General features: G+C 43.7%; 2 protein-coding genes and 1 long non-coding RNA gene across 8 annotated transcripts; 1 reads left to right on the top strand and 2 right to left on the bottom strand.

Annotated features, from left to right (window-relative positions):
- Positions 1–53,941: 53,941 nt before the first annotated feature.
- Positions 53,942–67,750, bottom strand: OLFML3 (olfactomedin like 3). Its single transcript, XM_084853515.1, has 3 exons — positions 67,603–67,750; positions 66,336–66,621; positions 53,942–56,701 (listed from the first exon to the last, which is right to left on the bottom strand). Exons 1-3 carry the CDS (start codon positions 67,708–67,710, stop codon positions 55,917–55,919), a joined length of 1,179 nt encoding a protein of 392 aa, XP_084709641.1. The 5' UTR covers positions 67,711–67,750; the 3' UTR covers positions 53,942–55,916.
- A 15,169-nt stretch (positions 67,751–82,919) lies between these two features.
- Positions 82,920–137,023, bottom strand: HIPK1 (homeodomain interacting protein kinase 1). 6 transcript variants are annotated; one of them, XM_084853504.1, is made up of 16 exons: positions 136,930–137,023; positions 123,155–124,232; positions 110,101–110,224; positions 106,955–107,074; positions 105,455–105,541; positions 103,305–103,489; positions 102,391–102,553; positions 101,665–101,887; positions 100,678–100,799; positions 99,160–99,294; positions 95,491–95,633; positions 94,326–94,508; positions 92,775–92,990; positions 91,256–91,488; positions 88,437–88,573; positions 82,920–87,789 (listed from the first exon to the last, which is right to left on the bottom strand). In XM_084853504.1, the coding sequence occupies exons 1-16, from the start codon at positions 136,934–136,936 to the stop codon at positions 87,319–87,321; spliced, it is 3,627 nt and encodes a 1,208-aa protein (XP_084709630.1). In that variant the 5' UTR covers positions 136,937–137,023; the 3' UTR covers positions 82,920–87,318. The 6 variants fall into 6 exon arrangements, with proteins under 6 accessions (XP_084709630.1, XP_084709632.1, XP_084709633.1 ...); XM_084853506.1 differs by lacking the exon at positions 136,930–137,023 and adding an exon at positions 129,509–129,851; XM_084853507.1 differs by lacking the exon at positions 136,930–137,023 and adding an exon at positions 129,509–129,851 and having other exon boundaries at positions 95,491–95,630.
- Positions 137,024–137,408: 385 nt separating this feature from the next.
- LOC146348588 (uncharacterized) lies at positions 137,409–143,847 on the top strand. Its single transcript, XR_014790675.1, has 3 exons — positions 137,409–137,481; positions 141,761–141,832; positions 143,795–143,847. It is a non-coding gene; the product is annotated as an uncharacterized LOC146348588 (long non-coding RNA).
- Positions 143,848–144,179: the final 332 nt, after the last annotated feature.

Raw genomic sequence — 144,179 nt, 5'->3', positions numbered from 1 at the left:
TTTTATCTCTTTTCCCTTAAAAAATAAAAAATAAAAACCCCTCTCTCTTCTGTTAGGATTATAGTTAGTCTCCCTTGCCCTTTGCTTGAAGTTTAGTGTTTGCTTTTCTTTTGCTCATGTGTGTGATTGTGCTGTGTGGACAAGCAAACAGTGTGTGTCAAAGGAGTACACACAGTCCACATTCCCGAAAACAGTGGGCAAAGCACTACACACATTAACAGCTATTATTTAAATAATATAATACTACACTGTGTGTTGCAAAGCAAGCAAGCCCAATATGAGGCATCCTCAGGGTCTTGGCAGGGGCAGAGGTGGGCACGGTGCTGCTGTGCCCTCCTGGCAGGGTTGCTGTGTTGCTCCCTGCCTCTGTCAGTCCACAGACAACTGTCCTTGCTCTTCGTTCAAGTCAATGTGACCACCTGGCAGGGTTGCTGTCTTTGTTTGCTTCCTGCCTACCAGCCAGTGTTTTCCCAGGCAATTCAGCCAAAGAGACCCTCAGGTTATTGACTGTGAATAGGAAAGTAGTACTAGGGGGCAGGGGTTATTTGCCCTTCAAAGATGCCTACAGCAGAGTTTAGAGACCTCCTCACTGCTTCAACACCTAACTTGATTATCCCTTTATGAACTTTGGTTTGAGTTTCTGAGAACAGCACATTTTACCTGTGCCTAGCACAAAAACCCCATCGGCCAAACTGTCAGAGAATTGGCAGGTGCGATGCCCTCCAGGGGAGCTGTGTCTTCTCCAAGTTTCATGCACTTCTGTACAAGCAGTGAAAAGTTATAGCAGTTTGCTTTGAGAGATTTCCTTGAAAAAACAAATTTCACCTGCGCCTAGCACAAAAATTCCTGGGCCAAATTGCCTGAAATTTGGCAGGTGAACACCTCCAGGGTGGTTGGGAGGTCCTCAAATTTCATGTATGTATCTTGAAAACTGAAAACGTTATAGCCATGCAAGTCAATGGGAAAACGCCCAAAAGGAGAGATCTGGATGTCTGAAACTTGCTTCGGATTCGGATCTGAGTAGACGGATGGAGTCCAAATAGGTCCAAAGAGAAGCAGGGCCCCTTCGGAAGGTCCAAAGTGGGGGAGGTCCATGCACAGCCCTATTTTTAGCCATTTATTATCTACATAATGCTTGAGTTAACAGTCTAATTTGGATTAGGCAGTATTATATTGCATGAAATATGTTGGTATTTAGTCATCTGTTCCTTCAGTGATTCATAAAATCATAGAGTTGACAAGAGGCAATCTAACTCAACCCCTTGGCAAAAGGCTGGACCTTCCATGCACCAGATCCCTGAAGAACAACCTACGCCAGAGATGGTTAACTTGGTGAAGAATCCAGCATAGGCAGGTTGCAGGCATCACACACTCGACACTTTCAGTTTTGCTTACTGGATTCTTCTTTGCCATGCTTCCCAAAGGCCTCTTAGCACTGCAAGCTATGATATCATCAAAGAGGGGTGGAATACACAAAGTGATATCAAGTCTGTACAGGAGAGCACACCTCACAGAAGCCTCTCATTTTGTGCAGGACCTGCCAGGTTCAAACATGGTATGCAGTCAGTTCAGCCCACTGGGCCAAAAGCTGACCATTGCCAGCCTATGCAATCCCAACCACATTGTGGCTTAAGCAGAGGAATAGGCATCCTGCAGAGAGTTGCTTATGGAGAGAATAGCCTGAGATGTGTCACACACACCATATTTTGCATGGAGAAACAGCAACAAGTAAACTATATTAGGTAGGAATGCCTATACAGAGCTTTCCTAGAATGCCACGTTGGTTCCTTAGCTTGAATTGTGACTAGAATGCAGGTTCTACATAAATCAGCTGCTTACATTTGTGTACAGTATACAATGCGCAGAACTGGGCTGGTTCTATTTCTGCCGAGGAAGCAACTCCTTATATAATATCATGCACATCTTACATGGCTGTATAAGGGAATCTTGCCACCTACCTGTTTGTGTTTATGTTCAGTATAACATTAGCACACAGCCAGAGTGAACAGTAATATACAAGGGTAGTACTTTCTAGGAGCCCTTACCAGACATCCTTTTCTGATGGAGAACAGTTGCTATGGTCTTCTTCTACCTCAGCTTCAACTGTCCTGAAAATATTGATTATTCTCCAAAGGAATAGAAGAGGGAGAATCAGATATTTAGAGGAAACATGTACATAATTATTGAGAAAATGAATGTACATAACCAGTACTAATCCACAAATACCAACTTAATAGCCAGCAGGGAGCTGGACTATCTGCCCCCTCCAGGCAGTGAAAAGAGAGGACAGCTGCCACACTGTCCTAGCCTTTGACAGCTTTCTCCTTTGATTGAAGTGCTGTAGCTATCACAATTCCATCAAAAGAAGCCAGGCGCTCCATAGCCGGCCCTTGCCTGGGCAGTGACTACAGCCAGAGTGAGGCTAGGGCCCATTGGAGAGGCCTTATGTAGGCTTCCCCATGTCTCATCTGAAGTCTCACAAGATTTCACCAGTTCTCACAACACTTTGGCAAAATTCCTTCCTCAGGAATTTCGCCAAAGGAATGTTGCTATATTCTTGCTATAGCAACACAAGCATCAATACAAGTGAACAGAGAGACCTGGCCACTGTCCTTTACAAAAACTATCAAAGGTAATCCTTTAATCAAAAAATCCAATCTAGAGCAAAACATAATACGATACATTAAGATCAAAAAGAGAAGTTTCTGGAAGGGGCAGTTCTTAAGATGCCCTGATCCAAAGCTGTTCAGAGCTTTAACAGTATAAAACAGCACTTTGAACTGGGCCTAGAAACAAACCAGCAACCACCAGTGAATAGGGATGGGCAGATTACTTACCCCATTCCAGTCTGGGGCGTCCGTGGTGATGGGGAGGCGATCTGTCCCTCCTCCCGGAATCCTCCCTGGCTGGATCCGCTCCACAGCAAGTCCACGGAGCCACCAGCTGGGCCCGCCCACTGCCAGACTTCCATCTGCTGCCAGACTGTGGCCTCAAATGATGTCCAGCGTAGCAGGCACCATTTGCGTCCCTGCGTTAGCCATGATAGGCTACGTATATATTTACGTAGCCTATCACGGCAAAGAGCAGGAACGCAAATGGCGCCTGCTACGCCATTTGCGTCCCTGCTCATTTTGACGGAAATGGCGGAAATGGCTCCCTGCATTAGCCGTGATAGGCTACATATATATTTACGTAGCCTATCACAGCAAAGAGTAGCGATGCAAATGGCATAGCGGGCGCCATTTGCATCCCTGCTCTTTGCCGTGATAGGCTACGTAAATACTTACGTAGCCTATCACGGCTAAAGTAGGGAGGCAAATGGCGGCCACAGAACGGGGCAGCCATTCGTGGCCGCAGACCGGGCTGGGGCAGCGGACGGACTGGACCGGCTAACACCAGGTAGGGTCCGTCCCGGGAAAATTTCACAGGGTGGCAGAGGGGAGTGCTCTGTTCCGCCACAGACTCTGGGGGGCCAGATTCTAAAGAATCTGGCCTCATTGGAGTCTGTAGCGGAATTCTCTAACATCCCTACCAGTGAAGATAAAATATTAGAATTATATGCTGTGATTTGCATGCCCCAGTTAACGAACTGCCCAGTGCATTTTTAACTGTTTGAAGTCTCCATACCACCTTAAAATCTGTCAAGAGGCCCAGCTCAGGGTACCATCGTTTGTGGATGCCAGATTAGCATTCACTAGGAGCAGGGCCTTTTCAGTAGTTGCCACAATATGGTAGACTGCCCTCTCCAAGGAGGCTCATCTAATCCCAGTGCTTGTCTTCTTCTGCCAGGCTTTTTAACTGAGACTGTAGTTTGATTCCCACCACCACCTAGTGCTGCTCTCTCTATTTTCAGATTTAATTGGTTTACTTTTAAACTGCTTTGAAATGGTGTATTTGGTTTAGTAGATTTTTATGAGAAAGATCGCTTTGAAAACAGTTAAAAGAGGAATACACATTTAGGAATAAATACGTAATTCAAAGTAGAGGTGCCACAGCAGAAAAACCCATTGCCCAATGTTGGGCAGATTCCATATGGGGGCACTTCTCCCATGCTTTTAATAATTGAACAGAAGTCCAGCTGGTCCTCCAATGCAGTATTATGGCAGGCTTAGATCACCATGCTACTTTGACATGCCCGCTGCATCTCTTACACTTCTTTGCCTATCAAACTGCAGTTTCAGAGTGATTAGATGTTCAGGGTGCCAAGAACCACAGAGGTTCAATTAATATACTTTTATGTTTAATGAAACACTGCTTTTCCCCTTATTTTTAATACATGAAGAATTGATTTTTAGATAAACGTAGAACACTAAATAAGTCTTGCTAAGCAAACAAACACAGTCCTCAGGGCACACGGGCCATTACTGAAATAGTTTCGCCACAGTTGTTCTTCTCTACAAACCGTACAATCTTTTTTCTAAGTGTAGCTATAAACTGACACACATTGGAAAAGTCATGGGTGGCTAGAAGGCAAAGGAGATCAAAATGCATGCAAAATTAAGAAACCAAATAGGCTTTGGGCCTCTTGTAAGTGCACTGGAGGTGCTGCAGATACGCTACAACAGACAGAAGCATTGTCAGGCCAGTGCCCAGTCAGCTTAACCTCAGTAATACTGGGAACTTTTTAACCAAGAGTCCTGAGTACTGTGCCTGCCTTTGCCACTAACAGTCTGTGTGGCTTTGGGTACTTAAGCAAGGATTGTTTAACGGAGGGACATCCTTGATCAGATTTCCTGTGTGTTTCAAAGGGCGAATGCAACCAAGTGCGGAGTGCTTATTTGGATCAAGACCATGGTGCTGGGGGAGGGGGTTGGTTAATCCTTTCTCTCTGTGCTATTCTACTGATCCAAACCACCACCCTTGGAGCAGCTATTTGCCCCATAAGGTAAAACATACAGGTTTCATATACATATGCACAGGGCATACGTATACCAGCTCTATGGGGTCAATTTGGATTAACAGCATGAAGGTTAACCTCTCTTCCCTAGCACCACATCCCAGATCTAAATTGGGGACCCCTAGGGATCGACAAATCTGTTAAATTTGATGTCTCTCGGTTTCTCATTTTGCAAATCTTAAGTTCAGTTGGTCCTGAATTTCAAACACACACACACACACACACACACCACCCTTTTTGAGAACAAAAAGCTCATGGGAACACATGAACACATTTTTGTGTGAATTTCTCTTAATACATACATTTTAATGCATTTTTGCCTAATATGCACATTTTCTACAAGCAGCTGTCCTAATATAATGCATTTTTAGATATAGATATAGATATAGATATATTTGTGTGCATTTTCCCCTAATATACGCATTGTGTATGCATTTTTCATTGGAAAACTCCATTGCGAAATGCAGAGAACTGCATTTTGAAAGATAACTAAGTTTCAGTTTGTGTATTGGTTTGAAAGTGCAAACTGAGGTAAGTTCGCATTACAGTGCAAACTGAACAAATTTCTCCCTCAACCCTTGGGACCCCACAATTGCAATCTCCTGCCATTCCATCTAATTTGGCCCTTAGCCAACAGACTTTCTCTATTCTTCCCATCATGCAAAAGAGGTATCTTTACAGCAAAATGATATCTTGTGCCCCATCAACACCATGTAAGGGACACCTCAGCTTATGGTTATTAAATATTCTTATAAAAGGGGAAATCACCAATCCTTCCCTTACAGCATTATCTTTCTAAAGTCTTGTCTACAGTGCAGACTTAAACTTTTAAAAGATGACAGCTATACAAGGGAGCTTTTGGCTCCCAGCGTAGTCAGGGCTCCCAGCGTAGTCAGTATTTCCTTTTAGGATCTGTTCTGCTGTTGAAGTCCCCGGCTGGCTCTCTAAAACATGATGGATTGGTCACGTTAGACAGTCAGCATACCACCAAGGTTGGACAGACACAATGGCAGTCACAGCAGGGGATTGTCTCTTACTCAAAAGTTAATGGGTGTCAGGGCTGGGCTGTGGGCAGCTGTCTGAAGTGAGCCGCAAACCATGAGACAAGCCAGCAGTCAGGACCAAACAGCAAGTTAGAACCCGAGGACAGACGAGGAGGTAGGAGCAAGGAGCAAGCCAGAAGACAGGACAAAAGGCTCAGTAAGCAACCAAAGGATATTTATTATTAACATTTATATACAACCTTATCTGCTAAAAAGCCATCAAGCAATTTAAAACAATAAAACCTTAGCACAATAAAAAGGACAATAAAAACTGTAAAACGTTACAAAAAAACCCTACATAATTTAAAAGGCTAAATTAAAAGGACGTGTCTTCATACCCTTTCTAAAAGCCAAGAGAATGGGAGCTAATCGTAGTTCTTGCAGGGGGCGCATTCCACAGTTGGGAGCAAAACGGGAGAACAAATGGGCCTCTGTGGCTAATGGTGCCCTCAAAAGGGTCTCTCCTGCAGACCTTAGTACTCAGGCAGGTTCATAGTGAGACAGGCAGTCCCCTAGATAACCAGGTCCTAAGCCGTTTAGGGCTTTAAAGGTTAAGACCAACACCTTGAATTGAGCCCAGAAAGTAATTGGCAACCAGTGCACGTCTTTCAGGACAGGTATAATATGTTCCCAATACCGTGCACTGGTTAGCAGCCTAGCTGCCCAGTTTTGCACTGATTGAACCTTCTGGACATTTTTCAAGGGTAGCCCCATATAGAGTGCATTAGAGTAGTCTAAATGTGATGGCAACAGATCCATACCTTGATGACAAGTCAGACCAATTTACAGCAGCACACCAGACCTCAGGAAGACCTTGTTGCTTAAGCAGGGTTTAATTGGAACAGGTAGCCTTCTTATACACCTTGTCCAGGAGGATCCAATTGCCATCCTGAGTTAGTAGGATCAGTCCAGGGCCTGTGGATACTAAAAGGAGCCTGGGGAAGGAGGACCAGCCAGCAGCTGCACCGGGTGGATCCTGAGCCTGCTTCTGCCCCCGCCCACAGGTACTTAAGGCGGGGCTGCCAGAGGCAGCGCCTTGGCGTCGTGCCAAGTGCGCACTTAGCGTCGCACTTGGAGTCGCGTAGGATCTGAAGACTTACCCACCTGCCTCTCCAGAGACACCAGCAGCCACAATACCAGCAGCAAATAGCAGCAGCAGCAGCAGAGGGCAGCAGCTTTAAAGACAAGGGGAAAGGGGCAAACGTGGACTTTATCTGCTCCTTCTTAGCTGCTGTTCTCTTTTATCTCTAATCTTTTATATTCTTTTAAACTGTTGTGCATTTTATACCCTAACATTTTAATATGTGCCTGGGAGGACTATTGAGCAACTCAGGGGGTTGGGGAGGTGCCACCATAACTGTGGTCATGGGCAGGGGGAGGTATGGCGTTGGGTGATTAACAGGCCAGCTGAGGAGAAGAGGGGCTAGACACCTTACAGCTGTCCCCTCTTCTGGTTCTTCCCCCAACCTGATGGTTCCTGGCAGCCTTACCAGTCTGCCCTCCAGTCTGCTGGTGCTGCTGCTGAATGCCAGGTCAGCCCAAAATAAAATCTCCCTCATCCATGATTTGATTGTGGATGAGGGGGCTGACCTAGCATGTATTACTGAGACCTGGGTGGGAGAACTGGGAGGGGTCACTCTCTCCCAGTTGTGCCCTCCTGGGTACTCGGTGCAGCACCAACACCGACTTGAGGGTCGGGGAGGGGGGGTTGCCGTGGTCTATAGGAATTCAATCTCCCTCTCCAGGCTTCCTGCTCATTCGAGTGCAGATCTTGAGTGTTTGTACCTTGTGTTGGGTACCCGGGACAGATTAGGGATTCTGTTGGTGTACCGCCCACCCCGCTGCCCATCAGACTCCCTGCCTGAGCTGATGGAGGTGGTCTCGGACTTGGTGTTGAGGACCCCTAGGATGATGGTCCTGGGGGATCTCAACTTCCATGCCGAGGCTGCTGTATCCGGGGCGGCTCAGGACTTCATGGCCACCATGACAACCATGGGGCTGTCCCAACATGTCATCGGCCCAACACATATAAAAGGACACACGCTTGATCTGGTTTTCTCGACTGGGTAGGAGGATGGTGATCTGAAAGTGGAGGAATTAACATCTGTCCCTTTGTCATGGTCAGATCACTTCCTGCTGAGGTTTAGACTTCTGGCGGCCTTTCCCCTCTGCAAGGGTGGGGGACCTATTAAAATGGTCCGCCCCTGGAGATTAATGGATTCCGATGGATTCCAGAGGGCTCTGGGGGATTTTCCTGCTGGTATGGCTGGTGCTGCTGTCGAAGCCCAGGTCGCTCTGTGGAATGCAGAGATGACTCGGGTGGTTGACACGATTGCGCCCAAGCGCCCTCTCCCTCTGAGCAGAGCCCAGCCAGCTCCATGGTATACACCTGAGCTGAAGGCAATGAAGCAAGAGGGGAGACGGCTAGAACGCAGGTGGAGGAAAACTCGTGCTGAGTCTGACCGAACACAGGTAAGAGCCCACTATCGAGTCTACTCTCTGGCGGTGAGGGTGGCAAAGAGACAGTTCTTGTCCACCAGCATTGCATCTTCTCAGTGTCATCCAGCGGAGCTTTTCCGAGTGGTTCGCAGCCTGTTACATTCTGGGCCAGGGAGAGAGATGGTGGAACCCTCGGTAGCACGCTGTGACAAGTTTGCACGGCACTTTGAGGATAAAGTCGCTCAGATTCGTCATGAATTGGACACCACCATTAATGCAGTTCCATTGATAGAGGCGTTCAGAGCACCGTCTGGTCCAGTTTTATTGGATGAGTTTCAGTTACTGAGGCCTGAGGATGCGGACAAGATGCCTGGCCAAGTCCGATCGACCACTTGTGTGCTTGACCCTTGCCCTTCATGGCTTATTAAATCAAACAAGGAGGGGTTGTCCGGCTGGGTCCAGGAGGTTGTAAATTCCTCCTGGAGAGAGGGAGTGGTGCCTGCTGCTTTAAAAGAGGCGGTAATTAGACCACTCCTGAAAAAGCCTAACCTGGACCCAGAGGATGTTAACAATTATAGGCCAGTGGCCAACATCCCCTTCCTGGGCAAGGTGCTTGAGCGGGTGGTTGTAGGACAGCTCCAGGCACTGTTGAATGAAACGGATTATCTAGATCCATTTCAATCGGGCTTCAGGCCTGGTTTTGGAACGGAAACTGCCTTGGTCGCCCTGTGGGATGACCTCTGCTGGGAGAGGGACAGGGGGAGTGCGACCCTGTTGATTCTCCTGGACCTCTCAGCGGCTTTCGATACCATCGACCATGGTATCCTTCTGGATAGGTTGTCTGGGTTAGGAGTTGGAGGCACTGCAACACAGTGGTTCCGCTCCTACTTGGATGGCCGATTCCAGAAGGTGGTGCTGGGGGATTATTGCTCTGTGCCATGGCAATTGTGCCATGGGGTTCCACAGGGCTCTATTTTATCCCCCATGCTGTTTAACATCTACATGAAACCGCTGGGGGAGGTTATCCGGAGGTGTGGGCTGAGGTGCCATCAATATACAGATGACACCCAGCTCTACCTCTCTTTCTCATCAAAACCAGGTGAGGCAGTGGCTGTTCTGAATCAGTGCCTGGGCACGGTAATGGACTGGATGAGGGCCAATAAACTGAAACTCAATCCAGACAAGATGGAGGTACTGTTGGTGGGTGGTTCGTCTGCCTGGCTAGGTGATATTCAACCTGTTCTGGAGGGGGTTGCACTCCCCCTAAAGGATCAGGTTCGTAGTTTGGGGGTGCTCTTGGATCCAGAACTGTCACTTGAGGCACAGGTGAACTCAGTGGCACGGAGCACTTTTTATCAGCTTAGGCTGGTATACCAACTACGCCCTTATCTGGACAGAGATAGCCTAGCTACAGTTATCCATGCTCTGATAACTTCTCGTCTGGATTACTGCAATGCGTTATACGTGGGGCTGCCTTTGAAAACGGTCCGGAAACTTCAGCTGGTCCAAAATAGGGCAGCAAGATTGTTAACAGGGACTGGCCTGCGAGCTCATATTATGCCAGTATTTTTCCAGCTGCACTGGCTGCCAGTCCATTTCCGGGCCCAATTCAAAGTGCTGGTGTTAACATTTAAAGCCCTTAACGGCTTGGGGCCAGGTTACCTGAAGGATCGCCTCCTCCCATATGTGCCTGCCCGGACCTTAAGATCATCGTCAAAGGAAGTGAGGCAGGTGGCTACTAGGAGGAGGGCTTTTTCTGCTGTGGCACCCCGGCTCTGGAATGAGCTCCCTAGTGAGGTTCGCCTGGCGCCTACATTGTATTCCTTTCGGCGCCAGGTGAAGACCTTTTTATTTTCCCAGGCATTTTAGCTTTCTAAATGTTTATCTTTGCTGTTTTAAATCTGTATTTTAAACTCCTGCACTGCTGCTAGATTTTATTGTGGTTGTATTGTTATATTGTGGTTTTAATGTTCTATATATTTTAAATTGTTTTATTGTGTGTTGTTTGGTTTTAATTTTTGTGAACCGCCCAGAGAGCTTCGGCTATTGGGCGGTATAGAAAATAAATAAATAAATAAATAAATTGTAGCAGCCATATCGGGGGTCAGACTAAGTAGCCTCATGCAGTCTCATGCTTCATGTTCTTGCTGAGCTCTTTCTCCCTTGAATATATTGTTGTAAGCTGACGAGACACAGGAATTCCTTATCTTGTCAAAGGTCATACAATTGTATATCTTGTTCTCTGCTGTTCTCTTCTGTTCTCTCCTTATCATGGCTACCCTATAACCCAGTTCTTGTATTATAAACAATGGTGCTAGGAGGAAAAATGTTGAGGATTGCAACCCCATGCGGGAGGGAGAGGAGGAGCCATTTCATATATGTCACAATGTCTATAAAACCAATGTGCTAATGTAAATCGGGGCTTCTGGCTCTTTGGAAACGATTCCAGCCTTAAGCCCGCGCGTTAAATAAAGAATCTCTTTTTCCTTCACTCCGTGGTCTCTCTGACTCTGGGTTCTGCAACATAAATGGTGCCGTGACTCGGATGTGGCAGGCTCTGAGCCAGACAGGTGGCAGTTGCCTGCTCTTGATCGCCGCACCAGGAGGACGAGCTCGGCGCATGCCTCCCTTTCTTGGCGCCACCGACCTTTTTGTCGAGTGAATGGGAGAAAGCCTGCACCGGGATCGCCCAAACGGCAGCGAGCAGCAAGAGAACCTTGGGAAGCGGAGGAAGGAACTTGAGCCCTGCCTGTATCGCAGCTGCAATTGAGTTGAAACCCACATTGGAAGCCTTCAGGAGAAAGGCAAGTATATGGGAAAAAGAGGGCCCCGCCTTTAGGGAGAAAGGCCACTGGGCAGAAAAAAAGAGGGCCCCGCCTTATGAAGAAGGTCAGTGTTGGTGGTATACGTATACAAAAGAACCTACTCCTTGCGGGTAGAAGGGGGGCCTGATCACACCCCCGAGTGGGCGCCAGTACCTAGCACGCCAGTACTCAGTAGGAAGCTGAGGAAGCTGGGGAAGCCGTTTTCCGCTCTGGTAAAAAGTGGGAAAAGTGGGTGGCAGGGACATATGGATGTAGTGGAGAGATTGATGATTGTGTGAGTGGCTACTGCGGTTACTGAAGCATACCGTTGACCGTCCGGGTGCCCAGGCCAGTAGCAAAGTGCGTGGTGTGAAAAATCCTCTTGTGTCGGCCAGTGAGACCCCTTACTCACTGACCAATTCCCATTCCCTAATTGTGTCTGTCTTCAATTTAGGAGGGAGGCTATGGGTGGTGGGGGAAGCAAACCTTGCACCCCCTTGAGATGTATGTCAAACAAAGAAAGAAAAAGGTGTTTTTTTAAAGATTCAGAATAGAAAGAGAAAACAGCAAAAAGCTCAAGGTCGAGCTGAGAGGAAAAAAAACAAGATCTGAGGCTGTTAATTAGAAAAATGTTGCAGGACAGTCTGGCTTTTAACAAAGCGTGGGAGCGTGAGAGTGTAAGGCCAAAGAAGTAGCTGTTAGCCTAGCGCGCCGAGAGAGGGGGGGCAGGAAAATTGCCCACAACGTTCTGAGTTGTGCAACATCATCACCTCGCCTAATTGAGATGAAATCCCTAAGAAATGGAAACTGAAAATGAAGACCCAGAAGATGAAGGCAAAATAGAAAATAAAGGTGAAGAATCAGCCCCCAGAGCACAGGCTAGACCCCTCTTCGAGTGAAAAGTGTGCCATAAGACTGTCCCAAAGCAGAATGAAGCGGAAAGACCATGTTGAAGATCTCTGTCAAGGTAACCGTGTTTAGCTTTGAACTGTGTTAGAATTGCATAGAGCCTGTAGCTACTGACCATCGGCTATATGATTTCTGAAGAGCGTAACCATTAAGCTTTTGCCGTGGGATTCCCTGCAATGAAGAAATCTCACTGATTTGAGTATCCAGTGTTACACTGCCTAAGTGTGTGTGCTAAAGAGACCGAGAAACCAGACAGCATGTTCCTGGCCAAGCCAAAATCATGCTACTGCCATGCTCCTGAAAGCTGCAATAAACTGTGTAAGCTGGGAGACCCAACCTGATTGAGAAGAAAAGAAGATATTGGAGCAACTGTCTTGAAAAACAATGAGATCTGTGTAGCTGGCTGGCTGACGCTGTCAGTGATGTTACAACTTTAAGACTGTTTTCCTGTTTGAGACCCCAGCGAAGAAAGCTAACCCGAGTTATTTGTTGCCCGTGTCAAAGCAAGAATTTAGCTGCCCTGTACCTCATCGTGTCCTGTTTTGAGCTTGGGATTTACAAATACAAACAAACTGAGAAGCTTGCCTTTGAAGTCCTGCAAATCACCCCACCGCCTCCCCGAAGATTAATGGCTGCCTGAAAAATGCAAGTATAAGGCGATGCCCATCACCCCCAGCGTCCTGAGTTTCGGCACTCAGTGTTTCAGTGCTTTTGTGTACCAGGTTAGAAAAGAAAAAAAAAGTAAGTTTTTAAAATGTCTGTGAGAGAACCTGACAGAAGTAAAATAAAATTTACAGAGGAGTTGCCCAAGTTAAAGCATCATGGCTAGAGAGCTGAGCTGTGCCGCTCTGTTTAAACAGAAGCCTTGCTAAAAAGTTAAAGGCCCTTGTCTGTCAGAAGGGGTGTAGGGCCACACTTCCCCTTTTTAAACTGATGCAAAAGTGGAGAGCCTTTGCTGGAAACATCGCATCTTCATTGCCCAGGGCCTTCTCTGTTTGCCTCCATCATCATCTGGGCTTTTTAGAGACACTCTGCACATGAACTAAAATTTTAAATTGTCAAAGACTTGCCATGGACAGTGCTGTGAAGCTTTTGATAAACTTGAACTCTCATCGCTGTGGACCGTGTGTCTATGTTTGTAGTCAGCTCAGTGTACAGCAGGCTAAGTTTGATCTGTAACTTTTAAATTTCCTTCTGCCAGAACTCATGCAGCATAGAGTTGCCGATGCAAAAATGGTGACCTAGAACTCTGCGTGTGTGGGTATGCCTGTCCCTTGATTTTAATGAGCCCTGAGCTTTCAGCCAGAAGAGCAGTATAATTGCTGGATCTGCTCCATCATGCCTTACCATGCAAGAAGTGTTTTCCATTCATTGTGTTAAATTGCAGAAAAAGTTTGTTGTATATATTTTATGATTTCTTAGATATCATGAAATATATGTGATATTTGCAAATTAGTGTTAGTTGCAACTCCAAATGATACTAAGTGTGGTTCCCAATGGATGACGAAGAGAAAAGACAAAAGCAAGTAGAAAAGAAGGAATAGAGAAAGTAGAAGACAGATAGAGAAGAGAGAAAAAGAAAAGGCAAGAGGCAAAGAAAAAACATTTATAAAAAAGAAGCGTGGCCATAGTTGCCCCCATGATAAATTAAAAGCAGCTGATTGTGCCTGGAGCTTATTACCTGGGGTAAAGTAGCCACAATAATGTAATAGTTCTTTAAAATGAAGAAAATGTAACTAGAAGGAGAAGAAGAGCCTATCCCAAATGTGTGTCAGTGGGACTAGTGTAAGGCAGAAAAGTTTAAGTAAGTTTAACTTGAAAAAGACAAATAAAGAGACAAGGCTGGTGCATGGAGCAGAAAGTTTTATATAAAAAGTTTGAAACATGATCTGCAATACAGGCAGATCAGCAAAGAAAAAGAAAGCAAAAGAAAGAAAAAATTTGTCTTCCCATACTAATAAATAAAAAGTGTTATCAAGCACTCTGAGAAGCGAAATTGTTTACAGGAAGCTGTGCCTGAGAACCAAGCACTTCTAGCCTATGCTGAAAATGCTTGCTAGTGTTGTGCTGCCTCATGGGTAACATGTATAGTATAAAACCCATTTAGCGCAATAGCTCGTGGTTCAGAGAAGCTGTCTGATCCAGCCATTAAGTACGCCTGTGTGCTGTAAGTTACCCAATAAAGTCTCCTTATAAATAAATCCCCCCCTCGCTGGAATCCCAAAACACAAGTGCGGCTAGAGCGCCTCACCCAGTATCAAACCCTGCTGTTAAAAGCCATGAAAGCAGGTATAAAGAAGTCAGTTAATATGACCAAAGTGTCTAAAGTGCTGCAAGGTGCCACCGAGGCCCCAGAGCGTACTTGGAGCATCTTTCAAATGCCTATCGCCAGTACACCCCCCTCGACCCAGAGGCCCAAGAAGACGTAAACGAAAAAAGAAAAGAAGAAGACCCGGCAGAGGCAGAAGATTCTTAAAAAAGAACCAGTGTGCCCAGTGTGGACAAGATGGACATTAGTGGCATGAATGCCCAAATAAAATAAATCAAATACACAAAGGAGAAAACCAAAGGGGCCAGAATGGGCAAAGAGGGAGACAGCTTGAGAGGGGCCGTGATATTGACTGTGAGGGGCCGTGACATTGACTTCATAATTGACACTGGAGCAGCATCAAAAGCAAGCAAACGTTAGCCTTAAACAAAAAGTTCAAACACTGAGCAAAGTTCTTCAAGCCCAGCGCCGCTTTGTCTTAAAAAAAATAAGCCATTCCCATCACAGAAGCTCATCCTTTCCAACCAAGAGTTAAAGTATGAGTTAAAGAGGGAAAAATAACCCTTTGACTCCCAGATAGAGAGGACTGAAAACTGTCATACTTTCCACCCCCGCAGCTATGAAAGCAGCTAAAATTAAACCCTGGATACATTGGACACAAGTCAAAAGAGCGAGAGGGGGAGAGTAGACTGTAAACAGAAATCCTGAAAATCCTTTAAAAATCATTCTGAAAAAGCAGTAAGAAGACTCAGGCTAGACCTTACTGTGGACACACCGGGAAACTGTCCCCCAGCGTACGGTCAGACCTGCAACTGGAGAATTGAAGAAGGGGACTAGACCCTACTGCAGCTTGCCAGGTGAATAGCTGCCCAGCGTACGGTCAGATCCCAAAGAAAATCAAACATGCGTGTTGTAGTGTTAGTAGTGTTGCATTGTGTTTCCTTAATAAGGTGCAAAAAGGGGGGCCAGCCCCTGAAAGAGAAAGTTTGTCCCAGGGATTTGCTGATAATTACTGGCTTCACCTGGCTAACATCACGAGAGTAAAACATTTTTGTTTGCCAAGAGGTATACCTGCAAACAGGCTTATTAGCTCTTGCCTAATACCTGTCTGTAGACATCCTGGGAACATTCAAAAAGATACCATGTTAAAAGTTTATGGTGTAAGTTTAACTTATTCCCAAAATGCTAATTGGGGCGTAGTTGCAAAGATCCTACCCCCTACAGAGTTCACTCTACGCACCCCCATTGTTGCTACATGTGCACGAATGCTTAATTGTCAAAAAATTGTCCAGAAAATACAAAGCTATCCCTGGCCCCCTTCCACTGTAATAAAATTCAAAACATATCTTTTAATGATGCCCACATACTTTTGCCTCATGGATGGTTTTAGACATGTAGTTCCCGCACTTGGTCATTCATTCCTGCCAACTTGTCTGATAACCACCCATGTTGCCTCAGCCGCCAATTGAACTGGTGCCAATTCTTCCCCTGTAGCCCGAGAAAATCCGTCAACGGCAGCCTCGAGCACTCCAACTAACTAAAAATTGTAATAGTCATGTGCAGTTATATTCTGACTCAGAAAAATTGGCCTTAGCAATGTCACTGGTTAAGGTTCCAGGTTTAGCCTTGGCTGATGGTCTGGAAATCAACCGGTTAGCTTGCAGCTTAGCCAAAAGCATAAATGCCACCTCACGAGCATTGTCATTGTTAAATAAAGAGTTGCGTGATCTAAAAGGTGCAGTTCTAGAAAACAGAGCTGGTATAGATTACCTCTTCCTTCTTCATCATTTAAGTTGTGAGACACACCAAAAGCTCTGTTGTTTTAACTTAACTGATAATGGCAATGCTGTAGATGAACAGATCAACAAGCTGCACAATATAGTAGCTAACAAAACAATAAGACAAAACAATTAGCTCAATTAGTTAACCCCTTGGCTTCCAGATCTTAGCTAGCTTAAAAGCATTGTTCATCCTAATTCTACCAGTGTTGTTCATAAAAGTTCTGTTATGTCTCTGCGTTCCTTGTCTTATGAGCTGTTTAACCAATCTGTTTTATGTCTCAGCTAGTAAAACTGCTGCCCTCTATGCTCTAATAGCCCAACAAGAGGCTAAGTAATATGTATGTCACAAAAAGCTTTGTATAGTTATCAGAAATGCTATAATTGTAATGAAATTATGCATTTAAGGGGGGAATGTAGCAGCCATATCGGGGGTCAGACTAAGTAGCCTCATGCAGTCTCATGCTTCATGTTCTTGCTGAGCTCTTTCTCCCTTGAATATATTGTTGTAAGCTGACGAGACACAGGAATTCCTTATCTTGTCAAAGGTCATACAATTGTATATCTTGTTCTCTGCTGTTCTCTTCTGTTCTCTCCTTATCATGGCTACCCTATAACCCAGTTCTTGTATTATAAACAATGGTGCTAGGAGGAAAAATGTTGAGGATTGCAACCCCATGCGGGAGGGAGAGGAGGAGCCATTTCATATATGTCACAATGTCTATAAAACCAATGTGCTAATGTAAATCGGGGCTTCTGGCTCTTTGGAAACGATTCCAGCCTTAAGCCCGCGCGTTAAATAAAGAATCTCTTTTTCCTTCACTCCGTGGTCTCTCTGACTCTGGGTTCTGCAACAAATATTTATTTATAAATAAATAAATAAATAAATATAAATAAATAAATAAATAAACTGCCTCTAAAGAGGCCACAACGTGCAGTTCAGTGTCTCATCACATGGGGCAGCTACACAAAAACCAAAAGGCTCCCAGTTCGGCATCTCATGATAGTGAGAGTGTAAACATAAACTAGCATAACTGACACGTGGATGCCTGGAGAATATAATTTTGTGAGGCGGAAACAATTAATCTCTCACAGGAATGTTAAAATGTAGGATAATCCACACCTGTTTTCCCATATGGAATGCAAAGTGCATACTGCTTCTTCCATAGGGAGCTATACTTGTTATCTTGGATGAGGACCAATAAACTGAAGCTGAATCTCGATAAGACAGAGACTGGTTGGCAATTCCCAGGACCAGTAATTGGGATGTGTGCCTCTTCTGGATGGGGTTGCACCCTCTCTGAAGGAACAGGTCCATAGTTTGGGGGTGTTCCTGGCTTCCATCTTTGTCACTGGAGACCCAGGTAGCCTCGATGGCCCAGAACTCCTATTACTAACTTCAGTTGGTACACCAACTACACCGTTCCTGGATAGGGATAGCCTAGCCACGGTGATCCATGCACTGGTAACCTCATGATTAGATTACTGTAATGTGCTCTAAGTGGGGCTGCCCTTGTGTGTGGTCCAGAAGCTGCAGCTAGTGCAGAATGCAGCAGCGAGGGTGCTCACTGGGACACCTAGCTATGCTCACAACACTTCTGTTAAAAGAAATGCATGGCCTATTTGGCACTGTAGATCGGTTTCCCAGACCATCTTTAAACTTTGCGTGTCACCCACCATTGCTTCCAAACATATGTTATAAATGTTAGATAAAACTCTTTTTTTGTTCTCCGTAGTTTGAAGGCACAAAGATTCAAAGTTTGTTAATGACCTGGTTAATGTCATGTTTTTGGCCACCTTGTGAGCAAATACTTTAAACTGGAGTTTCTGCAGCCACCCAACTCATGTTCCAACCAAAAGTTAATTCAGTTTTGTATTTGAAATGGGCTGCCCTTTGTCTACAAGTTCCCTCAGTCTATAAAGCCCTCTAGTTTCCCATTCCCTGTATTGTCCATATTTGTCCTGCTGACAAAACACCAGGTGATCCAGGAACAGGAACAGAGGAAAATGGAGCGAGCTGTGTCACCCATTGCTTCCAAATTAAAAGGTGGCCTGGGTGAATGGGTTGGTTATGTGTACCAAGTTTGATGGCCTAATAGGAAGGAAAACACTTCCCCATAATGATGCAACTGCTCGTATATTTTCCATCTGTACCCAGTAGATATCCAGTGTATTACTGATAAAGTGAAGTAATTGAGAGAGTTGGGCAGCAAGATAATAAAGCCTCAAGTTGGGAAATCCCATGTGCCCATTTTTGGTATTTCTGTAAAGAGCTAGCTTATGAAGCCTAGCTCTTTTCCCTCTATGGGCAAAAGCTTCAAGTAGTCTTTGCCATTTCTTAAGTGATTCTTCTGAAAGCTGGACAGGGAGAGTCCGAAAGAGGAACAGGTATTTAGATAAAATCATTTTCAGAGTTTTGCCCAGCCAAGATACGTTTAATTAGCTCCAAGCATGGAGGTACTGTTTGATTTCCTATATCAAGGGGGCATAGTTTCTTTTTCTCAGTTGTTTTAAACTATGACTCCAAGGTATCTGAAGCAACTTGGCTGAAACTGCAGCCCTGACATTTTTGTAGCTCTTCCTGTTCCTCTAAAGGCATATTCAGGCAGATAGTTCAGATTTGGAGAAGTTTATGCTCAACCCTGCTGCTAGGTGGAAGTGTTTTAAACCCTCCAGTAATGATGGTATGGCTTCCTTGGGGTTGTTGAGAGTTTTTAGAATATCGTCAGAATATTCTAAATATTTTAAAATATTCTAAATATTTTTATTATTTAAATATTTATCGATATTTTTAGAATATCCATCACCTAAATAGATCAGGTGTGATCTACTCTATATGGAAATACCTTTAAGCCTACCATTTGCCCTTAGATCATTTGCCAGCACTTCAATGACCAAATTAAACAATATAGGAGAAAAAGGTCATCCTTGCTTTGTGCCTCTGGTCGGGGAGAACTGAGCAGAATCTATGCCATTTACTCTTACCACCGCATGGGATTCCAAATAGATTTGTGCAATATAATCCATAATGCTCTTCCCAAAGTTCATTTGCCCCAAGATCTGCTTTAGAAAGGGTCATTCCACATTATTGAAGGCCTTAAAGGCATCTAAGGAGAGTACGGCTGCTGGGCTTTTATGGGCACTGCAAAAGTGAATTATATTCTGCACACATCAAATTGTGTTTCCACCTTACCTGTCTCCTGAGAAACCTGTACGAGGGTCAAGAAGCAACAGTAAGAACCAGACATGGAACAACCGACTGGTTCAAAATTGGGAAAGGAGTACGACGAGGCTGTATATTGTCACCCTGCTTATTTAACTTATATACAGAGTACAGCATGAGAAATGCTGAGTTGGATGAATCACAGGTCAGAATTAAGATTGCCGGGAGAATTATCAACAACCTCAGATATGCAGATGATACCACCCTAATGGCAGAAAGCAAAGAGGATCTAAAGAGCCTCTTGTTGAGGGTGAAAGTGAAGAGTGCAAAAGCTGGTTTGAAACTCAACATTAAAAAAACTAAGATCATGGCATCTGGCCCCATCACTTCCTGGCATATAGAAGGGAAAGAAATGGAAGCAGTGACAGATTTTATTTTCTTGGGCTCCAAGATCACCGCAGACAGTGACTGTAGCCATGAAATTAAAAGACGCTTGCTCCTTGGGAGGAAAGCTATGGCAAACCTAGACAGCATAGTAAGAAGCAGGGACATCACCTTGCCGACAAAGGTCCGTCTAATCAAAGCGATGGTTTTCCCAGTAGTAATGTATGGCTGTGAGAGCTGGACTATAAGGAAGGCTGAGTGCAGAAGAATTGATGCTTTCGAACTGTGATGCTGGAGAAGACTCTTCCAAGTCCCCTGGACTGCAAGGAGGTCAAATCAGTCCATCCTAAAGGAAATCAACCCTGACTGCTCATTGGAAGATACTGAAACTGAAGCTCAAATATTTTGGCCACCTAATGCGAAGAGAAAACTTCCTGGAAAAGACCCTGATGCTGGTAAAGATTGAAGGCAAAAGGAGAAGGGGACAGCAGAGGATGAGATGGCTAAATAGCATCACCAATGCAACGAATATGAACTTGAGCACACTCCGGGAGAGAGCAGAGGACATGAAGGCCTAGCGTGCTATGGTCCATGGGGTCACAAAGAGTCGGACACGACTTAATGACTGAACAAAAATGCCACTTTGGTATAAAACCAGACTGGTCTGCATCAATGTAGTTGCAAATGAATGTATTAAGTCTATTTACCAGTATAGTAGAGAAAGCTTTGCATTTTGATTTAATAGGGAGATAGGTCAATATGATTCCATTGTTTCAGGGTTTTAACCAGTCTTGGGAATCACCACGATGCTTGCTTGTCTCCAGGAGTCAGGAATTGGACCCTCCTCCAGAGTGGTATTATACAGAAGTTTTAGGTGGGGTGTCAGGAGCTCACCAAAGGTTTTATAGAACTCCTCGCTGAATCCATCCATGCCTGGTGATTTCCCATGTTTCCATTTTTGTAAGGTGATTTTATCTCCTCCTCCAACACAGGTTGGTTTAGGAGGTTTTGTATGTTTCTGAGAGGGGTCTGGGTGCAGTTCTGGTTATGTAACAGTGTATGCTGGAGAGGGCTGGTTTGTGTCAAGAATAAAGTTTCCTGCAAAAGCTGTGGCAACATCTCTAGAATCTGCCTGTCTGATTCCCTTCCTGTCCATTATGCATGGTATGATATTTTTTGTTTGTTACTTCTTTAAAGTCGATGCTAAGAGTCTAGAATTTTTATTCCCAAACTCATAGTACTTTCTATTCTTATGCATCATAGCTGTGTGTATTGTGTCTATTTCCAGTGCCACCAGTTCACAGCTTCTCCCCCAGCAAAACTCTGTAGACCTTAGGGTTCCCAATTCATTTGTGATCAGTCTCTAATTTGGCTATGACCTGTAATAAAGTTTGTTTAGCTGCTAAGCACCTCTTCCTGAAAGTGCCGGCTTCTTTTATGCAGAGGCCCCTTGCCGCTGCTTTCATTGTATCCCAGATGAGGGATATGGGGTGTCTCTACACAAGCAATTTATTGCACGCTCGTGATTGGTCCCTCATGGAATTTTGCAGGTCCTTTACATGACATTGTCAACCTCCAGGACACCTTGCGCACACTTTCCCCTTTATCGGACTTTCAAAAAGATTGGAGATTAACTAGTAATAAAAGTTAATGGCACCATATTGGTAGTGTGTAATGTTGACTTCGCGCCATGAACTTGGCAAGGAAGGACTTTCCTCAATTCAAACCACATGTCTCTCAATCGCCTATCAGAGGGAGGAGAGAGTAAACTGCCTCCCTGCAAGAAAGGGAGACAGATCTGATACCCCACCCCACCAAGCTCGGAATCAACATCCTCTGTTGATTCAGACCATCCCATTAAGTTTAGTGGGGCTTATTCCCAAATAAGTGGGCTGAAGGTTGCAGACTTACAGCGTCCCCTTATGTCTACTCAGAAGTAAGACCCATTGACTTCAATGGGGTTTAATCCCATGTAAGTATGCCAAGGGCAGAGGGGAAAAGGTACAGCACAAGTTAAGTGACAAAAGTAAGACTCCTCCACCCCACTCCTTTGCACACATGTCAGAGAGGGAAGTCCTTCCTCTATGCAAACCATGTATCTGTGTGTAAAGAAGCACATCCTAATCCCACAAAGAAAGTGAAAGCAGAAAGCCCCAGAAAGTCCTGTCAGCAACCTCCAGATGGGCAAGTAAATTAGGATGAAAATGCCACATCAATGGCCTTATTTCCTCATTTTGTATGCATATTGTTGTAACAGCTGGAGCATGATCTGATATGGTTATAACACCAATTTGTGTACCTTGTACTTGTTCCCAAAGACCTTGTGAGACCAGCACATAATTTATCCTAGCGTAGGATTTGTGCCAGGTTAAGAAAAATGTATAGCAGGGTGCATTTTCCTCCATGCATCAAACAGTTGGTGAGATTGAAGCAATTTTGTCAGCCCCCCGCCCCCCGCCGCTGCCACCGCCGCCAATCAACAGTTTTTGCTCTTTATTTTTGCTCCTATCTAGACATTCCTCCACAACCATATTCAGATCCCCTCCAGTTATTATTTCTCCCTGTTTAAATTTCTGGAGTTTCATAAGGGTTTCATAAGGGTGTCAGTCGAGAGCATGAATTGTCCTTTGTTAGGGCTATAAATAGATGCTAATGTTATCAACTTGCCTTCTATCCAATCCACCACCAAAATCAACCTTACATTTGGGTCTTTCAGTACTGCCACTTTAACAAACTGGCATTTCTTGGCAATAAGTACAGAAACCCTCGCAATTTAGAGGTGCCAGGGGCACAGAACTGATCTCTTATCCATCATTTTCTAAACACATAATTCACTGCTTTTTGGTGCATCTCTTGGAGAAATGCCAAATCTAGACTATGCCGATATAGTTCTGCTAGTGCCCTGGACCTTTTTATTGGAGTGCTGAGAACTTTAACATTTAGGGTTAGGAGGGAAAGAACCCTCCCACTTGTTACTCCTGTCACTGCATATACCTCAAGCCAAGTATACAAAAGGTGACCATATTAAAGCATACGCCATGGGAAGAGGAATTAAAGAACCGATTAAACATAAAACCAAAACAGAATCTGAACCATACCAACTTTGTGCCACTAGTTCTGTGGCTTGTAGGGGAGGACTCCGTCCTCCTAACCATGGTAGGATTTGGGGAACTATATTGAACCCCACATCTATTGTTTGAAGTGCTAACTCCTTCTCCCCCAGCTCCAGTTGTTAGTCTGGTTTGTGTTAAGCTTTATATAACAGCATAGTATTAATTGTATTCTCCCTCATATCCCACTTCCCCTGCCTCCAGTTTCCCATAATACCCAACTGCATAGATGAGTATATCAGCCATGTTGCCCCAGCTGGACAACTGCTCATGTTGGGAAACATCAAAAGGAATCTTCCTCATGTTTGTCAATGGAGGAAATCCACTGTTACTGTTGTGGGGCGAGAAGGCAGTTTGCCACAGTCACAGCCATCTTGTATGGCAGGTCATGGTTGCCTGTCAGTTCCGGTCGCCATGGTTTTCCATTTTTCTTCGTTTCCTTTATTCTCCATCCAGCTGCTATGCCTTCGTAGGGTAGTGGGTCTTCATCATCAAGTGCAGGTGGTGGGGCTTGCAAGCTGAGAAGTGCTAATGTCTCCTTCGCTTGTTCATGTGTAAAGACCATAAGGAATCTGCCTTCATGTTTTACTATCAGCTTGAACAGAAACCCCCAGAGATATATGATTCTTGCCTCCCTCCATTTCTCAGTATAAGGTTTAAACAGCCGTCTTCACTGCAGGGTGTCTGCACTAATATCTTGAGAGATTTGTAGGTTTCTGCCTTTGTATTGAAGATCACAGGTGTCTCATAGCTCTTAGAAGACTTTTCTTTCAGGCAGTATTTTTCAAACCTAATTATTATGTCTTGAGGTTGGGCGCCCTCTATTGGTTTGTGTCCTAGCATTCTCTGTGCTCTCTATGTCATCCATTTTGATTGAGGTTTCTACATCCAAAGTTGTTCACCATTTTATTAGGAATTCCAGTATATCTTCCCCTTCCTCAGATTCTGGCAGGCCATTGATTCTAAAATTGTGATGGCGATTCCTGTCTTCCTGTTCCCTAGTTATCTTTGTCAATTTTTGTATTTTGGGTTCTTGTGCAAAGTCTAGATTCATAGTCTCATTAGCAGTATTTGAAATCCCTGCAAGTTGTGCTGAGACTGAGTCTACAGTCATCTCTATAGGAGCGAGTTCCTTCTTAAAAGCTGCAATCCAGTCTTCCGCTAAATCTGCCCTAAGTCGTTGACTAAGGGTGAATATGTCAATTTCTGTAGCTAGAGTGTTAGTCAGCTTTGTGCCCTTTGAGGTTTTTAGCCTGCCCTTTGCCATGTCAGTTCCCTCTTCCTTGGAGGCCTTCGGAGCTATCAGCAGCTATATCTGAACAGATAATGAGTTTCAGTATCTTACCATGTCATCCATTTGTTCTTTGTTGCATCCACTGAGTGCAACTGGGGGGAGGAGATTGCTGTTATCAGTGCCTAAAAGGAGCTTGGAGTCTGCAAAGCTAAGCAGTTATGCCTCCATTTTGTTCGGTGGCAAATCACACCCACCAATAAGAGAACATTTTGAAGCATTTCTTCCAAAACACTTTGGACACAATGGGTTGGATTCAGACTTAGGTGTACTTGGAATGGACCCATGGAAATAAATGGGACTTCAGTTAGTCATCACTAACTGAAGTCCCATTCATTTCAGTGGGTTTAATCTGAGCATAACTATGTCTGCACCCAACCTAATATAAGTGGACCAACAGACCACCCATTTTATCTAGCACTGCCATTTCCCCTTCCCTGAACTCCACTGCCATTTTGGAGTTTTCTGCTATCCACTTCTCTGTTTTTATAATTAAACATAGTTGTTGACTTTATTGCACAGGGATTTCAGTAACCCCTTCTGAAATATTGTAATTGGCTTGGGTTAAAAGTTCAGCACACACAAAGAGTCAAGCAGAAAATTTATCCATACTATGGGAAGGTTTGGTGAACTGTCAAGTTAATTTGCAGATCTCTTTTCAAGATCAATAACTTTATGCTAAAAAGGGGGTCATTTTTTAAAAGAAAACTGGATAGTTGTAAATAATTAAGACAATTGATTTTTCTCCTGTGAGATAAAATGAATGAAGTCAGTATTCTGCACCAAGAAATACCAACTTACCTGAAGCAAAACTAAGGAAGGAGAAAATGACTTCTCAGAATCAGATGGAAGGTGTTACACAGAGATCGCTCTGCTGTCATAACAGAGGGAGACCATCTAAGGGAGCAATCCTATGGCCGCTAGTCAATGGCTAGACAGCCATAGGATAACTGGTTTTCCAGGAACCAACCTCGGAACCCACGCTTCAAGGTTGGTTCCTGGAGAACTGACTTCCGCCCCTTCTGCGCTGCCTTGCAGGCAGTGCGGAACAGCCCTGCGCTCCGTGCTCGGAAGAGGAACATGGAGCGGCCAAAACGGGGCATTCCGGGGGGCGTTCTGGGGCAGGAAAGGTGGGAATGCCAGTACGACACATCCTATGTGCTGTCCAGCAGCCTCGTCCCCCACTCTGCCTTCCCACACCTAGACAGCCAAAATCGGCTATCTAGCCACAAATGCAGGGCAGGAGAAGCGCAGAGGGAATAATCCCCTCCGCGCTTCTCCTGCCTGCACTGGATAGGTAGTCGCCTCAGAGTTTGGAGGCGGACACCTATCCCCATAGGATTGTGCCCTAAGAAGCTTTTCATCCAGTGTGAATGATATCCTCTGTCCCAAGGGTTTTTATATGGGCTATTTGCATGGATTAAATTTACCTATGTCTAAAGCAATTTGTGCACAGTTTGGGAATTAACGTTACTGGTTTCATCCATTAGAACTCAAAGGCACATTTTCCACTGGAACCAGTACTCTAAACAGATTTCTGTCCAGCCTGTATCAGAGCAACAAAGGAAGGAAATTAGATAATAAACTGGCATAGTGTAATACAGAGTGCAAATGGCCAAAGCCCTGTAGAAGTGTGGGTGGGGGGATAACAGGGCCCATTAAAGAAATGCAAAGACTGCTTTCTGTGGCCTCATACTTTCAAAAATCTTACAATGCTAGAAATGCAACTTTCTTTTTTCTACCACACCTTCTATTGCTTATATTTGATGAAGACACTACAGTTTGCTGCATTAGAAGTTGCTCAGCTCATCAGTACAGCACGTTTTGCATGCCAAAGGTCCCAGGTTCAATCCATGACTTCTTCAGATGGGGTTGGGAAAGACTCCTTAATCCTGGAGAGCTGCTGCCAATCAGTGGACAATACCGTACTAGATGGACCCATGGTCTGACTTGTAATAAGGCAGCTCTGTATGCTCTGATGTGACTTTTTAAGTAACTGGGTGTGCACCCCCATTTCTTAACATACATGCAAATATAACATAGAAAAAATTAACATGCGCATTCACTTCCCAGAGCAGTTCTTGTTGTTGTTGTTCAGTCGTTAAGTTATGCCCGACTCTTCGTGACCCCATGGACCATAGCACGCCTGGCCTTCCTGTCCTCTGCTCTCTCCCGGAGTGTGCTCAAGTTCATATTCATTGCCTCAGTGATGCTATCTAGCCATCTCATTCTCTGCCGTCCCCTTCTCCTTTTGCCTTCAATCTTTCCCAGCATCAGGGTCTTTTCCAGAGAGTTTTCTCTTCGCATTAGGTGGCCAAAATATTTGAGCTTCAGCTTCAGTATCTGTCCTTCCAATGAGCACTCAGGGTTGATTTCCTTTAGGATGGACTGATTTGACCTCCTTTCAGTCCAGGGGACTCGTAAGAGTCTTCTCCAGCACCACAGTTCAAAAGCATCAATTCTTCGGTGCTCAGCCTTCCTTATAGTCCAGCTCTCACAGCCATACATTACTACTGGGAAAACCATAGATTATACGGACCTTTGTTGGCAAGGTGATGTCTCTGCTTTTTACTATGTTGTCTAGGTTTGCCATAGCTTTCCTCCCAAGGAGCAAGCGTCTTGTAATTTCATGGCTACAGTCACCATCTGCGGTGATCTTGGAGCCCAAGAAAATAAAATCTGTCACTGCTTCCATTTCTTCCCCTTCTATATGCCAGGAAGTGATGGGGCCAGATGCCATGATCTTCATTTTTTTAATGTTGAGTTTCAAAGCAGCTTTTGCACTCTCCACTTTCACCCTCAACAAGAGGCTCTTTAGATCCTCTTCGCTTTCTGCCATTAGGGTGGTATCGTCTGCGTATCTGAGGTTGTTGATAATTCTCCCGGCAACCTTAATTCCAACCTGTGATTCATCCAACCCAGCGTTTCTCATGATGTACTCTGCATATAAGTTAAATAAGCAGGGCAACAATATGCAGCCTCGTCGTACTCCTTTCCCAATTTTGAACCAATTGGTTGTTCCATGTCTGGTTCTCACTGTTGCTTCTTGACCTTCGTACCGGTTTCTCAGGAGACAAGTAACGTGGTCTGGTACTCCCATCTCTTTCAGAATTTGCCACAGTTTGTTGTGATCCACACAATCAAAGGCTTTAGCGTAGTCAATGAAGCAGAAATAGACGCTTTTCTGGAATTCTCTTGCTTTCTCCTGTTGGCGAATTGATCTCTAGTTCCTCTGCCTCTTCGAAACCCAGCTTGTACTTCCAGTAGTTCTCGGTTCACATACTGCTGAAGCCTAGCTTGTAGGATTTTGAGCATGTCAAATGAGCGCAATTGTACGGTAGTTTGAACACTCTTTGGCATTGCCCTTCTTTGGAATTGGAATGTAAACTGATCTTTTCCAGTCTTGTGGCCACTGTTGAGTGTTCCAAATGTGCTGGCATATTGAGTGCAGCACTTTAACAGCATCATCTTTTAGGATTTTAAATATCTCAGCTGGAATACTGTCATCTCCGCTAGCTTTGTTGTTAGTAATGCTTCCTAAGGCCCACTTGACTTCACTCTCGAGGATGTCCGGCTCAAATTCAGTGAGCGCACTATCATGGCTATCAGGGACATTCAGATCTTTCCTGTATAGTTCTTCTGCATATTCTCTCCACCTCTTCTTAATCTCATCTGCTTCCGTTAGGTCCCTGCCTTCTTTGTCCTTTATCATGCCTGTCTTTGCACAAAATGTTCCCTTGAGATCTCCAGTTTTCTTGAAAAGATCTCTAGTCTTTCCCATTCTATTGTTTTCCTCAATTTCTTTGCATTGTTAATTTAAGAAGGCCTTCTTGTCTCTCCTTGCTATTCTCTGGAACTCTGCATTCAGTTGGATATATCTTTCCCTTTCTCCCTTGCTTTTTGCTTCCCTTCTTTCCTCAGCTACTTGTAAAGCCTCATCAGACAGCCACTTGGCTTTCTTGCATTGCTTTTTCTTTGGGATGGATTGAGTTGCTGCCTCCTGAACAATGTTACGGACCTTCATCCATAGTTCCTCAGGCACTCTGTCTATCAGGTCTAATCCCTTAAATCTATTCCTCACCTCCACTGTGTATTCATAAGGGATATGATTTAGGTCATACCTGTATGGTTTAGTGGTTTTCCCTACATTCTTCAATTTAAGCCGAAATTTTGCAACAAGAAGCTCATGATCTGAGCCACAGTCAGCTCCAGGTCTTGTTTTTACTGACTGTATAGAGCTTCTCCATCTTTGGCTGCAAAGGACATAATCAATCTGATTTCGATATTGACCATCTGGTGTTGTCCATGTGTAGAGTCGCCTCTTGTGGTGTTGGAAAAGAGTGTTTGCTATGATCAGCGTGTTCTCTTGGCAAAACTCTATTAGCCTTTGTCCTGCTTCATTTTGTACACCAAGGCCATGCTTGCCTGTTATCCTGGTGATTTCGTGACTTCCTACTTTAGCATTCCAATCCCCTATGACGAAAAGGATATTTTTTTTGGTGCTAGTTCTAGAAGGTGTTGTAGGTCTTCATAGAACCGATCAACCTCAGCTTCTTCGGCCTCAGTGGTTGGGGCATAGACTTGAATTACTGTGATGTTGAATGGTTTGCCTTGGATTTGTACTGAGATCATTCTATCATTTTTGAGATTATACCCCAGTACTGCTTTTCCCACCCTTTTGTTGACTATGAGTGCTACTCCATTTCTTCTAAGGGATTCTTGCCCACAGTAGTAGATATGATGGTCACCTGAATTAAATTCGCCTATGCTTTTCCATTTTAGTTCGCTGATTCCCAAGATATCGATGTTCAATCTTGCCATCTCATGTTTGACCACCTCCAGCTTACCTTAATTCATTTACCTTACATTCCAGGTTCCTAAACAATATTGTTCTTTACAGCATCGGATTTTCTTTTCACCACCAGACACAGACACAGCTGAGTGTCCTTTCGGCTTTGGCCCAGCTGCTTCACTCTTTCTGGTACTACTTGGAAATACCCTCTGCTCTTCCCCAGTAGCATACTGGACACCTTCCGACCTGAAGGGCTCATCTTTCGGTGTCATATCTTTTAGCCTTGTGATACGTTCCATGGGGTTTTCTTGGCAAGAATACTGGAGTCGGTTGCCATTTCCTTCTCCAATGGACCACATTTTGTCAGAACTCTCTGCCATGACCTGTCTGTCTTGGGTGGCCCTGCACGGCATAGCTTATGGCTTCACTGAGCTACGCAAGCCCCTTCGCCACAACAAGGCAGTGATCCATGAAGGGGAGAGCAGTTCTACACCAGCCTAAAATCCCGCATTTAAAATGGGGCTTTCTGCTTCTGTTTTAAATGCAGGATCATGATGGATTCCCTTTAGATGAGCTTTCTTCCCTTTCCTTTCCCCCCTTATCTATGGAGTCTTCCATATGTTTCATTATACAGCCTTTAGATGGCACTGTGGTCTAGCGCTTCTTATTACGGCTTTTCCACTTTTTCACAAGGGAACTCAAACAAAACTCAAGCACTGTAATTTGATAGCTCATTATCTCTGGTCTTAAAAAAAAAAAAGAATATAGGTAATTTAGTACAGGAGACGCCCTGGAGGTTGACAACGTCACCGAAAGGATCCACAAACTTCCATGAGTACCCGATCTCAGTAGCAGGATAAAAACTTTGTGTGGAGAAGCCCCCAGTAGTGATCCAACTTTGAGCTAGAGAATGTGATTCTCACATGCTTCTCATGTCAGACCTGTTTGGGGATGATTTGTTTGTTTGTTTATATTCAGTGAACAAATAAGTTAATCAGATGTCACAATGGCACCCAAATATCTTTCCCCTTTCTTTATATGATATGATATTATTTATTTATTTACATAGCAGGGTTCCTAAAACTAATGACAGATGGACATAAAACTGCCAGAAGTCTACACACCCCTTTCTTGTTCAACAGGTTGACTTCCAGCAGTACCATGACTTCAATGGGACAAATGTTTGACTAACTCAGTCTGGATCCAACCCAATATGGCTACACCATTGTTATGCAATGCAAACATATTCTATTCTCTATCACAGTGTCTCTCTCAAGGCAATGGATATGTTTGTTACTATTGCTACTTCAGAGAAGAATCTCCTCCTGTAATACACTGACCCTGGGGGCCTATGAGCAACACAGAGGGCAACTTTCAAAATATCAGTTATTCAAAGCCATTCAGCTGCAGCCTGGGGACGGACTAATATTCATTGCAAAGCTGACCCAACACATTTTGTTGTTTGTGGCAAAGAACAAGATGGCACCTCTCCCCATTTCATGTGCAGAAACTGACCCTAGTGGCAGTCTCTGGTTCAAGACTGGAGATGAGACAGCATTCTCCATCATACCTGAGGGCAGCAGGCTAAATTAGGGTTTACAGGGCAGTCTCCATGGCATACGCAGTTCTGTCCTCCAGCACCTTGCCACCACTTGCCACCCCCAGTATCTGCCACCTGAGGTGACTGCCGCACTCTGCGTAATGGAAGGGTTGTCACTGGTTCATTGAAACTAATTTCAAAAGAAGTGAATGACTTCAGAAAAAACTTACCGGAGTAAATAGTTTCTAAAGAAGGGGGATTTTTGGCATAAACATTCAGAAACACTCAAACAACTTATATCATGCAGGTTTGTTTTATCATTCTCAGTCAGTGATTGTTTCTCCCCCTGCTGTGTATTCTTCCCACCCTCTGTGTAAGCAGTACTAATGATGAACATTATCACATAGCAAAGCACATCCATCCACGCCCACAGGTGTGAAGAAGCTAACAATCAAGTACCTTGTTTATAAGTCATCTTTGATATTCTACCTGTACTGCTTGTACTGACACATTAAGATCTATGAAGTTGTAAAACACACATAGGTTAATGGAAAAATGAACTTGATGCATCAGCTCTACCAAGGGCTTCAGGAATGCTCATTCCTTCTCAAATCAGAATACAGATTAGCATGGAAGTCTTCACCTTTTTAAATTTGATACAGGTTTTTTTTAATGGGATGTCCAGATGCCCTCCTGCCCAGACTGTAACTTGCTGGTACTAGGAACAACTCTGTTTTATCTGTCATCTGATATGACTGAAGAAAGGGTGCTTATGTCACCTAAAAACCCACCTTGGGACTTCCACCATATGTCAGTTCTCAAAGCAGAAGACATCAAGCCTGCATTTCTAAACATACTTACTAGGAGTAAAGCCCACTGAACACAGTGAGACTTACTTCTGAGTAATCATGCATAGGATCAGGCAGCATAGCAGTCAAAGTCCACGCAGCCTTCAGTGGCATTGAGCAGGGGGTTGGACTCGATGGCCTTGTAGGCCCCTTCCAACCCTACTATTCTATGATTCTATGACTATATTTATTTTGACGATTGATTGACCATGAGTGGTCATGTACCCTGGAATTTTGGGGAGCATAAATAGTGCAGTCCTATACATGCCTGCTCTCAGAAGTAAGTCCCATTGACTTCAATTAGGCTTATTCCCAGGTAAGTGGGTATAGGATTACACACCTCTCATTACAGGAAATGCAAAATAGGAATCTGGGGGAGGAGAAACCAGATATTCAGCAAGCACAGAAGAGTGTATTTATGCCAATAGTATAAATTAGAGCTGTGCAGGGACCCCCCAATCCGACTTCATGGCTTCTGAGGCAGGCCCAATCCGGCTCGGGCAGATTCAGGGGGGCCCCAACCCACCTCGGCCCCGAACCAAAAGCAGAGTTTGGATGGCGAACCCTGCTTTGGGTCCTCCCTGACACCCCTGCGCAACCCCCCAGCTCCTTACTTGGGCAGCCTCCTCCACCACCACCACCGCCACCACTTTCTCCATTGCTGCACCGCCACCTTCACCACTGCCTCTGCCTTCTCTGTTGCCGCCACTGCTGCCTTCTCCATCGCTGCCAGCTGCTGCCGCCGCCATCTCCTGAGACCTGGACACGTGGTGACTCATCTTCTTGCAGGGAGTCACCGTTTTTAAAATGGCAACCTCCTGGAAGTTCCAGGAGGTTGCTATTTTAAAAATGGTGACTCCTTGCAAGAAGACGAGTCGCCGAGTGTCCAGGCCTCAGGAGATGGCAATGGCAGTGAAGAAGACAGCAGCAGTGGCGGGCAGCAGCAGAGAAGACAGCGGCGGCAGGCGGCGGAGAAGGCAGCAGCAGGTGGCAACGGAGAAGGCGGCGGAAAAGGTGGCAGTGGAGAAGGTGGCTCAGGTAAGGACCTGGAGGTGCTGGGGGGGCTGGGCCAGGGGCCAAAGCTCCAAAGCGCACCAAGTGCTTCGGAGAGCCCCCGACCTGCTCCAGGTCACTTTGTGCCCCCTCCGCTTCACCTCGGAAGGGGCACAAAGTAACCCAAAGCAGCCCGCTTTGACTCGGGGTTTGGGCCTCAGGCTGAAGTGGTGCAGAGCCCTAGTATAAATCCCAAGACATTCTGCGAATGACTCTTCATCAAGACATTCATTAACAACAAACAACTACACTTGGAATTATTTTTGTCTTCTTCAAATACACATAAAATGAACAACAAACAATGTTTTGTACAATAAAACATGCAATTACAAATGCCAGTTATTTTGCAAGGCAAGCGCTGCATATTCAAAACAAAACTAAAATACAGAGTAGCGATCTTTACAAGCAAAAAGTAAATGCAAGTGTAGCAATACCAAATGTCTCTTGATTTAAAGGGTCCTTTAAATTAATCCAGTCCAGAACACCACAGTCCAATAGAGTAATCTTCCCCAGTGTGGTACCCTCCAGATGTGTTATGCTACAACTCCAGTCATCCCCAGCCAGCATTTCCAATGGCCATGTTGGCTGGGGATAGTGGGAGTTCTTGTCGCATATATCTAGAAGGCACCAGCTCAGGAAAGGCTGCTGTCAGGGTGGAAACTGAGCCCAGAGATCCTCAGAGCAGTTCGGATTCTGAGGAGGAACAGCAATCTGTGGGAGAGGAACCAGCTCATCCCTCACAGGCTCAGCACCTGGCAGAGATTCCTCCTGCCAGCATTCCTGAGATAGATAGTGACCCTGGCAGTGAGGGAGTGTGGGAGGGGGGCTTCTTAGATGCTCAACGCAGACGCAGAGAGCGATGAGCGATGGAGGGCGTGGAAAGGAGACGTAGCGCCCGTTTGGCGCACAAGCAACGGCCGCCTCCCATGGACCCAAGGGAAAGAGGTAGGATCTCTCCCTAGCCCATAAGTTCTGGGTCTTCTAGTGACTCTCTTTCAAACGGGGATCAACTACCTACTTGAAGCTTAGGCCACTCTGCTGTTCCTTGCTTTAGTCACTGGTGATTAGCATCTGAAAGGGTCATTAAGTTGTAAAAGGATTAAAGCTTTGAAAATAAATCCTTTCATCTGTGTCTTGAGTTGGCTATTGGAATCTACTGAGAGAGGCCGCCAAGGCACTCCTGACAGCTACATTAGAGCATATAAGAAAGTCCCTTCTTTTCACATTCCAGAGAACACTTATTACAAATCCAAAGCATCCCATACTTTTGAAATCCTAGTCTTGTTAGCTCTATAATAGTCTTAAATTCTAGAAGCAGTCATGATACACACACACAAACACAGACACCCAACACCTAGTTTCGAACATTTTTTTAATCTGCTGACTGATTAATCAGGGGCAAATGTTAAATTGGTTAGAAGGTTTCCAATTAAATAATCTGTCCAATAAATCAACTAAATGCTACAGCGCTAATTATTTTAAATCTCTAAATATTTTATTTGGGGTCCCACCCAGCTAAACCTCTTCAGGTTGCAATTCTGGGTCATGGGTAGACAATACCTGAAGGATAAACACATGATGCACTGCTTAGCATGAGCAGTGCTTTGAAGTATCTGCAAGTAGAAATGTGCAGATTTTGTTAAATCCATTCAGTCTGTGTTTTGTGGATCGTCTGGCACCTTTCTCATTGACGGAATCAGATTTTTTTTTGGCAGAATTTCATTCTACTTGCACTAATTCACATTAGCGAATTTAAACAAATCCTCCCCCAAAGTGAAAAACTGCTCTGCAAGTCCTTGGAATCCACGTGACTAGGAAAAATCCTGTCTCTGCAGAATCCACAGGTCAGACTCATAGAAATCCAAACTCATTTGAATCTGCTGTGGATTTTTCCAACATCCCTACCTACAAAGCGGTACCAGTAGCAGCTGCTACTGCATCTGCTCATTGTCTCCCCTAGTACTGTGCTCTCTGTTGGTCCCTCTACTCTGCATCCAGAAGCAGATTTGCATACCCTCAAACATGTGTGAGATGAGTGACAGTGGTGCCATACCGAGTGACTACAAATGGTATCTGGATGCCGTTTCCATGGTCTGGTGACTGACACACTCCACTAAAGAAGTGTGCAAAACCTGAAATATACAGCTCCCTACCAGCCAGAAAATAATTTATACATCTCCTATTATTCCAGGTCCCAACTACTATGATTCTTTTTTTCAAAATTTACTGCCTACTGAATTGCAGATCTGGTACCAGGGGGGAGTGGGGAGGGCTATCATTAAGGAAAACAAAGGATCTTCCCTAATTTCTCCCATTGGCAGGGTAATCAGAATATAGCTTCAAACCCAGTTTTAAAATGCACAAAAGGTGAAGGGACAGAAAGCAATATTCCCCATATATCTCTAGGTGCTCTACCTGCCCTGTTGCCATGCCAACGGAACAGCACTAGATTACACTTTCTGACTATGTGGAATATGGCAGATATTGTGTTAGGAGGAAATGATAGAAAATTGCTGTTTGCGAGATGAAAAATATTGTTAAAAGGAATTTGTTTGAGAGAAAGAGCAGAAATATACTTACAAATGAGAAATCTTCCTCAGAGGAAGATAATTTTCCTTTGCTAAGTGATTTTTCTAAAAGAAAGGGTGGAGCGAATAGCCATGTGAGCAGTTCATGGCATCTCAACCAGTTAAAGGGAGAAACTTGGGTCAACAGAAGTAACTGCGACTTGTTGCCTGCCAACACGGCTGGTGCCAGTCTTCTGGGTGCCCTCAGGCATGGTGGGTAGCTGCTCCGGAGGAGAAGTGCCCTGGAAGATCACCTGCAGCACGAGTGATGTCCTGGGACACCTCCCCAGTCTCCACAGTGCCTGGATCTGAGGAAGGAGACCATCAGAGCCAGGTGTTTGAGTCTGGCCAGCTGTCTGAAGAGTTGCCCTGGCCACTTTCTCCTGCTAGTGCGGCTCTCCAGAGGCTCAGCGGTTAGTAGAGGTTCTTAGGGGTTGGCAAAAATGGTCCCTTCTGAGCCTGTGGGCCCTCAACAGCTGCCTAGCCTTGCCGGCCCCTGATGCTGGGGCTGCCTACAAACAGCATAACACAGGGACAGATAGCAACAACTCTGAGAAAATAGGAATGGCTGGGAAATGCTTGGAAAATGCTATGTGTGCACAAGTGTCCTTTGTTAACGTGTTCTATCTGAAGCATTCTTGAGATGGAACTGAACTTTCCTATGATTAATATGGAGAGTCCAATGCAGTGGATGGAGGAGCATATTTATGGCAACATGACATAACACCTGCCTTTTCAGCAGATTAAGGCAGGGTTGACACCCGGAAAAGGGTCCTGTACCTTTAACCTTCCAGCTCAAAGGCACACCTGCCATTAGCCATCTGGTGACTGAAAGAGGAAAGAATCTTGTTACATATGTAGCCTCAAAGTAATTCATAGGAACCCAACAGCCTGTGTAAGCTTCATTGTACTGAACTGGGGGTCAAAGAGGAAATAAAGCTACAAAATAGGAGAAGATTTAAGGGAACAGTATCTCACAAGGCCTGCTGAGGAGATGGAAGTCCCTGACATATGCTAGTCAAGCCCTTTATCTATTCAGAGGTATCTAGAGTCCTGCACAACTGTAAACATGGATGACATTGAGGCCTGTATTTGTGTCTTGTCAGGGTCAGCATCACCACCATCCTTGTCTGATAGTTACAAAGGCTCTGGGAAATGGTCATCCCACTTTCTGCCATGCCAATCGTAGTGGTGCAAAGACACCTTAATGATCTAGTATTTTATTGCAGCAATAAATCCTTGTGCTTTTTGCCTGTTACTGAGGTCATGTGGTTGGGCTGCAGAGAAAAGCAGGGAAGAGGAAAGCACAGGACAGGGAAGGCGCACTGGTAGCAATTTGAGATTAATACTTGGTGCATCTCATGAAGTAGACAGTGTCCACGAAAGCTTCTGCCAGAATAAATTTGTTAGTCTTTAAGGTGCCACAGGACTCTTCATTGTTTTTGCTGCAACTGACTAACACAGATACCCCTCTGGAAATGGATGAGTAAAGGCTCTCTCCTGCGACAGCCTTCTGCAAGTCCAGTTAATTTAAATGTTAATATATGTGACTAGTTCCATTCCCCTGCTGTCTTTTGAGATATTCATGAGCAAGACCCAAATAGGTTGCAATTCCTTCTGTAATCACACCCTCATGCACCCACCACTCATGCCTTTGATTGCTTAGCTGGGATACTGGATAAAAGTGTGACCAATTTACTAAGTAAGAGTTTGTTTTGAAGCAGCTGCCAACACAGTTCTTTTTCCCCTAGCTCACACTTCTGCTGCACTGCCTATGAACAGCCATTTTATGATTTATAGATGTTTTGAAAATGACTAGGAAAATGTTTCAAAACCAGATGCTAACACCTAAAGTGGTTCTTTAGAGCTAGGCCTAAATTAGAATTGCTTCCTTATACATTTGCCATTATTGGTGAAACTGCAGTCATGACGTGTGTGGGTGTGGGGGGAAATCTCACAAATAGCTACATTTGTATTGGCACACTATTATCAATACTACTTCCTAAAGCAGCCTTCCTTAACCTGGTGCCCTTCAGATGTTTTGGACTACAACTCCCAGCATTCCTGACCATTGGCCATGCTGGCTCGAGCTGATGGGAGTTGAAGTCCAAAACATCTGGAGGGCACTCAGATGGGGAAGGCTATCGTAGAGTTACACTGTTCAGCAAGGCTCTAGGAAAAGTTGGTATAAGTGAACCATGGGTTGTCCATGTCATATGTAGTTTCTTTTGCCCCAGCTGTAGGATTGTTGTTGTTGTTCAGTCGTTCAGTCGTGTCCGACTCTTCGTGACCCCATGGACCATAGCACGCCAGGCCTTCCTGTCCTGCGCTCTCTCCCGGAGCGTGCTCAAGTTCATATTCATTGCATCCGTGATGCTATCTAGCCATCCAGCTGTAGGATACTCCACCCCTAACTTCCATTCTGTCCGGCAGCTTGGATTAACTTTTATTACATACCTACTATACCAATATGATGGTTTATGCTTCATACAAGACAATTCTTCAGGAGAAAATGACAAATGTGATCAAGCCCTTAAAGTCGTTAGCCACAAGAGGTCACTGCAGAGATGTTTAAGAACTTCTGTCAGTAGTATGCATTGCACTTTTGGTATGGATTTAAAACTCTAAACATGAAGCAAACTTCTTTGTTGTGAATCTTCCCCAAAGGAACATATATCAGAGTGCATGTCCCTACAGCTCCCAGTGGAAGGAGGAACCTCAAGGTCTTAGGCAGGGGGATCATTTTTCTAAGAACAACGGGCCACAACTAAAGGCAGAACAAGATGTCACCAAAAAGCATGGCACTGCCACCACTCCACTTTTCTTTTTTCCCTCTTCACAGCGATAAGTAGTGTAATCCAACACATGATGTGATGTCATTGCACTGTGCATTTTTCTGACCCTTGGCAAGGGAACACGCAGTCTGATAACATCACATCAATGCATAGCGCTATGCCGAATGTTACTGAAGAGGGGGGAGACAAACTCATGGAATACACAGAGAATCATCAAAATACATGGATTGACAATAGCTCCGTGCTTCCTGTAATGTCAGACTCTACCCTAAGAGGCAGCACCAAGAAATGAAAGAACAGCCAGGACCAAAGAGGCCCCTGCACACATGCAGAACACTTGCTGACACACACACAAGGGAGATGGCCAACGTTGACTCCCAGCAAGAGGACCTCACACCTCACCGAATGCCTCTCCTGTCCCCTGACTTTTCAGGGAGGCACAAGGGGCTTCAGTATGAAGTGGGGCTGACAAGGTCCTGTGCAAGTGTGGTAGGCCATGCACAGCCCTTTGTATCCCCTACCAGACTTCATTAATGTGTTTACTTAAAAACTGTTCCCCATCCCCATCCCAAAGTCACCCTGTCCTGGCCATCATGTCTGGAACTACTGGTTGGTTGGTTGGTTGGTTAGTTGGTTGATCTATACGCAATCACAAGAGGAGTAGCATTATCACTCTGTGGGTCTTCACATTCCTAATAGTTGTCAGGGAGACATAAATACAACATGATCCATGCGGCTAGTGTTTTTAGGTACAATGACAGGGATGGCCCCATGGAGAGGCTATTTTTTAATGGCATCTCTCTGGCAATTATAATGTATGTTCTGCAGTGGTGTAGTCCTAAATTTTGAGGTGCGGGCGCTCATCATGACAGTCCCCAGAGCCATGCCCCCAAGGAGAGTCCAAAAATGCAGGCAACCGTTTGGATCCATATCAAACCAGTTCTAGCAGTTTTCATCTCCATCAGAAGCAGGCCTTTTGCAAAGCTAATCGGTCTTAATTGCCCATTCCAGACCAAGCCACCCCAAAATCCCTCACATTATAAGAGGGAACCATATACTGTTGCTGAGAAAATTAATTTCTTCTGGCTATTGTGAGAATTGCAACTACACTCAGAGGGAACAGGGGGGGGGGGATTACATGACTTCTGCATCCTTGCCAACCAGAAAGCATCAGCATGCCTCAGCTATACCACTGATATTTTGATTCTAAGGTTCTTTGTTCCATAACTACTCCTAAAGTTTACACCTCAAATAATGGCCAGAAACCAGTGTGCACTCATTTGTATTCCTTAGTTCTTGTACTTGCAGTTTTTGTAACAAAATAAACCTTGTGGAGCAGCCCTCTGATCCCTTTGTAGAGTACAATTATATTCCCCTGTAACCTTTACTTTCTAAGCTTAATGGCCCAAGCTTTTTTCCGTCTCCATTCCTGTTATTCTTTGCACTTGTTCTAGCTTGAATGTATCATTTTTCACCATAACTGGGGATTAAAACATCCTGCAGCATAAGGGAAAGTCACTTCTGCTCATGCAGAAACTGTCCCCAGAAGATTGGGGGACTCTCCAGAGCAGATTTTTTGGAGCACAAGGGCTGCAGGTGGAAAAGGGACCCTGCATCCTTCCTACATGTGGTTTTATATCTAATGTTTGCTTCAAATCCCAACAAAGTTGTATTGTGTTACCCTTTTCCAGAAAGCCAGCTTTATATATAAATGCCATGATCTAATTTTGGTGAATCCATACTGCTTCACATCCCATTTCCTTTTTCCCTCATTATTTTTTTTTTCCCAGCATCACAAAACCAAAGCCAAAGTTACATGTATGGAGCTCAATTAACAGTTTCTGGCACCTCCCCATTAGCTATCTTTAGGATGCCTGCATTAGACCAATTATTCCCACCATGATGGGTCACAACAACCTTATAGTTAGGTTGCCACACACTAAGAAGTGACAATGTAGCATACAGTGCTAATGAGCGGGTGACTTTGCTAGGAACTAACAGACAGGCCATTAAAAAAAACTAACTTCTTTTTCTGGCTATCAGAGTAAAAACAGTGCGACCCATACCATTAAACCCCAGCTCTTTATTGAAGAGAACAAGCCCATGAACAACAGTATTTTCCTGGCTAGGCAGCTTGTTTAAAAATTCATTTGAAAGAATCAAGCTTTGCAGTAGCATTAAATAGTAGGCCTGAATAAGCTGCAGAGTAGTTAATCTAAATCCCAGGCTGGGAGGAAAATTCGCTCTTTATTTCAACATTTTCTCCCACCCATCTTCGGGTCAACAAAATGCTGAGCTCCACAATTAACAAGCTCTGAGGTTAGGAGTGGGAAATGTAGCTCTTCGTTCCCCCAGAGCCTCAAGAGCTCCCAGCCAAACTCAGGAAAGAAGCTGAGAAACTATTTGGCTGGAGACCAGTTGCCAGCATTTCTTTCGTTGACAATATGACAAAAGCATCAGACACGGGAAAATGTTATCGAAGAGCAAACTTTAGCCTTAGGGCCAATCTAAAGGGAAACGCTTTGTGAAGCAATTTGGGGGGGTGTCTCCATGAGCGATTTACTCCGAGCTGGCTGGGTGTTGAGGTCATTAGGGATATATGATGTCGTGGTTGATTTGAAGCTATGTAGCTGAGAAAGGGTAGATGCCAGGGCAGACGATTTTGATTTTCATGAACGTGTACTCAGAAGCACTTCATTGAGCACATGTGGGATGGGGGGAAGCCTGTTGATTGGGCAGTTATATACATTCAAAGACAACATGCTAGTCAGTCTCCCTCCTCACCGGCTCCACGTTCTCTGCGCCTCTTATACTTCTGCTCATTCTGCTAAGTTTCCGGGCGGTGGCTGTCTGCCCGCCTCATAAATGTGTGTGTGTGGGGGGGGGGGGTCATGAACATCTACTCGTAAGCAAGTCCTCCATTGCACTTAGTTGAACACGTGAGGGAGGAAGGGAGGAGGAGTAAACCTGTGCTCATTGGCTGCCCCACATCTACACAATTGATGATGTTAATTTCGACTTGCCTACCCCACCTCAACTAATGTGGCTTCAGTTCCTGTTTCCTCTGCAAAAGCAGAGGAATACAGCACTGCGTGTACCGTGGAAAGAGCTAATTCATTTCTGTGAAAATGCAGATTTTGACCAAGGCCATGTCTCCACGACAACAGAAAGAGAAGGCAGGAGTGGCTTACCCACATTTTTCTAGAAGCTGCTTTTTTATGGACAGGGCTCCACATGGGTGTGCATCGCACCATTCCAACTCCCATCACATCACATCACATCACATACTTCTGGGTATGGTGTGGGAGTTGGAATGAACATCATCTGTCTGGCAGGGGCTACTCAACCAGTAAGAAAGGCTTCGCCCCCTCTCTCCCCCCTTTCTGCTTCCCCCTGAAAGTCCAGATGCACCTGCATTTCAGGAGCAAGCCTCACTGAGCACAATGGGAGTTACTTCTGAGTAGACACACATTTGCTTGTGCGGAGAAAGGCAGGGGGAGAATACAGGAATGGGGAATTAGCCCTCTCTCTAACCAAACTGATACTGTGCAAGACCTCTATAAGGGAGCTGTGAAGTAGTTACTTCATAAGGCAATAAACCAAACAATGGAGTCAGAGCCTTGAGATTGCACTTTACAGCCTTTAGTGAATTTGTGCTTTAAACTGTGCCATTTCAAATGAGGGGGATCTCTGTAAATTCTGAAGTGGGCATTCAGGGGACAAGTCTCATTGACCACAATGGGAGTTACTTCCAAGTAGACATTAATTGGTTTGTGCAGGGACAGGAAACACCCCTTGACCGGGGTCACGGTAAAAGGCACTGGGCAGGGCTAGCATACCTAACCTAAATGCAGGGGTTGGGGCACACGGCAACTGTACCAGGGAGACCCCAACTTAAGGAAAAGAATCAGACTAAGCAGTCTCAAGAAATCCAGTTTTTCCCTAATAAGCTCTGGGGTGGCTGCTGGATGGCCACAACGTTATATATCCCTAACGACCTCCAAACACAGCCGGCTCAGAGTAAATCCAGATCCCACCCTCAGCGAGCAGCCCACACTCACTCCAGCAGCCTCGTCAAGCTCCGTGGTCACCATTTCTAAAAAAAATAAAATGGCAATCACAAAAATGCCCATGTTTTTGTATGTGTGAAAATGCGCATTTTGCAAATGTGCATATTCTCATGTGTGAAATGCGCATTTTTGTGAAGGCACACAGCGTGTGTATGAAAATGTGCATTTTTTGTAACATACACATTTTCGTGCACACACTAATGTGTGCCTTTGCAAAATGTGCATTTTCGCATATGCGAATATGCATATTTGCAAAAATGCGCATTTTTGTGCATACAAAAACGTACATTTTTGCAAGCGCCTTTTTTTTCTCGGAAAATGGCAACTGCAAAGCTCAACATGGCTGCCCAGGTGAGTGCAGGCCATTCATCTAGCACAGGCAGGGAGTGGGCAGGGGCTCAGTGAGCAGGGCTCAGAGGTGCGGGCAGGTTCAGGTCCACTGGATTCCCAGACTGAATTGGGCACCCGTGCCACCCTAGTCTTTCCCACAACAAAGCCATTAGTGTCACCTCAGAAATAAGTCCCATTGCGGTTAATGAGGCTTGCCTTTGAATGCCCACATCAGAACTTACAGAGATCCCCCTCAATTGAAATGGCACATTTTAAAGCCCAATTCCGTAAGTGCAATTAAGCATGATCTCCAGACTCTGATTCATTGCCTTAGGAAGCTTCACAGCTTCCTTATAGATGTCCTGCAGGTTACCTTGGAGGCTGGTTTCTGTCTTTGTGTTTACTGCTCTCTTTCCCACAACAAACCCATTGCTGTGTCCACAGAAGTAGCTCCCATTGTAATCAATGGGGTCCTGCGGGTTAAAATGGGGGCTGATTTCTTTCTTTGTGTTCTTCCCCCTCTCCTTTCCCAGCACAAGCATGTGTGTGTCTACATGGAAGTAACTCCCATTGTGCTGAATGAGGCTTGCTCCTGAAATGCAGGTGCATCTGGACTTTCAGGGGAAAGCAGAAAGGGGTGGAGAGAGGAGGGAAGCCTCTCTTACTGGTTGAGCAGCCCCTGCCAGTCAGATGACATTCACTCCAACCCCCTCCCCCACTAGGAAGTATGATCTTTGAAGCAATTTTTACTGGTCCAGAGAATCTGCTCGTGGACCCTGTCCACAACAAGGCCAATTCCTTTTAAAAAATCCAGTACTCCTCCATTAGCTTCTCCTTCCTTTGTCGTGGAAACACAGCCTTAGCGTAAGCGTGCGGGGCAGGGCTTCAGACTGGGACCACTGTGCACAGGAAGGGGAGGTTTAAAACTTCCCATCCCAACCACATTTCCCCCCCAAAAGTCACGCACACCCCTTCAGGAGCTAAACAAAAGAGGAAAAAACTCCATTGGCACCAGTGGAGTGTTTTCTTCTTTTTTTAGTCCCCTCAGGGGTGGGAGGGGAAGTGGCTGAGTAGGACGTTTTAAACTTCCTCCACCTGTGCACATGGTCCCTATCCAGATCAGGCCCAACACACTTACACTAAGGTAAACAAAATGCTGAGGATCACATATTTCACATGGCTTTAGCCCCCAGTCTTGACGCTGATTAATGCAATATTAAAATACCATGCAATTGTTACAAACTAACACATAACTCAGAGCTACTAGAGGTGCTGGCGGATTTATAGGCCTCAAGCAAACATGAGTTGGAGCCCTCACTCGTCTTTTGAAACTGCCCAACACTGTTCTCAGCATCTATCTGAATTGTGGCTCACTCTGTACTGCCTGGATGTTCCCTAGCCTCACAGCAGCACTCTCTCTGGTAGCAATGTCTGGAATCCATCCGCAGTCTTTGCCAGAAGCACTTCCCATTTCCTGCTTTGTTTACAAGATCACATTTATTATAGCTGATATTTATATCCCTCTTGTGCATGGCTTAATTTGAACAAGGGTGGGGAAGAAAGAGCAATTCGATCAAAAATTCATAAAATTGATGCAGTAATCTGAGGAGAAACTGTTTCATGAAATGCCCCCTTCCCGAACTTTATTTCTCCTAATTATTTCACTGATTCTTCATTCTCTTTACTGGAGAGTAAGTCCCACTGAACTCAGAGAGGCTTGTTTTTGTTTAGATATCCACAGGGTTGCACTTTTACTCTGATCACATGCACACAAAATGGCATGAAACACCTTTTAAACCTTTGGGTCTGCTTTTGAATAAAGTATCTTTTAGGGTTTTGCAAAGCACTTTTATAAAAAGGAAATAAATCCAAATAAAAAATCTCATAGTTCATATTTTAAAATGAGATTACATGGAATGATACACTGTGACTTTATGTTTTGAACAAACCTCCTTCAATTACTGCTTTTTCTTTAGAGAGGTATTTACTATACTGCACCCCTCAAATACAATGAGCTGCTGGAGTAACAATCCACCCATCCTGGAAACGTGTAGTTTACTGTTCATATTCAACTGCCATCCACTATAATGGAGCCCCCCAGTAAGTGGCAAGGGAAGCAGCATTTTTTTTATGGCAGCAGCCATTTTGAATCTCCCAGAAGTCCCCGCCTAACCCCCTCAGAACAGGGCTTTCTGGGGGAAACAAAATAGTGGCCACTTTGTCTTTCCCCCAACAGAGTTTTCCTCAACCCCCAAATATAGCCAAAACAAAACAGCCTATTTTGAGGTGGGTGAAAAATCTGAGAAATGCCCTCAGCAATTCAATACATCCCTAGATCTCACTAGAACTCAACCCCACAGCACTGTTTTCAGTGCCAAGACACAGTCATGGGAAATGAGAAGTAAGAATACTTCTGAACATCAGTAGAGCACCTTTCCGTCATTACTAGGGGCTCCTTCACATGGAGCTTTTATCCTGCTATTGAGGTTGGTTACTCACGGAGGTTTGCAGGTCCTTTAGATGACATCATCAACCTCCAGGGCATCTCCTACACTAAATGACCCTTATTCCGTTTTTTAAAGGATCAGAGATAATGAGCTATCAAATTACTGCACTTGAGTTCCGCTTGAGTTCCGTTGTGAAAAGAGGAAAACCTTCCAGAAGAGGAGCTAGACCGTCTAATGGCTGTGTAATGAAACATACAGAAGGGGGGAAAGGTGGGGAAAGGTGGGGAGAAGGGGGGAAGGAAGTGGATGTAAAGGGAATCCATCATGATCCTGCATTTAAAACTGAAGCAAAAAGCCTCATTTTAAATGTGGGATTTTAGGCTGGAGGCCGTGGTGGCTTAGTTAAGATGCTGAACTGCAGACCGGAAGGTCGGCAGGACAGCAGTTCAAGACCCGAGTGCTGCGTGACGGAGTGAGCTCCCGTCTTCAGTCCCAGCTCCTGCCAACCTAGCAGTTCGAAAGCAAGAAATTGCAAGTAGATAAGTAGGTACCCCCCTTCATGGATCACTGCCTTGTTGTGGCGAAGGGGCTTGCGTAACTCAGTGAAGCCATAAGCTATACCGTGCAGGGCCACCCAAGACGGACAGGTCATGGCAGAGAGTTCTGACAAAATGTGGTCCACTGGAGAAGGAAATGGTAACCCACTCCAGTATTCTTGCCAAGAAAACCCCATGGAATGTATCACAAGGCTAAAAGAGATGACGCCAGAAGATGAGCCCCTCAGATCGGAAGGTGTCCAATATACTACTGGGGAAGAGCAGAGGGTATTTCCAAGTAGCGCCAGAAAGAGTGAAGTGGCTGGGCCAAAGCCGAAAGGACACTCAGCTGTGTCTGTGTCTGGTGGTGAAAAGAAAATCCGATGCTGTAAAGAACAATATTGTTTAGGAAGCTGGAATGTCAGATCAATGAATCAAGGTAAGCTGGAGGTGGTCAAACATGAGATGGCAAGACTGAACATCAACATCTTGGGAATCAGCGAACTCAAATGGACAGGCATGGGCGAATTTAATTCAGGTGACCATCATATCTACTACTGTGGGCAAGAATCCCTTAGAAGAAATGGAGTAGCACTCATAGTCAACAAAAGGGTGGGAAAAGCAGTACTGGGGTACAATCTTAAAAACGATAGAATGATCTCAGTACGAATCCAAGGCAAACCATTCAGCATCACAGTAATTCAAGTCTATGCCCCAACCACTGAGGCCGAAGAAGCTGAGGTTGATCGGTTCTATGAAGACCTACAATACCTTCTAGAACTAACACCAAAAAAAGATGTCCTCTTCATCATAGGGGATTGGAATGCTAAAGTAGGAAGTCACGAAATCACCGGAATAACAGGCAGGCATGGCCTTGGTGTACAAAATGAAGCAGGACAAAAGCTAATAGAGTTTTGCCAAGAGAACACGCTGATCATAGCAAACACTCTTTTCCAACACCACAAGAGGCGACTCTACACATGGACATCACCAGATGGTCAATATCGAAATCCGATTGATTATGTCCTTTGCAGCCAAAGATAGAGAAGCTCTATACAGTCAGTAAAAACAAGACCTGGAGCTGACTGTGGCTCAGATCATGAGCTTCTTGTTGCAAAATTTCGGCTTAAATTGAAGAACGTAGGGAAAGCCACTAAACCATTCAGGTATGACCTAAATCATATCCCTGATGAATATACAGTGGAGGTGAGGAGTAGATTTCAGGGACTAGACCTGATAGACAGAGTGCCTGAGGAACTATGGACGGAGGTCCGTAACATTGTTCAGGAGGCAGCAACTCAATCCATCCCAAAGAAAAAGAAATGCAAGAAAGCCAAGTGGCTGTCTGATGAGGCTTTACAAGTAGCTGAGGAAAGAAGGGAAGCAAAAAGCGAGGGAGAAAGGGAAAGATATGTCCAACTGAATGCAGAGTTCCAGAGAATAGCAAGGAGAGACAAGAAGGCCTTCTTAAATGAACAATGCCAATAAATCGAGGAAAACAACAGAATGGGAAAGACTAGAGATCTCTTCAAGAAAATCGGAGATCTCAAGGGAACGTTTTGTGCAAAGACAGGCATGATAAAGGACAAAGAAGGCAGGGACCTAAGAGAAGCAGATGAGATTAAGAAGAGGTGGACAGAATACACAGAAGAACTATACAGGAAAGATCCGAATGTCCCTGATAGCCATGACAGTGCACTCCCTGAACTTGAGCCGGACATCCTCGAGAGTGAAGTCAAGTGGGCCGACATCCTCGAGAGTGAAGTCAAGTGGGCCTTAGGAAGCATTACTAACAACAAAGCTAGCGGAGATGACAGTATTCCAGCTGAGCTATTTAAAATCCTAAAAGATGATGCTGTTAAAGTGCTGCACTCAATATGCCAACAAATCTGGAACACTCAACAGTGGCCGCAAGACTGGAAAAGGTCAGTTTACATTCCAGTTCCAAAGAAGGGCAACGCCAAAGAGTGTTCAAACTACCGCACAATTGCACTCATTTCACATGCCAGCAAGGTGATGCTCAAAATCCTACAAGCTAGGCTTCAGCAGTATGCGAACTGAGAACTACCGGAAGTACAAGCTGGGTTTCGAAGAGGCAGAGGAACTAGAGATCCAATCGCCAACATTCGCTGGATCATGGAGAAAGCAAGAGAATTCCAGAAAAACGTGTATTTCTGCTTCATTGACTACGCTAAAGCCTTTGATTGTGTGGATCACAACAAATTGTGGCAAATTCTTAAAGTGATGGGAGTACCAGACCACCTTACCTGTCTCCTGAGAAACCTGTACGAGGGTCAAAAGCAACATTAAGAACCGGACATGGAACAACCGATTGGTTCAAAATTGGGAAAGGAGTACGACAAGGCTGCATATTGTCGCCCTGCTTATTTAACTTATATGCAGAGTACATCATGAGAAACGCCGGGTTGGATGAATCACAGGTCGGAATTAAGATTGCCGGGAGAATTATCCACAACCTCTGATATGCAGACGATACCACCCTAATGGCAGAAAGCGAAGAGGATCTAAAGAGCCTCTTGTTGAAGGTGAAAGAGGAGAGTGCAAAAGCTGGTTTGAAACTCAACATTACAAAAACTAAGATCATGGCATCTGGCCCCATCACTTTCTGGCATATAGAAGGGGAAGAAATGGAAGCTGTGACAGATTTTATTTTCTTGGGCTCCAAGATCACCGCAGACGGTGACTGCAGCCATGAAATTAAAAGACGCTTGCTCCTTGGGAGGAAAGCTATGGCAAACCTAGACAGCATAGTAAGAAGCAGAGACATCACCTTGCCGACAAAGGTCCGTCTAATCAAAGCTATGGTTTTCCCAGTAGTAATGTATGGCTGTGAGAGCTGGACTATAAGGAAGGCTGAGCGCCCAAAAATTGATGCTTTCGAACTGTGGTGCTAGAGAAGACTCTTACGAGTCCCCTGGACTGCAAGGAGGTCAAATCAGTCCATCCTAAAGGAAATCAACCCTGAGTGCTCATTGGAAGGACAGATACTGAAGCTGAAGCTCAAATATTTTGGCCACCTAATGCGAAGAGAAAACTCTCTGGAAAAGACCCTGATGCTGGGAAAGACTGAAGGCAAAAGGAGAAGGGGACGGCAGAGGATGAGATGGCTAGATAGCATCACCGATGCAATGAATATGAACTTGAGCACGCTCCGGGAGAGAGCACACAACAGGAAGGCCTGGCGTGCTATGGTCCATGGGGTCACGAAGAGTCGGACACGACTGAACGACTGAACAACAACAACAACAACAAGTAGGTACCGCTTCGGCGGGAAAGGTAACAGCGTTCTGTGCACCTCGGTGTTCAGTCATGCCAGCCACATGACCATGGAAGCATCTTCGGACAGTGCTGGCTCTTCGGCTTAGAAATGGAGATGAGCACCACACCCTAGAGTCGGACACGACTGGTTGGGGACACATTTACCTTTTACCTTAGAGATGCTCTAAGTAACCACAATCCACTCCTCCCAAAATAAGGGGAAGTCCTTCCAGTTTCTATAGTATGTAGGGGGGCCATTTGTATCACCAAAAAGAAGATAACAGAAATCTGCATAAAATGTATATATGTGAATTTCTATGTAGGATGCAAATTTAGAAATGTACTATAATTTAAATATAAATACAATACATCTTACCATGTGGACCACCTGTATGCCTGTTCATTCTGCTATCCAGGTGGGCAAGTTCAAGGCCCCTGCTCTCCCTTCTTATGGTTCTTTATCTTTAAACTGTACTTCAACTGGACAGCCCTTCAAATAGAGGACTGTCCTCTGTAAAGTAGGACTAGTGGCCACCCTAGGCTTCTGTGTGCTACTGTATCCCAGGACCTTTGTTTAGGATTGCTACCATCTTTACTGGTAGAGGCTCCTGTGCTGTTAATAGCTGTATCACAGTGAGAAATTTAGCAGATTTATTATTATTATTATTATTAATATTTACATTTCTATACCGTCCAATAGCCAAAGCTCTCTGCAGCTTTTCTGGAAGCTTAGCTCTTTCTGGACCTTCAGTGATGGGGAAAGCAGCACTTGACCCAGAAAACCTCTGCCCAAGACTCTGGAGAACTTCTGCCAATCAGTAGACAATACTGAGCAAGACATTCAAATAACCTGACCTGGTATAAGGTAGCTTCCTATAGTTCTGCACCATCAAAGGCATAGGAGCCTTTGTCAGGAAATATGGCCAATCTAACATATAAAGCAAGATGGTGGAGCCAGTTTTCCTTCCACCTACAAACACCAGCTATGGTTTTCCTCCTAGCTCTATTTTATCTCAGACGTAAAGTGACACAATCACTTATAAATTTTAAAATCCCAGGCAGGGAACAATCATTATCCTCCTTCATTCCAAACCTACAACAATCTCCCACCAGGCCCCAGAGTCTGGGGTATGCCGAGCGAGTAATCTACACACTGTCTCCACACTTACAGGGAATTTCTTGGAGATAAACCAGCTTCCAGCTGTTACATAAATCTCTCTCCCATGAATTTCCAGTCAGACATGGAGTCAGGCTAAACTTGAATAAAGTGATGGGGGCAGCCAGCCAAAACTCAGAAAAGGTCCAACTGGACCTTTCGTCTAAAATTTGCAAATGCTTTCCTGAAGTTCAGTCTGTTCTTCTAGCTTGCCAGTCCATCTCTACCCTCCCTCCCACACCTTTTCTTTGGATCTTATGCATATTTTAATTAGGCATCAGTCCGCTCCAACTCAAGTGTGCATACACATCGTTCAGGCTTTTGCTGTTTGCACTGGTTTTCTGGCCTCTGATTTTCTGACTCTTCTTGGTCTTATGTTTCCAAAATGATAACATACAAGAGTTGTGTAGGAACCACTCAGCCCTCAGTGTGGCATCTAAGGAGCTAAACCAGCCTTTCTCAACCAGGCTGGCTGGGGGATTATGGGAATTGTAATCCAACACATCTGGAAGGCACCAGGTTGGAGGAGGCTGAGCTAGGCTGTTTCACCTCCCTGTTGCATCTCTGGCAGGATGATCTATTAGGCAAGCAAAAGGAGTCAAGTTGGCAGGAGATTCACTCCCATTTGCGTTTGCATTTTGAAGACAATGGAGAGATTCAAGCCAGAACTTGGCAGATGGGAGTGAGCATTTCTCAAAAAACTCAATCCCTGAAGAGAAAGCAAGTGGGGAGCCTATGGCTGCTTCCTTTCCTTCCAAGAAAACTTCTCCATTCTTTGAAAGGTTTGAGGCAAATAACGTAGAAACAAGTTTAGGCATATGAGCAATGGGGATTTTGAGATTTCAGTATCAGTCTCATAAATGTATTCAGTTACATACTCAATAGGCAGAGCAACAGGAATAGTTGTTTTAACTACTATAGTTCCAACAAAATGTACTTTAAAGTTAGTCTGGCAACAGCAAAGTTTGAAAACTTTGGCTCACATGATTAGGACGTCAGTGCTGTGCTTCCTCAGCAACTCCGGATACACATGGAGCATATTCTGTTGGCTGGGTTTCATTCACTTGTCTGCCTTTGTTCTTAATAATTCTGCTGTCACCTGTCGGGCTCCAAAATCCCATCAGACTCATAAAGTGAGCAAGCCCAAGTCTTTTCACTTGAGGTGATTTCCCGGGGGGGGGGGGTCACAGCTGGATAGGGAAGGGTTAACCCACCCCTTCCTACATGCTGCGCCCCTCCTTCCTAAAGTCCCCCCACATATATCATTTAGGCATTAAAAAAAACTTACATTTGCACCAATATTTTTTTTCCCCTAACCTTAAATGCCATGCAGAGTTGCATGCAGGAAAAGTAGAATTAACCCTTCCCGCCCCAGCTGCAACCACCACCACCCTCCAAATAGCCCCAGCAGCATTTAAGCTTTTTTTAAACCCTCCCCCCGGCACCAATGGAATCTTATTCTTCTAAGCCTGGAAGGTGAGGCACAATCTTGTGAGATTTGGCAAAGTAGCATGTGACTTGATGAAATCTCATTCAGGCAAGACATTGGGAGGCCTATGTTAGATCCCTCCCCACATGTCCTGGGCTCAGTCTATGAGTTGCTGCTGCCTGTTCAGGTGCTGGTTATGGGATGCCTGGCCAGGCAACAGCCCCTGGGGGCTCTCACCTTTGACTAAAGCCCAAGCAGCCACAATTAAATAAGAAATCAGCTAGTAGGTTTGGGCAGCAGTGAAGGAATGGGGAACAAAAGGACATTTGGGGCTCTGTGGAATAGATTCAGGACTTGAGCCCCATGGGCCAGATTACAACACATTTCAGTGGAAGTGCACATTGCCCAATCCTGGCAAAAATGCTGATAACAAAAAGTTTGAAAATGGAGAAAGTGAAGGAACAAGGAACAGAATGTAGAGGAGGAGGTGCTGGTGCTGGGAAGTGCACCTGGTGAGTATTCCCCAAGTGGGCAGGTAATGTGGATGGGAAGTGAGGAATGCAGCCTTGCTGTGTCCCATAGATGGGGTGAACAGAACTGTCCTCCATTTTTCTATCTAGTTTGGTTTTTAGGAAATGATGGGATTAAATCTGTTTTATGTGTGTGCTAGTCAGTTTCAGCCAAAGGGTAAATAGCTTAGAGGTCAAAAGTTTCATTAGAAATGTAGAGGTCAGGAAGTTTTACTCAGGAAGCAAGATATGCTAAAGTCCAACAAAAGGGAGAGAGGAAGAAAGGTGTGTGTGGGGGGAGTTTTAACATAGCAAATAGAAACTTGGCAGAAATCAACAAGAAACTACCCTTCTGACTGGTTGGAGTTGGGAAGAGATTTTTTTTTAGAAGATAAAAGCAAAAGGCAAGAGAGGAAGAGGGACTGGAGAACTGATTGAGAGAGCTGGACCAACGATAGTAAGATATTGTTTGGAAAAGTGACCTAGATAAAATAGGGATGCAGTCTAATTAGGTTAGCTGGATGTGTTTCTCTCTAGCTATTTTATCACACTATTGCTCATATGGTTTTTGATGGTGTGTGTATCCATTCAGATTTTATAATTTTTTCCTACTGATATTTTTCTGCAGTAAAATTTTAACCTTGTTATTTGAAATCTTCTGGTCTCTTTTTTTGTGTATCCACCCTACTTCTTATAGCCATCCCACACTACCTAAAGTAGTAGACCTAAATAGTCTGGGTCTGGTTTTGTGGAGGTAGCCAGAGAAATAAAGATTTCCACCTGGTGACAACAAAATAGGCCACAGGAAGGGAAGGGCACACTATTTTGCCTGCTTTCCCTTCCACTTACAGAACAGGGTATTGTCAGTCCATGACACATGGTGGTAGTGGTGGGATCCAAAAAGCAGTGGGCATAGTGGCAATGATTGGCATCTTTGAAAACATATAAACAAGGAAACCCCTCTTTCCGAGGGTTTTTTTTTCAATTTGATCAAAGAATGTTTATGTTATTTTCCGGTCTACAGAGTAGGGGCCAGATAGGTTAGAAATACTGCAGAATGAACAAAGCAGTTCCAACTGAAAGGTGTCAAGCCAAAGGACTGCCTTTTGAAGGGAAAAATGCAGAGGAATTTGGAGTCCTCCTGATTCAACGTGAAGCAGTAACTGTGCAGAACCCTAATGGTGCTGAAATGCCAAAGCAGATGAATCTGGTATTCATCTGCTCTGGTATTTCTGCTCTGGCATACTCTATCGAGCCAGACAGAGGGCTCCGAGTTTGGAGCCCTCCGACTATCCTATGCCCTGCCAACAAGATCCAGGCAGGGCAGGAGGAGGACGGAGGCAATTTCCCCTCCATTCCTCTGTTTAATTCACAAAAAGCAGCTAGATAGGCCTCTGAGCCTGTCTAGCTGACTTACCTTTCAGTGGGTAGGGAGGAGACTTAAGAGGCCATAGCGTTCTGCATAGGCCAGCCTCTCCTCTCCCCTCCTTGCTCACCAGCAAGCCCCTTTTCTCCCTCTCCAACCTCATAAGAGAAACTTTCCGCGGTGGCTGAGAGGGGGTGGGTGTGGGGGAGGGGAGATCCATGATTGAATATCCTCCTCTATGCTCATAGCTCTGTCTACGGATTATGAGGAGGAAATCCACAGCATCCTATGGTGCTCCAGATGCTGTCCGGCAGACATAGGATTGCTCTCTGAAAGAGAAAGAATTAGAGCTACAAGAGCTGGAACTATGCGACAGAATGAAGCAGGAGGAGGTTCTGCTCCATCAGCAAGAGCCACATCATCAACTGTGACAATTGGAGATACCACAACCAAAACTCACTTTCAGGTGAAATAAATGACCTTTCATACAAACCAGGTTAACTATAGACATTGGTGCTGAGAAGGGCAAGCTTGCATTCACATGGCGCCCACTGCACATAACATTGATACATCTGTATGCAGCTCTCTGACTAAAGACTTCTTCATATTTTAAAACTTGGTTTGATTCCAGAATGACATTCTTGTGTTTGCAAAGATGTGGCAATGACATCGTACTAATTCATGCTTTATTGCAACTAAGAGCACGATTAGTAAGAGTGGCATTACCACCTGAATAGTCTTAACATGGTGTGACTGTGTTTTTCATCCCTGTTGTTCCTTTTATAAAGGTCTACCCCAATATGAATCAATGGGCTTTTAAAAGAAAAAAAGGATATATTTAATTGTGAAGAGTATGGAAATGTTAAATGGTGCACACATACTCCATGCTCCATCCCAGGAGAACTAGCACTACTAAATATGGGTGCCTTCCTATGTCCTTAAAATGTAGTATGAATTGCAGTATTAAAATCTGGTTAAGTCAGACAGATAGGGGGCCAGATGTGCCATCCCAGATTGAAGGAATGACATCCTGATTCTTGGTACCTCCATCTTGTAGCCCTCAGCTCTACCTTCCTCATCAGCATGCTTAACTAATGTGGTCACCCCTATTGCTAGGAAAGGAAGAGCTCACGCCAGAGGTTATCAAGGTGATTTTTACAGTAAAATTATAACATACTAAAACACACTTCTGTGGATGAATGTAACTCAGCTAAACATTTTGCACTCTGCAGCTTCCCCCATAGAAATGTTCTTAGTCAGTGCTAGCACACATCTTGATGGAAGGCACAGTGATACCGCTATAACATGCCTCAGAGACCATTTCAGTGCCAATGGTGGGCAGCTGGAGCACTTGTCAAGATCCCAACCGATTTAAACTCCAACTACAGCCACAAGCATTCAGAGGCCTATCAAAGTCAGAAGGCAGACACCTTGCTTTCAACCTGGCTGGATCTGAGACCTCTAGGTCAAGTAAGGGTATGCCCTCCTGAGAACCCTGGAATACTGTCTCACTTTGCACACTCCACCCATCCTCTGCCTGACTTGGCCATGCTGTGACACACAAATGCACACAGCCTCCAAGTCAATTGAAAGGCCTCATTGTTCAAGGACCTATAGAAACCACAGAGTTAGCCGTAGGGGACAGTACTGTTCCTTACAGGAATGAAATAACAAGGAAATAACCCAGAGGAAATGAGAACAGAGCCAAAACTAGTAATTAGTATGAGATTGCAATACATCCCCAACATGGTGCCCTTCAGATGTGCTTGACTGTCATGCCTCTCATTCCAAGCTTTCAATGTCCATGTGCGACGAGGGACAGTCTAAGATGTCTGAACTAATCACAAATTAGTGTCTCTTTAATAAGGAACATTCAGGGGGAAAAAACAGAAAAGCATAATAAATCCAGGAAAGGATGAGACCTCAGAATGGACCACAGTAGCTACCTGTGATTGTGGGGATTCTTCACAAGGAGCTTTTATCTGGCTATTGAGATTGGTTCCTCACAGAGGTTTGCGGGACCTTTAGATGACGTCGTTAACTCCAGGGCGTCTCCTTCACTAGATGACCTTTACTCCATTTTTTAAAAGATCGGAGATAGTGAGCTATCAAATTACAGCGCCTGAGTTCAGCTTCAGTTCCCTCATGAAAAAGGAAAAGCTGCAATAAGAGGAGCTAGATCAAGCACCGTCTAGCGGCTGTATAATGAAACATATGGAAGACTCAGATAAGGGGCAAAAGGAGGGGGAAGGAAGCCTGTGTAAAAGGAGTCTGTCATAATCCTGCATTTAAAATGGAAGCAGAAAGCCCTGTTTTAAATGCGGGATTTTTGGCTGGTGTCAGGGGCATATGCAAAAGAGGGGAAAAGCTGGTGCAGAATCCTCCAATTAATAGAAGGGAGACATACAACAATAGAAATAATAAGGTGTGAGGAACAATCAGGAAACTGCCACCTGGACTGTCCAATTACACTATAGCATCTGAGAGCAGGAAAGCCAGAAGAAAATATGTTTCCCACCCTTGTTTAATTAACCAAATCCTATAGGAGTAGGTTTTTTTAATAGAAGTGCAGACTCATTGCCTGGCCTTGGAGTCATGAGTGCGTGCTTACTCCTTCACAAAACCCTTTCTGAGGTGTCTTTCTGAAGGAGAAGTGTATGAAACAGCAGTGCTGGCTGGGAGATGCCAATTTGATTTCTAAGCTATAGGGCAGCATGGAAATTTAGGGGCACTTGCCCTCTGCCTAGAAACTAGAGAGAAGTAATACTTTTCTCAGTTTTTCAGATGGAACATGTATGTTTTTCCAACATAAGATAATTTTTCTTTCTTTCTTTTTAAAAAAGGCTGTTTCAGTTTGGTTTGGGGTTTGAAAACCAAAACAAATTGACAGGTCCCAATAAAAAAATGCAAACCATTTCTGCTTAAAAAGCATTTAATGCATCAGGAAGGTGCTCCTTTCTTAAAAGTCCAGTGTAGTCAATGCTTCTTGTGACTGCTGGTTTTCTAGTACGTGCTATGTGCCATTTGGCATGATTTGGCAGCTGAGGCATATCTTGTGGCTCTGGAACGTGTTTCTTCCTGATGCTTTCTCCATCACATCCCTAGGCCGTTCTCAGACTTCAGTCTTCTTCTTCATCTCCATACGGTAAATGAGTTGATAGCCATCATCCCAGGCATAGATCTGCCTCTCTTTGGGGTTATACTTCATGCTGGAGTGCGAGCCATAACGTTTGGGGAAGTAGACCAGGGCAGCATCTTCAGGTGCCATAGAGCCGCTGACATCAAAGACACACTGGATACGGGACCGGCTGGGCAGCCGGGTATTGTACACCACATAGAGAGCTCCGCAGATGACAAAAGCACTCTCCGCATTTTCCCGAGGGCACGGGGTGTCCCACATTTGCTCAATGTCTAAAGAGGAAGGGTCTAGTTTGGCCAGGGCTATGTTTCTCTCATTTTCTTGGGTGGCATAGATAGCCCAGATCCCCTCCTCATCGGCCACCAGATCAATGTAGTTGTAGGATGCAAGACCAAAGACAGGGATCTGCTCCTCTGCTGGGAAGACAGAACTATCAACAATAGTCTTGTTGACCAGGCTAAACTTGATGACTTGGAAGGTGCCATGTCGGCGAGTATAAAAAAGATGACCCCCGTACACCAAGTGTCCCGTGCCAACCCATGGGTAGGGTAACTTGATGCGTGCAGCTTTTCGGGTAGCAGAGAAGAGTGTGAACTCCTTCATTCTGGGAAAGACATACACAGTGTCATTGCTAGTGCCATCGAACACAAAGATCTTCTCTGAATTGCTCAGTGGGTCTTTGGTCCAGAGACCAGCTGTGCTGCCAAACCGCTTTAAAATCTTCATGGCTTTCACCTGGGACACAGTGTCACTGCAATCTATAAAGAATAGTTAGAGGATAGTTATCATACGTTTGGCTCTCTCCCACAAAGCTATAGCACAAAATTGAAAATTGTACATTAAAATACAACATAAAGTCATGAGAGCAAAATGTAAATTCCAGAATCTCTGTCGTGTTCAGAATCTGATGGCTTAATTCACACACACACACATACACACACACACACTCCTCAGATTTCTGAGACTCTCAGGAAATGCTTACCAAGAGAGGTTCAACACCTACCATTTCAAGATGTTTTCATTTACTCCATAAGCTTCAGCAGTAAAATGCTTCATTTATATGCTATTTGCATGGCTGCTTTCCTGAGAAATTAAACTACTGATGTTCCTCCTTAGTTTGCGCCCATGCTGAGAAAAAAGGCAGTGTCTATCTCGTATTCACTTGCTTTGTGTAAGGGAATGTAATCTTTGAAAAAGGCTCTTTCTCCAACTATTTCTGTTCAAGAGGATAAAAATGGTCACACTCTACTCCAGAACTCTCCACACCATCTCCCAAAATTATTTGGGACTATTGTAATGTGCTCTACATGGGGCTGCCTTCAAAAACTGATCAGAAACTTCAACTGGTCCAGAATGCTGTGGCCAGACTGTTGACTGCAGATGGTTACAGGGAGCACGTGACTCCCTTCCTACAACAGTTTTAATGGCTACTGGTCTGTTTCCAAACATTCCAGGCAGTATTCATAGTGCTGCTCATGACCTATAAACCCCTATATGGCTTGGGACCAGGCTACCTGAAAGCCTTCTCCCATATGAGCCTACCCAGGTCTTAAGATCTTCAGGAGAGGCCCTTCTTTTGAGACCACCACTTCAGAGGTGCATTGGTGGTGACTCAAAAGAGGGCCTTCTCAGTTGCCTCTCCCAGGCTGTGGAACTCCCTGCCATGGGAGGCTAGATTTGCTCCCTCTTTGCTGTCCTTCTGCTAGCAGGCAAAGACTGCTTTATTCAAGCAGATCTTTGGCGTGTTGGGTTGGATGCTATTTTTATTCTGTTATTGTTATGTTTTTAATTATATTTTAATGCATTTGTTTTATTATTGTTTTAATCAAGTTTTATTTATGATTGTAAACCACCTTGAGTGCCATTTGTCTTGGTAGATAGGCGGGGTACAAATCAAATCAATCAATATTACAAACAGCTGTGCCCATCTCACCCAGATAGCAGTTTTGGTTGAGCAAATAGGTACTGCTGGCTGCAGGGTCTGTTCCCCCACCGTCCCCCACCGCCATCACCAGTATATAGTGGTGTATGGAGCTCTGTCCAGTGGCACAGTTAGGGCTGGATTTAGGGGCCAAGTCCAGGACCATGCAGGCCAAGGGGGGCGCAAATGAGCACCCGGAGAGCGGCAAGTAAAGGGGCATCAAGGAAGCAGAAGTAAATGCAATTTTATTCCTGTACTCAAGATGGTGCTATGATTTGAGTTTAAAATGCAAAACGGTACATGCTCAGAGTATTGTTATTTTGCCAATCAGGGTTAGCAAACAGTTTTGTTGTTCGAACATATAAGGAATGTGAAAGCAGTTGCAAAGCATGGAGTGGCTGATGGGGGGCAGGGCAGAGAGAGAAATGTTAGCTGTGTCCTTCACAACTGAAGTAATTGTAATATACATGCCAACTAAAGGGAGGAGCACAAGACTATTATGTCTAGGGTCTAAAATGACCCAGCTGCACCACTGCTCTGTCACAGGATCAAGGAAACAGAGCAACCTCCCTACTTGGTACCCTCCGGATGTGTTAGCTAGCTGGAGGTGATGGGAGTTGTAGTTCAACACATCTGAAGGGCATAAGGTTGGGGAAGGCTGGACTACAAGGAAGGCTGAGCGCTGAAGAATTGATGCTTTCAAATTGTGGTGCTGAAGAAGACTCTTACGAGTCCCCTGGACTGTAAGGAGGTCAAATCAGTCCATCCTAAAGGAAATCAACCCTGACTGCTCATTGGAAGGACAGATACAGAAGCTGAAGCTCAAATATTTTGGCCACCTAATGCAAAGAGAAAACTCTCTGGAAAAGACCCTGGTGCTGGGAAAGACTGAAGGCAAAAGGAGAAGGGGACAGCAGAGGATGAGACGGCTAGATAGCATCACCGATGCAATGAATATGAACTTGAGCACACTCCAGGAGAGAGCAGAGGACAGAAAGGCGTGGCGTGCTATGGTCCATGGGGTCACGAAGAATTGGACATGACTTAACGACTGAACAACAACAACTGTCAGTGGGTATTAGCCATTATGGCTCAGAATGACAGTTCCATGTTCTGATGTTCAGAGGTAACAGGGATGCCCATCACCACCGATTCTGTTTGTGAGCTTCCTCTAGGCCAGGGTTGGAGAACATGTGGCCTTCCAGATACTGTTGGACTGTGACTCCCATCATCCCTCACCAATGGCGATGCTGACAAGAACTGAGGGGAGTTCCAGTTCAACAACATCTGGAGCACCACACATTCCCCAACCATAGTGTTGGCATCTGGCTATCAAATGCTCTTGGATTAGACCAAAGATATGTCACCAAAGGAGACAAAGATATGTCTCCAGCAAAGGAGATCGTTACCTTGTTGTGGTGCTGGAGCTTGAGCACCTCAATGATGTCATGAGCTAAACCGTGAAGGGACACCCAAGACGGGAAGGTCATGGCAGAGAGGTCAGACTAAATACGATCCCTGCGGAAGGAAACGGCAACCCACCCCAGTATTCTTGCCATGAAAACTAAATGGATCAGTACAACCAGAGATATGTTGGTATACCATCGGAAGATGGGACTCCCAGGTCGGAAGATGGTCAAAATGCTACTGGGGAGGAACAGAGGATAAGTTCAAGTAGCCCCAGATGTGATGACGCAGCTAGCTCAAAGCCAAAAGTACGGCTAGCAGCCGATGGTGCTGGTGGTGAACAACGAATCCGATGTTCTAAAGATCAACACACCATAGGAACCTGGAATGTAAGATCTATGAGCCAGGGCAAATTGGATGTGGTTATTGGGGAGATGTCAAGATTAAATATAGACATGTTGGGTGTCAGTGAACTGAAATGGACTGGAATGGGCCACTTCACATCAAATGACCACCAGATCTACTACTGTGGACAAGAGGACCACAGAAGAAATGGAGTAGCCTTCATAATTAATAATAAAGTGGCTAAAGCAGTGCTTGGATACAATCCAAACAATGACAGAATGATCTCAATTCGAATTCAGGGTAAGCCATTTAACATCACAAATATATGCCCCAATCACAGATGCTGAAGAAGCAGAAGTAGATCAGTTCTATGAGGATCTGCAGCACCTACTGGATAGTATGCCAAAAAGAGATGTTATTTTAATTACAGGAGACTGGAATGCTAAGGTGGGTAGTCAAACAACACCTGGAATTACAGGCAAGCATGGTCTGGGAGAACAAAATGAAGCAGGGTATAGGCTGATAGAATTTTGCCAAGACAACTCACTGTGCATAACAAATACTTTCTTTCAGCAACCTAAGAGACGACTTTATACATGGACTTCACCAGACGGTCAACACCGAAATCAGATTGACTACATCCTTTGCAGCCAAAGGTGGCGGACATCTATGCAGTTGGTAAAAACAAGACCTGGAGCTGATTGTAGTTCAGATCACGAACTTCTTATTGCACAATTTAGAATCAGACTAAAGAGAACAGAGTAGACCCACAGGTCAGTTAGATATAAGCTCACTAATATTCCTCATGAATATGCAGTGGAGGTGAAGAATAAATTTAAGGGACTAGATTTAGTAGATAGGGTCCCGGAAGAACTATGGACAGAAGTTCGCAACATTGTTCAGGAGGCAGCAACAAAAAACGTCCCAAAGAAAAAGAAAACCAAGAAGGCAAGACAGCTGTCTGCTGAGACACTGGAAGCAGCCCAAGAAAGAAGGACAGCAAAAGGCAACAGTGATAGGGGGAGATATGCCCAATTAAATGCAAAATTCCAGAGGTTAGCCAGAAGAGATCAGGAATTATTTTGAAACAAGCAATGCGCGGAAGTGGAAGAAGATAATAGAATAGGAAGGACAAGAGACCTCTTCCAGAAAATTAGAAACATCGGAGGTAAATTCCAGGCAAAAATGGGTACGATCAAAAACAAAGATGGCAAGGACCTAACAGAAGCAGAAGAGATCAAGAAAAGGTGGCAAGAATATACGGAAGATCTGTATAGGAAAGATAATAATATCGGGGATAGATTTGATGGTTTGGTCAGTGAGCTAGAGCTGGACATCCTGAAGAGTGAGGTTGAATGGGCCTTAAGAAGCATTGCTAATAACAAGGCAGCAGGAGACGACGGTATCCCAGCTGAACTGTTTAAAATCTTGCAAGATGATGCTGTCAAGGTGATGCATGCCATATGCCAGAAAATTTGGAAAACACACCAGATTGGAAAAAATCAACTTATATCCCCATACCAAAAAAGGGAAGCACCAAAGAATGTTGAAACTATCGAACAGTGGCATTTCTTTCACATGCCAGTAGGGTAATGCTCAAGATCTTGCAAGGTAGACTCCAGCAATTCATGGAACGAGAATTGCCAGATGTACAAGCTGGGTTTCGAAAAGGCAGAGGAACTAGAGACCGAATTGCCAATATCTACTGGATAATGGAGAAAGCCAGGGAGTTTCAGAAAAACATCTATTTCTGTTTTATTGACTATTCTAAAGCCTTTGACTGTGTGGATCATAACAAATTGTGGCAAGTTCTTGGTGGGATGGGGATACCAAGTCATCTTGTCTGCCTCCTGAGGAATCTGTATAACGACCAAGTAGCAACGGTAAGAACAGACCACGGAACAACAGAGTGGTTTAAGATTGGGAAAGGAGTACGGCAGGGTTGTATACTCTCACCCTACCTATTTAACCTGTATGCAGAACACATCATTCGACGTGCTGGGCTTGATGAAGCCAAGGCTGGAGTTAAAATCGCTGGAAGAAGCATTAACAATCTCAGATATGCAGATGATACCACTTTGATGGCTGAAAGCGAGGAGGAGCTGAGGAACCTTATGATGAAGGTGAAAGAAGAAAGTGCAAAAGATGGGTTGCAGGTAAATCTCAAAAACCCCAAGATTATGGCAACCAGCTTGATTGATAACTGGCAAATAGAGGGAGAAAACATGGAGTAAGTGACAGACTTTGTCTTTCTAGGCACAAAGATTACTGCAGAGACGCTGACTGCAGCCAGGAAATCAGAAGACGTTTACTTCTTGGGAGGACAGCAATGACAAATCTTGATAAAATAGTGAAGAGCAGAGACATCACACTGACAACAAAGGTCCGCATAGTTCAAGCAATGGTATTCCCTGTAGTAACCTATGGCTGCGAGAGCTGGACCATAAGGAAGGCTGAGCGAAGGAAGATAGATGCTTTTGAACTGTGGTGCTGGAGGAAAATTCTGAGAGTGACTTGGACTGCCAGAAGATCAAACCAGTCCATACTCCAGGAAATAAAGCCAGACTGCTCACTTGAGGGAATGATATTAAAGGCAAAACTGAAGTACTTTGGCCACATCATGAGAAGACAGGATACCCTGGAGAAGATGCTGATGCTAGAGAAAGTGGAAGGCAAAAGGAAGAGGGGCCGACCAACGGCAAGATGGTTGGATGATATTCTGGAGGTGACGGACTCAACCTTGGGGGAGCTGGGGGTGGCGATGGCCGACAGGAAGCTCTGGCGTGGGCTGGTCCATGAAGTCACGAAGAGTCGGAAGCAACTGACCGAATAAACAACAACAAATGTCACCAAAGCAATTCTTGTGTTCTTATCTAGGTGAGCAAATTACTATTTCTAAAGTGGTTGAGAAATTCTCACTCACATACACGCAATCACATTTGGAGGGTTTTCCCCAATCTCACCAATTCTCTTCTATTTCCTGCAAATGACTGCCTCATGAATTTGCTTTATAAATTTGCCTCAGATTTGTGCCACATGTATCCTGCACCCTTTCGTACTATATCCTTTGCAGGGCGGGTGGAGGGGGGGACTGGCCTTGGAAGTCTCGAGTGCAGCCTCCAAAATCACAGATCACTATGGAATTTAAGCCCAAACGTCCTTGCTTAAAAACTAACCTAAACCAAGCTTGGCCTTTTAGTTCTACACAGCAAGCTGTTTCTGATTTATTTCTGGCAAACTGTATTGTTTCTCTCCTGGCTTTAGTTTCTCTACTACAGTGTGCAGCTTAGCTCTAGTGACTGGACTTCTAACAAAGCATTACTATTTTATTTTTGCAGGTCCTTTACTTCAGTTGTTGTTTCTGCAGCACAGCACACAGTTTCACTACCCATTTCGTAGGACAGACTTCCCCAATCTGGTGTTTTCTAGATGTGTCATAGAATCATAGAACAGGAGGTTTGGAAAGGACCTATAAGACCGTTGAGTCCAACACCCTGCTCAATGCATGTCATACTTCAACTCCCATCATCCCCAGCCAGCAGGGCCAATGGCACCAGACTGGGTAAAGCTGGCATAGGACATTGAAGAGTGCTGAGCAACTATCTTGCCCAGTTCTCTTCAGAGGCTGGATTGAGGGAAAGCTGGACGTGAGAATGGGGAAGCTACTTGGGTGATAAGATACATCACCTTACCTAGCTATGCAGGATTTGAAGTAGGACAGGGAAGGAGCAAGGGAAGTCAGTCCATCTCCTCCTTTTCTGACAATCAATCATCATTGTATGGATGAATTATAGGCCTATCAACAGCTGTCAGCTCTGACAGCTAAATGCAGCTTCGGGACAAGCGGGTATCAGTCTCTGCCTAGCTTTATTTGTGAGTTTTGTGGTTGCATCTGATAGACCAGTGAACCCTTGGTCTTGCCCATTGTAGGCAGTCCTTTTCCATGTGCTGATCATTTATGGGCTGCCCTTGGAGCTGTGTGGGTGGACATTTCTCCTGCCTTTCCCAGAGGTGCTTCAACCCTACCCTGCTGGCTACTTGGCCTCATCCAGAAAAAATAGAGAGAGTACTTTGCAGTTACTATGTGACTCCAAAAGACATGGCCACCATCCACTACCACATCAACCACCACAGGAGACAGCTGAATAGGGACAGGAGAGAGTGTCAGGATACAGCTATATCATTATTTAGGGCTTCTGTACATTTAGCAAAAGTCCTGGAGGATTACAAGGACTTTGTCTTCCTGAGTCTTCACGGGTTTAATGATCAGCACAATACTCGCACTCCACCGCCCCCCTCTTTTTGCCAATTTCCTTCCCATATGTTTCATTTATACCACCAGATGATGGAGCTGTTTTATTGCATGATTTCAATTTATTGCAGCATTTTCAGGGTTTTATAACATGGCAGATTCCAGCTTTAAAACAACGGGTGAGGCATCGGAATTGACAATGTTGTGAAAAGGACCCGCAAACTTCTGTTAGTGAACAATCACAAGTGCACGATAAATGCCTCATGTAGAGACACCCTAGATTTGGGGAAGGGAAGGATATGGATCTTCTCAAAAGTCTGAGAAGAAAGGAAATCACCTGAGTCATCTCCAGGATACCTGCATGGTAAATATGTATTCCATGCAAATCTGTATAATGGAGACCCAAAATGCCATTTTCTTTTTTTAAAAGTGGAGCGGGGGGAGTAGCTTGGGAGAACGATTAAGCAGAAAAAAGGGGTAGTTTGCATCATCCTTCCCTGTCCATCACTTCTTTGCTCAAAATCACCACCAGCGCTGGTTGACTTGTTTAAAAATCAGCATCAGGGCGCTCTTAGTGCGTAACTTTGCTCCTTTCATGGCTAAGCCTGACTTTCTGAACAGGCATCTGCTCACACATTTTACTTCTGAGCCAACAGATTACATTCAAATCCTTCCAAATGAGAGCAGGTAAACTTGGTAGTATTCAATCTGGAGCAAAATGTCTGAGCGCATAGGAACGCTACAACACGAACACATTCAGAGGTGAGGAGGCACTTTAAGGGTAAGCAAAATTTCCATCGCATAGGTGGGGAACTGAGTTTATACAATACTGTGTGATTTGCCCAAAGGAGACACATGACAATGGAGCTGGCAACAGAAGGAATATAGTTTGGGGCCCAGATCACTACCATGAATGGAAAATCCTATCACAAGAATATCGGATTTGTGAGATGTACCGGAGGAATTGCCTGACTCATAAAACAACCCATGCCTTGGAGAGTTGCTCAGTTGCAATGGCTGGGCTCTGTGTAAGACACCATGGCTGCAATCCTTGCACACAGTATGCTTAAATCTCACTTATGCCAATGGGGCTTAAGCAGGCTAGCTGCGTGCAGGATTGCAGCGTATGTCACCATCTTGCTGCTGAGGTAAGCTGGTCCCTTATCTCCCTTTAATATAATTGTTGTTTGAGCAACAGCTGTTACGCATTTGGCAAAAGATCTTCCTTTCTCTTGCAAGGATAACACATTCTCCCATCATTCAAAGAAAAACATTATCCCTAAAAACAGTATCCCTCCCCCTCCCCAAGAGTTCGTCCATTGCTAATGAGGTTGCCATGTAAGATGTAGCTGTGCAAATGTCAGAAGCCCCTATTGCAAGGGTGTAGAACCTCAGACCTGGGGGCCAAATTTGGCCCATCTGCAGTCCTACTCTGGCCTGCCGGGGTTCCCCAGATGGCCATGCCCCTTCCCCTGGCCACACCCTCTTTCCTCCTAACCACTGATTATTTGGTAGTTTCATGGCTTTTGCACAATTCCTCCCCCCACATTCTAAAAGATTGAAAGGCCTCTCCTAAAGCTTTGTTATTTATTTATTTATTTATTTATTGCATTTATACCCCGCCTTTCTCCCTCTCGCAAGGAACTCAAGGCGGCTTACATTATCCTCCTTATGTTACTAGCAGTAAGAGCTTTCAGCTAAAATACGCTGGAATTTTTTGTATTCTGGCCCCGCCTCCTTCACCTTCAACCCCACCCACCACTTGAATGCGGCCCCCAGAGCGTCTCCAAAATGGCATTCGCCCTTTGGGCTGAAAGAGGTTCAACATGCCTGCAAGATTGGATAGTGCCTGTGACATCATTTAGGAAGTAATCACACTGCCTCCACCATTTTGTGATATGTTCGTAGTTTGGGGGGGGGGGAATCTTGAAAGGCTACACACTTCCCCACAGTGTATAACCAGTAGGAGACTGCTCAGCCAAGGTGATCTTCTTTTTGTAAAGCAACAGACGTCAAGGCTGCTCTCCCACCTTGACGTATCCACAGCAGCAATGACTTGCCATGTTGTGAAAGACTGTTAAGGGGAGCAGGACGGGGGTGGCGGAGGCGTCATTTGGGAACTGTGAGATCCCTTCTTCCCTCTCACAGAACTGCTGCGAATGACGACTGCAAATGTCATGTTATCCTTTTTGGCAGCCTTGACAATTCATCACCACTTCCTTTGGGGGGCAAGAAATGAAATAGTCATCCAGCTCTATACTGCGCATCTAGCCCTTTTTAAAAGGGGGGGACATAACAGTAAAGGCATAGCTATCTGCTCTGCAACTAAGCATGTATTTTATGCAATGGGGACCAAATATAGCACTTTGAGGGACTTGTGGGAGGACCACATAAAGAAAAAAGAGAAACCATGGTAGCCTGCCTTACAGGCCTTTAGTAAGCACGTGCTGTGAGAGCTTCTGCTCACCTGTCAGTTTCTCATACTTCTCATTCTTGCGCTTCTTGGCAGTGGAAACCTGATTCTCCATGAGCTTGTCATCTACCTCCACACAGGGTGGGGCAGGGTTCTGGGTCTCGAGATAGTCCACTTCTCGCTCCAGCCGGTCCACCCGTACAGCAGTGTTTTCCACCTCTGCCCGGAGTGTTTCCCGTTCTTTCTCCACTGTCTCCAGCATAGACACCACTTTGTTCTTGAAGTCCCTCAGCTCACTGGAGTAACGGCTGCTCTGGTCATGCCACTGGGAGATCCGCTCCTGACGGAAGGAAGGGAGATAGAAATGTCGCGGATGATGTGGAGTTAATACAGCCACCCAGTTGCAAGCCACCCTCCATTCAGACTAGGGTGCAGGGCAACTAGGATAGAAATGACAATTCCTGACACAATTCCTAAATAATTCATCCAAGCTGGACACTGAGCACCAGATGTTTGATTTGAAAGATTACACGTCCATCTGCATTTTAGACTGAAAAAAACCCAAGCATTGGTCTCCCAAAATCATGACCGTGGCTTTAAAATCCTGACATGTTAAGAAACCAGTTCATTCTGAGATGTTTTAATCTGCCTTCTGGATTGTTAGCCACCATTGTGCACTCTGCAGATACACTGCCAAAGTTTTCTACAAAGATATTTGTTATCTTTTTAAAGGTAGCAGAATGCAATTATTTTATTCTAAACTTTAAAGAGGCCTTGTCTTTACAGTTTTATTATCCTCGCTTCCCAGTCAGTGCTCTGCATCCAGCTACTAACACTCTCAGTAGCTGCTGTAAAGTTATCAAATAAAGATTTCATTGATAAATGTATAGTGCACTATAGAACCACTGTGTTTTGAAACAAGAGGCTGCATTATGTTCTAAGAAGTGGTGACAGTCTGGAATAAAGAACAAGGCTTTAAAATCTGACCCCCCAAAATGTCAGAATGTCTTGCATTTCCCATAAAAAAAAGGAGAGTCCCCCACATCCACCCCAGTCTCTCAGCTCTCAGACCACCTACAGTCATAGGGAACAATCATCTTCCTTCTCTCAAAATGCACAACTGTCTATTATAGCTCCTTAGCACAAACTTCAGTGCAGGAATAATTTTTAAGGCTCTGCACCCCTAAATGAGCCCCCCAGTGTGTGATGGCTTCTTCTAACAGAGCTAGAAGCTCAAGGAACTCCAGCGCCAGCGCTTATCACTGCAAACTTGAACACTCCTCAAGATGCATCCTTTGCCATTCCGGTCTCACGCTCTCACCTCTAAGACAGCCAACCTCCTCTCCATGTATTCCATTAACTGTTGCTGTTGCCCATGGATGGTATTGGCCAGGATAAGCAGCAGAAGCAAGGCATATTGGAGAGCCATGACTGTACCTGGCGTCTTGTCTTTTGCCAGTGATCTCTGTGCCGGATTCTAGCTCACACCATTGGAATGTTTTGACAGTTTCTTCATAAAAGTGGGGAGGGAACACAGCCTCGTCTGCTCAGTTTTATTAAATCCAGATGTCTGGTTTTGGAGGGGAGAAGCTGTTCTATCCCACAAAGAGACCAGCTTCGAGTCTTAACTCCTTTATTGCCAGAATAATTCAAGCACTGAGAGGGGTAGGAAGTGGTGTTACATGCTTACGCCCCCACTGATTCTGACGTGTCCCACACATTTTGTTGCACAAGCAGTGGGTCCCGCCAATTCCATTGTGCAAGCAGGAACCACCACTTGCACAACAGAGCTTTAATGCTTCCCAGAGGAAGCCCCAAAATGAGCATATCACTCGTTTCTGGATTGGGATAGGTTGCCAGAGCCCCCTTATGCGAGCTCCGCTGACCTGCCCCATTCCAGAAATCAGCATTTTCACTCATTTATGGTTGCCCCCAGAAGCACTAATTCTCCATTCCACAAATGGTGGGCATAACAGTATGAAAGAAGTGCTAGATTTGGCCTGGATGGGTTGTGTTTCCTGGGAGGAGCCAGGAAGTAGTTGTGAGCAACGCCTACCGCTTGTGGTCTGAGGAGAGAGAGGCCACAGCCTAAGGGCTCCTTCACACTGGGCTTTTATCCTGCGATTGAGATTGCTCCTTCACGGAAGTTTGCAGGCTCTTTACATGACGCAGTGATCATCCCAGGCATCTCCTGCACTAAATGCCTTTTGTCCCGTTTTTAAATAGATTGCAGATAATGAGCTATCAGATTACCCTATTGTGTTCCGCTTCAGTTCCCTCCGTCAAACGAGTTAAAGTGGCAAGAAGAGGAGCGAGATCAATAAAAAATAATGGAAGACTCAGCCATGGGGAGAAGGAGCGGGGAAGGGTGGGAGAAAAGGAGAGATCCTGCATTTAAAATGAAAGCAGAAAGCTCCATTTTAAATGCAGGATTTTAGGCTGGTGTAGAGATGCCCTAAGGGAGCTGTGTAGAGGGGCCATTGTTTAAATAAAACTTGTTGATGGGAATTGGTGGGGCCCAGGAGAATCAGTGGACGGGTAACCACCCCTTTCGATTCTGCCCAATGAGCTTGCTGCTCCAGAGTTCTTAAAGGAACAGGCATAAAGCAATGGAGGGGCCTTCTCCATTGCGGTGTACTGCCCTGGGAGATCCAATTTGGATCATTACCTGAAAGCATTCCGGTCTTCTATCACCACCTGGAAACTCCTTCCATTTTCAAAGGGCTCTTCTTCTTCTTTTGCCTGACCCTTTTTTGGTTAGGCTTGTTTCTCTTTGTGTGTGTGTGTTTTCAACCTGCCACTATATCTGTTTGCTTTATTACTTGTTTTGTTTCTTGTGTTGTTTTTATGACTATATTCTTAACTTGCAATGTTTGCCACCTTGAGTGGTTCCATTTTTGAGCCAAAAAGTTGGGATGTATTGGAGACACTGTATTGCGGTGGTTCCAGTCCTTCCTCTCCGGCAAGTACCAGAGGGTAGCACTGGGAGAGGAGGTTTTGGACCCGTGGCCACTTACTTGTGGGGTGCCACAGGGTTCCATCCTCTCCCCGATGCTATTTAACATTTATGTGAAGCCACTGGGGGCTATCATCAGGAGGTTTGGGGTGCAGTGTCATCAATATGCGGATGACACGCAGCTCTACCTCTCATTCAAATCTTCACCAAGGTTGGCCGTAGAATCCCTGTCCAAATGTCTGGAGATGGTGAGTGGCTGGATGGGGAGGAATAAGCTGAAGCTGAACCCTGACAAGACCGAGGTACTTTTGGTGGGAGACAAGAGGAGGCTGGGGGATGTTGACCTGGTGTTGAATGGGGTATGGCTACCCTTGAAAGACCAGGTCCGCAGCCTGGGGGTCATTTTGGACTCCCAGCTGTCCATGGAGGCTCAGGTGTCAGCTGTGAGCCGGACAGCGCTGTATCAACTCCATCTGATACGGCGGCTGCGCCCCTTCCTTCCCGACCATCTGCTCCCATCGGTAGTACATGCCCTGGTCTCCTCTCGTTTAGACTACTATAATGCGCTCTACGTGGGGTTACCCTTGAAGACGGTTCGGAAGCTGCAGTTGGTACAGAACGCAGCGGCTCGCCTGATTAAAGGCAGCCGCCGGCGAGATCACATCACTCCAGTGCTGAAGGAGTTGCACTGGTTACCAGTTGTTTTCCGGGCCAAATTCAAGGTGTTGGTTTTGACCTTTAAAACCCTATATGGTTCCGACCCAGCCTATCTTAAGGAGCGCCTCCAGCACCACCAGACAGGCCGCTTAACAAGATCAGCCTCAGATGGCCTTCTCTCTGTCCCATCAGCCAGGACAGCTAGACTGGTGGGGACGAGGGAGAGGGCCTTCTCTGTGGTGGCCCCCACTCTGTGGAACTCCCTCCCTAGGGAACTCCGTCATGCCCCCTCTTTAATGAGCTTCCATCGTGCATTAAAAACGTGGTTGTTCAGGCAGGCATTTGGGGTGGGTTAGGGTATTTTTTAAAAAAAAATTTATGGTAAAATTTTATTGTTTTAAATTGTTTTATGGTGGGTTGTACATCGCCCAGAGTGGCTGGGTGACCAGTCAGATGGGCGATTAATAAATTTAACAAACAAACAAACAAACAAACAAATAAATAAAGTAAGTACTCTTAATAAAGCATCTTTGGGTCTAGAACTTGCAACCCTACTAGCAATGAGATACAGACTAAACTTTGCTGGGACGTCCTATATACCTGATCTCTTATCCTGTGATAATAATTCCTGAACTCATTTCTCACACTTCTCACACAGCAGTTCTGCATGCAGTGAATGTGTGGAGAGAGATCACACCTGCTGTCCCTGTTCCAGCCTCCATGCATCATTTGAACCTGTACACTCATTCACCTTCTATACACACTAACTTTGTACACACACTCAGAAACTTTAGCTATATTCCATTGCTGACTTATGGTAGACTGTTCCAAGTTGCTGCATTTTTTTAGAATATGGAACTATGATATCTCAAAATGACAGTTGTGTTTTCTTGAAATGTTGTTGGACTCTTAACTCCCATCAGCCCCAGCCAGCATGGCCAATGGTCAAGGATGATGGGAGTTTTAGTGGAGAGCCACAGGTTCCCTACCCCTGACACAACTGAGCCAAGAAAGACTGATCTCACCAGGGATAGCCAATTCTCCATTGTGTTAGTAAAATACAAAGAAATCACATGAGACATTGCCAGGTGAGAAGTTGCCAACAAGGCATCAGAGAAGTACCATCCTTTGAGAATGTCATATGGGTAGTAGATACTTCCATCAAGGTCTATGCCCTACAAGAAGGTCCCAAAGATCACTCTGTGCTCAACATCATTCTGTGCTTTGTTTTTATGGAACCCCTTTGCTTCCTTCAAACCTCACCACATCCCAGATTATCCTATTACTTTCCTTACATTTTGTGCTAGTATACTATAAATGGAATTCAGTGTGCTGTATGGTTTAATCAGTGCAGAATTGAGCTGATACGTTTTGTACTCAGGGTCCAATTCCCAAGTACAAAATAAATGGACATGGTGTCATTTATGAAGGGTACCCATGTGCATAAATGTTGGCATTTGCATGCAAAATACAACTGGGAAATAACTGGTAATCACTCACATATCATTTTCAAGTGAAAGCCACAATTTATACATGAAGCATGCATTTCAGAAATAGGTGATGCACATGGATTTTATTATACCAAGGAATCAGATCCTAAGTGCATGGTATATCACAGGGGCAGGCAACTCAATGCCCCCCAGATGTTTTGGACTATAACTCTCATAATAATCCCTGACTATTGGCAATGCTGGCTGGGGCTGATGGGAGTTGTAGTTCAAAGCATCTGGAGGACACCAGGTTGCCTATCCCTGGTGTATCGTGTCAAGTGGCTAAACTCTAAGTGCTCTGACTTGACATAGGCAGCAAATTCAAAGTATTTCTCTGAGGGTCCAGCAATATGACTGGACCCACCCATTCACCACAGGATCAAGATTTCCTGGCTGCTAGTCCTGGGGCAATTAAAGCAGAGGTGCTGATAACCCAACAGCAGTTTCTTCTCCACTTAAGGGTCATATGTGGCTCAAAGTCTTGAGGTCATGGAGTATTGGGGGATATGTCATGAATTCAATGGTGCAGTGGTAATTTGGAAGTGGCACATCATGACAGTCCCCAAAGCCATGCCCCTAAAGAGAGTCCAAAAATACAGGCAGCTGCTTTGATCCATATCAATAAACCAGTTCTGTATCTCCACCAGGAACTGGTCCCTTGTAAAACAAATGGGTCTTAATTACCCATTCAACACCAAGTCACCCCAAAATACTTTGCAATACAGCATGGAGCAATATATTGTTGCTGGGAGAACCCATTTCTCCCGCCCCGCTACTGTGAAGATTGCAGCTAAGCCCAGAGGGAACCAGGAAGCCTGGGGGCCGGCAGATGAAGCCATCCTTCTTTCTAATCAAAAAGTGCTAGTGCTGCATCCCTCCACACCCTGGTTCCACTACAACACTGGTTGAAGGAGTCAAAGGAAAGACCTAGGGCCTAGCCATTCATTGTGGAGGTAATGACCTTCTGCAAAGCCAAGGGGACAAATGTTTCTGCATTTACAGTCCTGAGCAGTGAGCAGTGGCAGCTTTCACTTTGCAGTGATCGCCTGCAGCAATCTGCTCTGATACTAGGGATGTGCAAAGGCACCCCGGTCCGGGTTCTCCAGGTGCCTACCCAGCCCCTGCCCCCGGCACTGGTCCCTGGACCGTGCTCGAGCCCCGCTCACACTTGGTGAGCAGCCTGCACTCACCCTGGTGGCCTCGTTGAGCTCTGTGGTCACCATTTTTTGAAGAAGAAAAAATGGCAATCACAAAATGCTCATATCTGTGTATGCGCGAAAATGCATATTTTGCTAATGCACATATTTGCACATGAGCAAAATGTGCATTCTCGCAAGAAATGTGTATTTCCCCCCAATGCAAATATGCACATTTTTGCAATCACCATTTTGTTTTTCAAAAAATGGCAACCATGGAGCTCAATGGGGCCGCAGGGGTGAGTGTGGGCTGCTCGCTGAGCTGGGGCAGGGGGTGAGCAGGGGCGGGGGTTAGGTGAGAGGGGCTTGGGAGTGTGTGTGTGGGGGGGTTCTGCCAGATTCCTGGAATTCACCATCCCTATCTGATACTACCTGATAACACTCAGTAGCTGTGGGGCAACACAGAATCATTATCGTATTAACTCTCTTTCAGAACATGCTCCATTTCATATGAAATGCAGGAAGAAGTGCTTGCCTACAGTCAGCTAAATGCTCTACAGCAGGAGTGGGGAACCAATGGCCCTACAGATGTTACTGGACTACAGCTCCCATAATCCTAGCAATACAGGCTGGGGTAGATGAGAGTTGGAGTCCCACCATGTTCAGAGGGCCACCGATTTCCCAGTCCTGCATTAGAAGATGCAGGGCATGTTTTTAAAGGAAGTGGACCTCTGTTGTCATTTGGATATGGGGCACGAGGCCAGGTTTCTCGTGATGCAGTAACAGTTGTGGCCAAATGATTTTATGGTCCCTACCAAGTCCTAACTCCAGGCCAACTTTCAGACTGGGGTTCTCTGACAATTTATCAGCAGTTCCTTCATGAGATGCCCAGTAATGGCAAACAAGCTTCCCTGAAACACACTTTGCCCACCATGGCCAATATTCCCCTGCAATATAGATGCAGGGGAATAATAGCTAGGACATCATATAAGTTCACATGGGTAAGATCCAACAAGCCTGGCCAGTGACGCAGCAGGGAGTGATGCACCCTAGAATATTCCCTAGAAACCTCTGCAATGTGAAAGAGTTCCTCAGAAGCCTGATTAATACTCAGCCCCGGTCCAAGCCATGTTGCTGCCTCCAGTGAGGTGGCACTGCGGCCCCTGGTGCTGGCAGTGGTGGCAGCTCCTTCCCTCCCTGCTTGCTGGCTGGCTAGCTGGCTGGCTGCTCCCACCTTCTGCCCCAGCCATGGGGCTCCTGGGAGTTGGCCGACATACTACGAGAGGTCCCAGCCACCTTTGCGACTGTTCAGGACCTCTGATGATGGCCTGGACACTCCCATGAGAGTTCGGGACCTCTTGCAATAGTTCACCTGACTCTTCCAGGACCCTGCAGCTGTGGCAGAAGGTGGGAGCAGCCGGCTGGTAGGCTGGCAAGCAGGAAGGGAGGAGGAGGAGCTGCCACCACCGCTGCAACCACTGCCACTGCTGCCTTCCGGCCGGCCAGGAGGATGCAAACTGTTGGCCGGTCAGCTGGGCAGCCAGGGAGGGAGGGAGGGAGGGAGGTGGTGGTGGCAACAGTGGGCCACTCTTCCCATTCCACGCCAGCTGATACGCCCGCATCAGGCTGCCTCATTATAGGGCCAGCCCTGTTAATACTGAATGTGTTCCCTGGAAGTAGACCATTTAAAAAAACTTGTCCTTCAAGAATACCAAGGAAGGCTGTCTCTGAAAACCAGTGTGGTGTTTGATTTTTCTTAAATGATTTTCAAACAACTTGTTGGATTTCGCAGTTATATTCTACTACAGAAACTGCAAAAAGACGTGGATTTAGACATTTGTAATTGACATTAAGACCAGTAACATTAACTGACTATGAAACAGTAACAAACGGAAAGAGGCCCAGGAACATTTAAGTCTGACCGTACTGCATTTTATTAAAGTGACTGCAAGAAAAATCTCCCTGACAAAGACAGTTAGAAATGAGCCACTGTTTGCCTGAATTAGCAAAGCAATCAGGTTTTCAGAAAATCTAGTACTAGATCAATATCTGTATGACAGTCTACATTATTGTAGAATGCAAATAGGTTTGGATTAATTTCAGGCAAGAACAAGTTTGTTTTCCCGGTGCTTCAAGGTCATGTACCCTGTCATTAGACAGCATAGAATGTTTTCACAATGCTGGCTTACAGGGGGCAGCTGACTTGCCTCCCCATTATGCAGGGCCATTAGGCAGAGTGAAGCAACCGCTTTAGGCAGATGTTGGGGGGCAATGGCAGTAACCCCCCAGATGTTCCTCCTGAGCCCCCTGGCCATTCCTCTCTCTTGGATGACAGAGCTGTTTGTGCCACATGACCTGTCCTGCCCCTTAAAACTAAGCTGCTGTCCTCTGATATGTTGGAGGATCTATCTCATTGCCCGTGTTGAAGTAGAAAGTAACTGCAATTCCTGTCAGCTTCTGCACGTGGAATGGAGGCGGGCGGGAGGTTGGGGCCATCCTTTACCTCAGGCAGCAGTGTCTTGGGACAGCCCTGCCACTATGAGCTAAGAGAGAAGATAGGAAGCTGCCGTATACTGAGTCAGACCATTGTCTACACCAGGGATAATGACCTTTTTCAGCCTGAGGGCCAAATTCCATTTCAGAGAAGTTCTCGGGGGCAGCATTCCAGTGGCGGGTGGGGTCAAAGGCAAAAGTGGATGTGGTTGAACACCCCCCCCTCCAATTCCATGGTTACCAGTGGGACCACAGCTCAGTGCTGTGCATATCTACTTCCCCCTCCCATTTTTACCACTTGAGTAACTTGGTGTCTGCACTTACAGAATAATGTGAGGGTAGAGGAGACTTCTGAGCAGCCTGAACTGAGGAGAAAGGGAGTGAAAACATTTTGGAATACTTCTGTTCTTATTTTTTATTGTGAATTTCAACAAAACAAAATCATAAAAAAGAAAAAAGGAGAAAAAAGAAGATAACTACATGATTTTAAAGTATCAGTTTCAATATATATATGAAAATACAGCATTCTAGAAAGAGTCAATTATACATAAACATCAGCAAAAGCAGACCAGATATCCATATATGTATCCATTCGTGAGTGGTGCCTATAAATCACCCATTCAAATGTTGAAAGCATTGTTAGGTCCTCAATCCATTACATTATGGGAGGTGAGCGTTTATCCTTCCAATGTTGTAATATCAATCTTTTGGAAAGACCTGAGTTCAGCCCAGGTCTTGTTTTTTCCCAAACTTCAAAGGTTTCCGGACCACAGGAAGTCTCTGGCTGCAGGGAACAAACCAGAATCTGCCGCAGCAGGTCAGATTGTATTACAGCAATGTATCAAAAAACGGTTTTAAAAGGCAGGGAAAAAGGCAAAAGCAGAGCCACCGGTGGCTGGTTATAACAATGCGTAATCAAAGCCTAGCACAAAGGGAAATGCTGGTGATATTGGGAAAGGGGCAGGGCAACCTGGAGGGGTCTCCACAGGCTGAATTGGGGCCCAATTAGGCCCATGGTCCAGAGGCTCCCCATCCCTGGTCTATAATGACTTGCAATGTGTCTCCAGGGTTTTCCCCAGCCCTACCTGGAGATGCCAGGGATTGAATGGTGGACCCTTTTGTATTGCACTCTTCTATGAGCAACAGCCTTCAGCAAAGGAGATCATTACCTTGTCGTGGTGCTGGAGCTTGAGCACCTCAATGATGTCATGAGCTAAACCGTGAAGGGACACCCAAGACGGGAAGGTCATGGCGGACAGGTCAGACTAAATACGATCCCTGGGGAAGGAAACGGCAACCCACCCCAGTATTCTTGCCATGAAAACTAAATGGATCAGTATGTACAAGCTGGGTTTAGAAAAGGCAGAGGAACTAGAGACCAAATTGCCAATATCCGCTGGATAATGGAGAAAGCCAGGGAGTTTCAGAAAAACATCTATTTTTGTTTTATTGACAATTCTAAAGCCTTTGACTGTGTGGATCATAACAAATTGTGGCAAGTTCTTGGTGGGATGGGGATACCAAGTCATCTTGTCTGCCTCCTGAGGAATCTGTATAACGACCAAGTAGCAACGGTAAGAACAGACCACGGAACAACAGAGTGGTTTAAGATTGGGAAAGGAGTACGGCAGGGTTGTATACTCTCACCCTACCTATTTAACCTGTATGCAGAACACATCATGCGATGTGCTGGGCTTGATGAAGCCAAGGCTGGAGTTAAAATCGCTGGAAGAAACATTAACAATCTCCGATATGCAGATGATACCACTTTGATGGCTGAAAGCGAGGAGGAGCTGAGGAACCTCATGATGAAGGTGAAAGAAGAAAGTGCAAAAGCTGGGTTGCAGTTAAACCTCAAAAAACCCAAGATTATGGCAACCAGCTTGATTGATAACTGGCAAATAGAGGGAGAAAACGTGGAGGCAGTGACAGCCTTTGTCTTTCTAGGCACAAAGATTACTGCAGATGCTGACTGCAGCCAGGAAATCAGAAGACGTTTAGAGCAATGACAAATCTTGATAAAATAGTGAAGAGCAGAGACATCACACTGACAACAAAGGTCCGCATAGTTCAAGCAATGGTATTCCCTGTAGTAACCTATGGCTGCGAGAGCTGGACCATAAGGAAGGCTGAGCGAAGGAAGATAGATGCTTTTGAACTGTGGTGCTGGAGGAAAATTCTGAGAGTGCCTTGGACTGCCAGAAGATCAAACCAGTCCATACTCCAGGAAATAAAGCCAGACTGCTCACTTGAGGGAATGATATTAAAGGCAAAACTGAAGTACTTTGGCCCCATCATGAGAAGACAGGATACCCTGGAGAAGATGCTGATGCTAGGGAAAGTGGAAGGCAAAAGGAAGAGGGGCCGACCAAGGGCAAGATGGATGGATGATATTCTGGAGGTGACGGACTCAACCTTGGGGGAGCTGGGGGTGGCGATGGCCGACAGGAAGCTCTGGCGTGGGCTGGTCCATGAAGTCACGAAGAGTCGAAAGCGACTGACTGAATAAACAACAAATGAGCAACAGCTCTTCCCTGCTGGAAGAGAAATGGAAGACTGCAAAGGTAGAGTCTGCTTGCACACCTACCCTGTCCCACACTCTTACCCCACCACAAACCAGTCATGTGGGTGCGACATTCCTTTTCACTTCCAGCTGGCCATTTTTGGTTGTGTATTCAGTATTAATTTCTATGCTAGAAAAATTGTGTATAAAATGTCACATGAAACAGGCTAAGAGAGCCTTTTCCCCACACTCTCCACTCCCACAAAAGTTGCTGCTCTTTCAATTCATTTGATCAAGGTTTTTTGTCTTGGGCCACCAGCCTTTATAATAGCGTGTGAATTAATCTTGAGGTCTCCTGAGTAAACAAAACAGCTATGTTTTCTACTTCTTTGGCTTTTTGTGCAAGAAAGAAAGATTGCTTTAACTCAAAGGCTCATGGTGCCATCTAGAGGCTGCATCGAAATCATCACAACATTCTGCAGTCTAGATAAATGCAAACTTTAGAAAAATTCTATAACCAATCCTTCCAAAGCAATTTTAGATTTTGATAAGATGGCCCTGCCTCTTTTCATGAGTCTAGAAAGACCCTATATGTATTGCTGTTGGATGATGATGATGCACTGAAACATCAATTATTTGGCTGATTCACCAACTGTGGTCTCTCCTGGACAGGAATAGCTTGGCCACAGTGGTACAAGCGCCAGTGACCTCAAGACTGGATGACAATACGCTTTATGTGGAGCTGCCCTTATGGCTGCTCCAGAAGCTGGAGCTACTGCAGAACACAGCAGCTCGGCTGTTGTCGGGAGCTGCCCCTTTTCAGCATGCAACTCCTTTGCTGAGGGAACTGCACTGGCTGCTACAGAGACAGCTTTAAGGGTTTAGTACTAGCGTACAAAGCCCTAAATAACTTGAGTCCAGGATACTTGAGAGAGCACATTCTCCCTTACCAACCTGCCTGGTCACTGAGGACATTGGAGGGCATGCTCCTGGTGGTTCCACATGGACCTATGGACCGATTGGAGTCCACCAGGAGAAAAGCCTTCAGTGTGGGGGCCCCTTTTCTTTGGAACTCCCTGCCCCTGGAGATCAGGCAGGCACCAACACTGTATTGTTTCCAGCACCTCCTGAAAACAACACTATTCCAGGAGGCATTCCGTAACTGACCAGCCACCGTTTCTATTGGCATTGTTTTTTTAAGGCATAATTTTAATATGGTATTTTAATCTTTTTATTCTTTTACTATTTTACCTTTTATGTTCACCGCTACAAAATCTGTTTTAGATATGGAGCGGTATACAGATATTGTAAATGAATGAATGAATGAATGAGGCTTGTGGCAGGAGGAATCCAATGTCTATTCATGCAACAGGACTTTCTCATGCTTTTGTCCCCATGCAGGCCCCCGTTTCCCCCAAAATCTGCTCCAGAGTCCCTTCACCCACCAGAGCAGATTCTGAGGGCATGCACAGGAGTGGGAATCCCCCCGCCCTGCCCCGTTCTGTTGACAGAAACGGTTCCATCAGTGGAAAAGCTGGTTTGGATTTCACCCCCTTTCAGACATTTTTACCTCTTTTGTATTGTTTGCAACGGCCTTTCTATCTAAGCTATGGCTTTCAAGTTCCCTCAAAATGTTCCACTGACCACTTAGTCAATCATTCTAAGGCAATATCACAGAGAAATTTGAATCTAGGTTTTTTCTCTCTCATATAAAACTAGACTCTGGAGTCATCCAATGAAGCTGAATGGTGGGAGATCCAGGACAGACAAAAGTAAGTAGTTAAGCACACAGTGCATAATTAAACTATAGAATCAGCTTCCATAAGATGTAGTGACGGCCAACAACTTGGGACGGCTTTAAAAGGGAATTGGACAAATTCGTGGAGGAGGCTATCAACTGGCTACTAGTCATCTTGGCAATATTTGACCTCCAGTATCAGGCAGAGCGCCTCTGGCAACCCAGCTGCTGGAAAACACAAGCAGGAAAGTGTTATTATGCTTATGTCCTGCTCGTGGCCTTCTCGTAGGCATCTGGGAATAGAATGCTGGCCTTTGGTCTGATCCACCAGGCCTCTTATTTTTTAGCTAAAAGGACAGGTGGGGAGGGCTAACACTGATAAGGGACCTCATCCCTTCCTGCAGGGATGAGCCCAGAAACCCATGTAATAGAAGCACTACCTGGACCCTAGGCCTCTGCAAACGTTCCCCAGGTAATTTGCAGGTTCCTGTCACTGTAGCCTCAGTGATTTGTCTTTCTTGTCACCAGAGCAGTATGGGCCTTGGGGCTCTCAGAATTGAATCCTATGTAAGCAATAATGTTTGTGTACTGCTTCTCATTTTTTCCTGCCTCCTCTTGGTTCATGGCTGAGTAAATTGTTCCTAACCAGGACACTGCCTTTTCAGTGTGTCACTGAGCAAATCCATCAGAAAGTGTCTCTAGAGGTGAAATGAATATTCAGTGTGAAGTCCAAAATATAATTTTGTAATATTTGAGTTATCAGAATGTTTGAAAAATATGCAAGAGATTATATTTTTCCTCACCCCCCTTCACCTGCCATACACACACCTTCTTGGGTCAGGGGGAAGATATGTGGAATTGATCCTGGGAAGCCTGTATATCAAGTGTGGCTGAAAAATAATGACTTCTCACCACCACCACCACCAGCAGCACCACCAAGACCTCTGAATCTTTGTTCAAATATTAATAAAGCTGTTTGCTAGTAGAAACTAAGTATTCTACGATGAGCACGATGCCAATACTGAGCAAACGCACTACAGAAATCCGTTGCTGTTCCTGTTGTTGTTGTTCAGTCGTTAAGTCGTGTCTTGAGCTAAAGGTCTGGTTCATGACCTGGTAATCTCATCGTGATTCTTCCAAACTTCCAGACCTCAGTTCTCTAAAACACTAGTGCTAAAATTATATAGCTCCTCAAACCGTGATACCCCATTCTCAGATCCCCTCACTGGCATAATATCCCCTTCTACATCCAGCACAAATTCATTGTCTTGACTTCCACATCCTCATCTTTTGGTCTTTATTTCTGATTACATCCCTACCCATAATCTTCACTCCTCCAGCTCTACTATTCTGCTGGCCAGTTTCCTGCTCCCTTAAATACCCCCTCCCCCATTTTCCTTTGCTGCCAAAAATGTACCTTGGTGCTAGGCTTTTCCTTCCTTCAGCTCCCTTCTTGAAACCTTTGGTTTCCCATACGGCCTTTGGTTTATCCTCTTAAATCCACATTGCCAGCTCTAATCCATGCTTTAAGTATGTGCAATGGCACTTTCCTACCCTTGTCTCTCCCCCCATCCCGTTTCCCCATTGCCTGTTTTAGATTGTAAGCTTGGGAGCAGGGACATGTCTATGTTGCCTATGTAACTTTATAAGGTGATATGTATAATGATAGTGCAGTTTAAATTAAAACACTTTTCTTATTACAAGTGTGATATCCTAATTGAGTATTCCACAATTCCCTGCAGAGAATTCAGCATCCTTAAAATCTAAGCCTGGGGTCTCCAACATGGTGCCCATGGGCACCCATGTACCAGCAGATACCTCTCTTGGAGTGTACCAGGCTCCCCACCCCTCCTGATTTATTTTATTTCTTAAGCCTTTTCTTTTAAATAAAAGCTTTTTTTACACTGGGAGGCTGGCATGCTGCAAAGTGAAGTGCTGCCCTTTAGGACCATCTTTATTTGGGTACAAGAGAGTGGTTTTCTGTTTGGACCTCAGACCCCACCTCTTCTTTGTGCTTGGGTCCTTGGGCAAATTACTTTACTTTGTCTCACCAGCTTGCCTTCTGGGAAATGAGTGTTTTGTGACCAACCATGCCCCCCATGGCAGCTACTTCATGAAGGGGCAAGCCCTCCCATGGCAGCCATTTTGTGAGTGTCCACAACATTCTCTCAAAAAAATCCAAATGTGCCCACTGACCCAAAAGGGTTGGGGACCCCTGATAAGCTTCCATTTTTAAAAAACGCAAGTATTTAGTCCATATGGATATGAAGATATGCTTGAAAATGTGTAGGTAATGTCTGATAAAATCTGCAAAGGCAAGGAGCACTCACTGGATTTCTAATGCTCAAACAGCAGTGCTTCAGGGCCAGATATTGGTGCTTGCCCCTTCCCATGACTAACAGCAATTAAAAGCACAATCCTATACATATCTACTCTAAAGTAAGTCCCATGGAGATCAATGGGGCTCACTTCCAGATAAGTGGAAGATTGCAGCCTAATTGTGAAACACACAGACACACACCACCCTTAGTTTGCACACTCAGTTTATCTTGGCACAGAATTTTGATTTTAAAAAAAGTATTTCAATTAACTTTGGGGGCTTTCATCTATAACACGAGTCCAAAACCAGAAAATTAATAGAGTACAGAAAATTAACCCTTTTTTATTGATGCATTGCAATTGTTCTACATTTTTACCATATTATGTAGAAAATACTTAAAATACAAGCTACTTTGTAAAACCAAAGACAAACATTGAATCCAAAGATAAACTATGTTTTCACAATGGACCCTTTCCCCATATAGTTAGTATTAAATTTTTTAAATATCTGTATTTCCTTTTGTTAAAATGATTTTTACATTACCCCCTAAGTACATTGGCAATACAAACATAGATCAGTAATTGTCAGAAACTACCTTTATCTAGCGGCTTGTAAAAATGAAGAGCACAACCAGAAAAAAGTTAAATTCTACACAGTAAACTAGCATATCAAATACATTTAATAAAGTAGGAATTCCATTGCAATACCAAGGATTCAAGCAGAAATACTAACATTACATATAATGCACTGCTACATGTAGTGAGTTAGATAATAGTTCAAGCTGAATCTGAAATCACACATTATATAAAGTTTAGCAACAAACAAACAACTATGTCAACATGCGGCACCATTCATAAGTTAAAAATTAAAATGAGAAAGCAGGGCTGTGCCAATCCCAGTCACCTAGAAGCAATTTAAGTTTCATGTATTTGTTTGTTTTGAGTCAGAGGTATAGTACTGCACTGGTCAACTATGTGCAAGCAATAAAGCTCTGAAGTTGCTTTTGCAGTGGAGTATCAACAGCTGTGATGAGAGAGTTCAGCTATCAGGAACATTAAGTAATTGGATTAACTAATCACAGGAATGACTAGATGAAATATATATTCTCTCATCATTACAAAAAGGCAGGTTTTACTGAAAACAAACTGCAGAACTGAACACAGCTGCATACATGTATGTCCCACAGATTTCAACAGGACTTGTGCACATGTTCAGCTGCATGCAAAAATGCAGGCTCAGCATGGTGTGGGGATTCCAAATTGATTCGTAAAGGAGATTTATTTTTGAAATATGTTAGTTTTGTGGACAAAATCGTATGTTAATTCCCATATAGGCTGCACAGCGGTGAGGCTACCTATCATCTTACATCTCTCCATCCACAGTGAGGCAAGCTGGATATGCACTGGGAGAAAAGGAGGCACCTAAGTCCCATTAGGTTCTAAGGCCCCACAAAAGAACATAGGAAGCAGCAAATGTATCGTAACTAGACCATGAAGCCAGGGGCTCACATGACTGAATGTTCCACCATACAAACAAGATCCTTGTACAAGGGAAAACTAACCATTAGAGGAAATTTATTTGACTTGTACCCCGCCATTCTACCAAAAATGGTACACTGGTTCTAGACTATATGATAACTTAGCTCGGTATGTACAAGGGATCATTTGTTTTGGATGGTGGAACATTCCATCACATGAGGCCCCACCTGCAGACAGAAGCAACACAGTCCAAACATAAAGTTGCCACTTCATCTGCTCTTTATGAGATGCCTAGTAGGGCAGAACCATCAGTACATGCTTGGCTAGTTCCAGAGCTGCAAAGTATATGATCTATGGGGAAAATCACTGAAATGGCCAGAACCTAGACCTCTGGGGGAAGTCTTTAGGAAATGGTTTGTATCACTTAACACTGATGGGCTCTAATTACACTTTAGGTAAACAAAGTGTTTTGCATCTTGGAAAAACACTTCCTATGTTACTTTGGAGGCCAGAATTTTTAGGCCAATATTTTGCAATATTCTCCCAGCAGATTAACTAGAAGTTTTGTCTATACTGGAAATGCCCTACTTTTGCAATTGTAAAAAAAAAAGGTTTTCAGAATTTCTGTGGGGTAGACTGGCACACAGGCCACAGAATTTGGGGAGGAAAAAATAATTAAAATGGGCTTGACACTAAGCAGAAAACGATTCTGATAATGTTACAGCAACAGAAAGCACTGTTGACACCAATGATGTAAATAACTGAAATTCCTTGATTATCCTCACATCAATACTGAGGAAAAAGATTAAAACAACAAACAAGAGTACAGTAGAAAGGTTCACGGTTAGTCACGGTGTTCACCAACCACTCTCCTCTATTGCCCGAGACAACAAGTTCCTCATTATAAGGGAAGCTGTAAGGCTTGTTGTCCACAAACTACTTAGTCCTATTTGGGATAAGTGGCTTTAAGATCACTCAAATATTGTCCTCACTGAAAGTATTAGCAAAGCCCCTCTCCTCACTTCAGTGGGGTCAGGATTATTGCCCTGTATTATTTTACAAGCTGTTCACATTTGGGCTAGGCTATGGCATGCTATTATGCATGTTTCAGAAATGGGTTTGCCATTTCTGAATTCTTTGTAATGTACCAAAACTAACCTTATGATCCAGACTGGACAGAGCACAAACTGGGTTTTCAAGGCTGTCAAAGCCTTTTATTGCTGTAGCAATACCACTCTCCAAGCCAGTTTATTCTTCATTTGGCCAAGATCATTTCTCTGCATAATGGCAGTGGTGAAACAAACAGTAGTTTGATAGAATCCATGAAATCAAGTGAGATTTAAAAGCACACTACCAGCAGGCCAGGTAAAGTGCGCATTTCCTCACAACACCAAGTGCTACCGCTGTCAACCCTTCCCAAAAGCGCCACATTACTAGTGGTGTTAAATAAAACTTCAGAATATTATGTGCTTTCCAGCAGGCTCTCTTTGGTATCGAAAGTTCTTAACACCAAACTAGTAATAATTTACAAGGATTATCTGCTACACACAAGGGGGTGGGGGGAGATAATGTTACAATATAATCTAAGGAAAAGTAATTGCACGTGCTTAATCACCTCTGCAACATCAGATAAATTTCCCAATGCATTCCCAGCACAATATCCTATTAAAGATGCATCAACAGCTAACAGTATAGGTAACATTTTGAGGGAGAGGGGAAGCTTTACTCCAAATAAAACACCTAGGACACAATCCAGCTAAACTGAAGTACTCTTAGGTCTCATTGGCTCAATTTAGACATCACGCCAAGCCACGGTTAAGGAAGATTAACTAAAGTTTGTCATGTTTGTATTGACAAACCATGGTTTATAATTGGCCACAAAATCAGAGAATGATTTGAAGCATGTTTGCAAGCCATGGTTTGTGCTAGCTATGGTTGGCATGTTGTTTGAATCAACAGACCTTAAGTTATAGTGATCACTCTGCCTCCTGAGGCTACTGTACCATGGAGGAGGGAATTTACAAATGCATGAATCTGAACACTCGGAGGACAGAAAACAGAAGCAGATGAATAGCTTTGCACCACTGTTTGGCTGTAGGAACTAATCCCATGATCTGAGTTTTAAATAACGGCCCTGTTTTCACATAACGGTGGCAAATCATAGGTTAATTAATTAACCCACGATTTGCCAGTTGTGTGTGAACTGGGTCAAATGGTGAGCATAAACCATGGTTTGGCTTGCTATTCAATTTCAGCCATCAATGTCCATGGGAGCAAGTTAGGATGCCCCTAACTTTCTAATTCAGATCAATGGAACTTAAAAGTACTCAACTTTGGCTGGATCATGCTCATAGCTCCTTTTATGTTGGCATTGAAATTTAAAGCAACATATTTTTGCCACTTATTTCTATCCTCAGTTGGATATGCTCAATGAATTGCTTCAGTTTGACGGAGAGCGGAGGGGCTTGCTGGTCCATCATAAGGCAAGCTCACTGTAAACTCTAGTCACACTACATAATCATTTAAGGCACTACAATATTTGGGGGAGGGGGGGAGACACACCAGTCACACATACCTGTGCAAAACAAATCAGAAGGTATCCTTGTCTCTCATGCGGCTCCATTTTTTTTCTCTCAGTGCTACAGTGATGAGCTCTAGACGATTGCATTATTTCACATACATTCCAACATGTATCAACTCATTTTGGTTTAAATACAAAGGAATAGATCAATTTCATCCCCAGAAACATTTAAGAGTTAGACAAACACTAAGTACAGAGTTCAAGTATAATCACTACACGTTTTGATTACAAAGACAGAACATTTGGGATTAGCAGGAAATTTTGCTTGTTATATTTTGTTCTAATCAGTATGTACATATTTCATTTTTTGTAAAATATTAAAACACCACCATTACAAAACTTCTAAAATAGTTTTAAATTCAGTAATAAACCTTTAAAATCTGCAATTTGTGTGTCATGTTTTTGCAATTCCTACATGCACTTACTGTATACAAGTCTTAATAAGAGCGCTTTAAAGTTTTCTGCCAACAAAGTCCCAGAGGGATATGCTTGCAGGAGTATAAAAAGTTGTAGATATCAGTAGGTTGATGTTTTGGCGAATTTTGGATTCCTCAGCTAAATGGACCTCAGCTAAATGGCAAGAAAAAACATGATGGGAAAGAGGTCCCTGCATTTCTGGGAAAGGAATCCAGCTCCAAATGTTATTTTTAAAAATGAAAGTGAAAGGGTATAAACTAAAGGCCTGAGCTACTGATGAAGTCTGTGGAAACGAACAGGTGATGTGCATCTCCTATTCATTTCAGTGAGGCCTCATCAGATGAAGTCCCCAGTGGCTTCTGCCCTCAAAAAAATAATGCATGCCTATGCATTTTCAGATGAGAACAAGAGCTTTCCAGCAAAACAGTCAAACCATAATATAGATTGTGATCTCATATATAGTTCATTGCTTCTGCAATTATAAAAACAAACAAAACCCCTCTCAACTTCATTTTGGAGATTCACACATTACAAGAATAAAAAGATTCATAGTTTAAATGGGAACTGTGAACAAAGCAAACTGCTATACTAGCCTTAGTGAACAGAAAGAATTAAAACTAAAACTGGGGATATACACCCCCCCACACAGAGAGACAAAAGGGGGTGCAGAGAATAACTGCTTTTGCAGAATTCAGCTATTGCCTATCAAGAATGTGAACTACAAAATTAACTTTAAAATACTAACTCAAGTTTATAAAACTGCCCTAGCAACCTAGAGTTAAATGTGCATTTTTAGTGGCAATATGGATTTGTGCAAGCTGCTAAAATAATTTAAACAAGTACTAGGTAAGTATAAGAGTTTTTTTTAAAAAACAAACAAACAGCTTTTTCAAAAAGTCCTTGATTTCCTTTTCTCTTCTGATTAGCATAACAATAGCTTTAAATAAAATGGGGTTCAGGCCTTAGTTGTTGTTTTTAAAGCATCCATAAAAATTAACTGTAAAATCTGAATGTAAATGAGATCCAAAAGGTTCTGCCCAGTCATTACCTGAGCTTCCCCCACACAGCAGGCCTCCTCCAACAGTACAACCAGACTCTGGAGAGCATAAAGAGAATTGTCAACAAGAGAGAGGTGGCCCCCCGTTATCATCCGCTAATTCCACAGAGGTTCCTGTTGCAGAGCTGTCAGAATATTGCAAAACCTACTGCAGATCTCTTCACTTCTATCATCAAGCTGGGAATGATTACTGTCAACCCTGCCCCAAGAACTACAAGTAAGAGTACTGATTGATCTTGGTAGGGCTTAGTGGATATCCAGTGTAAATAGCAGATCCTCTGGAAGCACCAATGTAGGACTGGGTGGCAAACTGATGTTGATACTGAGTAGGTGCTACGTTGGCAGAGGTTAGCAAGCTGGGTCCCACACTGACGGGGACCTGGTGCACGAGAGTGCTCGGATGGGTTGTGTATGCGGTGTGCCTGGAGGAGCCCTGAGGGGAAAAGAGATGAGCAATGGAGTTGGTGGAGCCCAGCGTGGCAGCAGTAGATGGTGCGTAGGTATACATGTGAGGCTGGCTCGCTGTTGCTGCTGCCAAGTGGGGGTGCACTGGGCTGCTGTGCTGGAACGTGTAGGGAGCCTGAGCGATTGTTGTTGGCAGGGGAGCAACATAGGCCTGCTGTCTGCGTGGAGCTGGGTTTCCACTTCTCTCCTGTGAGGCCAGTACAGTTGCTTGCTGGTTCTGCAAAGCAGGGGAAATGGGTGTTGAGAAAGCATTCACAAAGACATTATGTGCAGAACTCTTTATTCAGAGTTAGTGATCTAGACCAATTACTACTGGTGCTTATTCAAAGTAACAACGTAACAGTGCAAGCCTACTCAATCCTAAAGGGAGATGGAGATTCATTAGAACGGCAACGTTTCAGCCAAAAACACTTGGCTAGAAACAAAGAGGAAGTGTGATTGGCAAGCTTGTTTCCAAGCTAGGCTGACACTGCAGACTCTCCAGCAGCTAGTCTGGCGCAAAAGCTGGATACCACTGCAACCCACAAATTTTTATGTGGTGTAGAGGGCAGGAAGGCAAAAGGGTGCCTCCTGACACATGCTGGTGGAAATGATGCCTTGCAGATCTGTTGTGCAACACTTGTCGAATCTACATCTCTATGTGAGGAACCTAACTTTGCTCCAGAACATAGACACATGAAGTGAAATAGTTATTGAGATCAAACCTGTCCCAGTACTTCTGCTCCTTGAAATTCCCATCTAGGCTAATTCCCTTCTTATCATTTGGAGCATTCTTCTCTGTTCCTTTACTATGTTTCAATGTCGGGCCATTGCTGATAGTCTAACACCACAGCAGAATCTGGCAGACAGAAGAGCCCTGCTTACCTGGCTAAGGTTGAGCGGCTGTACACCATTTGTCACCACCCGGTGTTGCCGGTATCCTGTTGGCGTGATACAGCACCCTGATGTTTGCCCACTTACGGATGCCACAGGCTTGACCTTGCTCAGGCTACTCAGGACACCTGCAATGATAACCACAGAGTTTAGTCCACAGGATATCCTACTTTTTAAAACAAAGAAAACTAGGTTCTGTGGCTGGGATCCAAAGATCTACTTTAAACCCAGGAGCTCAGATACGCCCAGAAGAGTATTTTAATCCTCCCCACCCCCAACAACAGACCAATGTCATATCACAAATGACTTTTGAAAGCAACTCTTATGTTCAAAACTGGTTTGCCCTGCAAAGGGTGGGGGGGGATTGTTGAAAGACAAGCTCAGACCCCCACTAGGTGCACAGACTAATTGTGCAGTTCTGTAAATCCCAGCCCTTGATCTAACATTTATTCGTGATATGTATCCCATTTTTTCTCCTACTTTTGATCCCTCTCTTAGGCTTTCTAAGAAATTATTTTAGCTAAACGTAGCAGTATTTTCTTTGACCAGGTTTATCTGGGTTGGGCGTACGGGCCACAATATTATGGTGTTTCCAGTCGTTCCTGGACGAATGGTCTCAGAAGGCGGTACTTGGGGCCTTCTGTTCCACCACTGCCCTGCATCGTGCCACAAGGTTCCATCCTGTCCCCTATGCTTTTCAACATCTACATGAAGCCACCAAGGGAAGTCAAACTGAGGTTTGGGCTAAAGTGGCATCAATACACAGATGACACTTGGTTCCACCTCTCATTTCTCACTAATGATCCTAGGGAGGCTGTTGAACTCTTGAACCAGTGTGTTTTCGGATGGAAGAAGGTAAACAAACTGAGACTTAATCCAGACAAGACAGAAGTACTGTGGACAGGGAAATCAACCAATCTGAACACAGGAATACTTCTGGTGATAGACGGAGTTGCACTCTCCATAAAGGACCAAGTGTGCAGTTTGAGAGTCCTCTTGGACTCAATGCTAACTGGGGAAGCTCAGATGGCAGCGGTGGCCAGGAATACTTTTTACCAGCTTAGGCTAGTACAACAACTGCGACCCTAATCTGGAGAGGGCTGATCTTCCCTCTGTTATTCATGCTCTGGTGACATCCAGGCTGGATTACTGCAATGTGCTCTACAAGGGGCTGTCTTTAAAGGCAGTTTGTAAAGTTCCAACTGCTGCAGAATACAGTTGCCTGAATATTGGTGGGGGCTGGGCAGTCAGTTCATGTGATGCTGATAACACACCAGCCGCACTGATTGCCAGTACGTTTCCAAGCCCAATTTAAAGTGCTGGTTTTAACCTTTAAAACCTTAAAGGGTTTAGGCCCAAATTACCTGAAAGAGCACCTTTCACCTGTACTAGCCTACCTGCACTGTGAGGTCATCAACAGAGGCCCTTTTCACTTGCCCACTGCCAAGGACAGTTAGGATGACGAGTAGGGGGGTAGGGTGACAGTAGCCCCATACCACTGAAATGAGCTTCCATTGGGGGTTTGCCAGGCCCATTCTTTGCAAGTCTTCAAGAAAGTTGAGAAGACCCACCTGTTTTCTCTGGCCATTTTAAATTTCTGGGCTGCTGGTTTTATTTATTGGCATTGTTTTTATTGAATTCTATTATTTTGTATTGTCTGTTTTTATCTTGTACACTGCCTTTGAAGTGTTCCACCCTTAAAGGTGTCATAAAAATTTAGAGGGAGAGATGTTAACAGAGACCTGAGCTTGTGAATAGTTAATGCTTAACGGATATATTGCCTTCTCTCTGACAGCAATCTCTGCGACAACTACTGGAAGGCCTAGAGCAGGGCTACTTTGTCTGGTTTCTGCAGCTTTTAATGTGGAGGTAGTTGTGAAACCATTGCTATGTCAATTCTGATCAAGAATAGCCATTAACAGATTTGGCTGCTTATCATCTACCTTCCTCCATGTCGACACCTATCTGAGAAGGAAACTCAGCAGGGACAGCTGGAATGATATTTAACGTTGAGGCAATGTTTCCATCTGCACAAGTTTTAATGGCTGAAGATTTCAATGCTAGAATAGGTTCTGATGATTCCACACTACCTGAATCTAGATACCTCTGAGAAGTGGATCATATGGCAGGGCAACCTCCCTATATAAGACACTCAAAAGGATGTCATAATGTATATTATTATTTATTATTATTGACATGTTTGCATGCTAGAGTTATGACCAACTGTGTGAATAGTTGGGAAAGGTAATAGTTTGAAAATATTGGATGGGGGGAGGTTTTGTATACACCTTTGCCCTCCCTAGTAACCTTTGTGTGTTTTATTGTATTTTAAATATATTGTAAGATGCCCCAAGAACTGTCACTTAGTAGGCAAGGTGTCAGTAAGTAAATATGAATAAGCAGAGAGAGAGAGAGAGAGCGAGCACTGGCGCGCGCGCACACACACACACATACATTGTTGTGGAGAGAAACCTTTGGTTCCCAAGCACCCCTGTTTGTTTATGTGTCTTTTATTATTTTGAAGGGGATAACTGTGGTTTCTGTGCTTTTATTTTCTCTCTCTCTCCAAAATAAAGAATTTTAAAGAACCCCAAATCCCCAAACAGCTTACTCTTAAATACCTATCATTTGGCAAAGCCCTGAAGCTAACAGCTCTGTCTGTGCTTCCTATTTCTACATTTGGGATAATGGTTATGAAAGCTGTGGAGACCAATTGTTCACAGATGATACAGACACACTTTTGAGCAAAAACAGACAGAAATAAAAAATCTGCTTCATGACGGATGGTTCTGTAGGCAAATCAGGCTTACCTGAGGCCTGGGTGGCGACAATGCAGTCACTGAGCTGTGTTTTCAGAGGCACAATAATGGTACGGGAGCTGGAGCTTTCAGCTGCCCCTCTGCTTGGCTCCAGTGCACCCCCAGAGCTCCTGAGTGTGGAAAGCGCATCCGATGCATAGGGACTATTCAGTGAGGAGTCTGAATCAGGGGAGTCATTAACTGTAACATAGCTGATGACATTGGATCTCTGCTTCATGCCCAAGCTAAGAGAAAAACATTGATCCATTTTAATACAACATTGAACTAAATGCATATCTATAATATTCAGAAGCACAAATGAGTTGGATAAAGAGAAATAATACTATTTACTTAGTGTTACTATGACTGCAAGTTCCACTCAGTTTTGAGAACTACATTATTCATTTCTATCTCATGAGGACTATCCCATTTCATTCTCACAACTATCCTATCGTTAGGTTTGGCTGAGTGTATTAGACTTGCCAAAAGTGAGCAACACAGGTGAGCCAATATACAAATCCAGGTCTACCAGTCCAATTTCATCAACTTATCCACTACACCACACTGACTCTTCACATTTTCTGAAGTATAGGCCTCAACTCCCCCATGGCCAGGGAAACCATGACATTCAACTCAATGGGAACAAAATCTAACAAACACTGGGCTTAGATCAGAGAGTCACTGTTCAAATAACTGCACTTTCAGAAGACAAGTTCTCTAAGCTAATACATATTCATGCACTGCCCTGGTTATCCCCTCTAATTTAACGTATCGAGAAAACTTTGTTTAATTCTGTGCTTCACTCAACGTTTTACAGCTTTTATGGCCAAAGGACTGTGATAACATTCTTTCTTCCTACAAAACGAAAGGAAATCTGAGGTTTGAAGGCACAAATTTCCATTCCTTTAAGCACTATGTTAAAAATTGTTTTGAATACCCTCTGGAGTGCACCAGCTCAAGTTGCAATGGGATTAGTACTTTTTATTAGACTATTTTTATATCCACTGAATTTCTGTTGACTCTTATAATGTAGGTAATAAGCCTACAGAGCATGATCCACAACTTTCAGATGTGACAGAGAAGAGTTGTGGATTGGGCCAAGGCCAATATTTCTAGCATAAAGCCCAGAACGTCTAACTAAACTAGAGCTGTGAAACAGGTGTTCAGTTATACTGCTTCAAAGTCATGAAAAATCTATCATGCCCCATAACTTAGCACAGCCTGCTTAACAATTCTTATGTGCAGAGGAACATAGGAAGCTGCCTTATCAGAGTCAGACCACTGGTTACCTAGCTAAGTATTGTCAACGCTGACTGGCAGAAACTTTCCAGGGTTTCAGGCAGGGCTTTTTCCCCAGCCCTACCTAGAGATGCCAGGGATTGAACCTGGGATCTTCTGCTTGCAAAGCATGTGCTCTACTACTAAGCTATGGGCCCCAACTCTTTCTTGATTCCTGACTCTTCCTTTCTTATTGGAATTCCTAAAGAAGTGAATTAGTGAAGCTCCCCTTGGGAGGAGCATACACCTCTACCTTCCAGGCTTGTATTTGTTGTCCTCCTCTTCATCAGTGTCACTGCGGATGGTGATTACACTGACTGGGGGGCTGGGAGTGTCTGGAATAACAATAGGCTGATGCTGCTCTTGCCCCAGATGTAGAGCATTGGAGGAGGAAGATGTGGCACGCAGAGGGCTGCTCCCAATCAGAGAGTAGACTTGAGATGGAATGGCCTCCAATGTAGATGCAGGCCTGTGGGAAGATACAATGACAGTTATTATGAACAAATCCATCTACTGAAAGCACAACAAAGCTTATGTTTTGAGGGAACTTGAACTCACTGGACTCTTTGAACTCAAAGGATAATGTACAAATCAGTATAAAGCATATACATTAAAAGTTGTAGGAAGCCTGCAGATGTTTTCATACTCTGCATGCCAAGGCTGTATATTGTCACCCTGCTTATTTAACTTATATGCAAAGTACATCATGAGAAATGCCGGGTTGGATGAATCACAGGTCGGAATTAAGATTGCCGGGAGAATTATCAACAGCCTCAGGTACGCAGACGATACCACCCTAATGGCAGAAAGCGAAGAGGATCTAAAGAGCCTCTTGTTGAGGATGAAAGTGGAGAGTGCAAAAGCTGGTTTGAAACTCAACATTAAAAAAACTCAGATCATGGCATCTGGCCCCATCACTTCCTGGCATATAGAAAGGGAAGAAATGGAAGCAGTGACAGATTTTATTTTCTTGGGCTCCAAGATCACCACAGACGGTGACTGTAGCCATGAAATTAAAAGACGCTTGCTCCTTGGGAGGAAAGCTATGGCAAACCTAGACAGCATAGTAAGAAGCACAGACATCACCTTGCCGACAAAGGTTCATATAATCAAAGCTATAGTTTTCCCAGGAGTAATGTATGGCTGTGAGAGCTGGACTATAAGGAAGGCTGAGCGCCAAAGAAATGATGCTTTCGAACTGTGGTGCTAGAGAAGACTCTTATGAGTCTCCTGAACTGTAAGGAGGTCAAATCAGTCAATCCTAAAGGAAATCAACCCTGAGTGCTCATTGGAAGGACAGATACTGAAACTGAAGCTCAAATATTGTGGCCACCTAATGCAAAGAGAAAACTCCCTGGAAAAGACCCTGATGCTGGAAAAGATTGAAGGCAAAGGAGAAGGGGATGGCAGAGGATGAGATGGCTAGATGGCATCACTGATGCAATGAATATGAACTTGAGCACACTCCGGGAGAGAGAGTGGAGGACAGAAAGGCCTGGCTTGCTATAGTCCATGGGGTCAAGAAGAGTTGGACACGACTTAACGACTGAACAACAATGACATATTACTACAGAAGCACCAGTAGGCACCAAACTAAGGCAACTGTGTGAGACAGTTCACAGTTCAGCAATATTACCCAGGACTGCCTAAGTATTTAGATTGGGGGGGGGGGTGTAGCTTTACTACCATACTAGGCAATACCTAGAACATTTGTGGGTGTCCAAGTAATGAGGGACTGTTTGAAAAGTGCTATCTATCTCCTTCTCTCTAGAAATGTATCTCAGTGTCAGCCAGGAGTCCTTACTTTGTGGCACTATGGGATGGCTGTTTGTTCTTCTTTGCTGGCACGGCATTACTTTGCTGCTGCCTCACGACATGTGCCACTCCAACATTCAAAGGCTGGGTAGTAGCCAGAGTCACGTGGTTGGTCAGCAATGATGGCTGCTGCATGATCGTGCTGTACTGATTCCCATGTGAGTGGGCATTTCTAAAGGAAACAGGAAGGCAATGTCAAATGCTAGTTACTCTTTAGGCACTGTAGAAAAGACAGCAATTCCTAGATGGTGGCATCCAATTGATGGAAGATACCAGTCAGTGAGATATGTGTGTGTGTGTGTGTGGGGGGGTGATTTTCAGTTATTCCCCCTTCCCCTGCAGCCCCTCCCCGCAAATCTGCTGGGTCCCCCAACCTCCGGAACAGGGTGGGAGGTGGCACGGGTGGCTGAAGAGGGGAGGTGCAATTACTTAAAATCTGCCCCCTCCCCATTCCACCTTCTGCCAGCAGAGAGACACCAGTTGGATACCAACTAAAGTGTCTTACCTAATGTTTGTCTTTGTTTCACCAATCTATCTGAACAGCCCAGCATCATATGCTTCCCAAAATCATATAATTTGAAAGCATCCTTATTCCTAGTACATTCTCAATAAAATATAAAATACAGTTACAAGCCTTCTAAACAGAAGCCACAAAACAGCCCAAACGGGTAAGCCTTGCATTGCTTCCAAAAGATACCTGGACTTGACTAACTCTGGAAACTCTTATCAGCTAGAGATGTCCAGACCATGGAATCTCACTAAAACCTTCACTTCTACCCCATCTGACACAGTGAGTAATACTGTTCAATTTTTTGTGCAAAAAGGTTAATCAGATGTTTTAATTAGATGTTAAATCACTACCTTTTTCAGTGTACTAATTACTTGGAGAAAACCCCACCTGATATCACAGTTTTACAGAGACTCAAGTATTTTTACTTCCAGAATATAATGTATCCTAATCAATCATTTCACAGTGGGCATATTTTATATTTCTGAGACACAGAAAGCTGATTTTGTTTTCAAAATCTCCCTGAATCTCACCAATCTCCCTGAATCTCCCTGCATTTCATGCCCAAAAATATACAGTCTGAAAAACTGCACCTTTTGGTATTGTTCTACATACCAACTGGATTTCTACTTTGTAAAAGACTCACCTCCAGTCAGCTAACTGCTGGTTGCTACCAATTGTCTCTGGAATCACAGCTGTAGGCTGCACAGAATTGTGCAGTGCAACCCCTGGAATTTGTTGCCAGGTAGAAGGCAACAGGATCTGCTGGGTCCCTCCGGGCCAGGCCTGCTGCAAAACAGCAAACAGAAAAACAAAAGATTTACTAAGATTAGTTTTTTTAAGAGCTGTGCGTGAATTTGTTCAAAGTAAAAGAAATTAGTAGACTGATAACTTGCAGAGATAAAGGCATATCACTGCACTTTTGCAAATAATTTTACAATGGGCAGTGAACAAGGAATGCTGAGAAAAAGCTCTCCCTGTCACTCTGCTTGCCATTTATATCAGAGGGACCACCTGTGGAGGAGTCTGATGTTCATATTTGTACTGCAGAAAATGTATCCAAACACACCTCTTCAAAGCACGTAACTGGATGCTCTACACCAGAGGTGATATACTTGGAATGGCTTTGAAGGAAGTGGTTGATATCCTATGGGCAGGCCACCGTGGGGCACTTCAGGATACCAGGAGGGAAAGCATGGCTTTAGGATATGTTTGAGAGATATTATATCCCTTCTAATGCTAGTGTTTAATTAGTACTTGAGATGAAACTGATGCTTGCATACAAACATTTTCAGTGTGAAATGAGCCATTTTGGAGGGGTCCAAATTCACCCCACCCCCCATAAGATCGCCTATCAATTTAGTTCACTGATCCACAGATAATTGCACACAGCAGTAGGATGAATGCACATCGCACACACACTCACACACACACACAGATCTCTGCATACTCATCACAGAACAGATAGTGGTGCAGGGTTTAAGGGATGCAGAAGGTAGTGTAAGTTTAGAAAGAGGGGCCGAGTTCAAAATGTTTGGGAAACAACTGCTTTATAGATCAGGCACTACAGAAATAAGATGCTGTAGGTATTCCAAAAGATGACAGCAATTTAAGACAGTATTACTATAATTCCTCTATCTGGCCAATGAGGAAGAATTGGGAGACTTTCCTTACCTCCCTCCCTACAGAATGATTTCCATAGGAAACTGGCAGTTTTATTATGTAATGTTAGGCATGCCTAAGCCAGTTGAATTCAGTGAGTTCACAATGAATTCTAGGCATGGTCAGGCTATTAGGGTTGCAAGCAAACAAATGCAATTATTTGGCCATCTGAAGTCCATTCTCTGCCTCCCTGTATGCTCACAGCTTCTTTAAAATTTATTACACTTTAATAATTTGTTTTATTATTTATCACTCTTATAGTGGAATATACTACATCCTGCTGGCCATCAACATTAAATTAATGGTAATCACTGGTGACTGTATTTGTGAGTCTGGCCCCTGCTACAAAACACATCTGTTTTGTACCATGCTTGTCCCACTTACATTCAAACCCACTCAGGAACAGTAGTTTCCCTACACAAAATTTTTTTTGCACAATACAAGTTCTGCAGAACAATATTTCCAAAGTACAACATGTATAGACATATTCCATATGGTCCAAACTGCAAAACTATGGACACGCGCCATTTTAAATGACATATTTCTGCAAGTAACAGATCCACTTATTACAAACACTGGTTCCACACAAGAAGCCTTCAAGCAGATAACTGCTAACCCCTCTGCCAACACAAGCGGAATTATTTTTTTAAAAAGAGAATTATGTTAAAAGTCACACCATGCCTCTTTCCAAAAGCCAACACCTGCACAAGACAAAGCAGAGAGTTTAATACAGTGCGAGATCTAATGTCCCACCAGGAGGCAGAAATCGGGCCTTCCAAGCGACGAACTGTTTTGACAGAGGAGGGACAAAAATATGCAAAGCTTAGCAAATGGCTAATGCAAACTTAGATGAAGCGGCAAAAGGGAGAAGTGTTGAAAGCACTAAAGGTGAGCACTTCAGGCAAAAGGCTATTAGAAGCCAAAATTCACAGAGAGAAAAGTAGGATCCAAGTAGGCAGATGGATTTAGTCAGGTGGATGTGTATTCTGCCACCGCACCACAAAATCACAGAAATTAGTAGAGGGTGCAAAAATCCAGCATTCCAAGAATCTCAGCTGGGGGCGGGAGGGGTGTTAAAGCAAGTTTCTAATCCTTAAGACTGCAAAGATGTTTGAAAGTGCACAGGCAATGCCTGGAGAAATCTAAGAAAAGAGGGAGGGCCCAAGCAGAAAAGAAGTTCAGGTGGTCAGTGCCTTGCAGAGCTCTTCTCCCCTTCCCTAAGCACAAAGGACTATGCAAATACAGCAATGTGCTTAATTTGCATAATTTATACAGCTCTCAGAATTCAGCTTTCCTTGGCAATGAATTTTGACTAAGTGCAGAGCACATACAGAGCTGGATTCAATCTCCTAGCAGTAAGTCCAAAGAAGGACTGATCAGATTAGCCTACTGTCTGAAAAACCCCAAATAACCTTCTGATAGTAACTAGTCACAGAAGATTTAGGTTCTGCTACATGCGTTCCACATGTTTCAGCAATTGAAATACAACCTGAGTTGAATAAGGGGAGGCAGACAGGACACCTAAGAAATCTTTAGTGGTCTTTTCAGCACATGGCATGATAAACTTTAAGAACCTATCCTGCCTGCTGCATTGCACTTTCTGGTGCACAAGCTGCAGTGCCATGAGAAGCAGTTACTTATCTTGACTTTTTTCTGACCACAGCCAACAATGCCCCATTTCTCTCCATTGGAAGAGAAAGATGCTCATGAATTATCAGTTGAAAGCCACATAAGACAATGATGTATGTAACAAATGGAAGTGTGCTTTGCAAGACACGTGAGGACACCACGGTATCAAGTGCACTGCAATGATTCTATAAACTTCACTGATCTGATTCTGGGGTTTCTAATTGACTGTTTTGTGGCATGAATCCAATACCAGGCAAATCCAGAATAGGAAAGGAAATTTTGAAATGTACACTGCCGCTTCCTTTAGTATCTCTAGTGAGTTTAAGAACAAACTGTCCTGAGAAACTGTTTAGAAGGTAAGAGCTCACCTTTAATCTCAACCAAGATTAAAAAAAGATGCAAAAAGAACTAAAAGCATTGGTGGAAAGCAACATCTCTCTGAGGATGATGCACACTGTCAATGATTGGTCAGAGGTAATGGAAGGCCAGGGAGAATTGGGGTCATCATTGTTCAATGGAGGTTAAGAAATCTGGATTGTTAAAGCCATAAATTAATAAAGCATTTGCCAATACTAGAGGCTTTCAGTGCCTGAAACATTTCTACATGCGAAGAAGCTAAAAAAAAAAAAAAAAAAAGCTAAACTTGTCAAATTATGACTACCCAGGTACCTGTGGCAGAGTCAGCCTAAGAGCCATCCCCTTTGTTTTCAATCAATAAAACATTAAAAAGATAGGAGAGTAAAGAAAAGAAGAAATACAATTACCACTCTTCTCAGACTAGGAGAAGAGCTTGATCAGCATACTAGGCTAGTAAAGAACAACAGTCAATGGATCTGGATTCTTTACAGAGCAACACTAAACATCAGAGTCAGACAGTGCTTCAGCAATGTTGGGGAGGAAAAACAACGAGACATTAAGATGTAGCAAGAACACAGCCACAAGATGGCACATGCTTCCATGCCCTCTGCAAGTCTAAGTTAAAACAAAAACTCCGTTAGTGAACACAATCAAGGGAGGCAATTACCAGTACTGCAGCCGTCTGTTCTACTAGCGCTGGCCGGCCGGCTGCGCAGTTCAGAGTAAAGGGTACCGCATACTGCGGCGTGATGGTGGCTACTTGAGGATGAAGAGTTGCTACCATTAGTGGTGTACAGCTTCCCTGAAATGTAGATTAGGCAGTGAGTGAAACAAATGTACTGAGGCAACAGGGCCAGAAAGGCTTTCTTCCCAAGGATACTAGCGGTGCTTTTGAATGGCTTGCAGAATTCATAGATACTGAAAAATCAATATGCTCTTCTACCAACTTAATTCAGTATCTCTTGTATGCAGCAATACTAAGTACTCCTGTATATCAATGAATAAGCTTTTGTGTTTAGTACACTCCAAACAAATCTTACTCATGAATCCTAAACTAGGATAGGGAAGGCTTGGAAACAGAAACACTCCCTAAAATGGCTTATTGGAAGTGTCAGATTGTTAAACCAGCATTTCAGCATTTTGACATTTAAAAAAAGCAGTAACTGCCTTCCCACTGCCTTTCTTTAAAAAAAAAAATTAAAATTCAGAGCGATTCAGTGATCACTATAATTGTATTAAACATCTCCGCAATGAAAAAGCTTAAAACTTTCGGCTTGCTAGAAAATAAGAGCCATTTCTTTGTTGCATGTATATAAAATAGAGTATGTAGTTTGTGTTGTGCTAGTTCGAGTGCTTTCAAATGCCTTCCACAATACAAATTAAAAAGGAACAAGTTATTGCACATCTTTTAAATTAAATTAATCATGCCTGACCTGAACAGTGCTTGCAATGATGTAACGCAAGCTCCATTGCAAAGACCATGAAATTGTGTTAGCAAGTAATTTATGTAAACTATTAGGATTTCAGGATCTTCTGTTCTGGAACAAACACTCCAATTATAAAATATGAAATTTAGCACAATACAAGTTTTTCTGGAAGCAGAAACTCCTTTTGTTTTTCATCTCACACTACAAAATGGATTTAGAGTACCAAAGTGGTAAACAGAAGCCTTAATTATTTTAGTAATCTTTCGTTTTCTCAAATCAACCTCCCAAAAGACAACAATAAAGGTGTAACAAGTACTCCTGTTGTGAAGGGGGATGGGGGTGGAAAAAGGAAATGGCTTAAACTAAACATGACAATATACAATCTTTTACTGTTATTGGTATCTCTCACATTAACCGTTATACACACACACCTGATTTCCATACAGACTATCAGTTGTGAACATATTCAGCTATAGGCACAATAGTAGATCTGTACCTGTAAATGAAAACTACCTATCATTTTGGTCTTGGACAATATTTGGTCCATGTATAGTGGCCAAACCTTTAAAGCAGAGCAGTGATTAGATTAAAAAAAAAGGCTAGCATCCATGTTCTGTTATTTTTTCTTCAGCGTTGGTAGACAGGACTCTGCCAATGACTTAAAAGAATCAGGAATTTCTGTTTCCCAATTTCAATCCAGAACACACCAAGAATATTATCCAAAGATACCTATGACACTTTATGCCCTGACTTTTTACCTGTGTGAGAACTCCTGACTGGATCTGTAACGGCTGAGCTGCTGGTGCCTGCGGCACAATTGGAACAGCATTGTCCATCCTTACAGGGAACCCAGAATGCTTAGTGGTTGCCTGAAGACCAGCTGTAAGGAATAAAGGAAAGTTCATGGTGAATCTACTTCTCTAGCTATCCAAGTATTTTGCAGAGCCAAATTACCATCAAAGAAAGCATAAAGAACCTACAATGCAGTTGTATTACTCCTTATAACAGAATTAGAATGGTAATTTCACAGATACAGCTTCCAATGAAGTCAACTTTGGACTTTTACTTCTTTCTACCTGAAGGCCACGGTGATTAAATTTACTCAATTGCATGTGTGTTGTAAAAAGGTTGTGAATGTGATCCCAGATTCATCATCAATAAGGTTGCTTCAATAAGTTTGCAATCTTACACATACACACTTCACTGGGAGTGAGTCTCATTAAACTTTATGAGGTTTATTTCTGAATAGCCAAGTACAGGATTGCACTGTAAAGTTAGCAGTACACCAGCAAGAAAGGATTGTTTTCAATACCCATGAAGGAAACAGTGGTTCGCACTACACTTGGCTACGGTGAAAAGGTGCATGATACTGGCATTCCTAAAACCCAGCTCTATAGGAGACAATCCAGGTTTACCCCTGGCAACTCCCAAATCATCCTGGGTTGCACGGATATTTTTCCACATAGCCTGAAATGAGCATACCCGAGGTTAGTTGCTCAGCTGCACATTCACATGTGATCCCATCTCATCCTAATTTTACCTGTTCTATTTATTTCCAAATCTATGGTTTTCAGATTTTAATGTATATACAGGGCACCATGCTGAGATTTACCGTGATCTTTTTTTAAAACAACACAAATGTCACATTTATACCGTAGTTGCACAGATGTCGTAAAATCTTTGAACTACAATATATTCGTTGTGTAGCTGGCATGTAAAGATCCCAATACACATAATACACTTACTTTGAAAGGCTGGAGGACACACAATGAAGGTTTGCTGAAATGGGTCTGTTTGGGTACAGATCTGTGTCGTTCCAGGCTGTAAGGAAACACTCTGCTGTGCCACGCCAGCAACAGGTGCTGCAGATGATGGGTACAGAGCAGACTGATAATTCAGCAGTGAAACATCTGAATTTGCCAGAGACAGAGTAGCAGCAGCTGTAGAATTGGAAGCTAAAACGCTAGCCTGAAAAATAGAAGAAAATCTACCATTAGTACATTTTGTTTATTAAAACCTCTCTCAAGCATTTGAAAAACAACAAAACCAATATACAAGCCAGAGTAGAAAGCTTCAGGCTTGCCAGTCACTTAAGCCAGACCTTCAACATCCCTGACATATTTTCACCACCACCATGACCTCAAAAGCTGATTATCTGCTTAGAGTTAAACAGCTAATTGGCTACACATAGAGTTGACGGCAAATCATACAGGAAAACCTGCTCTAAGAGGTCCTAGGACATAAAGGGCTTTAAAGGTCCTTCAATACCTTGAATGGGATCTGGAACTCATAGACAGTTACAGTACAGCTGCAACTGCCCATTAAATATTGTACTGATTTCAGATGATGTTCACTGCAGCTACTGAAAACAGAGTGTGGCTTACTAAGGAGAATGTAGCTTACTCCAGGGAATGATAAAAACAATTTATTTTGTTTTTGCTCTTCAAAAGAAAGAAAACAGCACTGATTACCTGATGGTGCACAGTATTAAGTTGGTTGTTGAAACTCATGGTAAGGTTTGTGCTTGTGTTCGGTGCGACATGTGTTGTGAATGGGCTCTTTATTTGATTAACTGTGTCATACATGTTAACTCTTCGCTTGCAAATCTCCATGTTCTGAAAGCAGGATTTCACACTGAAACAGAGTAACCATTAAAAGACACCTTAGCCAGAAATGTTAATCTGTTTGATGAATTGTCAAAAAGACATATTTGTCTCGCTGTGAATCAGCAGCTATCAAACCTTTTTAGGGTGCACATGCTATGCTTCTGCAATCTATTGTAACGTGGGCCCACATGACTGTGAGTGCCACAATCACAAGATTCAAGCAGCACTAAGTACCAGCTAATCCTAGATATATTTACGTAGCCACATGCTTCTAGTAAGTTGCAAATTTTTAAACTTGCTGACAATCATGCACTACCACCTCCTATTCCTTCCTCTCCTCTCTCCACCCCATATAAGGTTTCTCGGTCTATAAGAAATCAAAGACGGTGATATAAGGCTGGGATAGAAAGGAGAGTGAACAGTCACCATGACAATACTTTGTGAGCCCCTCTAAAGAGTGTTATACTAAAACCACTGTTGGGGAATTCCTTTGATTTCAGACACAATCGGGGGGGGGGCTGCAACTCCGACTCCCCCTTTCGAGGTCAGAGTGTGGTCTCCAACCTTGGAAGGGGGAATAAATACCCAATATGCTATGACCCCTCAGACAATGTCTAGGGGCCATAGGATTACTCCTTTCATCAATTTTGTTCTAACTGAATTTATTTTGTTCAAATGTGAACTTTTCATAGGAAAGCTTCTATATGCTTTTAAAATTTATTTATCCTAATAACTTTTAATAATGGACATTGTTTCATGCATCTGTGCCACAAACTCACTGGTTGCTGTGTGGGAAATCCAGAAGATGGTTCATTGTCACAAAAGGATGGTTCAAAGTCTTCAGCGGAGTAATTCTCTTATCTGCATCAATTGTCAACATTTTCTTCAACAAATCTATGTATTCTCTTCGGTCAGCCTTCTCTGCCAACATATCTGTTCCCTCCAAGTCTGTAGACATATTTACCTTGTGGGGGGGAAGTTAGAACTAGATCTTTCACTGTTGCAAAACCATTCACTTTATAGCAAAAAAAGTACTGGATGGAAAAAGTGGCTTTATTTTATGCTCTCTAAATGCAGATTTAATTCCACTTTAGCTTCAGAATCTCATCCCACCTCTTTTTTTCCTAATATATGGATGCTGCCATACTATTTCAGGAGCAAGAAAAGTCTAGTGAACTTAGGATGCAATCCTAAGTATGTTTACTCAGAAATAAGATGCACTGAGTTCAATGGCGCTTACTCCCAGGCAAAGTGTGCACAGGACCGCAGCCTTAATTCCCCAAAGGGGTAGAGTGGAGGGGGCCACATAACTAACTCCTACGGAAAGGGAGGGGATGTCAGGCTGGGCCCAGGAGGTTGTCAACTCCTCCTTGAGAGAGGAAGTGCTGCCAGCCACTTTAAAGGAGGCAGTTATCAGGCCACTCCTGAAAAAGCCTAATGTGGACCCAGAAGATGTTATCAGCTATACCCCGGTTGCTAATATCCCCTTCCTGGGCAAGGTGCTGGAGCGGGTGGTTCCTGGCCAATTCTGGGCACTCTTGAATGAAACTAATTATCTCGATCCATTTCAATCAGGCTTCAGGCCTGGTTTTGGAATGGAAACTGCCTTGGCCACCCTGTGGGATAACCTCTGCTGGGACAGAGGGAGTACAACTCTGTTGATTGTCTTGGACGTCTCAGCTTTCAATACCATCGACCACAGTATTCTTCTGGATAGGCTATCTGGTTTGGAGCTGGCGGCACTGCACTGCAGTGGTTCTAATCCTACTTGGTTGGCCAGTCCCAGAAGGCAGTGATAGGGGATTATTGCTCTGTCCCTTGGCAGTTACACCATGGGGTGCCACAGGATTCTATTTTATCCCTCATGCTGTTCAACATCTACATGAAATGCTGCGGGAGGTTATCCGGAGATATGGACTGAGGTGTCACCAATATGTGGGTGGCACCCAGCTCTATCTCCCCTTTTCATCAAAGCCAGGTGAGGCAGTTGGCATTCTGAACCAGTGCCTAGATGCAGTAATGGATTGGATGAGGGCCAATAAACTGAGTCTCAATCTGGACAAGACAGAGGTACTGTTAGTGGGTGGTTCATCTGCCCAGCTAAATGATGTTCAACCTGTTCTGGAGGAGTCTGCACTAAGGATCAGGTTCATTGTTTGGGGGTGCTCTTCGATCCAGCATTGTCACTAGAGGCAGAGTGGACTTGGTGGCACGGAGCACTTTTTATCAGCTTAGGCTGATATACCAACTATGCCCTTATCTGAACAGAGATAGCCTAGCTACATTTATTCATACTCTGATAACCTCTCATCTGAATTACTGCAATGTTTTATATGTGGGGATGGCCCGGAAACTTCAGCTGGTCCCAAATAGGGCAGCAAGATTGTTAACAGGAATTGTAAACGACATGGGGGCCAGGTTACCTGAAAGACTATCTCTTCCCATATACATCTGTCTGGACCCTAAGATCATCTTCAGCTGTCCTTCTCTGGGAACCCCCATCAAAGGGAGTGAGGTGGGTGGCCACTAAGAAGAGGGCCTTTTCTACTGTGGCACCCCAGTTGTGAAATGAACTTCCCAAAGAGGCTCACCCGGAGCCTACATTGTGCTCTTTTTGGCACCTACTTGTGCTCTTTTTTATTTTCCTAGGCATTTCAGTTTCTGTTTTAAATCTGGTACTTTCAAATCTTTGCACTGCTGCTAGCTTTTATTTGGTTATTATTTTTATTTTATACTGCAGTTTCAAACTTTTATATTGTATTTTATTGTGCTGTAGTTTATGGTTTTAATTGTTGTGAACCGCTCAGAGAGCTTCAACTATTGGGTAGTATAGAAATGTAATAAATAAAATAAAACAAAATAAAGCAAGGGTAAAATACTTCTGCTCTTGATTATTATGCTTGTACTTTATTATGTTCTGACAACTCACCTGCGCCATATCATCCAGACAGTTGAAAATGTATTTCCGAGCCTCCTTTGATTTTATTCCTGTCTCCAACTCATGTTCCTCTGGAGTCTATCAAATAAAATACAGGTTACAACCAACTCTAACAAGGTTTTAATATTTTTTGCAATAAAAGTAAAGCTAAGTCAACAAGCAATCAGCTGCTAACAAATGGAATGCCCTATAAAGCAGAAGTGATAGGCCATCATAACCTTGCTACCTAAGCTTGTGAAAATGAGTCAGTGCTATATTAATGTTCTCAAGGACAAATACAAACGAACTGAGAAAATTATCAAGTATTTCACAAGGCAAGCCTAATACAAACTTCAGATGGTTTCTGAAGAGTTCAGATCCTGAAAGCATGTTTTAAATCACTAGAATGGCTTTACAAGGGCAGAAGTAACTGGCAAATACAAAAGGCACTTTCAGAGAGTAATACACACACACACACACACACACACACACACACAGAGAGAGTGCACCAAAAAAAGGTTTTAGCTGACTCTTTTCCTCAAAACTAATTTTGATGCCTTAAATTTTCTAAAATACTGTTACCGTTCATTCGTTTTGTAGGTGGCACAAATGTAATTCTTTCAGCCTTCTATTGATATAACTATTGTAAACTCCCAAATGAGTTAGTTTCCAAAAACTCTCAGTTAAACAAATACTAGCAAACTATGGTATTTTTTAAAGTCCAGTTCAGTCCCCCTTTTGACCCCCATCAGCACCAAGAGTTGAAGGAGCTCTATTTATTGGGCCTGATTCACTGGATATATCCAGAGAAGAAGCACATTTATCAGAACAATAATAGAACTGTATGATAGAGGAGGGGGAATAAACCTGGCCCTCTTATCCTATTCCTTCCTACCCCTCCCACAAGAGCTTCCTGTTCCACAGTGGCTTGTTTAAACTGTGATGCATGCTGGGTGCCATTTCCCTAATTACCCGCCCAGGTGCAGCTTCTCGTGTCATCTGAACCCAGGCAGCATGTCATATTGTTGGGTTCAGATGACATGACAAACTGCGCCCAGGCTGGTAATTAGGCAAATGGCGTCTGGCACACACTGGCATGCACCATGGCTTAAACAAGCCACCATGGCTTGTTTAAGCCATGGTGATCATGCAAACAGGGGGACTGTTTAGGCCTCTTTCACTTATTTAAGGGGATTACAAATAGCACACACTCAAGTAAATGTTTTTTGTAAATTCTTAAAGGTCAGAAATTTTTATATTCCTGATCCTCAGCTGCTGATACATCCCTTCATAAGGTGCTATCTTGTGTTGGATTCAACACTCAGGTACTATTGTTAGGCAGTTACCTCTACTAATTTCAAAATAAAAATGGAAGAACTGACACCATCAAATTGACAATCAAGACATGTAACAATCAAGACATGTAACAACTGGAATTTCCCCCCCTCCCCTAAGTAAGCTGTGAGTGCTACTCTCAAACAACAAATTGAATTTCTAAAGAAAAAGAGAAACCTTTAGCCTCCACAGTGGGTATCCCAAGTTTGGGTCTCTGTTAAAAAACCTGCTTGTTTTCGTTCCTGCACTCAGAAGATACTCTGCTGGAAGTCCTTGAGTTTGTGAAATGTAACGAATCTGTAACAGGAAAAAAAAAGATACATATGATGAGGCCAGCAGCTGCATTGATAGTTAAATGTACTTCAAGAAGAAGGAAAGAAAGGGAGGAAAGATTGTTTTTAAATAGCCTCAGGCAATATTCACAGAATAGATTTCTGTGTTGAAGCAAAGTAGTTTCCTTTACAAATCTAGGCACCTTGTTGTTAAATATAATTTTTCTGCAGTGATTGTTCCAAATGCATCTCAATTGGAAGCGTATAGATCACACATTTACTTGTCAAATTCCCAGTTTATTAAAATGCTACACAAATTAGACCTGAGCCAAAACAAGGGGATGGTTTTCATGAATATTTTCATGCCCTTTAAAAAACAATCTGTGATTTTTCTGGGGAGTTCAAAAAGGCGTGAAAAGTGTTTACAGGACATCATTGACAGGGCAACTAGGTCAATGCTCCATGTTTTGTCATGATGTGCTGAAATCATTGCAACACAGTATACTTCATACATATTCATGATGTTGTCTACGGATAGAGATGCTGAATTATTCAGCTCCAACCATATTTTGGTTCAGATTCCCAGTTTCTGGTTAAGTTAAACTAATTTCTGGCCTGGACCCAGGATATCAAAGATGCAATAAACACCATAATCTATCAAAACGCTTCAGGCATATGTAGTGGGGCCAAGCACTTCCAAAGACATTCATTCCAATTATAATGAATAAAACATAAAAATGGCAAAACATTTTCCCATCACCACTTAGTCTCTTAAAATGTCCTAGCACTTCGGTCTTTTAAAGATTTGGTTGTCCCGCAACAACAACACCCAAAGCAACTATGGGCTCTAGAAAATCCTATATGCTAGCCACTAGAATAGAGATGGGCAACTTGTAGGCCTCCAGAGATTTTCACCTACCACTCTCATCAGCCTTAGCCAGCATAGCCAATGGTGAGGGATGATGAGAATTGTAAGCCAAAACATCTGGAGGGCCTGAAACACGAGTTTCAGAACTACCCATGTTTAATTATGTATAAAGGAAACTATCTTGCTGTTCCTCAGTTCTTTTCTGTCTCAGTTGTAATAGTTCTATACTTTTCCTCTTGAAAAGTTAACAGTGCTGAGAATACATAAATTCAGCATATGTAAGTGCTGCAAAACATTAATTTTAAGGCTACTTCACAAATGACATTTAACCAACAAGGGTGTTTGTGGGTGTAAGGAGGGAAATGTGTATATAGTGTCTGTACACTTGTCAGGAAAGATGACTGGCAGCAATTCCCAACATAAAAAAACCCAAAACCTTGTGAAAAAGGCCATATGCACAAACCTCACTCATGACACTATACATGTGTTACATATTTTCCCCCTACATCAATATGGATAAAGTGTATGTGAATCAGCCTTCAGACCAACCTTTGAAAAGCAGCTGTATATAAAGGAAAATGTTTTAGAGAAGTTGAATATTTGCAGCTCAAAAAAATAAGGAACAGAGATACACATGAAAGCATGGTATTATGGGTTGTATCCAATGTTAGTCCAACTAACAGAAATAAATGGGACTTAAGTTAGATTATTGAATACAACTAACATTGAATACGCCCCTATGTATGAATGTGTCTAACAATGGCTGATTAAGGGTACAATCCTAAGCATTTTTAGACAGAAAAAAGTCCTACAACTCCCAGCAATTCCCAGTCAGCCATTTCTCTGTCTAAAGATGCATTAGATTGCGCCCGAAGGCTGTAACCGTATATGCACTGGCCCGAGAGTAAGTCCCATTGAATTCAATGGGGCTTACATCTGAGTAGATCTACACAGGACTGCACTGAACTTCTGTCTCTTGGTCATGCTGAATTCCTGTTGTGTACAAAAATTGAGCATGGTTGAGGGCTTGTCATGAGGAGCTCTCACTGGGCTTGTCACACCAAGAGGGACATGACATTGCCCCCCTCCCCAGAACTGTTTCTTTGAGCAACTGCAACTGCCTGAAAGTGTGCATATGGTCATCTCAAGTGGAGACAGCTAGCAGCAGCACTAATTCAGGCCACAAACAGCGATAGAGGATAACCATGTCCCACACTCCTTCAGCTCAGAGTTGTGCTGCTAACAGCTTTCTGCTTGAAGTAGGGGTGTGCTGCACCAGGGCTGGGAGAGGGGGATACACCTGTCAGCATTTAAAAACACTTGCTTTATTGGTCAATATTTATTGGTCTATATTTATCAATCCAGATTTATCAGTCTGAGAACACTAGGACAATTGATTAAATCCAATCTGGTGTTCTCCAGAGCAATTGTCCTGTGCTCGTTAATTAGACAGTCCATATTTAACTCAACTGCAATTGCAATGCAGTGCAATTCTAACAGTATATACTCTGAAAAAAAATCCTACTGACTTCAATGGCACTTATTCCTTAGTCAGGCTGCTCAGAACTGTGAGCTTAAATACCACAAAATCAGCTCAGAGCACCTTTGTGATAAGAGGAGTACAGCTAAATTGGGACATACTTTATGAAGAGCTAAAGCTGGAGTGGGGAACTTTTTTTGGTCTGGGGGCTGGATTGCCCCCCCCCAGCCAATCCAGCAGCCAGATGATGACCCAGCCCAAAGCCCCTCCTCTCCACTGATGTCATCCATCCCCACCCTGCCCCATTTTACTTTTCTCCGTACAGCGAGAGACACAGAACTCTGTGCCTCTCTCTGCAGAGAAAAAGGGACTTGGCCAGCACTTGGAGAAGCAGCTCCTTTAGGTGCTGGCTAAGTTGGGTGCCTCTTTTGGATCCTGATTTGGGATGCCCTGCATCAGTGATCAGAGATAACAGTGTGCATTCCTCTCCCCCAGCAGTGCTGCACAAAGAGGAATCCCCACAGAGAGGAGATGGTGCCCGGGGGGGGGGGGGGCACTTTGGGAAGAAGACCTCCAACTGGTCAGATGAGAAACCTCCATAGGCCAAAGGCTCCCCATGCCTGTGTTGAAGTGATCTTAAAATCAGACTGAAATATGGATTCCGTTTTTAGTGAAAATTGTGCAAACACCAGCACACACTTACCTGATCATATTCTGAAGCTCCTGGGTAGAGAGGCCAACCAAGAAACAGCTCAGCTATCACACAGCCCAGTGACCACATATCAATAGCTTCACAAAATGGCAAACCCAGGATGATTTCAGGGGCTCTGCAAAACATGCAGTTCCACTTGTTTAGTATTCAGTGAGTCTGCAGTCAGAACATACTAACCATTTCACAAGTACCACTGGCTTGAGCACAAAGTAAAAGATTGTAGATGATCAAATTTACAGCCTTGTGTTTTCTATAGTAAATCAGCATTTCTTCCAAAGAAAAATGAGTAAAACTCATAGCAAAAGCAACTGGTGCTGGTATTAACATTCAAAGCCCTAAGCAGCTTGGGGCCAGATTATCTGAAGGATCGGCTCCTCCCATATGTACCTGCCCTGACCCTAAGATCATCTTCAGGAGTGCTTCTGCCAGAGCCCCTACCAAAGGAAGTGAGGAGGATTGCTACCTGAAAGACGGCCTTTTCTGCTGTGCACCTTGGCTGTGGAATGAGCTCCCTAGAGAAGTTTGCCTGGCACCTACGCCGTGCTCTTTCTGGCACCAGGTGAAGACCTTTTTATTTTCCCACATTTTAGCATTCTAGTCTTTTAACTCTGCTGTTCTGAATCTGTATTTTAAATCTCTGCATTGCTGCTAGGTTTTATTCTGGTTATACTTTTATACTGCAGTTTTAAGCATTCATGTTTTATACTGGCTCCACAAAAAGCTTAGAGATGACCTGGAAACAAAAAAGGACACATATAGGAAGTGGAAAGAAGGCCAAGCAACAAAGGAAGAGTACAGGCAGGTAGCACAGAATTGCAGGGATGGTGTCAGGAAGGCTAAAGCTGAGAATGAGCTGAGGTTAGCGAGGGATGCTAAAAGCAACAAAAAGGCTTTCTTCAGCTACATAGTAAAAGACAGAGGAAAGAAATGGTTGTTCAGCTATTAAATAAGGATGGCAAAATAAGAGATGACAAAGAAAAGGCAGAAGTGCTCAATTCCTACTTTGGCTCAGTCTTCTCCCAAAAGAGGGTCTATGGCCCCCTGGCAAAGGCGAAGTACAGGCTGAAGGGGGAGAATTGCAGCTTGAGATCGATAGGCATATGGTCAAGGAACACCTAATTACTTTTAATGAGTTCAAATCTCCAGGGCCAGATGAACTGCATCCTAGAGTAATAAAGGAACTGGCAGAAGAACTCTCAGAACCGCTGTCTATTATCTTTGAGAAATCATGGAGAACGAGGGAAGTGCCAGATGACTGGAGGAGGGCTAATGTTGTCCCTGTCTTCAAAAAGGGCAAAAAGGAGGAACCTGGGAACTACAGACCAGTCAGTCTGACATCAATCCCTGGGGAAATTCTGGAGCAGATGATAAAGCAATCCCTCTGTAAGCACCTTGAGAACAATGCAGTGATGACTCAAAGCCAACATAGATTTGTCAAGGACAAATCCTGCCAGATGAATCTGATCTCATTTTTTTGATCAAGTAACCTCCCTTGTGGACTGTGGTAATGCTGTGGACATAATATACCTTGACTTCTGCAAAGGTTTTGACAAAGTGCCCCATGATATCCTGATGAGCAAACTAGCTCAAGGTGGGCTAGGTGAAAAAATGAGCCGGTGGATCCACAGTTGGCTACAGAATCAGATTCAAAGAGTGCTTATCAATGGGATCTTCTCAAACTGGGGAGAAGTAACAAGCGGGGTACCACAGGGCTCAGTCCTGGGCCCAGTGCTCTTCAACATTTGTATTAATGACTTGGAGGAGGTGGTGCAGAGAATGATGATCAAATTTGCAGATGACACAAAACTGGGCGGGATAGCTAATACTTTGGAAGACAGAAACAAAATTCAAAGTGATCTGGATAGACTGGAGCGCTGGGCAGAAAACAGAATGAAATTTAATAGGGATAAATGCCAAGTTCTGCACCTAGGAAAAAGAAACCAAATGCACAGTTCCGAGATGGGGGATATGTGGCTCAACAACACTACAAGCAAGGAGGATCTTGGAATTGTTGTCGATCACAAGCTGAAAATGAGCCAACAATGTGATGTGGCTGCAAAAAAGGCAAATGCTATTTTGGGCTGCATTAATAGAAGCACAGCTTTCAAATCCTGGGAAGTACTAGTTCCCGTCTACTCAGCACTGGTTAGGCCTCATCTGGAGTACTGTGTCCAGTTCTGGGCACCACATTTTAAGAAGGATGCAGACAAACTGGAGAGGGTTCAGAGGAGGGCAACAAAGATGATCAGGGGACTGGAAACAAAGCCTTATAAAGAGAGACTGAAAGAACTGGGCATGTTTAGCCTTGAGAAGAGAAGACTGAGGGGAGATATGATAGCACTCTTCAAGTACTTGAAAGGTTGTCACAGAGAGGAAGGCCAGAATCCCTTCTCGATCATCCCAGAATGCAGGACACGGAATAATGGGCTCAAGTTAAAGGAAGCCAGATTCCGGTTGAACATCAGGAGAAACTTCCTGACTGTAGAGCAATACGACAATGGAACCAATTACCTAGGGAGGTAGTGAGCTCTCCCACACTGAAGGCATTCAAGATGAGGCTGGACAGCCATTTGTCAGGGATGCTCTGGCTTGGATTCCTGCACTGAGCAGGGGGTTGGACTCGATGGCTTTGTAGGCCCCTTCCAACTCTACTATTCTTTGATTCTATGATTGTTTTATGCTGTACCTTTTGATTTTAATTCTTGAGAACCACCCAGGGAGCTTCAGCTATTGGGCGGTTAAGGAATGGAATGGAATGGAATGGAATGGAATGGATGGATGAATGAATGAATGAATGAACTAACTAACAGTCTTGTGGTCTTTAAAACATTGTGGCACCCCTGATAATGTGTGCCATCTGATAAAGAGGGCTTTGGCCAACAAATGTTTATGCCATAACAAGCCTTTAAGGTACCTCAGGGCTCTTTGTTGTTTTTGCAGCAATACACTTACATTACTATCCCTGTGGAGTTTGTCAAAACTGATACCATTATCCCAAAGTTTCTGAATCTTCTTTATTCAGACGGGAACAGTAATGCACATACTAGCTTCCGTAACACTGGTACAGTGCAGTCTTCCTTTCAAAGGGTTCACTTAGTGTGGCCTGACAAGACATACAGTTCAAACCTAAGCCTACCTCCGAGATATGTCCTATTATGTTCTATGGGGTTTTCTTCCAGGCCAGTGGGCATATGATCACAGCCTTTCAGTACCATTAGCTTTTGGTTGCAAACTAAAACACTCTTACTTGGGAGTAAGTTCTACTGGATTCAGTGGGAATTGCTTCTCAGCAACCAGGTACTAGATTGGGCTTGTTACTGCTTTAAAAGTGTCATAGCAAGAGAATGTCCTGACCAGTTTGGCATGCAATTCATTAAAATAGTTGATCTCATATAGCCTGTTCAATGCTTATGGCAATAGCTTGGCCTGGCTGAGAATTGGCCACTTGAAAGCAAATCCACTGTCTACTGTATTATTAATCACTAGCAAGACTGTCCACCAAATGGAAGGAACATTTATAGAATTGTGGTCATAAATATATATTGTAGTTGAGCATCAGAAACAACCTCTTCGTCCAACTCCATATTTCTTTCCGGAGTTTCTTTGCTCAGTCCCAACGGATCGTAATCGCTGCCTGCTGCCTCATTTGTACTCTTATCTTAGCTGCCTCCTTCCCCTCTTTTGAGACCTATTTAGGTGTACCCCAGCAAATTCTCCAACTCTTGGATAATACAATCCTCAGTTCTTGCACTGTCACTCAGTTGCTTTTCAGACAGTGCCTATGCTAGATTTAGTTCATCTCTGCATGCCCAGAGATCTGCATTAGTTCATCCCTGCATTTTTTCCTCAACCCTTCGTTCCAGACATGGCAGACTTCCCCCATTTTCTTAAAAGGAGATATGCTAGTTGCTAGGCATACAAATGGGTCTAAGATTAAGGTGAGAAGTATAATAGCTGCTGACATCCCAAAGGTACTTATGTCCCCATTAAGCAGGGGAAAGGAGGGCCTCTTCCTCATGCTGTTTTTAGGACAAAGAAAGATGCATTGGTGAAAGATTGTAGGTTCCCCATATACAGTTTATTACTGACCTTTTAGATCAGGAGTAGCCAACCCAGTGTCCTACATGTTTTGAACTACAATTCTGATAATCCAACCATTGGCCATGCTGGCTAAAGCTGATGGGAGTTGTACTCCAAACATGCTGAAGAGCACCAGACTGCCTCCCCCTGTTTTAGACTATACCTCTTCTGCCAAAACCAACAGACTGGTACAAGAAGAAACGAACAGACAGAACTGAAGTAGTGGGTGAATTACATGACATTTCTAGAATATTTTGCACAGGAAACGTGATATAATTGGTCTGTCTCACAATGTTATGGTGTATATTACTACTGGGTTATATCCAATGTTAGTCTAACCTAAGTCCCATTCATTTCAATGGATCTACTCTAAGTAGGACAAACCTTGGATACAGCCCATTATTTTCCTTTGAGAGATGTGCAACCAAAACTTGAGAACCAGTGATTTTCCTAAAGCCTCTCAGTAAGTTATATGCAGAGGAAGGATTTGAACCAATGCCCAAACACAATATCTACTGAACTACACTGCCTCTCAAACGTGGCACAGGTATTTTATCACCATATCACTGGAGTGAAGTATTATGCCCTCAATAACAAAACAAACACAAAACACTGTAGGTTTAACAGTCTTGCAAAATGTCCTATAACAATGTGTGTTTTCCCAGCAAACACATAAAGATGACTAACAAAATAACCATGAATAATTTGATGATACAATGCCAACCCAACAGCAGAAAGGAGAGCAGTAGCCATCAATCCACTGGAGTCTGAGCCATCATACTATGTAGGATGACATTAAATTCCTCTATTTACCTTAAATAATTATTGCTCATGTAACCAGCTGCATTTTATTATTTCCATAGGCCTAAAGAAGGAATAAAATATTTTCACGTGAAAGTGATTTGTAAAGCCAAGAGATAACAAGCAGGGAAGAAAGGAAACCTCTTCTGTTTGCATTGGGGTTCGGGGGTTTCATCACAGAGGGAATGGAACCACAGAATTGCCTGGTGTTCTGCAAGACTGCTTTAGAGGATTTTACATATGAAACATTGCCATTTCCTGTCCAAAAAGACCTAGCAGGCAGAACTTTTCTTATCAGAAATTAAGATATTAAACCTGAAATTAGAGAGATAACTTTCTTCTAGTTAAGGGCTGGGAATGAGATCTTATGCAGCAGGGGTGGGCAACTCGCAGTCCTCCAAATGTTTTGGCCTACAACTCCCATGATACGTCACCACTGACTGTGCTGGCTAGAGCTGATGGGAGTTGTAGGCCAAACATCTGGAGGGCCTTAAGTATCCCCCCGCCCCATGCCAGGAAGAACTTTTCACATTGGTTGAGCTTAGTAGTTTTTCTAGGCAAAACTATTCTCACTAGCTCCACTCAAACCTCTCACTAAACTTTACCTCTCCACTTCCCACCCCCTCCATAGTGTGACCACGAGGAGGAGTTTCAATCTGGATCCAACCCATCGTTCATATATGTAGAACTTAAATGCACTAATGTGAGTGCCATGAAGTGTTTCAGAAACTTAGGATGAATCAGGACTAATTACTTCTGCAAGAAACAGAAGCACAATATGAACTAATTAGTGATGGAATACTTGTTAACTCCTGTGCCAAAAGGGTATATGTAAATACACCCTACCACAACACAAAGCTAGCCTTTATTAATAATGTCTATCCTTCTTAACTGTAATCCCAGTGTGGGAAACAATGCTGCCTACTACCTTCTTCAAGCATGTTAGCAAATCCTAATACAAATACTTAGTCCGTTCTATATATATACACACACACGCTAAAAATGAGGTTCTGGTAAACTAGAATGAATCCTGTTTTGGAGAAGGAATATGTATAATATAATGTCACAATCATGTGCTCTCTTCAACTCTTCCAAAACTCCTATAGGTTTTTCAACACTGCAGAGGCTTGAAGCGTATGGCAAGTCAAGTAGATTGCAAATGCTACATAGAGACATGTTATTCAGTCTGCTCCCTGTCAATGAGGGACAGGAGCAGTGACATCAATTTAGTACCACTTTCCTTAACAAACTGGCTTTTTATAGAGCAAAATCCTTGGCAAAGCTGCTCTCACACCAAGTATGTGGCACTTGGACTTCCAATAGGCACAAATCTACACCACAAGATATGCAACATATCAAGAAGGTTACAGAACAGAAAGCACCAACTCAGTGACGTAAGTGAAGCAGCCTTTTACCAGAACTACATGGCTTAGCCAGATTCTTCTCAGTCATTCTGAGCCATTTGCTTGTGGTATGTAGTGAGCAGAATTACAGGGACTAATCTTGGTCAGGAAAAATGGAACTGGGCATAATGATGCAGTAGTCCCTTCAATCTCTAATCTTCGGTTACTTCTAAAATGTCAGCTTTGCAGCCTGTTTTCATCTGGGCTTTTTCTTTTTTCTTCTTTTTTACAACTAGAGTCTGAGACTGACTGGCACTTCAGATTTGCATAGCAGTTTAATGACCATATCTCAGGCTTCTTCAAATGAAGAATGTCTGCAGCAGAAACTCTGATATGAAGCATTCAAAGGAACCAATTCAGGCTATGTTCAGAGCCACATGACGCACATGAACTTAAAATTCTGAAGTCATTGTTTTATTTAACCTTCCACAAAATAAGATTCAGAGTTAGCAATGACAGAGTTGCAGAAGTCAAGCAGCCACCCTGCATCTTCTCCCAAGACAATGCACAAGAACTATGTGTCCTCCCTGCCAACTGTTTATGACAATTCTGACACCATTAACACTGCTTAGATCTTCCAGAGTACAGAATTCCAAAATACATATTAATGTAACACCTTTATTAGGCCAACCAAAAGAATACAGGAGTTTCTTACATTAATACATAAGAGTGGCACTCTCCCCTTGAGAAGCTGAAGCTTGGGTTCTTTAAAACACAGTACAAGTTCCCACTGTGTATTTATGACACAATGTAACTGGGTCACAGATACAATACATTGTGGAAGGTTACTGGTTAAATACCTCCCCATGGCAAACACGTCTATGAAGTCTTATTAATCACTTCTATATGTCCATATTCATTTTCTGCCATTTACTTTAGGCCTATTTATTTATGATAGTTATATATCGCTAAATGTAATAAAATCCCTAAGCAGTTTACATATAATTAAATCATATTTAAAATACAGTATTAAAAACAATTCCAATTACAATAAGAGAAATACAAAGAGCAGTTAGGATGGAGCAGCATGATTAATTTAATTACAAGCCGGGAAAAGCCTGGGTGAACAAGTGCATTTCCAGGAAACGTTTGAAAGTTGCCACACTTTCTACGTCCTGAACCACACAGCGGAGGGTTTTCCAGAGGGTGGGCGCTGCTAATGAGAAGGTCCACCGTCGAGGTATTGTGTGGAGACATTCCATTAATTTTGGAATGACTGGCAAGATCTCTGACATCTAAAGGTTGGCTGGGTATATATAAGGGGAGGCAGTCTGCTAGATATCCTGGTCCCAAGTTGTTTAGGGCTCTGTATGACAACATAACCTTGAACATGAATCAGAAGCTAATAGGCAGCTAGTGCAGTTCTTTTAACACAGATGTTATGTGAGCATGGCTGGGTGTCCCAGTAAGCACCCTAGCTGCTATATTTTGCACTAGCTGAAGCTTCTGAACAAGGCACAAGGGCAGCCCCACATCGAGCACATTACAGTAGTCTCATGAGGTTACCAGTGCATGGATCACCATAGCCAGGATATCCCTATCCAGGAACAGGCATAGTTGGTGTACCAATGGTAATGAGCACTCCAGGCCACTGAGGTCACCTGGGCCTTCAGTGACAAAGATGGATACTGGAACACCCCCAAACTACATACCTGCTCCTTCAGAGGGAATGCAACCCCATCCAGAACAGGCAAACAATGCAATTCCCAAACTTGGGAACTGCCAACTCATAGGACCTCTATCTATGGATTCAGCTTCCGTTAATTAGCCCTCATCCAATCCAATTTTGTAGACCTCTATCATGTCTCCCCTTACTCTCCTTTTTTCCAAGCTAAACAATCCCAGCTGTCATAACCTTCTCTCACAGTGGAGATGCTCCAGCCCCTTGATCATTTTAATTACCCTTTTCTGCACTTTTTCCAGCTCTACAATGTATTTTTTAGGTGTGGTGACCAGAACTGGACGCAGTATTCCAAGTGTGGTCGCACCATAGATTTGTATGATATTGGCAGTTTTATTCTCAGTCCCTTTTCTAATTATGCCTATCATGGAGTTTGCTTTTTTTACAGCAGCCGCACACCGGGTTGACACTTTCATCAAGCTGTCCACTACAACACTAAGATCTCTTTCTTGGTCAGTCACCGCTAGTTCAGATCGAAGTTGGGATTTTTTGCCCCAATGTGCATCACTTTACACTTGCTTACATTGAACCGCATTTGCCATTTAGATGCCCATTCTCCCAGTTTGGAGAGATCCTTTTGGAGCTCTTCACAATTCCTTTTTTGTTTTACCCACTCTAAATCATTTGGCATCATCTGGTGTTTGTGACATGACGATAGTTAGCATAGACCTTTGGAACCAGGGATAATTTTTTCAGTACTAGTTGCACCACTGCTTCCTTCAAGGCAGTAGGGACTACACAATTATGCAGTGATGCATTCAGCATTCTCTGATCTATCAGGTCCCTCCCTCACGGCTAGCCTGAATAAGCCACGAAGGGCAGGCGTTGAGAGAACATGTGATGGGTCATAAAGATGCATGCACCTTGTCCACAACTTCAGGCTCCAAAAACTGAAACTGATCCCACAAAACAGGGTAAGACAATGCACTGTAATTAAGCAAGGTCATCTTTGACCCTTTCCTTAGTGTAACTTGTCTTGGGTGCTAGTCACACAAAAACGTTAGAGAGGAAGGAGGACCTAAAGTCAGAAGGTTCTGACCTAAAGACCAAAGGCAGCGAAATTTCCCACAGAAGCCCTAAGGGGAAATGGGCACGAGGGAGCTTTCACCTAGGCATAAGATTGCAGGAGCCTCAAACGTAATAGCTGTTTGCACAGTCATTGCAGCTTAAACAACCCTCCAATAACCCATGGCCTATTGTTGGGTTATTGGAGGGTTGTTTCCCCCTTAAACAAGCCAGACAGCCAATTTGGAAAATGGTGGCCAGCATGTGCCATGGCTTAAACAAGCCACAGTGATTGTGCAAACTGGGTCAACAACATGTTACTTTCTGCTTTCTCTACTTTCAAATACTATCACTTCTTCATGAACCTCTTTGGCACCAAGAGTACATCCTCAGAAATGAGAAACATTGTTTCAGATTACAAGATCACTTTGAAGAGGTTTATAAACCTCATACCCAAAATGAAGTACTCCCCATTTAAAGTGAAAAGAGTTATGCTACAACTTATATTTGTGTAATACAGAATACAGAGTTCCTACAGAATTACCCAGATGAGACCTTTAAGCAAATGGAAGGACTTGAAAATTTATTTAAGGGCTAGATGGGGAGATTTCGGTGCTTTCCTTTTCTGTGGGAGAATTTCAGATTTCCGAAGTTCATTAGTAACAACTGGTTGGATCCAGGATCGGCCTTCCGCAAAAGGAAGCATCTGCGCTCCCTCAGCAGCATGTCCCAACTTTGAGTGTAGCATATTCAGGTGGCTGGAAAGCTTTTGTGAGAAGGAGGGGTGGGAACATCCACTTCCAACACTGCAGTGGATCCAGCATGAATCTGGATCCAAGCCAATGACTGGATGCCACTTGAAAAATGCAATAGCAGGCAAGCTTGGCAATTTCAAAGTTGCAATAAATGTGATTACCTTTAATGAGTCTATGAGAGAATACATGTGTGCCATCAAAATACAGATATTTCTCAGCGGGAAATAAGTATTGACAGCAAAATCAAAGGCATCCCAACAACCTTGGTGGAAGACAGTTGAACTCTGCTGAACTAGATGAGTGTTTGTCAATACATTATGTACAGTTCTTTGGGTTGTTAAAATGCATTAAGTGTGTTTTCAATAACTTTGGGTTTTTAAAACAATTTAAGGGAAATAAATGTGATTGTCTAAAGACAATATTATGACAATATTGACAATAGACAAGTATTCCAATAAAAAATTCTAAATAATATGTCAGTTAAATCACATTAACTGTGCTTTAATTTTTTTCTTCAAATATTTGAGGTCAAACACTTAACGGTACTTTTTAAAACTTTGACGTTTACTAAATACTAGTAAAATAAACATGCTACATCACTCTCTAGGGCATCAGAAGAATTTTCCAATCCAGATTTCCCTGTGCAAATTAGCCTAATTTCTGGGAAATTTTGAACTGGGAAATTTTCCTATGCAAATTACAATAATTTGCATAGGAAAACTTCCCAATTCAAAAGTTGCCAAAAACTCTCATCACTAATTTTTCTATACAAATGGTAATTCAACATCAACTCTTACATATATTAAGCCTTATCAAAGCAGGATAACCAGTACTTAGAAATACAAACATCAGTTATTTGTAGGTCTCCATTAAGCAGGACTAGAAATCAAATTTCAAGGAGCTGCTGGCTGTGCTAGTCCAACTTCTGCTCAGAAGGTCAAGGAAGTTATTGTAGATCACAAGTGACCTACTCAAACTAGGAATGCACAAGTGCCACCATACAGGGCAGAAGGAAAAAAGGTTTCACTGATCTCAAGGATGACTCTACTTCAGTTCTGAGATTTCATGCTGGGTCCCTCTTCTTGACAGAGGCCCAAATGTTACACAATTTGTTTCCTCCCTAAAAGCAGCAGCTGGGTTTCTCACTTTGAAGCTGTGGCTGTGAACAGGGAAGCACTAATAGCATTAGTCTCAATGCTTTATTCTGGGACTGACAAAGATTTGCATTTTACTTGGCTGTAGAAGAGCAAGCACAGATGCAGCGGATGCCTCCCACCTGGAACTAGCTTTCATTCAAGCCCCCACTTCTTGCCCACATTGACAAACAGACTGATTTTGGAGGAAGAGGCTTGCTGCACCGACATAGAATGGGCAGAGACACAAAGATGATATTTGTAGTTCATGTCAGTCCCATCTCAGAGTATGTTTAGTTAGCAAAACTAAGATTTAATTAAAACTAGGGGCATAACTACCATCCAGATAGCTATCAAGCATAATCAAGTGACAGAGGTATATTTGCTTTCCTCACATCAACTCGCTGAATACAGTCTATCATGCTGTAGTCAACAATCTTCCTTGATTCAGGCAAGTAGTGCCTGTGAGCATTCAAGTGGCAAATCCAAGATTCATGTACAGCTAGACAGACTGTAACAGCACCCTCAACTTAAGGAAAGCAGACCAAGACTAGCTGTCATCATGCTGCATTAAACAGGGCCCTCTTTGCAAGGAAACAGATACATCAATATTTACCACTACTAGTCCTTTGGATTACTTCACATCAAGCTACACAAATGGCTGTTTTTCTTTTGCCTTAAAGGCAAAATGACCACACAGGCAGCTTACACTGGGGGGGGGGGGGGAGACTATCCCCAGTTTTTAATCCAGATTGCTTTTCCTACCACATATTGCTAATGGAGATGTTTATAGTGTGCTCATATCTACATTTCCATTTGCCATTCTCCTTCATATTGCTACAAAGGAAAGGAGAAGGGCTGTTTGAGAACTCACACCAGATCAGAGAATGAAGTCCTGGAAAGTGGTGAGATGACAAAACTTACCTTTGAAGAATTCAAAAGGGTCAGATAACCATTAATATTTTTCAATTAAAACTGGTAAAGCTTACTCAATATTGGAATCAGTTTGCAGATTTCAAGGTTACTAGTATTAGGCTGTTTTGAAATCCATGATTTGCTTTGGAATATTGCTGGTCATTTTGTATGGTGGAGCTTGCTCTGCTTTGTAATCATAAGAAATAAAAAGCTAACAAATATCTGGCCAACAGAAATTTAGGAGCACAGTCTCTTCTATGTTGTGTTGCAAGCTAAAACCTACAGAAGCCTTACAAGCAGCATTTGAAAGACAGCTTCCAACCCTTGCTTCACTGCTGACTCCTTACTCTCCCTCTCCTCTTTTTGTCCTACCATCATGATGCAAAGCACTATTCTGCTTCTCCCTCTCTTAGAGCCTGAGACAGCTGCTTTCTGTTAGGCTATGATGGGAAGGAACAGCCAAGGCCTACATGAGCCTGAGATCCCCAACGCCGAGCCATGCTAAAGTGAGTGCACACAGGTGGCTTGTCCTGAAAAAGGAGGGGAGATGTGCCATTTAGAACTTGGATACTTAATGCTCCGTTCAAAAGGAGATATAGTTCCACTGAATACCCATTTGTATGTCACAACTGCCTGATAATCCTGCTGTGCTTGGCACAAACATTTACATTTCCAAACACTGCGGGCCAGGTACCATGTATTTTTTTAACACCTAGAGTGTGGCTTACAGGAACTAACACCCATACACCAGAACCCAGAACAGCTACTTTAGGTGCACCCATAGGCTTGAGCATGGCCAGAGAGATACCAAGCTATTTTTTAAATTCAAAGGGGTTAGTCATGTGGAAGAGGCCACTACTGCTCAAGAAAAACCCAACCCTCTGCCCTTGGAGCATAGAACTAGTTGCATGGTCTTTGGGATTCTTGTCCTATTGTACACCAAGTTCACATACAAATTCTAGAAATACAGAAAAGGTCACCTTCCAAATGTCAAATTACAATGTTTTTCCTTGAAGTCTGCAGTCAGCTAGCAGCAGTCAGGCTTCTAAATTTGTGCTCAATGTTAGTAGCTTAGTTATTTACAGAAATGTTTCAGTCTTTGAAAAGTTTTGAAAGAGCTGCTATTAAAGTTAAAAACTCAAATGGAAAACAGGGAAAGAGCAGAAGCTGAAAGCAGCTAACAAGATTCAGCAGAAGAGAGTTTATGCATCAAGAGGCACAGGATACATGCCACACAAAAGGTGTGTTTGAACACATAAAATGAGTACTTACCTATAATAGCGTGACTGCAGATAAGTGGAACACACTGCTTTTGATACATGACTAGCAGAGCCGAAGTCAATGACCTTCACCCTGTATGGCTGGCGCACAGGATCAACCAGCATGATGTTCTCAGGCTTCAGGTCAGCATGTATTAGACCCAGGCTTTTCAGTTTCATCAAGGCAGTGGCCACCTGTTGCAAAATTGGCCGAATATATTTCAGAGGCAAGGGGCTAAATTTGTTCTGTTTTAAGAAGTCATACAGGTTTTGCTCCAGCATCTCAAACACCAGACATGTGTGGTTTTTGTGTTGAAAGCACTCATAAGAGCGGACAAAGTTGTACTCATCAGCATTTTCGCTACTCAGCCGAGAGAGGATGCTCACTTCAATTTGCCCCTGCCTGGCATAAGAAGGGTGGTTTTTCAGGATTTTGATAGCTACAATCTCTTTTGTGCTGCGCTTCCAGCATTTTGCCACCTGCCCAAAGGTCCCTCGGCCCAAGAACTCAAGGACTTCATAGCTGTTAGTCATGGAACAAAGAATTTCATGTTGGACCAGCTGGTAATCCCCTTCACCACTAGAACTACTGCTTTTGGTTGTTACAGTGGTGGTAGTGGCCGCAGCACCCACCGCAGGTCTGTTTTGCAGCATGAGAGGTGGATGTTCCTCAATTATTTGCACGCTACCGTTGCTGTCTACCTCCTCACTTTTCCTTTTTAATCCACATTTTTGATACGGTTCCAGTAAAGCAATGTTAGCCCTGTGTGTTAGGGCCTGGCTGTTGTGGAAGGATGTTGTTCCACCGCTGCCTGTGCTGTCTGCTGCTGTAACCACAATGTGCTCAACTGAAGGAGCGGGGAGAAGGAGGCTCTGATCATAAGCAGGGATGCTGAAGTTTGCTACCTGGTGAGAGGAACTTGTTGGCCCTTGAGCACCTGGGAGATTTTTGCTGTGACTGTAATACTCGTCACTGTTACTCTGTCCTGAAACATCCCAGCTAGAGGGCTCCACTTTCAGTTTCTTGGCACTGCAGAAGGCACTCGAAGATACTGATGGAGGGGAGAACACCTGCAGCTGTGAGGCCATACCTGAAGAGGAAAAAAGAGCTAGTCAACAACCAAGGAATATAAAGCATCAAGCAAAAGGACATGTATGGCAAGGACATCCAGAATCAAAGGTCTTTTTTACCCATTGATTAGGAATGCCGGTTGAGCAACTTCAACAAGTTTTCCCAAAGCTCATGTTGCTGGGGCAGCAAGGGTAGGAGGGCTGTCAAGAGTCCAACCACGGCCTGCTTGTATACACAAAATATATACACAAAATATTACATTTCAAATCATCAGTCACCCTCGTTGGCTTGCCATCTATAGTGACCTCACTTGGATCCCCATAGAAGGGGCAGAACAAAAATGAAGAACGAAAAATAATTTTTGATTTTGAATGGGCAAAATATCCAACGTTCGTTCTAGAATAGTCATATGCCTCATTGCAAGCAAGAACTGCATCCGAATAACCAGGAAGAGAATCTTCACAAAATTTGTTACTGTAAGTGGATAGGTATGAGTAGACGGACTAGTGGAAATGTTTCATGGATTAACATGTGTACTTATTTATTGTTTTAGATATTCCATCATTTCCTCTTAATCCACTATTACACACAACCTGAATAATCCGCCTGGCTAAGGCCACACAAGCTATCCATCCTTGCTCTACCAGAAATACAAGCCACCTATCATTAAGGACTGAAGTCATACTGTTTTCCCAACAATTACTCCTATAAGTAAGTCAGCCTTCCCAAAGGATACTCCCCAGACCTCATTTATGGTATCATAATTTTTATCTGAATTGCCAAACTTTTTTTTTAAATCAACCAACTGGAAAAAGGTGTCTTGAGAAACAGGAGCAAAATGTTTTTAACTGAAGTACAATTTGATTTAATAAAAGCTATTCCTCATGGGTAGAAGGAAAATGCTACATTAAGTTTGGTAGTGGGAAATAGTTCTTATTACAATGACATCAGCAATACTGTGAAAGGAACACTTCAATTAAGCAATGTCAGTATCAGGAGCTAGTGGTCCTTGATGCTGTTGGACTGATTTTTTCTTTTGTGCCAAGTTTACTGTTTATTGCTGCCTTATTCTTTACTACTTTGGTTATCTATATGACAACAAATATACATAAAATTTAAAAGAAAACCCTATTTCACTATGAGGCTACCTTTGATGCAAATTATAGCACCACTTGCATGGTTTTGGCGCAAGTCTCAAGAGGTGGAAGCTAACTTAAGTGCAGAACTGATGCTAATGCGTTCCTCAGAGACCCAAGTCTTTGCTTGCTGTCAACCTACTGGAGGGGCGGGGGCAGGGGCGAGAGAGTAATCTATTAAAAATTTAAATTGTGTCAAACTTTAAATTGTGTCATCAATAAATTATCCGGAACCAGGAGCACTTGGTGAAAAGGAAGGGTCAAAACCTACCCCTCTAACTTGAAGAATGTACTTAAGAAAGCCTGATTTTTAAAAATTCTGTATTTAAGAGACTTTAACATATACCAATCATATATCCACAGCTATATAAACTAGTTTTTCTGCAAAAACACTAGTACTAATATGACACCATACCCCAATAAGTTCACACATACTTCATTTGACTGTTACTAAAATTTGGCTACTTTCATAGCATTTTGTAAACTACCTTTTCTATTTAGACAGAGTAATACATTCATTCATTGTGCTGCTGACACTGTTTGTGCCAGTAAATATGGACATGTTTGTTTCTACCCTGCTTCCCAACAATGTCACTGAAACAACTCCATCAATACAATTTAAAATATTGTCCGTATGGTCAGCGAGAAGCTTCTGCTTGTGTCATTCCTACTGGCCAGTGCAAGTTCACACTCCTCTTTACTCAGTATAAAGAATGGCACTGGAAAAGTTTACCAGAAGGCAATTCTACTTGGAATTTCTTGCATGTCACAACATGCAGCTATGGAAATTGCCGAAGTAACTGCTTCTAGCCAGGGATGGTATATGCAATCCAGAAGAAGTTAAGCACACCAAATTTCAATGCAATTTAAATATGCCAAGTTTCCTCTGGATTGTGCATAATGAGTTTGCCACCTTAGGAATGTGGACTACCCTAACATAAAAACAGGGTGTTCCAAAATATGATCAAAGCCCAGGACAGCCAGGAAACATGAAAGCATGTCACAAGACAAAAATGTGCCTCATCCGAAACAACCCTTTCAAAACCTGCATTTGTTTGCCAACTGCAGTGACAAACACACTGAACAATAGAAAGCCACCAGTATTCCTGGAAAAAAGATGAACTTCCTTTACACTGCCAGTCCACTATCCAACTAGCTATTCTAATGTCAATATCCCAACAGAAATGCTGACACTCCCCCCTCCACCCTGCTGTCAGATCCAAAAGTTCATTAGACCTCAGACAAGCACTTTTTGAATGCTGTATTTCTTCCCAACTCTGAGAACAGTAGCATGTTTAGTCTTTCTGAACTCAGCTGTTAATCTATTTGTTCAAGCTGCCTCAACAGTCTGAGCCTAAATAAAAACATTCAGGAGATCATATGAAGTGATCTTCTCAACACTCCACCACCCCCCTTAACCACTTGTTTGTGACAGTGAACAGTCTTTCATATCTTAGCACAAATCAAGTCTAATTAATCCAGCTTGTGCCAAAAGTGGCTGCCCTGATCTATAAGCCAAGCAATAACCAGACAGCAATGCCTTGTACTTATTCAAGGCCAGATTAAAGAAGGATCAGCATGTACATGTTTTCTTTATAATACTGGCATATAGTCAAGTATTTTAAAGAGCTAATACCCTTTCCAAGAGTTTATTTCAACTCTATAGCACATTGGCTGAGCTAGTAAAAACCAGTAGCAAGAGTAGAGTCTGGCTCCAAGAAATGTCCCTTCAAGTTCTCCTCCGAGGCAACATCTGTCCAAGAAGAAATGCTATACTAAAGATATTATCAAGTTTCAAAGAACAACCACAATGCTTTTTCAGTAAAGCATCTTTATCGGTATCCAGGAAACTGCCTTAATTCACACCCCAACTTACATGTAAGCTAGGTCAGATGCCACATCAGCACCATTTATACTTTATGAAAGTGATCCAAGCACAAAATGCTATCAGCAAATGAACCCAATTCTTCAGCATTACTACCACTTCCTCAACAACAATGCAAGTTCACACTAGACCCTCATCTGCTTCCAATAAATATGAGGGTGTGATCTCAACAGTGGCATATTCTGCATGTCAGGGTTTAGTGACCTAGATAGCTTCAACGCTAGGACTGCACTATCATGGCTAATTTCTAGACTATTATCTGCTCAGTTATTACATAAATACAAAGCTTAGCAGGGGTATCTCTGAGTGGCCACTTTTGACCAGAGTCCTAGACTAGGTAAACTTCTGATCCTATACAACAAGGTAATTATTTTGCTCATAAGCAGGCAGCATAACAAATTAAAGGCAGTAGATAGGAAGTTGTTTTCCTCCCTCCCATATAATACTAGAACTTGAAGTCATCCAATGAATCTAAATGGTGGGAGATACAAAACAGACAAAAATTCTTCAAACAGCACGTTGTTAAACTATGAAATTAATTTCCACAAGGTTTAGTGACAGCCACCAAGTAGGACTGCTTTAAAGAATTAGACAATAAGGCTAATTGTAGCTATTGATAGCCTTATCTTGTCATTAGCTACAAGTCGCTAGTATTCCCCTGAATATCAGTTGATGGGGAACATTAGCATGAGGGTGCTATTGTGCTCATGCCCTTATGGGCTTCCCATAAGCATATGATTAGCCACTGTAGCAACAGAATGCTGGACCAGATAGGTCTTTGGTCTAATCCAGCAAAGCCCTTATATTCTTATTAGTGTTCTTTACTTACAGCAAGCTACATGGTGCTCTCCAGATGTTTTAGACCACTACCGCTATAATATCTGACTATTGGTTATGTCGGTTGGGTTGTATAGGAATTGTAGTCTAGAACATCTGGAGGGCACCAGGTTGCCCACCCCTGGTATAGAGTATGCCCTTTCTCATGAAGTATGTGCACCTTACAGTCAGTGACTCAGTAATTCCAATGCCATCAGAGGATCTTTTAAGTACATGCACTTACGAGCAATCTTTTAGACCTTACCCAACAGAATATCCATTAATAACAAAGACAACATTAGACTCCTCATTCAAACTTCATAATACATACTCCAAGCAACATCAGTTGAGGTTCAAATTGTCTTGATGTCAATTTGATGACATCAACATCAATTTGATGTCTCAATATCTTCATGGAGGAGTAAATTAAGGCCAGTTATTTCTACAGGAGATATTTACAGACTTTCAATTTAGTCTAGCTACTTATCCTTATGTCTTTCCACTAACACTAAGGGGGAATATTGGCCTGTTCTCTGGACACAGCACTAAAGATCTGCTTTACCTCCAGGCACAATCACATTGTACGTGAAAGTTTGACAAGATCATTTGCAACAACAGAATGTCATAATGAACATAAGGTATTTGAAATTATCAAAACCATCAACTGTAAAACAAGAGTTCACTGGTGGGGCTACTGGGAAATCCCAACAGCAGTTCCAAGCATCTCAGAGTTAACCACATTACTGGTGCCACCCAAAATGTTTTGTGTTTTCCAAATACACATTTTAAGCACTATATGTCTGAGGGTGGTGGGCTTTTTTGCTCTTGCTTATTTGAGTAGCACTAGCTTTGGTAAAATGTTCGAGTCCAGCTCAAGATAACCCTCCAGCATGTATAAGTCCAGCAAAGCTGGTGCTGACAGAAGCCCAGACCTCTAGAGATTTTACGAAAGCTTATTTCGATCTATCTCTATTTAAACTTGGAGCCGGTGGGGTGGACTATCCAATTTTCCCTAGCCACTCATAAACGGGATGCGGCTCCCACCAGCAACGTTAACAAGCAGGAAAGAATTGGTAGAAATTCCACCTACTCCAAACCCGCCCCCCACAACACGTTGCGGGGAAACCCATGATTTAACATGGCTCTCCAAGATTCAGTCACCGGGTGGGGAGGAAGAAAGGTGCACCCTAATCAGGGGAAATACATAAGCCCAGAACCAGCCCACGGTAACCGAGCTACCCCGGGGGCTTCCGACTCACCAAGAAGCTGCTCACGATACTCACGTTTAGTGGCGATGTTCGGCCGCCGCCTTCCGAGAGAGGCCTCAGTGGCCAACATCATCGATGGCGGCCACTGAACCGAAGGACCGACTTGCCCAGCAGGGGCTGAGGCGCTCCCGCAGCGGCCTGTCCCGCTCTCGATCCCACCCCCGAAGTCGCCCCCAGGGACCGTACTTACTCGCCGCCGTTGGGGGTGTCTCAGCCACGGGCCGGGCCGGGAGCTGCCTGCCGCGGGACGAGCGGGCGCATCCTAGCCCCGGAATACGGGGCCGGCCCGGGCAAGGGGGAGCGCGGCCGCCGCGGCCCTGTCGAGCCGGCCAGCCCACGAGCAGCCCCCAGGCCGCTCAGCTGCCGCTTCCGCCAGGCTGTGGCCCCCGTCGCCCGCCAGCGAGCCCGGCCCGGCCCCCGCTTCCCTTCACGGTGGAGCCGCCGCCGCGCCCTCGAGGGCCCCTCAGCTCAGCGCAGCTGCTCCCGCTCCGTTCCGCGCCCCTCGACTGAGCCAGGCTGAGCCTGCCGAGCGCGGAACGCAAGCGGCTCCTCACGCTCTAGGCTGTGAGGCAGAAGCTGCCGAGTGCCGAGGCAGAGATGGGAGGACGTCATGGGGGTGGGGGCATGTGACCAAAGGCCGCGCCGATTCCGCGGAGGAGTCGAGGCCCGCCGCCATGATCGGTTAGGAGACGTTTTCTCATATGGTCGTCGCAGCCACAAGATATTCTTAGAAAATGCGAATACATATTCCCCCCCCGCCGCCATCCCCGGATCCACCCCATTTGGAGAAAAGACACGACGCGACACCGAACGTGTTGTAGTCTGATCCTGTGCACGTTTACTGGGAAGCAGCAAATCCCACTGAAGCTAATAGGTCTTGCTCCCTCTTAGGTGTACCGAGGCCGATAACACGAAGGGGGTGGTGTTCCTCTAGAATTAGCCACCCACCATCTCAAAGCCAGAGGTGGGTCCATTGTAGCGGGTCCAGCCGGCCATATCCGGCTGAGCAGGAGAGGAAGGATGGGAATCTGATAAGAGCAGGCAGAGCTTGCGCGACCACTTGGCAATCTGAACCTCCAGAATCGGGGCCGTCAGCACTCCCAACCTTTGTCCTGACCTAGGCTGTAATCTTATGACTGTGAAGGGAAGAGGGGGCCGGGGCCGCTTGCTTTGGAGTAAACTCCACGAACTACTGCGAGACTTACTTAGGCATGTGCGTCTCGTTTCGTTCGCTGGCTAAACTTCCAGCATGCGGCATCCTAAATAATAGGCTTCCCTTCTGGCCTCATATGCCATTCATTTTGATTCAAGCAAGTGCTGAGAGCTTTACTTACCTATTTTCCTTTTTAACATGGTTATCGCCTCGCTCTGTCGGATGCTGGCCTGCTCCTTCTCAGTTTCCACCTTCACGCAGGTTAGATCCTTCAGCGGCTCAGTCAAAACCAGGCTCAAAAGTGTGCCCTTTCTGGATTTGCCAAGAAAGCGGAGGCCCTCCGATCAAAGTCGAAAGAAGGCCCGTTATCCGCTGAAGGCCTAGATTCCTAGCAGGGCAACAGGTATCCCTCCTCTCCAAACAAGCTCTTAGGATTCCTTCTAGAATTCTTTTCACCTTAAAACGCCAAGCAAAGTATTTTCATTGGTTCTTTTCAACGCAACGCTCCTATAAACGTATTGGGCGATTTCTTGAGAAGGGAGTAGCCTACACTCTGTACTCCCATTACATCCTATTGTAATGTATAAATACTGATTTTAACACCTTTGGGTAGTGGGGTGGGGTAAGTTTAGCGGTCCATGAGGCACAATCTAATCAATTATCATTCAAGACACTTTGCTCTAGATCAGCCTTTGGGGGCAATTCTAATCAGTTTTGTTATTACCACAAGTAATTGTGAATTATAAGTAGTTTGCACATTCAAGCTTTAACCATTCATTTTTGTTAAGGCACAGAAAATTCATATTTCTATACAGAAATTACAGGGGTCAGTTGTTGTTGTTGTTCTGTCGTTCAGTTGTGTCCGACTCTTCATGACCCCATGGACCATAGCACGCCAGGCCTTCCTGTCCTGCGCTCTTTCCCAGCGCGTGCTCACGTTCATATTCATTGCATCGGTGATGCTATCTAGCCATCTCATCCTCTGCCATCCCCGTCTCCTTTTGCCTTCAGTCTTTCCCAGCATCAGGGTCTTTTCCAGAGAGTTTTCTCTTCGCATTAGGTGGCCAAAATATTTCAGCTTCAGTATCTGTCCTTCCAATGAGCAGTCAGGGTTGATTTCCTTTAGGATTGACTGGTTTGACCTCCTTGCAGTCCAGGGGACTCGTAAGAGTCTTCTCCAGCACCACAATTCTAAAGCATCAATTCTTCGGCGCTCAGCCTTCCTTATAGTCCAGCTCTCACAGCCATACATTACTACTGGGAAAACCATAGCTTTGATTAGACAGACCTTTGTCAGCAAGGTGATGTCTCTGTTTCTTACTATGCTGTCTAGGTTTGCCATAGCTTTCCTCCCAAGGAGCAAGCGTCTTTTAATTTCATGGCTACAGTCACCGTCTGCAGTGATCTTGGAGCCCAAGAAAGTAAAGTCTGTCATTGCTTCCATTTCTTCCCCTTCTATATGCCAGAAAGTGATGGGGCCAGATGCCATGATCTTATTTTTTAATGTTGAGTTTCAAACCAGCTTTTGCACTCTCCTCTTTCACCCTCAACAAGAGGCTCTTGAGATCCTCTTCGCTTTCTGCCATTGGGGTGGTATCGTCTGCGTATCTGAGGTTGTTGATAATTCTCCCAGCAATCTTAATTCCGACCTGTGATTCATCCAACCCGGCGTTTCTCATGATGTACTCTACATATAAGTTAAATAAGCAGGGTGACAATATGCAGCCTTGTCGTACTCCTTTCCCAATTTTGAACCACCCAGTTGTTCCATGTGTGGTTCTTACTGTTGCTTCTTGACCCTCGTACAGGTTTCTCAGGAGACAGGTAAGGTGGTCTGGTACTCCCATCACTTTAAGAATTTGCCACAGTTTGTTGTGATCTACACAATCAAAGGCTTTAGCATAGTCAATGAAGCAGAAATAGACATTTTTCTGGAATTCTCTTGCTTTCTCCATGATCCAGCGAATGTTGGCGATTTGATCTCTAGTTCCTCTGCCTCTTCGAAACCCAGCTTGTACTTCCGGTAGTTCTTGGTTCGCATACTGCTGAAGCCTAGCTTGTAGGATTTTGAACATCACCTTGCTGGCATGTGAAATGAGCGCAATTGTGTGGTAGTTTGAACACTCTTTGGCGTTGCCATTATTTGGAATTGGAATGTAAACTGATCTTTTCCACCAGACACATCCACAGCTGAGTGTCCTTTCGGCTTTGGCCCAGCTGCTTCACTCTTTCTGGCGCTACTTGGAAATACCCTCTGCTCTTCCCCAGTAGTATATTGGACACCTTCCGACCTAAGGGGCTCATCTTCCGGCATCATATCTTTTAGCCTTGTGATACGTTCCATGGGGTTTTCTTGGCAAGAATACTGGAGTGGGTTGCCATTTCCTTCTCCAGTGGACCACATTTTGTCAGAACTCTCTGCCATGACCTGTCCATCTTGGGTGGCCCTGCACGGCATAGCTTATGGCTTCACTGAGTTACGCAAGCCCCTTCGCCACAACAAGGCAGTGATCCATGAAGGGGACAGGGGTCAGTATCTGTAGGTAAACTAGGGAACCTTAGCAGTTAGACAACCCCAGTTATCATAGCATACTACACCCTTCAGTGTTCAGTATGTTTAATGCTCATCTGAGACAGGGCTAGATTATTAACATCCTTATTTTACAAATGTAGTTTAAGATTAAGGAGTAACACCCCAAATTACTGTAGAGTGCACAAATATAATCGAAGTGAACTTGGTAGAATAGAAAGCCACCCAGCCCCCTTTATTACCTGTTTCACTTCGCATTACAAAGTTAACGCCTACATTAAGAGTTAACCAAAACGTTAGTTTAGACTTGGAAGAAATAAAAAAACCTGAAGACTTTGCACAGATTGCTAAGAGATCCTCAAATATTGCCCATTAAAATCAAACTGCCGTGTTTATATAGATCCAATGTGATCAAGGGCCCTTTTATTTTGTGTATCTAGCTTTAAATTATATTAGGCCCAATTTATAGTGGTTCTAAGTATCCATAGCCATGAACTGATATCAGCTGGAATTACAAATGGCAGCCAATCATATTTGAAAGGCTTTAGAAATTCTAGCTATCTATAGGACAATTTAGAATGTCACAGTCACAATCCACAGAGAAACACCCCTTGAAAACTCTTCCAAGTATCATTCATCAATATTGTTCTAATACCAGACTCAGCTGGTTGACTGCTTGTCTATCTGGAAGCAAAACAGGATCAACAAGCATAAGAAAGGGTTTCTATATATGCAGGGCATTCTGGAGGTGTGCAGAAATATGTAGATTATAACCTACTCAGCACTGGTTAGGCCTCATCTGGAGTACTGTGTCCAGTTCTGGGCACCACATTTTAAGAAGGATGCAGACAAACTGGAGAGGGTTCAGAGGAGGGCAACAAAGATGATCAGGGGACTGGAAACAAAGCCCTATGAAGACAGACTGAAAGAACTGGGCATGTTTAGCCTTGAGAAGAGAAGACTGAGGGGAGATATGATAGCGCTCTTCAAGTACTTGAAAGGTTGTCACAGAGAGGAAGGCCAGCATCTCTTCTCGATCATCCCAGAGTGCAGGACACGGAATAATGGGCTCAAGTTACAGGAAGCCAGATTCCGGCTGAACATCAGGAAAAACTTCCTGACTGTAAGAGCAATACGACAATGGAACCAATTACCTGGGGAGGTGGTGGGCTCTCCCACACTGGAGGCCTTCAAGACGAGGCTGGACAGCCATTTGTCAGGGATGCTCTGACTTGGATTCCTGCTTTGAGCAGGGGGTTGGACTCCATGGCCTTGTAGGCCCCTTCCAACCCTACTATTCTATGATTCTATGAAATTAAAGGAATTTTTAGGAGACAAACCAAAAGCACCCTAGCATGGACCTATGAGATTCTAGTACCTAAAGAATATTGATAGTAGATGAGCCTAGGTCCTAGAGAGATAAGTAATTTTAGAGTAACTCACCCAACCATCTGGAGAACTTCCTGATTCTTTTAGACCTTCTCTGTCCCAGGCATGTTTAGCCTGGCTTATTTTATTGCAGGTCCCTATTTGTATATATTAGCAGTGAACTCTGGTGGTCAAGTGCCAATCAGTTTGTAAACAAAATAGAGACACCTAAATAAGACAGTGGTTTCTACATACTTAAGGGACACCCTAGATACACAGGGGTATATAATTTGTTGAAGGCAAAAGGAGAAGGGGACGGCAGAGGATGAGATGGCTAGATAGCATCACCGATGCGATGAATATGAACTTGAGCACACTCCGGGAGAGAGCGGAGGACAGGAAGGCCTGGCGTGCTATGGTCCATGGGGTCACGAAGGGTCGGACACGACTTAACGACTGAACAACAATATAATTTGTAAATTAAAAGAAAAATAAGTGTTAAACTGTAACAAAACAACCTGACAAGAATAACCTTCCAGGATGTACAAAAGAAAAATCCTGGAAGGGAGGAGAGGAAGAGAAAGAACATTTGTCTGCTCAAGCTCTTAACAATGTATAGTTGTGTCTTAGAAAGATGGACAATGCATGCACAGAAATGAAGGAAACATCTCTTTACTGTATACCAGGATATTTTCAGAGGAAGAAAAGGGAGTATCTTTTTTTTCCTTTCCCATCAACCAGAACCCACCCCCCACAGCAATAAAATGCTCAGCTTTGAGTCTAGAAATTCTCATATAGCATAGCAGAAGAAAGTTTGGGTAGGAATAAAAATATTGTCCTTTTTCCTTCCTGTAAGGACTGAACTACACTACAAGGGTCCTGTTTGAGACTAGCTCAAGCTCTAAACAGGAATATGCTACAAAGTTTTATGGCTATCTCTACTAACACATGTACCAAGCCATCCATTTCCTTGTAGCTAACTATCTGTTCTTTTAGCAAGGCCACAGCTCTACTTTATAGACTGAAAGAGTGCTTAAGCCAGTCCACCTCTAGGACTTTCAGGTGGAGTCAATTAGGCACAGAAATAGCACAGTTAATGAAGCTTAAAGACCCAGTTCTCAGCCTGGGTTCATACTTGAAGAGGAGTGGGGGAGAAGAGAGGAAAAAACACATGTCTTCTGCTTCCACACTTCTCTTTCATGCCTAAAGTAGGACTTCGATGTATTCCTTTGTTGCGAGATGCACAAGCTATATTGCTTCCATTTTCTTGAAGGGTTCCTGCCCCATTAATGGCTGCGTAAAAGGCTGAAATGTAAAACTTTCCTAGCATAGATATAGGGGAACGCTTCATCTGTTGAATGTCTCCTTGGAATGCTTTTGTATTTGGATTTCTCACACACCACACCACACCCCCTTTTGTTCACTGCTTGGGGATTTTTATTCATTTTTTGGATGTAGGGTGGTTTATAAATGTTGTAAATAAATAAAAGGAGCCTGCTCTGTTCCTAGTTCTCGGGGGAGGGGCATAGTGGCAAAGTGGTTAGTGTATCTCTCAGTCTTATGATGGATGATTGGCTCCAGCTCCCTCAAACTGGGCTAAGAAAAGTCAAAAGCATCTGGATACTAGCTTTTTTGCTCTACACTAAGCAGCGTTGCAATGGTAAACCATATTGCGCAGGGGAGGGTGGCTGAAAGATAAACCCTTAGAAGAACCACTCCTCCATCTGGAATGTGGGGATTGCAAGGGGGGTGGGGAAGCTGCTAGGGAAACTACTGAACCATTTCCAAACTCTGCCAAGTGTCATAAAGAAGCAAACTCCACCAACAAAATGTACAATGACTATATACTTCTCCTGTATGCTTTTACTGCCATGATTGTAGGTCAATACTGATAATTGCCCAGGACTTTGTCTTACCTATCTAAAAATCCTACAGGCTAGGACAGAAATACCGGAACAATCAAACAAATTCAGTCCTGTCTAGTCCAACAATATGTCACAAGCAACAGAAACATATCATGATTCAAAGGAAGGTGCAAGGTACCTTGCAAAAGGCTGATGCAGCTATAAGCATGTTATTGATGCATTTATTTAACCTTTGAAAAAGGATTGTTCCATCCATGGTTTAAAGCACTGCATATATGGCTACCTATTATTATACCTCTAGAGATTTTGAGCTTCCAAATAGAAGTATATTTCTTGCCTTTGCACCTGCACAAAAAATCATAGTTTCCCATCCTCAAACCAAGTACTGCTGCAGTCAACATTTTACTCATAGGAGCATTCATATACATCACTCTTATAAAACTGAATATAATGTCATAATTTGAAAATATATTCTTTTATTTCCATTTGAGAAAAGCTAGAGTTGTCATGGGGGTTTTCTGACAAGACTCCTATGCTCCCATTGAACACAATGTGACTTGCTTCTGCATACACATGTATGAGATTGCACTATAAGTGTAATTGATTCAAAATATTTTTTTTCAGATCTAGAAAAGGGTATTAGTAAGCACTCTGGAACATATATTATTATTTTATTTAGTATGTTTACATCCTACCTTTCATCCATCATGGAACTTAAGGCAAAGTAGCAGTCTGTTATCCAGGCACTGAACAGAGTCAGACCTGCTTATCTTCAGCAAAGCGTCTGGATCATGTGCCATAAACCATAGCACATGAATGCAATGGATACATTTCCCTGTTATCTATATATCATAGGACGACCCAAATGTAAATTCCAGATCATATGGGTGTGCATGTGTGTGTATATATTTCAGCATTATAATGTTGGCCACAGAAAATGAGATGCTGTGTGGAAGTTAGAACTAAATTTCTGTTTATAGAAATATGTATGTTTTGAAGAGTTGCAGAAGATTTGTATTTTTCAATCAGTTATTCAAAGCTGTTAAGACTAGAATATTATGCGCACACATATGGGTGAAATTCCCATTGTGTTTAGTGGAATATTTCTGATTGTATGTATACAATCAGGCTGAAGACAGCTGTAAAACCACAACTGATTTAAGTAGGTTAGAAATTGAATTGCAACCTAATTGTGGCCTGGAAGGAGCTACAGAAATGTGGGAACTCAGACTTGTATAGCAGATACGGTAAGGCTGCAATTCTATACACACTTACCTGGGAGTAAATCTCAGTGACCTCTGTGGGACTTATTCCTGAGTAGATATCCATAGGATTGCACTGTAAAGCTGTAATCTTAAGCACACTTACCTGGAATTTCCAGTGGGACTTACTTCTGAGAAAATATGACTAGGATTGGGATGAAAGACAGATGAAATTATGGCTCAGACACTACATGAATCCCTCAATTCTCAAGCTATTTACTGTAGAGCAAATCTATTAAAGCTAGTTGAATTATTCCAGAGTAATGCTACAAACAGGATAAACTTTGGGTGGGGGGCAGGTAGGAATTTTTCTGTGGCAGGTAACAGATATGAAGAGCTCTCCTCTCCCATTGTTATATGTTAAGCATTCCTGATTTTCAAGTTGTCTTTCATACTTGCCTAATGATTGTTAGTTAAGTTGTCCCACAGAGGTGGACTGTGGGAATGCTGTGAACATAATATACTTTGACTTCAGCAAAGCTTTTGACAAAGTGCCCCATGATATCCTGATGAGCAAACTAGCTCAAAGTGGGCTAGATGAAACAATGAGCCGGTGGATCCACAGTTGGCTACAGAATCAGACTCAAAGAGAGCTTATCAACGGGGTCTTCTCAAACTGGGGAGAGGTAACGAGTGGGGTACCACAGGGCTCAGTCCTGGGCCCAGTGCTCTTCAACATTTGTATTAATGACTTGGAGGAGGAGGTGCAGGGAATGCTGATCAAATTTGCAGATGACACAAAATTGGGCGGGATAGCTAATACTTTGGAAGACAGAAACTAAATTCAAAGTGATCTTGATAGACTGGAGTGCTGGGCAGAAAACAACAGAATGACATTTAATAGGGATAAATGCCAAGTTCTGCACCTAGGAAAAAGAAACCAAATGCACACTTACATGATGGGGTTACATGGCTCAACCATACTACATACGAGAAGGATCTTGGAATTGTTGTCGATCACAAGCTGAAAATAAGCCAACAATGTGATGTGGCTGCAAAAAAGGCAAATGCTCTTTTGGGATGCATTAATAGAAGCATAGCTTCCAAATCCTGGAAAGTACTAGTCGCCCTCTACTCAGCTCTGGTTAGGCCTCATTTGGAGTACTGTGTCCAGTTCTGGGCACTGCATTCTAAGAAGGATGCAGACAAACTGGAAAGGGTTCAGAGGAGGGCAACAAAGATGATCAGGGGACTGGAAACAAAGCCCTATGAAGACAGACTGAAAGAACTGGGCATGTTTAGCCTTGAAAAGAGAAGACTGAGGGGAGATAGGATAGCACTCTTCAAGTACTTGAAAGGTTGTCACAGAGAGAAAGGCCAGCATCTCTTCTCGATCATCCCAGAGTGCAGGACATGGAATAATGGGCTCAAGTTACAGGAAGCCAGATTCTGGCTGAACATCAGGACAAACTTCCTGACTGTTAAGAGCAATACAACAATGGAACCCATTACCTAGGGAGGTGGTGGGCTCTCCCACACTGGAGGCATTCAAGATGAGGCTGGACAGCCATCTGTCAAGGATGCTCTGGCTTGGATTCCTGCCCTGAGCAGGGGGTTGGACTCGATGGTCTTGTAGGCCCCTTCCAACCCTACTATTCTATGATTCTGTGATTCTAGACATCTAACAAGCACACTTAAGGCACAATCCTATGCATGTTTAGACAGAAAAAAGTCCTACAATCCCCAGCATTCCCCAGCCAGCAAGTGAATAGGACTAGCATACACGCACACACACACACACACACACACACACAGTATATATCTCATCTTTCCTCCAAGGAGCTCAAGCTGGAATGCGTGGTTCACTCCCCTCTCCCATTTCATCCTCACAACAATCTGATGGGGTAGGTTGGGCTGAGAGAGGGGACTGGCCCAAGTTTACCCAGTGAGCTGAGTGTGGATAAAGCATTTGTTCTTTAATTGCATTTCTATAAGGCATTTTGAGACTTATTACCCTTTTTTTCTTTTGCAGAACAACAATATTCTATTACAGGAATGGGGAATTTGTGACCCTCCAGATGTTGTTGGAGTGCTAGTCCTGTCATCCCTCACCTACTGGCGAGAGCTGATGGGATAATGCAGTCCAACGACATGATCAAGCAGTCCAGCAACATCTGGAAGAACACATTTTTCCCATTCCTGGTCTATAGTGTTTTTAATGGGCAAAGTAGAATTTACAAATAGGCAGACCTTATTTAGAGCCAGATGTAAGGCTTATCAGAGGATGTCTCCCTTTGTGCACTGATGTCAGGAAAGGGGTTTGGGGGGGCAGGTTAAGTTACCTTTAATACAGACTTCAGCTTTTTCTTTAGGTCCTAACATTTAGGAAAATCAAAACAGATGGAAACTGCCTTTTTTTGCTGTTCCTGTGTTAGGATGACAGTCTTCATTCTCGTATGTCAAAGGATATCATGCAGCAACCTTCTGTCCAAAACATGTAAATATGATTTTTAAAAGAAGTCTTCTTACCTTCAGTTCACCCCTACCCCCATTGTTCACCAACAAGAACTGGAAAGCTATGTTGTCATGCATGCAACCCTGTTATTAACAGAGTCTGCACATGAAAGGAAAAATACACTCCTTATCTCCTTTGTCATGGACTTTCTGGACAAGCTAATACAACTCCTGCCCTTTACAGGATACATTTGTATGAATCAGGCAAATAAAATTAACCCCACTAGTTACTGCAGATTTCATTGTGAAATAACCTGAAGCTTGCATCTTGCATCTAATAAAACAATGTCATACTGAAATTACTGGCAGGGTTAGGGGATTGCCATAAAACACCTCACCTTCCCATAATAAACCATTCCTGACTGTTTTTCTTTGAGTGTGGTGATACAGAGATCAAAAGTGTGTTGAAATAATTCCCTTGTTATGAGTGCAGAACAGCTTAACTTTGGATTTCCAAGGTTTGTGTAATGTAACACTTCAGTGCCAAACCCATTTATTTAGAAATGTGTTCCAATGGGACTTCCAAGTAAATGTGTTTAGAAATGAAGTGAGGAACTTTCATGCTAACAGAACATTGTAAAAAGGCTACATATGCATTTGTATCTTTATTTTAGATTTCCTGTTTTAGAATGTACACAATTTTGACTGCAGTAGAAAATTAAGAAATGGTTTTAGAAATGGTTCATTTGGAAAACTGTAAATATTTGTTTAGCAGTTGTTGAGTGAAACTATTTTTCAGTAGCAGATCATTCTCAGTGTGGTAGTAGTGACTTAAATCGATGAGAGATATCATAAGATTCTTGGCTTCGTTCACATATATGGAAGTTACAACTTTTGCATCCCAAAAGTAATATGAAGTGATTAGATAAATGTCAGCCCACACCCAGGATGAAATATATAGGAAATTTCGTAAACAGCAGCTGAAATCAGTTTCTTTTGCTGCAAAGTGGTGGAAAGCATAGGTCTTCCTGTTACACAATGTTTATGTCAGCAGCAAGAAAACATGAAGGTTTTTCACAGCAGATAGCAATGAAGAAGCCCAAAAAACAGAAGCTCTGTATCAGTGTCAACTGGACTCCAGTTTCAGCCCTACTGCAAAGTGGGAGGATTGCTAGAACCATGCCTAGGTTTATATTTTGGCTGACTCTGTAGCACGGTGTTCTTCACTGTGCAGCCCGAATCACCTCAAGTGCAGCTCTCTGCCTCTTTCTGTCATTCACTCACTCCCTTTTGCAGTAGTTGCTCACTCTCAGCACAGCTCTCTCACATTATTTTATTCATTCATTCATTCATTTAAAGTATTTTAATTCTTAAAAGTACTTTGAAGTATTTTTAACATGTTCTTTGTTTTAGCAGTGGGCCGCTGGAGGTGAAGGCGAAATTGAATGCATGGGCAGCACTGAGTAGAGCAGAGCACTCTTTCAGTAGACCCATTCCAATCCAAGGACCAAGTGAGCCTGTTGGAATTTGCATGCCTAGTGGCATGGTGACTGACTGATGAGGCCTTACTTGGACCATTTGGAGGGGGATGGGGACGAGAGGCCTGAAAAGATGTCCAGCCAAGTCTGGTGCAAATGCCACTTGACCAGGGGTGGGCGAGGAGAGGAGAAGCCCCTAATGGCCCAGGAAGGGCTCCCAAGTGGTCTTGGCCTCAGTGCCTAGAGCGAAAGTGGCTCTTGCTTGAAAAATAGTGAAAATTGCTGCTCTAGAGAACAGAACCAAATATGTTTAAAGGGGGATTTGTGCATCACCCTAGAAATCTGATATTTTTCATCTTTGGAGTAAAATCTATTTTTCATTTTGCTTCCAGTGTAGGGCCCCAGTCCAGACCTGGCCTGTTTCTGTGCCTTTTAACAAAGCCTTAAACTGCAAAATTTAGCAGGTAAAAGTGTTTAATTCCATGGAGTTAACATGAACACCCACTTAATGGTTGCAGCTCAAATAGCTACAGGGTCTATTCCAAGGTTGGCAATTCTCTTATAATGTAAATGAGGAAAGGGGGGCAGGGGAGAGACTGCAGTAGAGAAATATAGTTCTGAGGTTTTCAAGCTCCTGGAACCAGCCCCAGAAGGAGGCTGTAAATCAAGGATAGTTAAAGGATACATTCCATAGGAGTGGCCCTGTTAGTCACTTACACCAAAAATAACAGTCTTATGGCACCTTAATGACTAACAAATTTATTCTGCATCTGATGAAGTAGACAGTGTCCCTGAAATCTTATGCCAGAATAAATTTGTTACCCTTTAAGGTGCCACAAGGCTCTGCAGTTTTTAAAGATTAAACAACTGCCAAATAAGGGAGATTATTAAAACAACATTTTAAACTGTAATCTCAGAGATTCCCTTTATATTAGTAGACAAAGGTATACTAGACAGCGTAACCGGGCACTATGACATTCTTGAGGAACCAGTCTAATCTGACCCAATCTAACCCTTTAAAAGGGTTGCCAGCTGACAAGGAAAAAAACCTGGCTGGCCTCCGCTGTGCTTTCAATACCAGCTTGCTTTGCAGAATTCAGCTGGTGAAACATTTCATGGCATGGAGATATCAGTGGCTACTAACAGGACTCCTGTGCCATTAACAGCTGTGGGACAGGCAAGAATTCAAGAGGTGCAATTTTTACCTGTGTTGATGAGGAAAGCTGAAGAGCTCCCGCCTGTCCCACAGTTCTTAATAGTATAGGAGCCCTTTGGGGTGGGGGGATGATAGCTGGAGAATCCTCCAAAAAACTTGTTTTTGTTGCCCAAAGGCATTTGTGGATAGCCTTGGTAGAAAGAGCACATATTACACAACAGTACTTTGTGGGTAGGAAGTGTCATTTGCTCTGGCACACACAAGGACAGAGGCTGTGCAGAGTTCAGTATTGATAGTTTGGGAGAAGGGGCTGACCTTGCTACCCCAAGGATGCTGGTTTAAAAGTAAGGCCTATGGCACTTGACCAAAGCATTTTATCTTCCCAGTCCTCCCATAAGCCTCACTTCTGGAAAGCCAGGTTTGTTATATAATGCTGCTAAAAGTGGCAGAGCCCAGACAGGTAGGGAACAAAGCAGGGAGACAGGAAGATTCTCCACAACATGCCTGAGCCAGCTCTTCTCATGAATAATGTTTAAGTAGGTAGATGTGGGAGGCCTTGTAATTTCCCAAACTGGGTTGCTGTACTTCAGCATCTACTCCTCCTCAAAGGAAGATGACTGTGGTATTTGTGTTTAAAAGGGCAGAGGAGGGGCGTGGGTGTCATAGCATTGCGTTCTCAGCACAATGCTTTCCAGACCTGCAAAGCTGTATACTGTGGCTGGCACCAAGTGGTTCATTGTAGGAGAATTTGAGAGAGAAATGTGCACTAGTCCACCACAATCTGGAAGCAGATTACTGATAGCAGTTTGGGTGTTGTCGTTTTCTTTTGTTCTAAAGAAACAGTCACACACTGAAGTTCAAACAAACCAAAGGATTGTGCAAAGCCAAAATTCATTCATAACACAGACACAGGTACTTGCTTTGCTGATGCAGCAAACAAAAAGACAACTCTAAGCTGGAGAGTGCCTCGTATACCTATATCTTCTAGAATGTAGTTTTTTGTATACTGGCACCTCCATGGGAGGATTTCATATGCTGAGTCCTTGTCCCAATATCATAGAATAGTAGGGTTGGAAGGGCCTACGAGGCCATCGACATATGACACCATTCTTTTGCACCTTCTTGGTTTCTAAGGGGCTAGACACACTTTGAAGATCTTAGCAACAACTCAAAGGGCTTCCTATCTAAACAAAACTGTTTAATCAATAACTTTATTCACATGATGCTTCAAGGTCATAATTGTGATTAATGACTTATATGGCATTTCTAGAATGTTTTGCAGTCTGCACCCTAATCGTTGTCACATCAGCCATGTGAGGTAAGTCACTATTCCCATTTTACAGGTGAGTAACCATGACTGATAGCAACTTGCTCAACACTCCCATATGGAACTAGATGCTGCAAAGGCATCCTGAGTTCTTAAGGAATTATTTTAACTCCCTCACCCACAGCTCTGATTGCCATTTGCCACTGTCATCCCCAGGACCACCAGAATAAGACTTGGACTGAATTAACACAGTCACCTAGGGCACAGTCCTATGGGGATAGGCAGCTGCCTCCAAACTCGGAGGCAACCGCCTAGCCAATGCAGGGCAGCAGAAGCACGGAGGGGATCGTTCCCTCCGTGCTTCTCCTGCCCTGCATATGTGGCTAGA

The sequence above is a fragment of the Heloderma suspectum genome, chromosome 4, assembly GCF_057233095.1.
Source record: "Heloderma suspectum isolate Gila_16-S chromosome 4, 16-S_ref, whole genome shotgun sequence".
NCBI classification, from domain to species: domain Eukaryota; kingdom Metazoa; phylum Chordata; class Lepidosauria; order Squamata; family Helodermatidae; genus Heloderma; species Heloderma suspectum.
The sequence above is the reverse complement of the archived record's forward strand: the minus strand, read 5'-3'. Positions and strand labels throughout refer to the sequence as shown.

Coding starts and splice junctions, on each gene's coding strand:
- OLFML3 (XM_084853515.1), bottom strand. CDS start 67,710: ATGGCTCTCCAATATGCCTTGCTTCTGCTGCTTATCCTGGCCAATACC. Junction 66,622..67,602: donor GGAGGTTGGCTGTCTTAGAG/GTGAGAGCGTGA, acceptor TCCTTCCGTCAG/GAGCGGATCTCCCAGTGGCA. Junction 56,702..66,335: donor GAAGTATGAGAAACTGACAG/GTGAGCAGAAGC, acceptor TATTCTTTATAG/ATTGCAGTGACACTGTGTCC.
- HIPK1 (XM_084853508.1), bottom strand. CDS start 129,391: ATGATGTTGGCCACTGAGGCCTCTCTCGGAAGGCGGCGGCCGAACATC. Junction 124,233..129,333: donor GCCGAACATCGCCACTAAAC/GTGAGTATCGTG, acceptor TTTCCTCTTCAG/GTATGGCCTCACAGCTGCAG. Junction 100,800..101,664: donor GTGTCCTCCAGCCTTTCAAA/GTAAGTGTATTA, acceptor TATTCCTTACAG/CTGGTCTTCAGGCAACCACT.